This window comes from Ursus americanus, chromosome 6 (assembly GCF_024610735.1).
Source record: "Ursus americanus isolate L20-20 chromosome 6, mUrsAme1.1.p, whole genome shotgun sequence".
NCBI classification, from domain to species: Eukaryota; Metazoa; Chordata; class Mammalia; order Carnivora; family Ursidae; genus Ursus; species Ursus americanus.
Genome location: NC_142132.1, coordinates 62,323,719 through 62,467,897, shown reverse-complemented (window position 1 = coordinate 62,467,897; position 144,179 = coordinate 62,323,719). Strand labels below are relative to the sequence as shown.

General features: G+C 42.5%; 1 protein-coding gene across 18 annotated transcripts; it reads right to left on the bottom strand.

Annotated features, from left to right (window-relative positions):
* Positions 1 to 25,552: 25,552 nt before the first annotated feature.
* Positions 25,553 to 142,230, bottom strand: RHOBTB1 (Rho related BTB domain containing 1). Of its 18 annotated transcripts, XM_087863088.1 has the most exons (14): positions 141,701 to 141,883; positions 141,054 to 141,131; positions 130,958 to 140,690; positions 127,975 to 128,076; positions 86,009 to 86,059; positions 62,731 to 62,932; positions 62,268 to 62,371; positions 45,086 to 45,271; positions 41,293 to 42,272; positions 39,562 to 39,680; positions 33,890 to 34,040; positions 30,970 to 31,058; positions 28,297 to 28,402; positions 25,553 to 27,767 (listed from the first exon to the last, which is right to left on the bottom strand). In XM_087863088.1, the coding sequence occupies exons 6-14, from the start codon at positions 62,920 to 62,922 to the stop codon at positions 27,598 to 27,600; spliced, it is 2,097 nt and encodes a 698-aa protein (XP_087719214.1). In that variant the 5' UTR covers positions 62,923 to 62,932; positions 86,009 to 86,059; positions 127,975 to 128,076; positions 130,958 to 140,690; positions 141,054 to 141,131; positions 141,701 to 141,883; the 3' UTR covers positions 25,553 to 27,597. The 18 variants fall into 18 exon arrangements, with proteins under 18 accessions (XP_087719214.1, XP_045639372.1, XP_087719211.1 ...); XM_045783416.2 differs by lacking the exon at positions 141,054 to 141,131 and having other exon boundaries at positions 130,958 to 131,017; XM_087863085.1 differs by lacking the exon at positions 141,701 to 141,883 and having other exon boundaries at positions 141,054 to 141,621.
* Between the last annotated feature and the right edge of the window lie 1,949 nt (positions 142,231 to 144,179).

Below are 144,179 nucleotides of genomic sequence, written 5' to 3'. Positions count from 1 at the left end.
GGAGAAGCAGGCTCCCGGCGGGTCTGGATCCCAGGACGCTGGGATCATGACCTGAACCAAAGGTAGACGCCCAACCGACTGAGCCACCCAGGCGCCCCTTGTCTTCTTTTTCTTAAAAAGCTCCCCACGCCCCCCCACCTCCCAACTGAAATAGTGTTAGAACTCACACAACTTGACCTGCCTCTGAGAACAACCCTTCTTATCACACTCACTGCGTTACATTCAGGTGGAGCCCCTGCCATCCCAGACTCCAGGACAGGCTTTCCCAGGAGAGCCAAGGAGCACTGCCTGTAGCTGTTCTGAGAACGGCTCAAAGGTCAGGGTCATGTGACCCAATCAGAACCGGAGACTCCGTTCTGGGGCTCGTGTTGGGAAGTGGGTTGGTTGGGAAGCAGATCCTCCCGTAACGTGTGCAGGGCATGGAGGTTTCATACAACATGTCTAAAAATGATGAAGTCATGGAGATCTCATTTTTAGGTGGATTCCCCATACATAGGAAATTAAATTGGATTTTCTCCTGTTAAGAAATAAATAAAAATAAAAATGATGAAGTCATATATCAAGGTACCAAGTTGGTTATTAAGATATATTTTGTCCTTCCACTGAGATAGATGTGTCTTCATAATGACCAAATTAAAACATGTTTAAAGCTATAGTTTTTATATGATTGAAAATCGTCAAATATTCAAAGAAAATGAATTTAAAAATATTTTGAGCATGATTGGGCATTCTGTTAGTGGTCTGGTGATGGTTAGATGAGTAATAAAATAAACATACATATATATGCCATTAATTATTATGTATTTATTCCATACAGTTTATTTTTCTTTCATTATGTCAGCAAAAATCACTTGCAATTAAAGTTTTCATGTAACTTATGTTCTATTGTAGCAATGATCTAATGGATTAAAAAAATGAAATTTGAATATGTTTTCACCAAAAAATATAGAATTAAGATAATATGAATTTTAAGAAATTAGTATTTGTATATTTTCAAACAGTTATTTTGCTTTTAAGATTTTAAATATGATCTATAAAAAGAAAATTAAAAATGCATATAGTTAATTAATATAAAAATTATATCAAAGATACATAAATATCACTTAAATTTTAAATTAATTTTGGAATTTAATTAAATCTTATTAAATTTTAAAAAACCTATTCACAATCCTAGTGTCCAGCAGTCTAGCTGAGCTGTGTTAAATTAGGGTCCCATTTTGTGCATACAACCATCTAGACCCATGTGTAAAAACTTGAGTAATATGAATTGTTTAACATTGTAAAATGTTTTTCAGCTGCCATGTGCAAACATTGCAAATACCTCCCTAATTGTTGGCTTTCTCTGTAACTGTAACTTGGGATATGAAGAAATGCAAGAAAAAAGAATGCTGGACACGTCTGGGAATTAATACTTCATTTGCAAGATTTATTGTGTTCATACCAATTGAAAGAAAGGATTTGACAAATAAATTAACTTGTCTTTTCTCTCACCTAAACTCTTCCTCCTCTTCAGCCCTCCCCACACTCCCAAGCAGTGTCCCTCTCTGACATTGTCAGGACAACCCACAAAATTTTATGACATTCAGAAGCAGTTAATTTGAAGAAATAGAACAAGAGATGGGGAGATGTATTTCCCTGGGGCCTAAACGTTGTTATGCACGGAGAGGATACTTAGAATGTTCGTAACTGAATATAGATGTAGGTGTGCGTGCCCAGGACCTCCTGCCTCTGGGAGGAAAGATGGGGCTGGGTGACCGCCCTTGCACTGCCACCCAGAATTCCTGGGGCTGTGTCTCCTGGATTCACTTGTCCCCAGGGCCTTGAGGTGGAGATGGGGAGAGCTGTTTAGCTCAGAAGGTGATCTTCCCCTCACTCCCACTACTCTCAAACACTGTTTTTCCTATCTCTCTCAGGGACGATTTGTATCTCTAAACATTTCAGTATTTAGACAGACTTTGACTTCAGCTAGTTTTCTGTTTCTAGATGGGAGGTGAAGAGACAATCCCCGAGGAAGGGATGGTGAAGGGTGTGGCCACCTGCTTAAAATAGCAAGAGGGAAGGTTACAGAAAAAACAAACTAACGTCTCAGGAAGTTATCCTGGCTACTTGCTTGCCCTGTGATGGGAAGTTGAGTTTCAATGTAACCCTACAGCCTCTGAATGACAATGGGGGCCATTCTGGAAATCCTGTTTGAAAAGCAGAAACGCCTGCAGGTCCCACCACCTGAGAGCGAACAGCTGACGGGGCACCTCAGTACCCCCGCCCCCCCCCGGGGGGTGTCTCTCCCTGGAGCCCGGAGCCACACTCTGGCCCCAGGAACTCACTAGCCAGGTTGTGTGTTAGTAAACCCGATGTGAACAGAGGGGAGGTTTCGCATCAGACTGAGCAGGCGTAATTACAATATGGGTTAGAAGAGTGGTAAAAAAAAAAAAAAAAAAAATTAGGCCCAGAGGAAAAAATATCAAAAGTAAATTGTAATTTTATGTTGTGAGCTAATTGGAAGCTTTAAATGGCAATTGAAATTCTTTCTGGGCCTCGGGGAGATGAGGCGGGCTTCTTCAGGATGTTTGAACTTAATTACCAGGTGCAGCAAGAGCGGAATGGATTTTGTAAAATTACTTAAAATAATCATGTTGGGCACCAGAAAATGGTTATATTTATCTAAAGGCCTTAGCATACCTTTCAAGTTGAAAGATAATTTATATCTTTGGAAATTTAGTAGAATTTTAATGAGATTTCAGATGAGTGGGAGAATATTTGCAAAATGTGCTCTGTACCCTGTGAGAAATTCATTTGGGTTTAAAAATGGATATGGATACTTCTCTTGTGGTATATTAGTATACTGGCAGCAAACTGCTTTTATATTCTGAAAAATATTTTTAAAAGGTAAAAGCAATATAATAATATTACAAGTTTAAGAAAAACAAAAAAAATTTCATCCATAATCTTACCAAGAACTCATCTTTTTATAATCCTTTGTGGGCATATGGTTTTCATATTGTTATGCAATTTTTTATCATGCTCCTTTTTCCCTTATTATAAGTTTTTTCTTATGTTGCTACATATCCCACATTTTAATTTAAAATTTTAGTGGTTACATGGTATTCCTTCTAGGAGATGGGCCAAAATTTACTTAACTCTTGTCTGTAGGCTAAAACATTTAGATTTTCCCCAATATTTGCCATTAGAAATAAAAATGCAATAAACATATTCATGTGGAAATTGCCCCTCCTTCATCTCTTGTCCTGGTTCCAGACTTTGAATTACTTCTAAGAAGTGGGATTAATGGGTAAAAGGGTATAGGACATTTTCTTGGCTCTGAATATATATTGTTAAATTACTTCACAAAAGCATCCTTCCAATGAAATAAAATGCTACAATGGATCAGACCAGCACATCCATTGTACTCTGCAGCATTTTGTCTTTCTTTCTTTTCTCTCTCTAATTTAATAATAGCCATCTTTTAACTTATGTTTCTTTAATTGTGAGCAGAGCGAAATGTTTTTTCTTATGTTTGTTTTTTCTTCTCTTTTGTATTTAGAACTTAAAGATTAACCCATCTCATGTGAACTTAAATTCAACGGATGACAAATTCATTACAAGTTTTTGAAATTTGTTAGAAGAAAGTAATTATACTCCTAACAAGAGAAAAAAATATTTTAGTTATATTTGAATTTAAAATGGAATGTTTCTAATGTAGGTTATTTACTCCTTTTCTCTGGTTTTCTCTGGTAACTGTTTTCTCTGGTTACATCAATCTTAACCTAATTTCCTTCAAAATTTAATAAGAACTCGCTGAAAAGAGTTCCATGATCAAGTAAGTTGAGACCTAGCACTCAAAGAGGTCGTGGGTAAAAAGAAGATCCCTTCCTCTGATCAATGCCAAAGGAGTTTTGGAGAAATTGAATCGTATGATCCCATATTCCCAGTTTGTATGATTCCCAGTCTCTGTTCAAACGGAACCAGACTCCAGTCTCCTCTGGGGGCTCTACAAAGCATATTAGCGTATCAGCAGCTCTGTGAGGACCTCTGCTAAAGAAATCTGTTTACCAAACCACTTGATCATACTATTTACATTTTTCACGGGTATGATCGGGAGAGGTAACCCTTCGAAAAGAGGCACTTTTTTTTCTCTTTTGACTCTGGTTTCCTACCACAGCCAACTGAAGTAGCAAAGGGGGTGGGCGCCTGGGTGGCTCAGTCTGCCTTCGGCTCAGGTCATCATCCCAGGGTCCTGGGATCGAGCCCCTCGTCGGGGTCCTTGCTTGGCGGGGAGCCTGCTTCTCCTTCTCCTTCCTGCTCGTGCTCTCTCTCGCTATCTCTGTCTCTCTCTCGAATAAATAAATAAACAAAATCTTATTTAAAAAAAAAAAGGAAGTAGCAAAGGGGTTGTGGGAACAGGGATTGTTTATCTGGGTCTTGGAGAGAAAGCTTCTTTGCCTTGGGTTCACGTATCTTGCTCTTCTTGTCATTAAATGATCGACAGTGGTGGTAGTGGTTGAGAATGCTTGGGGGCGCATAAGAACATCCACAGGAGTTTTAGAAGAATGTACTAGAACCTCCAATTATGTTTATTTTTCATCTTATCTTTTGGATACTTCTAGTTCTACGGGTGTTTTATAGGTACAGTAGTGTATGTTTCCAGTAACTAAATGTGTATTAGGGGTACATGTTCAAGTTTGATCTAAAATAGCTAAGAATAGGTTGTGAGCTTTCAAGGAAATAAAGAGGATGTATATTCATTAAAACAAATACTTCTGGAGCAAATACCGAGTGTCAAACCTCTTTGGCTTTGAGGACATTACAATACACAAAGGTCCTTACCTTCGAAAGAGGACTCCAACTACCTTCATTTGACCTCAAACTTTCTAAGGAAGTTCTTCCTTCCAGCTTGTTTCTTAACTCAGGCAAAAGACCCTGCAGGCAAAGCATCCCCTGGTCGGACCCCTACCCCTTCAGGCAATAAGGACTGTCCCTTGCCAGCAACACCCCACCCATGACGGTGATCACCCGACCTTCACTGCCCACCCGCTTGTAGCCGCTGACCTTCGTCCCACATGTTCCTTATATAAACCCAGAAGTATTTTCAGTACTTTGGAGGCAGTCTTGAGACAATAGTCTTGCTGTCTTCCTGGTGGTGGCCTCAGTGAGATAAGTGCTTTCTTGTTTCAGCGCCGCTTGTCTCTCTACCTTTAAATTTTGTCAGTGGCAAGTGGCCAAACCCCATCTGTTTGGGACAGGACCCCCGGAGCCAGAGGCTCTTCCACCCCTGCGCCCCAGCTACACCTTCATAGAAAATTCAAGACTCAGATCAGAAAAAGAAATTCTGGTACCTCCCATGTAATGAATTTAGCTCATCAGTCAACAACTTTGGGATTTGGAGTGAAGGAGAGAAGAGTTTGCCATCCCCAAATATGCCTCTTTGATATAAGGGTTCTTTTAGGCTGATTATTTTTAAGAAATGGCAGACACAGGAGAAGCCCTGAAAACCAAATAAAAGTTAACCTTTTGCAAAAGACATTTCCATTTATAAGGGGAATCTCCATTTGTAAGGGTGTCTCCCTGCCTGTACCAGGAAGAGTGGATGACCAAAGTCTCAGAATTGGTGAATGGAGCAGGCAACTGACTTAAATTTGCATAAGAACCACACCCTAGGTTCCCTGCTTTTCCTGGTAACCTCCTATAAAGTTACCCCCTTCCAAACACCTTTCTTTTGCCTTTAGGTGGAGATGCTCTTTAAGGTGGTGGCTTGGGCCATTCTGGGGAGTCCCGCGGTTTTCCTGGGTACCTCTCATATCTACAGGAGGTGCACATGTTATGAAACTTGTTTGTTTTTCTTCTGTTAATCTTTCTTTTTATTACAGAAGGGGCTCATCCAAGACCCTAGAAGGGTAAAGGGAAAGTTATTTTTCCTCCCCTATGGTTGCATACTTTTACCTGCAGTTTTTCTCTCCGCTTACATTCATCTCCAAACTGCCGATAGCCAATGGCTCATGAAGAATTTGAGACTGCTATTTCCCATCCGTCTCTTTCTTCCTATGTCTTTTCTTATTGAGGCTATGATGATTCTAAAATCCGCTTTTCAAAGCTGGGTGTACTTTGGAATTAGTCTAGCTACGAGGTTCATCATATGAATTGTCCAGTTGGTTGGTATCAGCTTGGGGGCTCGTGACACTGTATGGAATTGCTAGGGCTGCTGTAGCGAAGTGTGACCGAGGGAGTCCCGTAGAGTGTCAGCGGGTCTGGTTTCCTTTTGAAGGCTCGGAGGGAGACTGCGTACCATCGCTCTTTCCAAGCCTCTCGCGGTTAGCTGACGATCTGTGGCATTCCTTGGCTTGGGGACGTGTCACCCTGATACTTGCCTTCGTGTTCACATGGAATTCTTTCTGTATGTGTCTATCACTGTGTCCAGATTCCCCCTTTTCATAAGGACATCAGTCATATTGGGCGAAGGCCCACTCTAATGACCTCACCTTAACTTGACCATCTGCGAAGACCTTCCTTCCGAATAAGATCACCTTCATAGGTATGGAGGGGTTAGGACGTCCACATCTTTTGGGAGGACATGATTCCACTGATGATAGATGGTTAGGATGTGCTGGAAGATGGAAGAATGGCTTGACAAATGCCACCATGAGATACAATGATTTTCAAAGACAGTATTTCATATGTTAGGTTTAATCAACCTATCTTCTTTTTCAGGGGCCATTTTTGTTAAATATGTAATTCCAGTCTACTTAGAAACTGGGTGTTGATGTGATTCCAATAAAGACTGGGCAAAACTTTGAAATTGTGTGTTTGGTGCCTGTAGCAAGACAGAGGGCTGAGCAGAGGCAGAGCTCCCTGCTCCCCGCAATCACAGTCATGCAGAACGGAGTCTGCCCGGCGCGTGGGGCCACAGCGCCCATGTGACCCTGTCAGTTCCAGCTCTGGCCTCTCTAGTTCCAGGCAACCCGGTGTGATAGCCTTAAATCTTAATCCTTGAATTTTATCTACCCTTGGAGGAATTCGTACTAATTGCTTCCTCTCTCCTGGCCTCTAAATCATCCCCCAGTTTTCTGAGACTTTCTGACACGTTTGAAAATGAAGAGAAACAGATACACAGAATAGCATGTCGTCTGCTACTCCGGTCCCTCAATGCTGCTGGATTGGGTGCAGCAGAACCGCTGGAGAGCGTGAAAGTTAGGCTGCCCAGGCCCGGCCGCTGCTTCCGCGTGCCTGGAGTCGGGCCTGGCAATGCGTGGGGCGGGAATTTAGGAGAAAGAGCTTGCTTACTTTCTGCTTCCTGCTTAGCTCCTCCTAGTGACAGAAGCCATCTGTCCCACTCCATCTGGAGGTCCTTTCATGCATGCTGGGGCTCCTAGAAGTTCAGATTCTAGACTCCAAGTGGTGGAAATAGCTGAGAACCCCCAGGCTGGCAGAGTGGTGTACTGGTTCAGAGCCCCAGGGATGGATTCTGCTGCTAGCTGGGTGACCTTGGGCTTACCTTCTCCAGTCTCAGTTTCTTCATCTCTGAAAGTCGTGAGTGCCATCTCACAAATTTGTGAGCTTTAAATGAGTGCGTGCAGGGTACCTAGGAGAGTGCTTGGTGCGTAGCAATGTCTCAGTTCTGCTCGTACTATCATGATGATTATTTTCCTTCCCATCGAATGTTCGATGTTTGACTTATTGTTTCCTGCCTGCGGAGCCCTACCTTTCTGGGAGTCTGACAACAGGAATGACTCACTTGAGCTCCAGTATAATGATGTCTCTACTCCCTATCCAGGAGTGCGTAGACTTAGCCCAGCGTAGCCACAAGGAAGCCGTGTCAAAGTGTATAAGGTCGTGTGTCTCCTAATCCACTTGGAGGTCTGGTTGCAGGGGCTGCCCCCTCACAGCTGCAGCGGTGGAGCCCTGATTTGGTGTGGAGACCCGGAGACCTACAGCACTGGAGTGAACCTTCCCCCCCTTACCTATACCCCATGCCACCCACCCTACTCCTCGTGGATCTTGCTCTCCAGGATGATGGATCTCATCCTTGTCATCCTGGCACCGGTCCTGAACCTATTGGAAATAATGTGTTTGAATAGGGAACTTGGGGAGTGATGGGAACGGCAGGGGATTGTTGGTAGCTTCTCAAGAGATTTGGGAAGCTACGTATTGTTATTGAAAATGTGATAGATATGGGAAATGCCACAAAAATACATTGCCACCATAAACACAGAGGTGGCGTAAGACAAGACATATATGTAAGCGACAACGATTTTTATCTTAGAGGGGATGTGTGACTCAGTACTTTCTGAAATTGTCACTACACTAAGGATTCTCTGGGGAATCCTTCCATTCATGACCGAGGATTCTTTTTCATACACTGTACGTCCCTTTGTTGCAGGCCTGACTTCACTGCGCATTTCTTTGCCTGTCTGTCCCTTTGCAAGACAGTGGGGCCCTCAATGATTCACTACTACATTCGTACCACCTGGTCCATTACCTGGTATTTAATTGGTGCTCAATAAGTGTTTGATAAGTAAATGAAAAGATTTAAGTAACTCTTTATTAAACCACATTATAAGGGTATCAAAAATTAAAAATGGCAGGGGGCGCCTGGCTGGTTCAGTCGGTAGAGCATGTGACTCTTGATCTTGGGGCCGTGAATTCAAGCCCCACATTGGGACTACTTTAAAAAAAAAATTAAAAATGACAAAAAGGGAAACAACCCCCTTACCCCTCCCCTCAAATAGTCAAAATCAGGGAGTGTATATATATATTAGATTTACAGGACTAAGACGGGAAGACACAGACCCCCATACGACCTGCGATACCTCTGTTTGGTGAACTAGTTTTTACCTGCTTTGATAAAAGTGTCTGTATTTATATTACAATGTCTGCATGTATTTTTATGTTCTCGGGGAAACTGATAAGACTGCATTAAAAACTAAAGTGCAAATGAAGAAATCCTGGTTAGGAGTTGTGAAGGCTGTTCTCGTGGGGAGTGAAAAGGGGGCAGGATCATTCAGACTCCAGGTGAAGTTAGAAATGTATCTTCAGGCCCTCGGGGCCTTAAAGGAACCCTCGGATGGCTCCTTCGTCAAATCCCGTCCTTGGAGTAAGCCCGCCTGCCCTGGGATGACCTGGGGCTGCAGGAGCAATCGCAGCCCCTGGCGATTTGGTTCTGTTCTCCCTGTGACAGTCGGAGCGTTGCAAGGACACGAGCTCCTCACAGAACTGTCCCCTAAGTGGCCTCCCTTCCTGTCCCACCGAGGCAGGCTCCTCCGGTGTCCGGGCCATCCCCGGGGGCAGGAGTAGAAAACCCAACACGGCCGTGTCTGCGCTGAGCAGCTGCCCTGCACACAACACAAACCTTCAGGCAAATGATTTCTTGTTGAGAAATAATAGAATTATTAGAAAGATTCCTGAATAAAGCCTATTGACATATTCTGGGCTAGCTTAATAAGGGGTGGGGCTGCAGAATTGGCCCTGATAGAGGAAGATGAGGAGTGGACTGGAAGCTTCTGAAAAGAGAGGTAACCAAGGAGAGCCAGAGCGGAGGCTAAATTTATACTCGTATCTAGGTCATGCTGACCCGCTTGGGAGAGGGAAGTTGAGATGGGGGCTGAGTGTGAACGGAGAGGCGAACACAGAAATAGAAGTGGCTTAGGCCAGCGCTTCTCGACCTCGAAGGGCTCGCAAATTGCCCGGGGCCTTGTTAAAAAGCAGCCTCTGATCCCATCGGTCTGGGTGGGGCCCAAGAGTCTGCATTTCTAACGGGCTCCCTGGTGATGCCAGTGCTGCGGGGCCACAGACCGCCCTGGGAGAAGCGAGGGCTTTGAACCTGGAAGGGAGGCATCCGGGGCTGAGTGGGCCCCAGAGGAGTGCGGTTGACCGCCTTGCTGGAGCACGAAAGGCCAGCAGGGACTTCCTGGTGATAGAAGGTGTCTGATGGAGTGGGAGGCCGCCTGTCTGAGCCATGGGCTGTGGTGGAAAGGAGATGAGGATTTTGAGTTGCGCTGACATGGACGTGAATCCCAAGGAGCTCGGTGTTTATTTTGTTAGGGGATGCGGAGGCTTTGAAAGGTTTAAGCTTCTACTGGTCAACTCCTTCCTTGGCCTCCTGGCTAAGTGCCTCTTTCGTGCTTGAGACATGGCCAGCCTTCCGTGGAAATGGCCCCTTGCCACCATTCTGGCCAGGCCGAGCTGTGCCTCCTGCCCAAAGCTGCTCGTCCAGAAAGGGAGAAGGGTTCGAGAATCCAGACGTCCAGCTGTGGTCAAGGTACACCCTGGGCCCTCGAGGCCCCTTTCTGTAGTGAGATCAGCGTTCTGCTCTGTGTAACCCGTGCCTTACACTCTTCCCTACTCAGTGTCTGGTCCACAGACCAGAAGAATCTGCATCCCCTTGTTAACAAGGCATAATCGCTGACTCCATCTCAGACCTTCTAAGTTAGAGGCTGCATTTTAACAGGATCCCCAGGTGATGTATGCGCGTATTAAAGTTTGAGAAGCACTGCTTTATATAACTCTTCCTCCAGCAGCCTTCTGCCCAGGGAAGGAAACTCAATAAATTAAACACATGCTTACACAGTCTCACTCTTGGCCAGGCAACATTCTGAGCACCTTTCAAATAGTAACTCTTCTAATAAGCCATCAGCCACATCCCTGCACTCCTCTGGCCTGATGTCGGGGCCACCCTGCCATGTCCAGGAGTGGGGCAGGTGCCCCGGTCTATGGAGCCCCCACAGCAGCCCAGGCCACCTGGAGAGGACTGGAGCCTCTTTCTGGGGCTCAGCAAAAAGCAAAGCCTGGTGTGGGAGGGGGGAGATTTGGATGCAAGGGAGCACTCTATCTCAAACAGTCCTTCCCGAGGATCTTGGAAAGCTTTCTGGACTCTGACAGCGATTGCATTTCAGAAATGGGGTTGGGAGGTTGGCTTCCACCCTCTTTCCAACGGCTCATCAACCTCCAGAAGGACAGAGAAATTTGCTGTTTTAAATTTCAAGTCATCCTATAGGCTGAGTCTCTGGAGGGGGTGCCCCTGAAAGGGCCTTTCCCGCAGCTCACTGTCAGGGTGTGGGACTCACCCCACGTAGAGCAGTGGTTTAAGGCTTAGACTGGAGAAGAAGTCTTCCTGGCTTGAAATCTGCATCCTGACACTTGCTAATGGTATGGACCTGGGTAAATTACTTACCATCTCTGTGCCTCAGTTTCCCATCTGTGAAAGGGGCATATGAAGTACCTACCTTATAGATACATGGCGAAGATTGAACGAATGAGTACATGTAATGTACTTAGGCACTCGATGTTACCTGTCGTGGTTCTGTCCCAAGTCAGACTCAACTTCCCCTCTCTATCCGGAAAGGGTTGGGTGGCTCTGCTGTTCAGTAGGGCCGGAACTAAGCTGGGCGATCCTGGGGATCCCCCAGAATTTGAGGAGGAGAATGGTGGGTCTTTTAGGGTGAAGAGGGATTAAGGGCTGTATTAGTTTCTTGTTCCTCCTGTAACAAATGTAGGGGTTTGAAACAACTAAAACAAATTTATTATGTTACAATTCTGGAGGTCAGAAATCTGAAATGGTTTTGCCAGACTAAAATCAAGGTGTCAGCGTGGCTGAGTTCCTTCTAGAGGCTCAAGGAAAGAATTCATTTCTGTGCCTTTTTCATTTTCTGGAGGGCTACCTGTATTTCTTGGTTCATGACGCCTTCCTCAAGCCTCAAAGCCGGCCGCCTGTCACCTGCCAGTCTGCCTTGCATGACTCTGGCCTCTGCTTCAGTCTTAGCCTCTCGTTTTCTGACTCTCAGCTCCCTGCTTTCACGTCTAAGGACCCTGGGGATTATTACAGGGGGCTCACCGGCTAATCTGGGATCGCCTCCTCCTGCTCACAGTCCTTCACTTCATCTCTTCTGCAACATCTCCTTTGCCACGTAAGTGCCCTGTACAGCTTCTGGGGAGCTGGACGTAGATATTTTTGCGAGAGGGGCCTCTTATTATTCTTCCTACAAGGGCCAGCAATTCAGCAGCAACTTACTTTGCTGAAACAATGGAGAAAGCCCTAGTTAATGCTCCGAAGAGGTTTGTAAGGCGTTCTTGGTAATCGAGGGCACTGCCGTTACCAGGGGCGTTCATACAGGCCAAGTCAGACTGCAGGTACTCCCGTGGTTTACCAATTAATTGGCACACTAGCCTGTTTTATAAATGAGGAAACAGAGGTTGAAAGGGTTGGTGTCGCTTCTGTCATGGCAGGGCTGGTGTTTGAACTCAAGGGTTCAGCTCTGGTTGCGAAGCCCATCTTCTACCCCCCACACTGTGCCTTTTATTCTGAGGAAGTTGAGCCCAGCGAGGCAGGCCTGTTCGAAGCCTTAACCTCCTCAATGGAATCCATTTACACAAATATTATTTGAATATTTCCACAGCTGAAAGCTGGCCAGAGTAGAATTTGGCAGTAGTCTTTGGAGTCTCATTACCCAGTGCAGGGAAGGGCATTAAGAACCCCTTGGGGAGGAAGCCTCCGTTTGCTATGCCCTCCGCGCCCCCGTCCCTGGCCTCATCTCAAAGCTCCATGGTTTTCATGACAATGTGGCCCAGAAACCCAATGCCCTGCACTGCCTAGCCCAGCCTGACACCCAGCCCAGGGTAGATCCTCTCAGATAAACAAATGAGTGTATCTTACAGCGTGCAAAGCATTCTGCAAAGGCAATTCTGCACCTCTGGCAGTTTTGGCATTAGGAATATTGGAAGAGTTCTGGAATAATGGAGATCACACTAAACGGCTGGGGAGAGAGCAACACGGTTTGGTGAAATGTGGTTTTGTCGTCAGAGCCTTTGGAAGTTGAATGTTCAAGAGCACAAGCAAACTTGGGTGAAGACCCACCCTGCTGGGATTATGGGTAAGCTCCCGGGAGAAGCCCCGGGGGGATTGTGATGAAGGTGGTCTCGTTCTGGTGGGGGCTGGTGCTCTCTCTGTAGGAACTGGGGAGCATCCCCAAGTGGCGCCCACTAGAAGCAGCCCTGGGAGATCCCAGTGAGCAAACAGGCTGGAAGGGGGAAATGATAGAGAAGCAACTTCTGCTTTAATGTGAGAAAGAGTTTCCAGCAACTGGAGCTGCCCAAGATTGGGATGGATCAACAGAGAGAGCAGTGAGCTCCCTGTCTCCAAGAGTATTTAAGGAGAGGTCACAGAATCTGTTAGGACGTATGGAGAAGGAATAGCTCCTGCAACCCTGACCTCTTTATGGGGTCATAGGAGGCCTCATTACCCTTGAACCTCACATTGGATTGGTTGACGTGTGGAAGTTTCCCAGGTTATTCCTGGGAGTCCCTATGTGTTTCCCATAGACTCACATCTGTCATCTTCAGTTCTTTTGAATCACCTTGCTTGTTGATGTCACCTGCCTACCAGTTGTTTGAGGACGGCACCTGATCCCCGTCACTGCTCCTGGTGTCCTCCATAATTATGCAGCTGATTGCCACACGGTCTATGTGCCGATTGTGCTCTATTCCCAAAGGATGGGAAGAAGGCAGCAGGGTGCGGGTAAATGTTTAATCACAGACTCTCTCTACACACACACACACACACACACACACACACACACACACACACACAGCTCTGATCTGTTTTCTAATTTCCGTGGTGTACATACCCCCATACTCATCACAAGCTACCAACTTGTCAGATGGCTTGTAAAATTCCTGAAAATGTAACAACCGAGTCTCCCCAGCTGGTTGTGGGTCAGCTCGGGCACCAGTGGCAGAAAGTTTCCATTTCTGTTTGTCATTCCAAGCCCCTGCTGCTCGTGACCAGAATGTACGCTGACAGCAGCCGCTTGGGTGCTGCTTGGAGCATTCTCGTCCGCGGGCCGCAGTTCTTAGGGCAGGCGAGGGGACTACGTGCTCTCCTGTCTACTTCCTCCCCGCCTGCACCTCCTGCGCCGGATGCCTGAGGAACCTTGCAAAAATCCCTCCTGGCTGTGATCTGTAGGCTCTGTCTGTGTTTCCACCTTGTGACCGCGAGAAACTTGACTGAAGGTCTGGAACCTCATCTTCGGTTTTAACTCATCTTCCAAAAATCGGGTTGTCAAACACCATATGCCAGATTCCCCAATATCACAGCACCTAAGGACGTGCTTGCCAGGACTAGGGTGATGGGGAGTCCCCAGCCATTCAGAGTCTTCACTCAAAGTGACAACGCAGACCACAGGGTCTGCTCTGAGCTGGGAGGGCTCGAGAAGCCAAGCTGTCCACTACTGTATACAGGAAGTACTGCATTTATTTATTTTTATTTTATTTTATTTTTTTTTTAAAGATTTTATTTATTTATTTATTCGACAGAGATAGAGACAGCCAGCGAGAGAAGGAACACAAGCAGGGGGAGTGGGAGAGGAAGAAGCAGGCTCCTAGCGGAGGAGCCCGATGTGGGGCTCGATCCCATAACGCCGGGATCACGCCCTGAGCTGAAGGCAGGCGCTTAACCGCTGTGCCACCCAGGCGCCCCAGGAAGTACTGCATTTAGAAGATGTGTTTGGGGAGGGGCTGGGGACCAGCTCTCGCCCTCTGCCTTGGCGATGTGGAGCCTGGGTCACTCTGCTTCGGGTCCTCCCCTCTCTGAGCTCCGGCATTGTCCTGGCCAGACCCACTGGCATCCATGACCTAGGATCTTCTACTGGGGTCGCACTGGCACCTCCTGAAAGACCAGTGGTGGGTTGACCACAAACGTGCCTTCCCCCCTTCCACCTTCCTAATTTTCCCATTTGCTGTGAAGACACTTGATGGCAGGGCACAGGTTTTCTGTGTCACTGTTCTCTCTCCCAACGAGGTGTTTTTTAAAACAGGGGGGCCCAGAGACATGCGGCCTCCAGCTTGTCTTCTAGAACAAAGACGCATTCCCAGTCTGCCAGACCTGGGGCCTGTCTGTTACCGTACCTGCAGATTGCAACACCGGTGACCTTTGGACGACTTCAGAATCCCATCCCAGGTTAAACTTTAGCCAACCGGTGAGGTAGAAATGAGATGCACATTTCATTCACAGGGCCCTGGAACCGAACCCCTGGCTCTGCCGACACCGTGATAAGACGGCTTTGCAGGTGTGAGAGACAGTCTGCAGATCCGAACTCGAGCAGCAGGAGGGTTCTCAGAAGCGCGGGAGATCACGCGGGGCAGCCTGGACGGATAGGTGCGGGAGGCCACACAAACTGGCCCGAGACTCCGTGGCTTAAGCCAACTCGATGTGGGCTGGGGCAGGTCACATCCTCCGACCCTCAGCCTCACGAATCCATTTCTCATTTGAAAATACTGAAACTCTCCTTTGTTTCATTTGTTTCCTGAAGATTGGAATCAGTCATAGATGTTGTCCTCGTCTCAAGAGCTTCCCCCCCAGTTTTGTATTATTTGTTTTGCTTTACGCTGAGATCTGTGAGGCTACGAACGATGTGGACATACAGATGCATTTTCTTTTCAAATGGCTGTCCATTGTCTCGACACTATATACTAAAAATGCCATCTCTTTCCCGCCCTTGTGAAGCACAGCTTTAATCACAGGGTAAACATACTCTGTGTGTTTATTTCTGTACTTTCTATTCTGGGCCCCTCTTCTGTCCGTTCTTGGGCTGGTATTAACCGCGTGAATTGTGAAGGCCCCTTGGATATTTTAATATCCAATAAGCCAATTCATCTGACATTTTTTTCTCCTGTTTTTAGAGCTCTTATGGTATTTTCGTCCGTTTGGGCTGCTATAACAAAAATACCACAGACAGGGTGGCTTATAAACAGAAATTCATTTCTCACGGTTGTGGAGGCTGGAAGTCTGAGATCAAGGTGCCAGCAGATTGTGTGTCTGGTGAGAACCCCTTCCCGGCTCGTACATGGCTGACTTTGCTCTGTATCCTCGCGCGGCGGTGGGGAGGGAAGGGAATGCTCTGGGGTCTTTTCTATCGGGGCACTGATCCCATTCACGGGGCTCCATCCTCATGACCTCATCGCCTCCCAAAGGCCTCACCTCCCAATGCCATCTCGTGGTGAGGGGTAGGTTTCAACTTATGAATTTTTTTTGGGGGGGGGACACAAGTATTCGGTCTGGAGCACGTGGCCATTGCTATCTATCTTTAAGAACTTTAGAATAAATTTGTCTAAATCCAATAAACAAACAAGCCAATGGAGGGCGCGCGTGGAATGAGTGAAGGAGAAGTGAAGTGAGGTAGTAGAGTCCGTGCTCTGTCAGCGAGTGTAGACACTCTCGAAACTTGGGAAGCTCTTCAGCCTCTCTGGTCTGCGTTCTCGTGTGTAAAACAGCGGGAAGCTGTATGGCGGAGCACTGCACAGTACATTTAGGAGCCAGACCGACTGGGGTCCTACTCCGCCAGCTACTTACTGACCCTGTGACCTCGGGTACGTGACGTCCACTCCCTGAGCCCCCCCTCCTCGCCTTGAAACAGGGTTAGCAGCTGCACCATGGGCCATGGTCTCACCCAGTGGAAAGAAGAGAAGGTGGTAGCTGTGTGCTTGGGGAGGTCATGGAGTCACCTCTCCCTGCAGCCGGGTTCGAACCAGCACAGAAAAGGTAGAAGCAGCCAAAAGGTGATCAAAGTTGCAACTCTATTAGCAGGGTCAGCTGCCCAATAATCCTGAATTTCAGGGTTTTCCGGGAAAGCAGGATTGGAGACCTTGTCTGAGGCCTTGGACCGAGTGAGGGCCTTCTGCTGCTCCTCAGATCCATGCCTTAGCCCCTGTCCGTGGGAGCCCGGGGTGGCACAGTGGGCTCGGGACCGGCTCACTTGTCCACTGCAGGCAGAGGAAGGAAGGCTCCTGAGAAAATGGTGGCCTACAGGCTGCCTCTCAAAGTCCTGACCCAGGGGTTGAGTAGGGAATATGAGAGTCCTGGCCCTTCCGGTACTTCCTCGAGGCAGGGATGTGCCAGCCTGAGCAACCCTGTCTGGTGAGTGTCACTCTCCCGCCAACCATGTGGTCACTGCTGTAGGGGAAGAGCCAAAAGGGGGTAGCGAGGAGCTCAGGAAGTGCTGCCCCAAGATGCCACCATCTTGGAGAGGGATGTGCAAAGGCTGTTCAAACATGGACAGGAGCTGAGGGTTTCCTTCTAAAATGGTTGTGCCTGTGGTGATGAAAATGACCATTAATCCATTGTGAAGAGCTTAGGCTCCGGGTGTTTGCAAGTCTGGCAATTGGAAGGTTCTAGGAAACATGTCAGATGAATAGCCTTTCCAGCCCCTGGCTCAGACACAGCCTGCCTTGCTTCCGTTCCGCTCGAAGGGTCGGAATATTAGTTCCTGTGGAAAGTTGTGAAGGCAAGTGCAGGATGCCTGGAACTTGATGGTGCTTGATGCCCAAGAATGCCTATGAGTTAGTGATTTTGATGAAAAGAAACGGGATGCCTATTTTCAGAAAGGTTACCCTTTGGAAGGGAGCCCTTTGTCCTCACTGGCACCCCCTTGTCCAGCTGCCATCGCTGCCCTGGGGCTCCTCACCGGGACCCCCGCGGCTGCTGCTTCCCACGGCACTCCTGACAGGCACACAGCCTCTCGAATCAGAGAGAAGCAATGGCCACACGCTCATTGGGGTTGCGCCAGGCCTGAGGGTTTGATCGAAGGTACAATCACGAGTTTACCTAGAAACCATCAAGGGGCTGTTTCCAGGGAAGGAGACCAGTAGGAGGCCAAGTCGCTGCTTCTTCGCTCTGAAGATAAAACAGACAAACGAGCAGCGGTGTGTAGCATGACAGAACGTCAAGGCTGACTTCCCCAAGTGTAAGCTGAGACGGCTGCTGCCAGAGCCTTGAAGACGGTTACACGCGTGGAGAGAAACTCAAAGAAGCCCATGTGGTAGGAGAGAGTGCTGCTTCTGGAAGCTGCAGCTCCTGGAATTGAGGGGTGCGTCGGGCAGGTCACTGGGGAAAGAACAGCTGATGGCGAAGGGAAAAGGGTGTGCAAAGACCAGAGCACAAGAACGCACTTGGCCTACCACAGGTGCATCAAGAAGACAAGTGGGGCTGGAGCGCAATAGGCAGGGGAGGAGTGGCAGAAGGGTCAGGAAGGGAGTTAGGACAGGGCACATTACAGTCACGCAGGCTGCTGTAAGCACGCAAGATCCCCTGGCACCACCCCGCTGGTACTTCATGCTGACTTTGAGGCGCTCTGGTTTCTCCACTGACAAGGAATATCAGTGGTGCTGCTGTTGCTGTTTGGGAAGAAAGAGCTGCTTTTTGAATCTGTACTGAACCAAAGGCCATGAGCTCAAGAAGTTCAGACCCTCTCTGGAGAGTGTGTGTGAGGAGAATGAGAGAGCATGCCTTTAAAGAGGTTGTTTCTTACGTGGGAGATCCTGCAGGAAAACAGCTAATCTCTAGACAGCCAAAGTCGCTAAAATACAGTGGCTCTTGGAGAGGTAGCCATCCTGATGAGCTTGGGCGAGGCAGAGAGAGTTCCTGTAGGTTCCACGAGCATGGTTCGTGTAGAAGTCAGGCAGGAAAGGTCCTAGAGCAGCCCTGGCCGTAGTTGTGTGTGTGAAAGATGTCCAATAATAAAGGAAGTGGTGGTAGAGTTTTTCCTCCTTGCTCTGAGCCCAGACCCTCCCTTTCCCCCTTTGGGGGTACACTGTGCTTCATCACCTCTCTGTCTCCTCTTTCTCCCTCCAGTCAGATGCCAGCTGTGGAAAACCATCCAGCTCTCACTCTCAGATATTGTGGCAGATGGAAGCGACAGGATCTCCCATTCCACATGTTGTCCCCCCATTGGGTCGTGGAGTGTGTGCTTTCTCCCCTGGGACTTCCATAGACTTTTTGACTGCCTCAAACCATAGAGGATAGTAGGAGAGGCACCACATAGCTCCCAAGGTTAAATTAAAAATATGCCCATGTACTTCTCCCTTCTTCTCTGGGGACACTCACTCTTGGAACCCAGCTGCCGTTCTATAAGGAAGCCCAAACAGGCCCAGGCACAGAGACGCCATGGAGAAACGTGTCCTAGTCAACAGCCCTGCTGAGGTCTTAGTGAAGTGCCAGCATTAACTGCAGACATGCAAACGTAGCTGCCTCCAGATGATTCCAGCTCTAGCCGTTTAGCTACCCCGGCTTCCAGATCGTACCTGATGCTCCAAACATTGGGAAGCCATGTCCTCTTCAAACTTCCGAGTCACTTAGTTCAAGTCTCCACTTAAATAATACCTCCTTGGAGAGCACTTCCCTGACCACCTTTGTCTAAAATGGCATTTCTAAAACATTGAGATATAATGGACACATTTTATTAGTTTTAGGTGTATAACATAATGATTCAATGTTTGTATGTATTGCTAAATGAATCTAGTTGACATCCATCACCAGGCATAGTTACAAAATATTGTTCTTGTGTTGAGAACTTTTAAGATCTACTATCTTAGCAACTTTAAAATATACAGTACAATATTATTATTTTTTCTACTTAAAATTTAACTTAAAAAATTCCAGTACAGCTAACCTACGGTATTATATGAGTTTCAGGTGTACAACATAGTGACTCAACACTTCCATACAACACCCAGTGCTCATCACAGCAACTGCGCTCCCTAATCCCCATCACCTATTTTACCCGTCCCCACCCCCCAGCTCCCCTCTGGCGACCATCAGTTTGTTCTTTATAGTTCAGAGTCTGTTCCTTGGTTTGTCTCTCTCTCTTTTTCCTTTTGCTTGTTTTCGTTTGTTTCTTAAATTCCACATATGGTATTTGTCTTTCTCCAACTGACTTATTTCGCTTCGCATGATACTCTCTAGCTCCTATCCACATCATTGCTCCCGGCAAGATTTCATTCTTTTTGATGGCTGAGTAATAGTCCATTGTGTACAATACAGTATTATTAACTCTAGTCACCACGCTCTACACAGCATCCCCGGGACTTAATTATTTTATAGCTGGAAGTTTGTATCTGTTGACCACCTTCACCCATTTTACCCTAAAATGTTATTATTGATTATTTTCTATCCTCTTCTTTTTTTTCCTTCATGGCACTTATCTGGTAAAAATACGTATTTATTGGTTTCCACTGCAGGCCTGCTACAGTGGAATGTAGGGACATTGGTACTTAGACAAGTGCCTGTACATATTAGATAGGTATCTGTGCAATAAATGTTTGTGGAATAAATAAAGCTTGACGATTACTATTAGTTCATCCTCCCAGAGTTATGTCAGACACTGTTAAGCAGAGCCCTAGCACTCTCTGCCCTGGAGCCTGGGTTGTGCCTCAGAATAAGTCACAACACAATCATTCATTACTGATCTGAATTAGCAGATGACATTAAGCCTGTTTTCTAGACCTGATCTCTAGCATTAATTTTGACATGTTCATTTATTATCTTATTGTTGTTATTTGGGTGTGTCCAACCAGACCCTAGATACTCTAGGGCCATAGACTGAGTCACATACTATTTTTAACATATAGAAATTCAAAAAGTCCTAGAGTAATTGAAATGCTTTGTAATAATCATCAGACCAACCCCTTGCCAAAGGTAGGAGGAGGACTTCCTCAGCACGTGATCGTGAGGCTTCCCAAGAGAAGAGGTGACTACTTTGCACAGCAGTGCAAGAGATTTTGAAGACTGAATGAAAGAAAGCTTCTTCCCCACGAGTACAGTAGATAAAAAAGTCAGTTCTGATGCCAGAGATTCGGGGTTACAAGCTTTTCAATACGAACCTCTGTAGGATTTGCAAAGTGGACCTTTTCATCTAATGCCCCACAAAGCAACCAAACCTCCATTTGTATCATCTGCTTGCTTTGGGTATGATGTGGGGCAAATGGAATTTCTATAGGGCCAGGCCTAGAAGCAGGGGTCAGACTTGGGGTGAGGGAGAAGGTGGAGTGGAAAAGTGACAGCTATAATGCATTCCTCCAGACTTGAGGGTCAAAGGGACCCTGTTGACAGATTTTGTTGGGAAAGGGTGATATCTTTAAGGAGAAATGAGATCTGGAATAATCCTCACCCTGGAAGGCCCTGACTTCCTGAGTGGATTTTGGGTCAAGACATTCTCAATAGAAGGATGTTTTCATGGCTGTCATCTGACGGCCTCACTCATGCCAAGTGTTTTTAAGACAGGAGAGATATGTCCTAATTGGTTATGAATGCAATCATTTTTGCCTCAGGACATGCATAATCAAGAAGAACGTCTTCATTGAAACTGAGGATGGACGCCATTTTTTGGAAAGAGCTAGTTTCCACAGAAATTCCCATCACACATGGAAACATCATCTACCCGTTACCAATACATCTGTCCATCAGAAACAACCCAAACTGTGAAAAGAAAACAAAAAAGTATGCCAATGGGATGAGCTCAGATATTTACCCCTCCCACACCCCCATCCGGGTAAGTTGCAATAAGATACATGGATCGATTAAACCATTTTCTTCCCCACAGAACTGTTGGAATAAAACCAGAACAATGATCCAGGGGGAGACACTGCCCAATGGCTGCAGCTGGAAGGGTTGCTTTGCACGTGGGCAGTGGGAGGAATGCTCTGTTAAACTTAGGAGTCAGGTCTAGATGCCAGTGCTTAGCCTGGAGGCAACAACTTTACCTCAGGTCCTATGGTAGGCTCAATAAAAATCAGGCAGTGAATGCCATGAAAATCAAGCAGTTCATATTGACATAAAAATTGTAAGTCTACCTTAAATCTCTAGTCTGTGATCTTCTCTCCTGGACTGATTCTGTATGTGTGTTGGGGGAGAGAAGATGGGGATATCGAGGAAGAATCAGAATTGCTATCCTGGGCCTTTTCCAGAAGTCTATAAAATTCCGTAATGGCAGAAATTTGTTTAGGTTCGAGTAAATAATTATTAAATATGTTTTGCACAATCTAGGGAAAATTCAATGATGTCCTTTCAAATAAGGTCTTGTGTACATTTTGGGGAGGATGATTATGTTTGAGATTCTCTAGTTTTGGCAAGTTAATCAAGATAAATTTATCTTGGTGGTCTTCAAAACGATTTCAGTAGTTTTTTGACAGAGAAGGAAGAGGATGCAAAGCTTTTCATCCATATTTACTCCCCAGCATATGAAACTTCCATCAATGTGCCCATCAAATTGTCCAGGTGGCTTTTCAGAATTTCAAAATAGAGGTTAGTAGGCAGATCAGTCTGTTCTCCTCCCTGATGCCCTTGGGTCCTTCTTACTTTTCCGAGTGTCCCTCCGTGACTTCTGTGTTCTTTTATTTACCTTTAACAGCCCATACCTGTGACTCTCAGGGGGGGACTTCCGGCATGGCTCTGGAGCCCCTTCCCTCAATTCTCCAGTGGCTGACTGCTTTAAATTACCAGGGGTTTACACTTATCCCCTGCCCCTTCCCTGCCCAGGGCACTTAGCCTTTGACCACCATTGCAGGAATAAGAAAGCCAACCCCGAGGTGTACTGTATACTCCAGGCATGCCTTGACATCAGGCTAAGGGTGGGACTTGCTGAAACTGTCCCTGCTTGGCTTTGTAGCTCCTTCCTTCCTCTCTCTTGTTGGTCTCACCTAAGGGCACTTCCTAAGTGAATCACTTGAATGTGAATCTTCATCTCAGGGTCTGCTTCTGGGGAACCCATTACCTTCTCCAAAACGTAATGTGAGAATTAAATGAGACAAACGTATGTAAAGCACTTATCGTAGAGCTTAGCCATAATATATACACAAAAATGTGATTTATTATTATTATGGTTCTCACAGCAGTTTTTTGGGCTCTGGTAGATTGGTGCCAAGGCTTGGAACATCAATTCAAGTGATGGCTTATGACGAAACACTTGAATAAGACTGAAAGAACGTGTGCAAGGTCATCTTAACATACCAAGGCCTCACCACCCAGGCTGTCTACACAAATGTGAGCAAAATGAGAGCAAGGGTAACTAGCAGTATGAAATCTGCTGGGGAGATAGTCCAAATTATTATTATCATTAAAGATCGGTAAGCCCATTTCTCTAAGGGTTGAAAATGTCAAATATTTGGCCATTAACTATGACTACTTATTTTTATTTATTTTTTTAAATTTTTTAAAAATATTTTATTTATTTAAGAGGGAGAGAGCACAAGCCAGGGGACAGAGGCAGAGGGAGAAGCAGGCTCCCCAGTGAGCAGGGAGCCAGACACGGGGCTCTATCCCAGGACCTGGGGTCATGACCGGAGCCCAAGGCAGACGCTTAACTGACTGAGCCACCCAGGCGCCCCATGACTGCTTATATTTAAGGAAATCTCTGCGATCCATAGAGTAAAAGGCTATCTGGGCAGTGGTGACGGTGAAGTCCCCGCGCCCCAGCGGGGGCAGGGCTGGGAGAGAGATCACAGTGGTCTGAACATGCTCTGTCTGATGAATTAGGGGGACTTGCTCTCGATTTACCACCCAGGGTGGGGAAACTAGCAAAGAGGGAAGTTTCACATTCAGGTTGATAGAGTCTAGAGAATTCAAGACTCAAAAGAATCTGAAAGTCTCCCAGACAGTTTGAACAATCTATCGGATTTGTTATAGCACGTTACTCTTTCTTTAGACTTTATGTGACATAAAACTAGAAGGCAACCTTTAGTGTGCACGCAAGCTCACTAGGGATTCTTTAAAGGCAGAACTTCGGGAATGTTGGTGTTCAAGGGGCTCTTGAGAAGCCATCTTGTCCCCTTGCCTTTCATGAGGGTCACGTGATACAAAATACCAGGGCCAGAGAGGACTGATGAACTCATCTCAGTATGCAACGACTTTCACCATCGGGAGAGCCTCTTCAAGCCCCTCAGGTGGCAGCGAGTGAAGCCCCATTTCTCTTCTGATGGGCCAGAGGACAGCCAGGCTCTGGGCTAGGTCAGGACCTTTCTGGTTTTTTGAGTCCCGAATTCTCTAGAATCTTATCAACGGAGTGCAGGGCAGGTTTTCATCACTCAGTCCGCTCACCAATGAGTTCCCGTACATGTCCGTCAGCTTAGAGGCTTTGATTCTGTCTACGTGGAGTGAGTCCTGGAATCTGTTTTTTTTAGATCTCGACCCCAGGGTGTGTGCAAGGAGGTTAGTTGGCAATTGCAGATCAAGTGAATGGATTATGTAACGACCACACGCCTGAAACAACGCTGTATATAAGGATAGCCACACACAGAAAGACATAGAGTGAACATGTTATGGGACTGGATTTTCTGGAAGAAGGAGGGCCTTGCAGGACTGAAACGGATAATGCTAAGTCCTCAGGGGCATTGAGGAGCCTGGTTAACTAGACTCTTTGCAGCCACAAATAAGAAAAAGGACTGGGAGGAAAGAAAAAGAAAGTGCTGCAAATGAATCAGAGGCGCAGCCAAGTTTGGCCTTGGGGTGCTCCCTTATTCCACAGAGACGGGGTGGTCCAGGGAGCGGGAAGCCTCTTGGAAAGTGCTACATCCTCCTCCGGGCTCCCACCACTGGCCTTTTCGTTCCAGCTTGTTTTTTTTTCTTCTTCTTTTACTTTCCCATTGCTCTTATTTTCTAATTTTTGTTTTGTTCTTATTTTCTAATTTTTAAATCACTGTCATGAAGGATTAAGCAGCAAGGTGGGCACTTGTTTTAAGAGGAGTGAGGAAAAGCCCAAATTGTCCCTGTAACACATGGTGTTGTCCTCTCTCGGATTTCGTGTCTCAGCAGTCACAGGTTCGTATACTGAGTGCTTACTCTATGCCAGGCGCTGTACCGACGGCTTTACTTAAATCGTCTCATTTAATCTGCACCAAATACTCAGCGCAAGCCATTCCCGTGTTTTAGGTGACCAAGGCTTAGAGAGGTTGTGTGTCTTTTCACACAAAAGTTAAGCTTAGCAGCCCCCTGGGTAAATACCCACTCTGACCGGAACTACCATGAATCATCAAATCAAAGGGATTTCTTTTTATTAGTTTGGGGGGGAATAAAAAAAGATGCCCAAACTTTGGTTGTGTCAACCTTAAAAAGAAAATAGCTAATGATTTTATTAGCAAAATCAGTTCCTTCAGGGATTAGCAGAGCAGTCAGTGCTCAGCACATGCAGGTTATGAGGAACCACAGGCAAGTCGGAAGAGAGAAAGGAGAGGTCGGCTTTTATTAGGTTTTAGGAGGACATGGAAGAGGGTTGTTTTGTTTATTAAAAGATTTATTTATTTGGGGGGAGAGAGAAAGAGAGCGCACACAAGTGGGAGGAGCAGAGGGAGATGGAGAGAGAATCTCAAGACTCCGCACGGAGCAGAGAGCCCAACTCAGGGCTCGATCTCAGACCTGAGCTGAAACCAAGAGTGGGACGCTTAACCCGCTGCGTCATGCAGGCGCCCCTGAAGAGTGTTGTTTCAAACAATAGTTCATTGGAGAAGAACAGGAGTTTAAGGTTGTGGTGGTTTCTCATTGGTTTTTTCCAATGCTCTACTCTGTCTAGTGACATAACTGTATTATCCAAGAGCAGAAAGCCAGATCCCTCATGTATATGGTGGCACTGGAAACTCTGCTGGCAGTACTGAAAACAGAGACGACAGTCATTGAAGCTGCCTTGTTATGGAAGCATACACAGCCCCTGGGACCCAGCACCTTGACTGTTCTGATAGTTGTCAGAAAAGGCTATTTAAGTCACACACATGATATTTTGGTAGTCCTTAAAAAAAAAAAAAGGAGGCATTTTATAGCTAAACAATTTTATTGGCTTTTTGTGAAATAAAAAACACGAAACAAACCACCATGATTAAAGGCCATAATCAGCATCAACCAAATGAACCAGCCACTTGGTTACAGTAGCTGATAACAAACACTAGTGGATATTATTGCTTATACCCCAGGTTCATTTATATGTCCATTATGTTTTGGCAAGATTACAATCACACGGGAACTTTGGTTGTATAAATTCAACTCTGACCACTCACTAAAAACTCAACTTCTACCATTTTATGATGGGATATATGTCAATTCTTCCTGAGTCTTGACATTTATCCTCTCATTCTGTCTCCTTTCTCCTTCTGCTAATGATTTACAATCCTATTGACCAAAACTTAAAGTAGATGCATTTACAACCATCCATTTCTACTCTACTGCCCTCTCCCTTGTCATGAGAGGGTGAGGCCTTTCTGGGCCTCTCCAAACTCTTGGATCTGGTGTGTACCCACTGCCAGTAATAAAGGTCCATCTATAATCTGGATACATTTTCAAATGCATATGGTTGTCAACATTGGGGTTTGGACTAAACTGTCTCCTTTCCAACTTTCGAAAGCTAGGAAAAAAAATCAACAGCCTTTAGCATCAGTAAATTGACCTCCCAACAAAATAAGCCCCCGCCCCCGCCCCCACCACGCCCCATCCCACGACAGGTATGGCGCTGTGGCCTTGAAATGCTCTGTATGAGTGCAGTAACATCTTAATGTACAGAGAAGCAAGGACTGACCGCCTCTCCAAAGCTCCCCTGCTCAATACTTTCTGTTTTAACACTGAAAATTCAGAACGACAAAGGGTCAGGACTAACTCACAATAGCACCATTTCCTAGACTCTTGGAATAAGACTCCAGTCTGCGTTGGAGAATGCAGGGACCCTAGACGACCCAGCCTCCAGCTTTGTGCCTTCACAGGCCCCGCTGACCTTCAGCAAGGGTGGGTGGTCTGCCTCAGCCTACTTCTACGGTGGCCTGATTTTTCCCTGGGAAGAGTTAAAAATGCGTGTCTTACAAAGTGAAGTTGGCTGCAGGTGAGAGACCTGAGGAAGCCTGTTTCCGTGGGTGAGATGTCACGAGCCTGCAGACAATGGGACAAAGGCTGGGGATCCCTTCCCTTGCCCATCTCAGTTCAAGTCTTTGAAGAATCTGCACACAGAAGCATGGCAAGATCCAGGGGCACGGAGAGACACAAACCTGCACACAGCCACCCAAACACCAACGCTCTTTACGGTAGCTCTTGTGTTCAGGTCCACCAGTGGGTTTGCCCTGGGTAATGCTGGGATTGAATAAGCCCTTCTAATGATTATAAAGATTATCCTTTTGAATCTGGACAGTTTAAACAACAGAAGACTTGGTATCACTATATTTTACATGGCACATATAACCATATAATCACTAGCATTTACACGGCAAATATTGTAAATACACATTCTTGGAGCTGACTCGGTAATTATACCAGTGTTATTTGGCAGAACAAAGATTAAACACTCTCTAACTTGCGCTTGGGGGAATTTCACTCCAGCCCTGTACTTCACAGCGAAAGCATAACCCTCTAATTATGCAATAATGCCTGGTGGTCATGTGGGCAAAGAGAATCACAGGGCGACTTCATGGTTAATTTGTGGCCTGTAAAATAAAGTAATACATAGTATTTTCGTTTCAACAAAATACAAGAGACCATATAAAAATATTTTCCAATTTGGACTTTGAAACATGAAAGCTGGATTTTTTTTTCTCCTTTGTATAAAAAGAAACGAAATAACGGACTAAAGTTTATTAAGCCTTCTAACAAAAAATATACATGTAAGTTTAAGGAATGCAGTGAGCATCAACTTCCCTTTTTGTCCAGGCTCATTGATGGGGCGCTTGTGCTTTGATCCCGACAAAGATGAATGCACAACGGAGGAGGAAGATCAGTGCCTGAAACCTGAACTACGACTTATCTCTAATAAGAAGACTAATTTTACAGTAGTGCTTTTAGAAGTGGTGTGTCAGATTACTGATTTTTGTCCCTCTCCCTCCTCAGGCGACTGCCGGAGACGAATTCCAGAAGCACCACTTTCGTCTCGAGTGATGTTTGTTTAGTGCAATATCTTCCTTCTCGCGTTCCCTTTTCACACGCTGGTAGTGGTCTTCCTCCTTCAGGTACCACACCGGGGGCCAGCGGTGCCGCTCGAAGTACTCCTGGTTGTCTGGGCAAGAGAGATGCAGGTGATGAGACCCGCTGTTCGTCGACGGCTTCTATGGTCTAGGTTCCGGGCCCCGAGCTTCTCATACATGCTCTCTTCTACAGCCTCCCGACAACCCGGAGCGTGGGGATGGGGGGCAGGACCACTGGCAGATGGGACACTCAGGTTTCGAGAGTTAGAATCACTTGCCTGAAGCAGCCGGGCCCGGAGAACCTGAACCCAGGGCCGCTTGGTTTCCCAGGGGAAGCCTGCTCGTCGGCTCGCCTCCCCAGACAAGGGTGAGCCCTCCAGCTCCGCGTGCTCTGCGGCAGGGAACCCCGGGTCCCGCTCCACGCGGATCCCCCAAGCACGAAGTTCTCCAAGAGAATTCCCACCCCACCGTTCCTTGTGTCACGTCGCGGGCGTGTGACCAACCGCCAGCCGATCACCAGGACTTCTCCCGGAGCTGCCCGCTGCCCGTACACCTGCTCAAGGGCACAGAGGGTCAGCCAGAGGCGATGAGAACCCGACCGATGGGAACCCGCCGTCTCACCTGCGGATTTCGATTTGATCTCCTTGCGGAACTTGGAACACACGCTGTTGTAGTTGGTGCAGATGTGATGCAAACACCAGGCGGCCAGCTGGTGGGCGTTGTGGAACTACAGGGAAGTGACCAAAAGGGGGTCAGACTCTACTTTCTAAAGTGGGGCCACAGGGAAATCGTCAGCCACCGTAGGGGTGACAGAGATAAAGGGTCCGCGTGACTGATTCGGGACACCTCTTGTTTTGACTACCGTGTTTTGACGTTGGCTGTGGTGCCGACGCCAGCCCAATATAGCGTTTGGCACACCCCTCCCTTACCCCTGTGACAGGTACACCAAAAATAATCACCGTTATCGGATCAGGGGCTGAAAGCACTCCTCGCCTCCCAGCCTCCCCCGCCACTGGCCCGCCAGTGATAAATGACTGTGGTTTCTGGAAGGTGCCAGCCGGCGGCAAAGCAGCGACATGGACTGTGGTTAAGGAAGCCTCAGCCACGGAGCACCCCGTGTCGCATGTCAGAGCTCGCCTTGCTGGGGCCAAAGATCTGAAAGAGGAGACCGAGGAATGTGTGGCTGTCCTGTACCTGTCCTTTGGTTACATAAGAAAAGCGGGCGGTGTGGGCGGGGTGGTAGGGACCCGACTCTCCACAACATCTCCCTTCTGAACAGATGCTCGGGGGGAGGGAGCAGCTGAGGGAGCTGTGACCAAAACAGACTTGGTGCTCAAAATGCCACAGTCACCTCCCCATTCCTCCCCAAATCTGGCAAGTCTCCCCCCACCCCACACTTTGTCGGTGTCCTCAGCTATCCATTCAGTTTGTAGGTCTTGAGGTTTCTTTGAGCAGGAGAAACCCTGAAACCTACAGGGTGCTTCCCTGGGGGCCCACATCTCTGCTGTGAACGAAGGCCCATTTCCTCAGGAAATCACTCAAGAAACTCTGAGAGTTGCAATCCCAACATTGTAGAGCATTTTTGCTGGTGCTTCCAACTTCTCTTGAGATCAGATTTCTTTCTGAAATTAAGAGTCGGGCGCCGGTGTCCTGGAGTTGGCTGGGACCTGCCCAAGAGTGTCAACGGTGCACATTTCTCCCCTACACCGAGGTCAGCAATTTCACGTTGTTAAAATTGGTCAGGCGGGGGTTTTTATACCACGGACATTGGAAAATGCAACAGATCGGGTGCCACCTGTCTGCACACGGCTCATTAAGTAAACCCCGCATGCCCCTAGGCGAGGGTCTCATGAATGAGCTACGGAATGGGAGGCTCCAGCCTAAACTCTTCCTGCCCAGGCTTGTCAGGGCAGGGACTGGAGCAGACACAACTAACTGCAAGTCATCACCTCAAGTAGACTACATGCAGTACTGGGTCGTTTCATTTTTCTCCAGGAGGAGAACTTACTGGAGAGCACAAGTCATGAACTGTGCCCTGGACCTGTTTCAAGAGACCTCAAATCCCAAGTGTGGACAACCCATTCTGATGGGGCCTTGCTGGTCCTACTGCCATAGATGTCTGCTCTGGGTTTTCACTGTAACCTCTGTTAGGCTCTTTTTCAAGTTGGAATCTAATAATATGGGCTTCTATTTCTCGCACTGTCTGTGATTGCCCGGAGGGCAGAGAATCTGCCATTCATATCCACGTGTCCTTTTGTCAAGGGCAGTGCCGGATGCGTGGGGAGAAAACCACAAATACTTGTTGTGTAAGTCCGAACGAGCAGGTGGCTGTCAAGTCCGATTCTGCCCTTCCCCCTTTTGAATCCGAACTATTCTTCTAGCCACAGGTGGAAAGGCAACTTGGCCTGCTACTTGCCTCCTTCCTCCCCCTGAAACCAGCTCCTCTCCCTTGCTTGAAAAAGATCCACTCAAATCACCTGACCTAAGGCTTCATAAACCACTGCCCTAACAGAGAGGGAACAAAGAAAAACGAACCCGATGGGCTGAAGAAAGGACTGAAGAATTTTTTCTTCACTCCTTCAGAGTGTAAGCTCACTGTCAGTAAGTCCATGCCAGGGACGAAGCATCCCGCGTATGCGAGAAGGTTCTACTCTTCACACTTTCTTGCACATTCTCTTCTGCCTGATTCTCAAAATAATCTGTAAGTTGATAGGATGTGAATTATCATCCCCGTTCCTTACAGATAAGGAAACTGAGGCAGAGTTTGGCTTCGTGCCTTGAGTAAGTTATTCGTCACAAAGCTGAAGCCGGACCTCGGGGCCTCTCTGGAAGAGTGCAAGTGTGTACGGGGATTATGGAATCATAATATTGATATTAACAAATACTGATTTTGGAAAACCCCAGGAGAGCTGCAGTGAGAGGTAGGGCATTACAGGGCTTTATGGAGTTCTAGAAACCGTCTGATCTTGGCCAATATGTGTCCAAGAATTCAAACAAGGAGGGACAGAACCTTTCCCTATCATGCCCCAAGTTGTTCTCCCACATGTGAAGCTGGTGCCTCGGGGGACAATGGGGCTGGCGTGGGGTAGGGTCCGTGTTGTTTTCTCAAACGAAGCCCAGCAGGGGGAATGGTGCATGAAACGTGAAACTCTCAGATCTTCTCAGTGTACACAGGGCCCTCTGTGACTCAGTGGTGACATCTTTATTTAGACAGATGCAACAGCGGAATGTTTTATCAGCATTAAATGAACTGGTTGAACACACTTACAAGGTGAAAGGCAAATTGTTACAAACCTGGGCCAATTCCAAATAGGAGAGCACTTCCCCGTCAATGCCCACGCCACTCATCGCGGCCTTGGTCAGCTCCTGGACGGCATACTGCTCTGGGGAAGAGAGAGAACGGGAGACGGTCGAACCATACCCTTGCAAGCCACACACCTCAGCTGCAGAGTCTGGTCTGGGACCACCTGAGAGGAGAGGAATACGGGACGCAGCTCTGGCAATCATGCGAACTGAACTCAGGGCCCACTGTGATGGGGGGCCTTTCAGCATGGGGAGTTCTGGTCTCGGGCCACTGCACCGACTTGGGGACACTTGTTCGTGCTTCTGAAATAGCTGGAGTCCTCCAGACCTTCATTGCCCAGTACGGTGACTACTGGCCACGTGAGCCGATTGAAACTTAAATTGGTATTATAGAAAATTAAACATTCACACCCTCAGCCACACTAGTCTGAATAGTGAAGTGCTCAACGCCACATGTGTATTGGGCAACACGGACACAGAACATTTCCATCATTGCAGAAAGTTCTATTGGATAGTGCTGCTCTACACAGTTCAGTGCCTTCCTAGAATCCTTGAGACTCTCTAGTATCTTCCTGCTTCACAGTTTCCCCACTCATATCACTCCAATTCTCCATAATCTCTGAGAGTGGAAGGACTGAGTAACGGGGATGAATCCATATGGGGAATTAAAAATGTGAATGCAGATGTCTTTCTCAACAGCTGCAGATGGGTGACATTCTGTTCAGCCCGTTAGATTCTAAAGACTGGGGGGGACCTTCAACTGGAAGTAACAAAAATCTAGCTGGGAGAGCCACTTCTGCCTGGGAGCTGTGCCCAAGGCTTCTAAGCTGAATTGAAATTGTGGTTCTGAGCCAGAGTGGGCCCTTGCCTCTGTTTGGGCCGTCCCCTGCCTCTGGGATGGACGCGTGTGGGTGCAGTCTAGGCCCACGCTCCTGGCTCCTTGAGGTCGAGGCACTCTCCTCACCTCTCACACGCATCTGTTCTAATCCAGGAAATTGTCCCAACCCTGCTTACCTTCTGTTTACACACTTGGTAGTCAACATGCCTCTACCTGGTCAGTACGATATCTAGATGGGAATGGTTTCTTTGGCACAACTTTCGTCAGATGGCTTGGAAAAGAACTATTTGGAACTACATTTTCCGCACAAGTCATCAGGCTTTTTGATTTTAGGTAACAGCAACATTTCTTGATACTCATTTAACACATTGGCTTGCAACGCATTTTTACCCCTGAAACTGATGTTTAAAAACGATGTTCTGAATGCTCCATACTTACCCAACATCACAAATGACTAAAGCGATCATCTCAGGCAGCTGTGTATTTAGTCCTAGCAGTGACAGTAGCATTGAATAACAAAAGGAAACAGGCAGAGAAGTCTGCAGTTCACACCAGAACCTCTCTCTGATTCAGTTCCTTTCGCGGAGAGGTCGGTCCCATGTTTTCATCACCATTGCTTCATATTTAAGCAAAAACGGCACTAGTTCAAGATTAATCACAAACCTCGTTCAACAGATTTGGTTCCAAATGGTTTTTGACCATTTAAAAATAAGAAATTCATCCTCAAAGGATAAATACTTATAAACACTGGATAGTCAAATGGTCAGAAGCTACACTTTTGAAAAAAGGAACTGCCCACCGTTGCCTCCTAGAGTTAACATTTGTAAGCAGGACACTCTTGTGGACCTGTGACTTCGGGGGTGTGGGTTAAAAACGGTTTTTAAAAAGTGAGCAGCAGTGCTTCAACGATCTCGTTTCTATCTTTCTATCCAGTGGGGGAAGAAGGAAGGTGTGGAGAGGACTTGGGTCTCCAGCTGGCCGAGTGTAGCAGCAACCTGGAGTCCAGAGAAGTGCATTTCTTTCTAAAGACACTGCCAGAAAGTCAAGTGCAGATATGACCAGTTGGTTTGTTCAAACATTCATTTTCATTCATTTCATGATTCAACACATATTTACTGGGAAGCTAATACGCTCAGGCGCTTTGCTGTGTGCTGGGGACACAAGCCGACGTACAGAACTGCCACAGTTTCTGCTTTTGCGGCTAACAGGAGTCAGCTGACATACTGACAAACGCCCTAAATGCTAATTGACCCGCCTGGTGAATGAAGGCGAAGGTGCACATTGAAGAAACAGGTATGTGAATAATACGTGTATCCTATTTAGACCTGCTTTAGCCTAACAACTGAACATGTCCAGAAATGATGCATAAGATTTTGGGAAGTGAAGCCAAGTCCCTCTTTCTTCTTTCTCCCAAAATGCTCTTGACAATGTCAGAACATTTTCTAAAATAGCTTTAAAAAAACCACTTACATAAGGCTTACTAGGTGCCAGACACTGTTCTGAGGACTTTATATATATCTTAACTCCTTAGTCTTTGTAACAACTCAGCGGGAGAATAAAATGATCCCATGCTGGAGAGAGAGCGAGCGGACACGGAGTGAAGCGTGAAGTCATCTAGCTAGTAAGCGGTGACGTCAGCGTCTGAACCCGAGCAGCCTGGCTCTGCAGCCTCTGTTTTTCCCCACTGCCTCCTCCCACTCTGTCTTAAAGACTGCGTCTGACACACGTCAGGGGAATCATATGGACACCATGGTTTTATTTCCAGTCCCACGGTTCACAGATGAGGCAGAGTGCACAGAGCCTGGGTCTCAAGGGCAGGGGTCACGCAACACTCATCTTGATAACGGCGTCCCCCCTACAGGGTTGACCACAAAGTAGGTGTTAAGAAATATTTGTGGAATTGAAGTGGGCTGTCTGATGCATCTGATCAATTTATATCACCCTGCACAAGACAGTCCTATACTGGGTGATACAAATTTAATTTTTATTCCCTGGAAACGATGTATTTGTTTAAATGTGATTTTGATAAATTTGACAGTCAGACCCTGCATGGCCCCGAGTCATCAGACTTACCTGCGAGTGCAACCAGGTGTGGCAGGCAAAATCTGTTTGCCAAGGCAATTAATTCCAGCGGGTCCAGGTCCAAGTTAGGTGACAACTGCTTGGTATAAAGGTAATCCAATACCGCTTGCATTGACATCTTGTTTATGTTCGGGAGATACACCTGAAACGTTATTTGAAAAGCTAAGTTCTGCTGAAGAAAGCAGTGGGTGCATTTCCAGGCTATACTGCTTATAAATATCCTATGGTACGATTTGATATTGGCAAGCCTGCGACACCTGCTTTGAGGCCACATGTAGAGTCATTCGCTATTTACTGCTTTAAACATAACAGTTTGATTTGTAGAGGACAAAGGAGTGGGGCTGCCTGACAAAGCCTGATTTGGAATTTTTAAATGGCTATTTGGACTTATAAATCAGACAAATGGGCTGTAAATGTATGATGACATTATGGGCTCTCCTCGCCAAGTACCTTCTAATACTCTATTGTGGGGGAAGAAATCTCCTAGCAACAGGACAGGTGTCGGGGGGAGCTGCAGACCACACTGTTGCTGACACACAATGGAGCCCCGCTCTCGAAGATGTCAAAACAGAGGATGAGCAAACACCCTAATTGCCACAGTGACTGGCTTGATTCCAACGTTCTATCAATATATGCAAACATAACATCCACACTTTGTTATTTTTCCTATGGTAATACCGCATGCATTCAAAATTCCTGGAACATTATCAGGTTATCAGGAGATTCAGAGAATCCAGAGAAATCCTTACCTGGGACATGTGGGCAAGAGTTGGCTGGGTCTGGTAAACTCTCCTTTGTAGGATTTACCTAAACGTGAGACGTCCTGAGCCCCTGAAGTTCTTGCCAGTACTGACACCTGCTAGAGTCTGCTAGAGAGCCAGGGCAGGGATCAGTGAGGACGTACACGGTGGAGCAGCCCAGACTCAAACTCACCCCACAAGACGGGCCCCGGTATAGTTTAGAACAGTCCACTGCCCCTGACTCCGGGGATGATGGTGGGGATACAAATTAAACTTAAAGGAAGGCCTCCTACACACGCGGTACTGTACTAAGCTTCCCACACACAGTATCTGATCTGATCCTTATATTCTCCCTAGGAGGAGAAAACTATCATTTTTGCCATTTTACAGGTAAGGAAATTGAGGTTCACAGAGGGTAAGCCCCCTATCCAAGGTCATGGAGCTAGTCAGTGCCTGGGATTTGAACCGAGGGAGTATAATTCTAAGGTCTATGCTCAGAACCGCTGTGCAGTACAAGAAACCCTTCGTGGCAAGGAAGCAAAGGTCTAGATCACAGTACAATAACTATCACACTAACAGTTCTTAAGAATTAGATTTCTAAGTTCAAAAGGATGAACAGTATTAACTGCCTTTTTCTGGTACTTAATAAACCTCTATACACCATATAAAGATACATGATTATATCTCTATTACACATGGTTACATCTAAATGATATACCTAATCTTTCTCTTTACGCATATATTCCCTCCCCTGTCTACATGGGGCTCATGGCCAGTGTGTTCCGGTGTCATGGCTCCAGAATCATTTAAGCTATAGCAACCTATATCATCGTCTTGCACAGCCACTGGCCACCACAGAGGGAACATCCTGCCAGAGAGCGTTCTCTCAATGTATCAAAGTGAAGGCCCCCCCCAAACTTTCCTAGAAATAGTAAGAAAACTACACACCTACCCCCTTTCGGACACAGTTTATGAAAACAATTATGATCTGGTAAATAAGCTGCATGGGTTGTTACCGTCAAGGATTTGACAAGTGTCATCATTGCAAGTTTCTAGCACAGCCTTGACAATAGATACAACTTGGCAGGAAGAAACTGTTACTGATGTCATTTTTAAAATAAAGAAGCCATTGTATTGTAATTGATTGCTGTTCCAGTGAATCTAACATCGGTTATACTTGCCTATATGCTTCCGTACATATATGTTGACACAAACATGCATTTATCTTATACAGATCAGGTCCGGATTAGCACAGTTTTCTAGATAATTGAAGTTGTGAAACTTTAAAATTTGGACCATTTTGATAGTGAAACTATATACATTTTACCAAGTCCTAAGTGCTATAAAGTATTAGTGATCATAAATATAAAAAGTCCCAGAGCTTTCGGTGAACACCTGCTCTCAGCTATGGGGATGTCTGCTGTTTTGGAAAATAATGGCTTGGACGACAAGGCAAGAGGCTGGTGCAGGCCCAGGAGTTTGTCACTAAAATAAGTGTGACCTCCAGCAAATCATGCACCCTCTCTCATCCTCAGTATCCTCATCTGTTATATGGGGGGAATTTGGAAGAGGTGATAACCTACAGCTTTTTCTTCTTCACTGAGACTCTGGATTTTGAAGGTATTTGGGTTACCTTAGCATTTTTTAGTAAGAGTGTGTTCTAAGTCATGACCAAATGAACATCCGAAGCGAAAGAAATTATTTTTGGCAGCAGGAGAAGACAGATTCCTGTAAGCAGCCCTGCCCCAATACTTCCAATGTCTTCAGCGTGTTCTGACATTTGTAATCATCCATGACCTGCTCTTTCCTTCTTGCATAACACGATGCTAACAGTTTTTTGAAGCGATGACTTTGTTGGGCAAATAATGCTCGGGACCCTTGGAGCGAATGAGAATAAACTAAAAACACGTTCAGAGACTGCACCTTTTTTTCTCTCATTTTTTTTTAAAAAGACTGTTTCTGTGATTTTAATGTTTATGTATAACAATGGAGACCTCATTTCACAAAGCTACATAAGAGATGGAATTAAGAATTTTGCATCCTACCTGCTGGATGTACCTTAAAAAAAAAAGTCAGCAAAGAGAATGTAATGCTATCCTAAACAACGTCCCATATTCCAGTTTCGTTGGTTTAAAATTTTAATTGTGAAGATCAGCTCAGACTATTAGGCTTATAATTAGAGACGGTCTCATAGAGAATGAGAAAGTATTCCAGATCCAGAGCATTGCTAACTACAAGCCAGGCATGCATTTTTAATGAACCACTTGCTGAGTACCTCTGGGGAGAGAATTATGCTTACTGCTACATTAAAAGTAATGAGAAAAATATAAGTAAAATACAATGTCTTCTTAAATACTAAGTGACAAAAAATGTTAAAGTAACATCAATGTATATTTTATTCCTTTCTGGATATGCATGAGGATTCTAGTAATGCAAAAAAAAAAAAAAAAAGACTGAATTTTGAGGGGGAAGTCTGATTTTCACAGGGCAATAAAGAGTTAACGGGTGCCCTAGAAAAGGACAGATCCCAAGGGCCAATACAAGTCCATACCAGTCATGGAATATTTACTGAGAGTTTAACTGATGTTCCTCCCTCCCCACGATCCCTCTAACCAACTTCACTAGTTTAGGAAGGGATCCGGGGGCTTTTTAACTTAGGGCTTTCAGGGGACAAAGATTTCTAATCCCTCATGGAAAGAATTGAACAAGAATCCTCCAGGACAATGGTCACCGCTATTTCTTGAGCTTTCGTATGTTCCAAGCACCAAATTCTACGTTTACACATATATTCTCCTGACTTATCTGCCCTCTGAAGACAGTTCTCTTGTTATCCCCCATTTTACAGGTTTGGAGAGGGTCGTCACTTGCTCAAGGTCAAGCTGAGACTAGAGTTCATAACGACACAACCATGATAGTCTACAGGGGAAATCAAGGGAAGGGGCAGGCAGGGGCACACGGGTCAACAGCTCATGGCATTCTCCAGACACTGGTTAAAGGATTTTGGCACAGACCTTTGGTTGCTTGGGTCCATGGTCTCTGTCTTCTAAGTTGGGTAGAACCTATCCATACCTATTAGCCTCAGCTACGGCGCTCACGACCTAGTCGTTCTAGGAGGTCGTGCTAGATGGGTGGCCCTCCAGGAGAGGCTGTTCACCATATACGTGTGCATTCACAGTCACTGCCAAGTTTTTATTTTGGTCACCTCTCCTGCACATTTTAATCTGGAGACGATTACAGTCCATTCTGGGAAGGGATAAAGAGGATTAGTATTTGCGAGGTCAGCTCTGACAGTGTCCCTTTGTGCCTGGGTTCCTGACCCCGATCAACTTCGCTGGGTTCATAGCAGGTGCTCGGCCGCACCATCAGCACACATTGCAGTGAGCTGGGGAAATTAGGGAAGCAAGCCTCCCGGCCCTTTATCTCTGGAGATGACTGAAGTGGGTGAAATGTCATTTGGATGAAGTTTTGTTAATCAGTGCCTTCCCCAGATTTTCTTGCAAGTAAGAGTGAAAGAATATTAACCGTGTCAACATCACAATAAGACTAATAGCAGCTACATTTACTTAATGCTCCTGGGGTGATTTGTAAGGACTGACATTTGCCCCTCACTACCGCACTGTGGGGTAACATCATGCTTTCCAGATAGGGAGACCGGAGCTCAGAAAGGTGGTCGCTGCCCATGGCCACACAGCTTCTAAATGGAGGAGCTGGAATTGCGGCAGTCTCCGGGACATGGCTCTGAGACGCCTTTGATGGCATGGGAAAGACTTCGTTAAGGTACAGCTGGGGACGTCCTGATTCAGAAAGGCTGGTAGAATCCAAGTGAGGTCAGCAGAATAATTCTAATATTTTTTCCCCACACAGCAGACAGCTTTTTGCTGGGGGCTGGTGTAGGAGCAGCTGCAGTTTGTTCTGGAAGCAGGAGGTAGCCTAGTGACCTCCTCTGCCCCAGCCATCCCTGGCTTGTGATTCTGCTTCCCTGCTCGGGGATGCAAATTCGGGCTCCTGGGTCACGATGGGAGTACTCAGATTTCTGGTGTGAGTGCCCCTTTCGAAAAGTTAGCTATTGTTTTCTTTATTTCTTTTAAAAGTGTGGAGAGATGCTGAGATATGCAAAACAAGCCTCTTAGGACAATAAACTTGATGGGGTGTCCCCGTGTTTTTTAAAAAAAGATGGTTAAAAAATACTTGCAAAACTCAACAAAAATGCTTGCTCTTCTAGACTAAAGTTAGAAGTGCTGGAGTGGAATTTTTCTTTCTTTTCCAACTCAGTTTGTAAAAAGATGAACACGTAGGGTCTTCAAGACACTGCTTGCTCTGCCCTAAGAACAGCCTTCTTCTGGAGATAGGGCCAGCATGTGAGAAGTGCCTCAGTGGCTTCGCTAGACCTAAGGGAGGCGTGTGCACAGGCGCGACCATTTGCTCCATTACTGTTTCCTTCCAGTTAACAAACCCTTGGAGGAGGCAAGTTGGGGCCGTTGCTAAGGAGTGTTGCAGCTCAAAGAGGCCATCCAGGGTGTCCCTCGTGGGGCAGATGAGGAGACTGAGGCCCAACGCGGCCCTTCTTAAGGCCCACCGTCTGGTCAGGGGCTCAGTGGAGCCCAGGATGTGGGTGACTGAGGAAGTTTTTCACAGCCTTGAACTTCTGGAAGACAGACTCTGCCCCTACTGTATGTCACTTTGACGGTATCTTGCTTGGGGACATTTATTAAAAGGTGGAGCTGATTGTGTTTTACGAATGAAAGCAGTGGGCAACAGACAACAGCTCCTCCTAACTGCAAAATTAAGAAGAGGGTGACCTGGCGCTCAAACATTGCCTAAGGAACTGGTTCAGGGAAGCAGTTAAAGAACTGAAGGCAGCTGCTTAATCAAACACACGCACATTCCTAACGATACCACTTGGGCTTTTCAGAAGGCACATACCTCACTGTTGGCACTTTCCACAAACGAGCCCCCGAACATGGCGGCCATCCACCTGCAGCTACAGATCAGCAACGGTTTGTGGGCACTGATGGCTCCATCATCCAACCTAAATGTCACATCTGCCCAGGGATTGAGGAAACATAGCCGTGAGCCAGCTTTGCTGGGAGTTCTGCCCATATTCATCAACCTACATCTCATACTCTCTCTTCCGTAGCTTTCCTTAGTGATTTTGTATCAACCTCCACCTTTGGAACACGCAATTCCTTCTACGTCACCCTGAGGATTAACGGTAAACATTTAAAATTACACATAAGCTCACAACACAAATTCTCTGAACCATACAGTAACCTAAAGGAGAGGAATATTTTTCCCCCTTACTATGAAAAATTTCAAAATAATAGAACAGTGGAAGAAACAGTATATTGTTAACTCTCTACTGTGTTTGTTTTGGCTGTATGTGTGTGTGTGTGTGTGTGTACATAGTATGTCCGTATATGTATATATACACGTACATGTGGATATGTGTATATATATTTGTGTAGACTTTTTTAACAGATACAATGACATTTCGAACTACTTTATCAAGAGTTTTCTAAAAATAAGAACATTCTTCTAGATAATCGTTATCATGCCTAAGAAAATTAGCAATGATTCCCTAATTTCATCCATTATCTAGTTCATATTCAAAATTTTCCAATTATCTCTAAATTGTATTTGTAGTGGTTTTTTTGTTTTTTTGTTTTTTTTAGACAATCCACTTGAAGCTCCACATTGTATTTGGTCACTATGCCTTTGCATTAAGGGGAGAGCGATTTTATTCATTTCACTGAAGGTCCATTGTTTAATTTACTGCAGGTTGGTAACATTGCTTTTCATGAACTTTCAAGATGGCTTCTATTTCATGATGGTCAATGTTTCAGGTAAATATTATTTATAAGCTTGAAAATTAATGAATAGACTCAGTAGTCAATGACTAAAGGTATAGTACTAAATGTGTATCATCATGACGGGCATTTTGAATGATAAAGACAAAACAGAAGTGTCTGCCTAAGTAAAAGTCAGAAAGTCACATTTTTACAATGAAATACACACATACACAGCAATTTCAGAATTTAGTATAAGTCTGTGCAAGCAATTATTGAGGATGTTCTGGGCAGCAGATGGCATGGTTATCAAGGACAAAGAAGAGGCGAGGAAAATATAGAAGAGCAGGGAAAGGAGTGTGAGAAAGACAAGGAAAGGAGGTAGGCAGATGAAGCACCCCAGATGGGAACGCAGACGGCTGCCAGTATCACCTCGAGGATTTCAGGGCCAAAGGGTCAGTGGAGAGTAGACTTGGTCAGGGAAAGGAAGCCAAAGGGGAATCGTGAGCATCAGGCTGACTGGCTCTTGCTCAGGCTCAGGGGTAATGTGACCCACCTTCGAGAAGCACTGTGATAGCACGGTGCTTTAGAGGGGAGCTTGCGTGCAAATCTTGCTCGACTATTTACTACGTGTATAACCTGGGGCAAGTTACCTACCCTCTTTGTCCGTCTGCAGAACAGAATAACCTCTAGCCCTTAAGTCTGATGAGAATGAAATAGAAGGATACATGCAAGCTAGAAGGGTACATGAAAAAAATAAGCATTTATACACGTTAGTGATGGTTATTCTCTCCCTTACTCGTGTATAGCTAATGTTTAATAAAACACAACCGAAGGGATCGATGACTTTACCATTGGACCCACTCACCCGAGAATGTCCCCTTGCTGAGACACTCTTTTATCCGATTGGCCTTCCTGACGTGAAACGCTTTCGTAATCTCCTGGTTCATGAAGGCTTCCTTGTTCATGATGTTTTCCACCATCATCCTCAAGTCAAACATCTCCAGAACCTCTGCAATCTGAGCCAGGCCCACCAGGTCCTTTTCCTTCTCATCCAGTTGTCCCGTGTACAGAAACTGGAGCAGGGTCCGGAAAGGGCCTGGCTGGACGGAGGAGTCCATCCTGACCACGGTGATGGGGCCCACCCGCTTGGAAACGGGATTGACTTGCATCTCCTTGTGCATGCCGACGAACCCCTTGCTCCAGCCTGACAAACTCTGCGTCTCCGGAATCGAGCTCTCGGCTTCCAGCCCCTGACCCTCCTGCTGGGACAGGTTCTGGCTCGAGGACTTCCACTGATTGCTCTGAGGGGTCCTGGGGGGGCCTTCCTCCCGCTCCTCGTCTGGGTCAAGGCTCCATGCCCACCCCTGGAAATCCCTGCTCTGCTTCTCTTTCTCACCAGCTCCTTCACTCCCATTTGGGGTTTCTTCACATTCCATTAAAAAAAGATCATAAAATTTGGAAGAGGAGGTAGCGAGGTAAATTCGATGTGCAAAGATGTGCTCCTGGTCCTGAAGGATGAACAGGACGTCGGCACACAGAGGATTGTCCAGTAAACAGGCAGCTTCGCTTGTCCCTGTGGAGGGACATTCTGGAACTTTGATGACCGGTGGAGGGGCTTTTGGAGGTAGGAATGGTGCCTGAAGTAAAGGTTTCTGAACTTTCTTTAGGTGGGATTTCCAGAACTGCAGGTGTCTTCGAGAAATCAGCGCGGCTCGGATTGCATTGTCGAACACGTCCTTGATGCCGAACTGGTCAAAGACGCTTGTCTCATAGTACGGTATGCCGAGTTCCTTCGCAACCTCTCGGCCTTTCTCTGGAGGCAGAATATCCCCTCTCTTTATGGGCCTGGAATGGAAGATGTAAAAAGTTATCATCAGCCTCATTTTAGGAAAAAAATGGTAACAAGTGCCTATCAAAGCACCTAATAGAACTGCACCTTGAAAGTCCTATGTAGGCTTTTTTTTTTTTTAAGATTTTATTTATTTATTTGAGAGAGAGTGCGCGAGAGAGAGCATGAGCAGGGCGAGGCAGAGGGAGAAGCAGACTCCCCACTGAGCAGGGAGCCAGATGTGGGGCTCCATCCCAGGACCCCGAGATCATGACCCAAGCCGAAGGCAGACGTGTAACCAACTGAGCCACCGAGGCGCCCTCCTATGCGGGCTTTTAATAAGGCTCTTGAAAAATCTATCAACCTCAAGTCTTCCAAATCTAAAGGACTTAAGCCTGCAGGGGAAAAAAATGCTTCCAGTAGTAACTATGTTAACTGAAGTATCAGCCATTTACTAGCGATATGATCCTGGACAGGTTACTTAAACTCTCTAAGCCTCAGTTTCCCCATCCGTAAAACAGGAATAATAATAATAATAATAATAATAATAATAATAAATACCTACATTTTTAAGGACTCCTGAGAAGCTGAAATAAGAAAATATGCTTAGTATGGCACCTAGCCCACAGTAAGCATCTGACAAATATCAGCCGTTACCACGATCCCCACCATCCCCACTATCATCTTCGTCACTGGCACCTTAGCTTACATTCTGCTTTATAACCTTACAATGAATCCATATACTTCTTCTCATTTGAGCATCACAAAAACCCTACAGGTGTGATTTTCATCCACCTTCTGAAGAAACCGAGGCAGGGAGTTTAAAGGGTTTGCCTCAGGTCACATTCGCAAGTTGCCCAGAGATCTCTGCCAAGCAATTAGAGTCTAGAACCCCGTAGTTCCAGACTGGTTAAGTGGTCCACATCCAATAGCCCATTAAGTCCCTTCCATCACGTCTGTCTAACAGCTTCTCTTCTCTTCCACGTCTGCAGTCACACCCTCATCCTCTTTTGCTCGGACTAGTGCATTAGCCTCTTGCCTGTCTGTCTTCAGACTCTCCACGTTTTAGCCCACAGTGCTCACTGCTGCAGGAAAAATCCTTACATAACACAAGCATGACTTGCAGCTGTAATTCTTTTTCAAGATTTCCCCTGGTTCCACAAAGCCCATGGAACAAAGGCTATGCTCTTTAGGCTGGCACACAAGGCCCGTTACAATGTAATCAAACCCAGGGAGGCCAAACGTTTGGAAGTGGTATAAGCATTATAGTGCCATGACTATGGCATAACACGGTAAAAGACAGATTCTGGAATACAGGCGAGATGTCATTTGTTGTTCTACTCTTCACAAACACACTCTTGATTCTGAGATATTATGTTAGGAATGGATCTTCCTAAATAAATATTTGGCTTTCAAAACCAAAGGTAAGTTGTGTGACAGGTGCTGGTCTTAGGAGAAATACAAGACTGGTTAGAAATTGGATATGAAGATCTGGATGGAATGCAAAGAAAATGGCAGGGTGTTGCAAAGGTGGAAGCGGGGGTGCAGGAAGAAGGCTTAACTTCAAGGTTGGCTCCTCTGGGCAGTTTGTGCTCCTGGTTCCTGGGACTGACTTGAAAATCACTAACTGGTGACACTCTTCAAGACTTAGCTCAGATACCACCTCCTTCCTGAAATCTCAGAGCTGCTCTACAGAAAGGATTGTCCCCTCTGCGTCCTCTAGCACCCGTAACACTCTTCCAGTCCTCCACATGTCTGTGGTTAGGAGGCCTCATTATCTTAGCCTATTCTTTCCCACAGAAAGTTCTGGATGCCAGGGGCAGTCTCACCGTGAGTTCCCTTCCCCCATGTGGCTTCTAATATGCAATGCCTAGTCCACGCATTTAATAGAAGGACTGTGAACACTCAACATGAAACGTTTTCAGAAAATTTCCCCGAAATGCACCAAGACCATCAGAAACGGTCTAAAGAAAGCACCATTTGCTTTTGCTGTGAGAGTATAAAAAGCTGTCTATACAAAATTTTTGTAATTAGCCTATTAGGCAAACACCAAAGGAAGGTATCAATATCAACATTTTTGGGAAACTTATGCTCTTCAGCAAAAAATGTCATAAAACATAAAATATATGCAAAATTATTTTTTATGAAGGGATTATGGAGGAGGCACTGGTTTTTAAAAACTCTTCTTTCCCTCTAAAACTGGTATTCCACATTTTGTACAGAGTCAAACAAATCCTTCTTCAGGTTTTTTAAACTTGTGACACTTTAAAAACATAACTACTAGAGACATTTAAAAAAACAGTGTTGCTGTTTCGCAACTATAGGTCCATATGATTTTTAAAAACTAGACACTGCTGTTTTGGGAATGAAATATTCTCAGAGGTTGGACTGAGGAAAATGAGAAGACTAAAAACACTCGGATGTGTGTATTTGTATGAACCCTATATTCCTGGGGCTAGGAACTGTGACTATCACTCTGAAGGTCCATAACTTTATTATAATAGTCATAATTTCATGAATGACATTATCATGAGTAGCCAATATTTTGTTTAACGTTTTACAAATTTCAAGGCACTTTTATTCACACCATGTCCCAGGTGGAGGATTCACTTCCAGCACTGGCCAAAACCACTGTACAAAAATGGGTTCCTTACTTACAAAGGGAGGGTGCGCCTGAGAAGGGTCAGGATTAACAAGCTAACTTAAAGTACGTGGCTGATTGATGGGGTCCCAGAACCACTGAGGAGCGCAACCCTAGGCTACAGGGACATCTGTTACCTCTAAATTTTAATTTAGCCAGCATCGCAGAATACCAAGTCCCTTGGCTTACCTCGCTAAAGGGCGTCTGGCTCGATTAACAGCTTCAAGATCAGCATAGCGGAGATCCAGCTGGCAGCCAACGAGAACAACAGGTGTGCGAGGGCAAAAGTGCTTGATTTCTTGATACCACATGGTTTTCACATGATTTAGGGAATTGGGGTTAGCGATCGAAAAACAGAGGACCACGACGTCCGACCTAAAAGGAAATCACAGAAGAAACTGCATTGCCTTATCACTTGTTTTCTTTTATCATTAGGGTTTCACCCCCTCCTCCCTCCCCCACCCATCTAAGGCCAAATCATGTCACAATAAACAAAACAAAACAAAACAAAACCACAGATATTAAAATACATCTCGGAGTCATGCAAACAGCCTGAGAAGCCCCCACATTCCAGTACCAACACAGCCTGAGTTTACTTTCATATCGCACGGCGGAACGCCTATGTGTCAAAGTTTCTGATGATGTTACTTTACAATACAGATGACTGTCCAAACTCGACTCAGTCCTCGAGCCACAACATGCGGAACTATTTCTGTTCATCACAAGAAATAGTTTCAAGATAAAATAAAACAACGAAAACTACCTTTTACCAGTTTAAACGTAAAGGCGATGATGACTCAACCCAATGAGATAAAGCAAACAGTTTAAACATGACTGAAAACGTAACAGGTATTTGCTGTCCACGGTCAGCAAATACACAAGGATTTCTGCCCTTCTTCCCACTTCAGCACACATGTAGAGAGCACAACCACTTATTTGTTTCTGAAAAGAAAATGTCCCGAATTTGCAGGGATTTTGACTCTTTACTAGGTCTATGGCAAGAAGGTCGTATTTAACAGAAAGCCAGCAAGAGTTAGGTTGATGACTAATAAGAGAATGTCGGAAGCGGATTTCTCAAAGGTTATATATGACACACAGCAGGTAAGTGGGGAAAGAAAAAAAGTACTTTATAGTCAATTTTGACACAAGGATCTTCTATTTTTATATAATAACTTACCATTCTAGAAGCCAAAGAACCGTTTTTACAAAACAGTTGTTCAATTATGGTGTTTGACAGCTGCTAAAAGGTATCTTTAATAAGAATTATAAACCAATCATTCTAGGTTAAAATATGCTGAATGGTGACTTTGAAAACAGGGAGGCAGAAGAATATAAAGAATAGGAAAAATTATGCCCAAGGATTCAAGACTATCTTGCAGCTAAATTCAGAAATAAACTCTTACAATTTTATTAGATGTTAATTTATTGCCTTTATTGTTTATGTAATGAGAAGAATCAAGACGATGGATCAAAACACCTTCTTTTTAAATCATTAATGAGCTTTCCCCCCTACATATCAATGAAGACAAACAAATATATCCAGGCAACCATAAAATTTCTAAAAATAATCATTTGCAATGCAGAAAACTGCAGGGTGCTTACATTAAATGTAATTCACAAGTTGAATCTTTAAATTTATATCCCAGAAAAACTGCAGCAGACCAGAGCAAATAGAGGGGAAAATCCTGAGATTAAAATATTTACAAATTATAAAGGAGGACCTAGGACTCAAAGTAGATGAATGTATTAATCTGCATGGTTAGGATGTCCTTGAAATAGATATTATCAGAGATTCGTAGACACTGGAAAATATATTATGTGTAAAAATATGCATAAATATATAAATGAAAGGGAAGCGTGTCTTGTCTTCGGGATTCTGATTTAGTTAGTGGAATATTCTGTGCACAGCCTAGTTCTAATCAGCATAAATAACCGTATCCAGGAAAGCCAAGAACGCTTTGAATTTTACATTTTTTAGGAGCTGAGTTTTCTATTATTCATAATCCTATTTATATAGGATATCTGATGCAGCTCCGCTCTAAGCTTCATCCCGATCATAAAACAAAGCCACCATGCATTTTGGCACAGTGAGACTAACATGGCAATCTGTGAGGTTCAATATTAGAGAGAAAGAATTGAGGAAATGTATCCAGCACCTAAATGTGGAATAGTATGTATATGCATAAAATTGTTCTAATTGGTGCCCATTTCCATATTGAAGCACATGGCTATAAAGGAAATATTCTCAGAGCTTAATTTATATGACAGACATGTAGCTAAATGTCAATTCTGTTATCTAATTTTATGATACAACATGTGAGGTTTTGAAATCAGAGCTGGCTCGGTTGCCAAGGTTACCGTGATAACACTCAAGCCACTGAACACATACTAGTTACTATTCAGTTGACCTGTAAACAAGTACAGACAGGACCTTGGGGGTTGGAAAAAATGGAATCTCTTGATGATAGTAGCATAATGCCATCACACAATACAGGTCCGGAGGGCCCAACCTCTAATTGTGTCGCATCAATATCTCAATGCCGGAAATGCTGTTGGAAACCTAGAAAAATAATTCAATGTTCTGTAGATATTTTGCCTCAAAAGGATGACAGTTAAAGAGAAGAGGTTGTATTGTGAGCAATGCTACCTCTGAAGCTAGCATAACTTATTGAATCAAAATTCTATTGTGTCCTTGGAATCAAGTTATTCTTTTTTCCTTTTAGTAATGCACATTTAGGGGCTTTGAGACTGCATCTCCATTGTTTTACACTGAAAACAGTTAAAAAATAAGATCTTATTGTACCTACCAACTTGCTTCAGTGTCTTTGGTTTAACCCTTGTGGATCTAAATACAAATGCGAGTGAAGGAAACATTATATACAAATTATGGAGAATCCCATCCTTCAGGCCTGCACTAATAATGTAGTACCCCAACCCTGATTTTAACCAAAAGGCTGGGAATCAGTGGACGTGGTGATGGATGGAGCTACAGAAAGATGCGGTTTTGACACATTCCTCCTCAGCCCAATATTCTTTTCTAACCCCTAACTCTTCACACAGCAGGATCCCCTGCGATCTAAACACCTATACAATCAAGTAGCTATTTTGAGAATGCCATGTATTCCCTCTAGATGGTGAGCCGCTTTTCTATCTAGTCGAGGAAGGCACGAGACCTGCCTCCAAGAATATCTCCCACTTTAGGCAGAATTCCAAGGAACTAGAGATATTAAATAACTTTTAATCAAAACATTCATTCCTGTGTGGAGACTGTTCAGTGTGACACAAGCTCGTGTTTAAAAATGCCAGGCCTATGAGAGAGAAAAAGAAAAAGGCAGGTTTTCTAGCATTTTCCACTTATGTGGCTCTGTTACATTTTTTTACTTGGAAGGGTTGAGCTTAAAAATAATTGGGAGGGGGAGGTGTGATGAGGACATTCTCACATACTATGTAGCAGGGTTAGCCTAGAAACGACCTCAGGGTTCCTATTTCAGCTGTAAAAAGAATCTGATAGGGTTTAAATGGCGTCCAACAGCTATTTGGAGTAGAAAGCACAAGAATTTGAGAATGCAGACGCAAAAGCACAGAGTAGACAAAACTCTAAACTCCAGAACCTGAATATTGAGAAGGGGTAGGAAAAGGTTTAGATTTTTTTTTTGATCCAGCTAAGTGGCTTCTTTAAAGAAAGCCAGGATTACAAAGGATTTAAGAGTGCAGGGTCTCAGTGGCTTACCTATGGAATGTTTATTTTGGGGAGAAAAATGTAATTTCTTTTCCCTAAGGGGAAGATATTAATGTAAGAGTTTCGCTAGGGGACTAACACATCAAATAATGCCCATGGAGTAATGTTTTGATTAGTTAAGTAAAAAAGAATCCAAAGTAAGTCTGTGTGTTGAAACAATTGCGAAGCCCACTTCACAGAAGGCTGGGGTCGTGGGGATCAGAGAGAGCCCAACTCATCCAAAACTGCTTGAGCTGATAAAGCCAACCTCAGCTGTATCGGTTTTTCTTCAGATATTAAACAAACAAGACAGCATGTTTTTTCAGTTATCTTTCAAGGAGCCACGGGCCAAAGATAGCATGTAAAAAATTGGCAAAGGTATTTGGGTAACATAAGGAGTGTGTGCAAAGTTGGGATCAATCCTTGTTGATGGATGAAAGAAAAAAAATCTGAAAACAGTGCATCTTACCCACGTATCTCGGCTCAAGCTAGACTTGAAACAGCAAAGGCCATACAAGTTCCCCAGGCCTGTCTTTATAATGTCTACCGTGAAATTATAGCAAACGTGGCCGCAAAAGTTCAGAGAAGCAACCAGAAGGTAAATTGCTTTTCCAATGAGAAATACCAAATTCATTCTCTGAAGAAGTGGTTGAAAAATGGTAGACAATCACTACTACACTGTGTTTTTAAGAATGGATTTCCCAAGTTCCTTCCTATCACAGAAGTCCTCTTACCTTCTTGGTTTATTTTGCCTCTCTTATCCCATCCACCCGGCCACTGCTGTCCCGCTAAGCAGCTGCTGGGGGCCTTGCGTTTTCTTATCTGCTTAAGTGAAGAAAAAATAACTAAATGATCCTTTATCTAAGAGCCTAACTTTAGGCAAATCTGATGGGCCATTGTGCAGGCTCGTGGGTTCCAGCTGGTCCTCGAGATAGCTGTGAGCTGTGGCCCTTCACCCACGGGCCAATTCTGGTCTTGTTTCTTGCTGCTGCACACTTGGTGACAAACAGTAAACCAACAGTTCTATTTACCTGAGTTTCACTTGGAAGTATCTCCTTGTGAACATACCCTTGAAAGCCTTCTGTTCTATGGTAGGACCCTACCTCTTTACACGTCAGTACTGCCTACCATTTCCTTTTTTAGTAGAGACTCCTATATCCTTCATCTTGGTAGAGATCATGATTACATTTTAATGGGCTTCTTTCCTTTGTCAGTGTACTCAGGTCCCCTTCTGGCCAAGATTCAAGTAGGAATCCCTGACCTCCCTCTTTGGGACTTCAAGTTTCTTTCTCCCCCTATAACCTAAGCAGGTTCTTTACAGAAACATTTTCGAAACCATTCATGTCAACAACACACCTTTCATGCATATAGTCTGACAGCGCTATGCAAACAGATCAAAACAGCACGAAACAGCTGGGAGCATGGCAGAGAACGGGAACGTGTCACACGTGGCTTTGGGAAGTTTTAGTAGGGAAGCAGCCCGGTGTGTATGAGATGCAGAGGAGTTGTCAGTGATCGGTGAACATAACCATCGGGAGATGAATGGCTCTGTAAGCTCATACTCATGGAAGATGGAGAGGTGTGTAGGGGAGCGCCTGGCGGGGGATCTGGGGAGAGCAGGGCAGTACCATGCAGTGCCCCGGCTGTGAGCAGAGAAATCAAGTCAATACTTTACCAAGAGCAGTGAGGCTTCTTAAGTACAGATGTTATGTGGGGAAAATTGTCAAAACACCCTGCAATATATTCAGATTTGGGAGTGATTAGCATGCGTGACTATTTCTTCCAAGCCCATAACTGCATGTTTAGTAGGAAGCAACATTTTAAATCAGTCTTCCCCCACCCTCCAAAACTGAGGCCAAAGCAATGCACGCTGTTAAGTGCAGGAAAGCCATATCAACATCCCACCAACGGCACCAAGCCCTGAGACAGATAAAACTTGAGTCTTAATAATAGCTGGTTCTTTGATCATGATACAAATATCAGGGGGGACACTGGTCCTGCCATAGAAGGTTCTGGGTTATCATCCAATAGAAACTGGCTGTTTTTCATTCAACATCCCATTTTCTCTACTTGGCAATCTATGCTTCCTGTAGTATATTCTTTTTTTTTTTTTTTAATATTTTATTTATTTATTTGACAGATAGAGACAGCCAGCGAGAGAGGGAACACAAGCAGGGGGAGTGGGAGAGGAAGACGCAGGCTCATAGCGGAAGAGCCTGATGTGGGGCTCGATCCCATAAGGCTGGGATCACGCCCTGAGCTGAACGCAGACGCTTAACCGCTGTGCCACCCAGGCGCCCCTCCTGTAGTATATTCTTACATCACATACAATCATCAGAGAAAGTTGAATGCATGTGAAATTAGGTGAAGCACAAGTAATCTATTAGAAGAAACAGTTTAAGCAATCTTATTTAACTCCTGGTCAACGAAATCAGGAAGCATTGACATAAAGAAGGCTTGCTTAATAGGAGGAGGTAAAATAGTGGTAATAAATTCCCTCCCAATACCACCTCTCATTGTCATTCCTCTTTGGCTTTCCCTGAAGCTAAATGACCAAGGAACTTCCTTCCTGTACTGTTCACTTTTTCTCCTGAAAGCAAGACTAGCTGTGGCTAGAAGCAAGCTTCTGTGTCAGCCTGAATGCCAGATGGGAGGTCTCTGGGATTAACCTCCCTGACTCTTTTGAAACAAATGTAATTAGCGAGATCATTCCATCACAATAGGAAAGGGAGTTTACCCAGACCTCACAGCAATCCTCCTTGAATCAATAAAGGTACAAGGACTTGTCAAGTCACTTACGCAGTAGCAATAAGCAATCATTCAATCATTTCTTCCAGCAATATTAACTGATAACATACTATGTATAAGGTACTCTCCTAGACATTGAGGTTACAGCAATTAGTTAAAGACACAAATCACCGTCCTTGTGCTTATCTTCATGCTCATATCCTAGTGGAGAACAGAGACAATAAGCAAGAAGAATATGTAAACTATGTGGTGTGTTAGGTAGTGACAAGTGCCAAATAGGAAATATAGCAGGGAAGGGGGGCAGAAATATTAGGGAGCAGAAGATGCTTTTGGAATGAGGTGACCAGGGAGGGCCTCACTGAGCAGATGACATTTCAGTCAAGACCTGAGGGAAGTAAGGGAGCTAACATGCTGCTATGTAGGGGGAGAACACTGGAAAAGGAAACAGCTAGTGCAAAGGCCCTGAGGCAGGATGTTTCCCTTAGGGAGTGGGGGGAAAAAAAGTAGGAGCTGAACTCAGGGAGGCAATGCTTGGACTGAGGTAGGGAGGGCTCTTACTTTGAACGAACTGGTGACCATTAGGGGTTTCTGAGCAGAATGACACGATATAATTTATGTTTCAACAGAATTGCCCCATTGCTATAATGAGAACTGACTAAATGGTGGTGGAGGTGGGGAGGGGATGTCAGGGTTGTTAAAGGCAGAAGGATGGGACTAGTGAAAAGGTAACAATCCCGAGAGATGATATGACTTTGGCCTGGGAGCAGTGTAGGTGGTGAGAAGTGGCAGCATTCCATATATATGAGGGGTGGGGTGGGGAGAGGTGTCAGCAGGGTTTGCTCATGGACCAAGTGTGGGATCTGACCAAGAGGAATCAAGAATGATGCCAGAGTACTTGCCTTGAGAAATTCTGTCTTCCCTCTTCCTGGTATTGACATCTGTAGTTCAGCATTTCTAACACTGAATCGTAACTACTTACATCGCGTTCTTCCCCGCTGTACCCAAAGTTTCATCTTCAGGGGGTTTATCCCATTCCTATTAGTTCCACACAATTGTTTGTGACATTCCATGTTTAGAAACAAGACCCCGGTGACTGTTTATCTTATAATAAAAAGGCCTTATAGATACCGAAGGATAAAAGACATAGGTGCAAATGTGTCTACAGTCCTAAAGTCTAAAAGAAATGAGTTTAGGCCTAAAATAAGTCAGTTAAGGAATACACTAGGGTTTTGATGAAGAGTGAAAGCAGTCTGTGAGCTATTATATTTCTTCAGACAATTACTGCTGAAAGACAGCCATACACTATCTCTGGTATACAGCAGAGATTAACCAGTTAATATATATATTTTAATTATTGGAATTTATCTAAAAACCCATTTACTACATCTAATAGGATACTTTCATAACACCAAGATAATAATGGATTAATGATCTCTTCATGGAATTGGATTATCTCCAGAAGCAAAGGAAGTGTAAAGAAATAGGCAGGTTACTTTCCGTAAGTAACACAGAATTAAGGCTGAAGGGAGCACCCTCCATTTCACAGACCATCTTGTTTTTTATATTTTAAAGATTTTATTTAGTCATTTGAGAGAGAGAGAGAGAGCAAGCAAGCACAAGCAGGGGGAGGGGCAAAGGGAGAAGCAGACTCCCCGCTGAGCTGGGAGCCCGACATGGGGCTCAATCACAGGACTCCAGGATCATGACCTGAGCCAAAGGCAGACGCTTAACCGACTGAGCCACCCAGGTGCCCTGAGCATCTGTTTTTTAAAAAACATAGCAAAAACTTAAAAAAAAAAAAAATCAAATCAGTAAAATAGATAGCCAAGGTGATAAGTTGAAAAGACAATTTGCTAATTTGCTTTATCTTTCTGTAATTCAGCACTTTGTCCTTCTGACTATATTCTCTAGGCTGGGGGCACAGGAGTTCCAGGGAGAGAAAAAAGTGGTGGAATGATTTTGGACACCTAATGAATGGCCCACATTAAAAGTTACTGATAGGATTGTTGATAAGATGCGCTAAGAAAATTATCTGTGAAAATGTCCTGTGAACTTTACAGTACCAATTATTGTCAGACAAACATGATTATGGGTTCCAAAGTAACCAAGGATATACCTCGTATGTTACAGCTAGTAAGAATGGCAGAACATTCTCATCAAGAGAGGTTTTCTTTTTGGCTTCCCAGCCCGCGTCCCTTATTGAAACGTTACTGCTGAAAGCTAGTGATAGAATTATCCCCTGAAGACACTGCAGAATTACTCAACAGTCTCTTTCTTCTTACCACTTAATTTAAAAGGGAAAACTGTATGGGCTGAAGTATATTTCTTTATCAGAATGTTCCAGTATAGAAACACCACAAACTGATAAAAAGTCGACACACTTAGCTATTATTTGACCCAACTTGTCAAGCTTACAGTTACTAAGTAGTAATGGAAAAAAGGTAAAAAGAAGACAGAATGCAAGACATTAATCTACTGAACAATGCATATGTCCCTTACTCTCTTTGCCCAGCTTGGTGGCCTCATCTGTCATGTTTCTGTGGCACTTGTGGGGCCATCAATGCTTTTCTGGGCTGGACCAATAAGGACCGTCTTTCCTAGCCACGTGAGCAGTGTTTGGGCCGCAGCCAGCATCCTTCCAGGTTCTGGAACATGAGTGACCCCAGCCATCAATCAAGCCCTGTTGCTCTCTCATTTGGCACTGCTGTTTCCCAAGGACAAATTCATCCTGGGGACAGGGCTTGGTTGGACAAAGAAATCCCAGCTTTCTGATGTTCTGCCTTCTGGTCACCATACAAGATGCACCAGTGCAGAGCAGAAAGGACAGTGTGGGACAGCAGAAAGGACAGTGTGGTACAGAGCACGCACGGCACATTTTCTGTGTGCCAGATGATGGCATTACTAGGCTTGAGTGTTCTGGTGCAGAATCTATACATTTCCACCACATTTAAGTGTTTGAATCATTTGTATTCATTTAGTCTAATGCATTTTTGTTTGTTTTGGATAAGCACGAAGCAGTAATAATCCACCTTCAATTTTTCTACTAAATGCCCTCATCTTTGGACAAATGGATTTAAAGTAAGTAAATAAATATATGTATTGAAAAAATGATTCTTACAAGGATCTTGGAAATGACACTCAGAAAGGAAACAACCTACAATTGGAAAATTGTTAGTATTAATACAAGTAATTTTCTGTTTAATAATACTCATTCAGGGGCACCTGGGTGGCTCAGTGGGTTGAGCACCTGCCTTCGACTCAGGTCATGATCCCAGAGTCCTGGGATCGAGCCCCACGTTGGCCCCCTGCTCAGCAGGGAGTCTGCTTCTCTGGCTCCCTCCCCACCTCGTTCGTGCTAGCTCTCTCTCTTGTGCTCTCTCAGATGAATAAGTAAAATATTTTTAAAAGAAGAATATTCATACAAATAAGGCTTTATGAAAAGAATTTATAAATCTAAAAATTTGGGAGGGAAAGGTGGTTTTGGGGATGTGGCGCAGTGTCCCTCCCTCCTTTTTCTCCTGGCCGCAAAGCCCATCTTTTCATTTGCTAATTGATTAAGGAGAGGTTAGGCACCAGAGTTTTCCATCCCTATCACCCTCACCTTGGTACATGATTTGTGATTCTTACTATAAAAAAGTGCAAATATAAAATTCAGCCTAGTGAAACAGTTTGGAGTTTGTTACAGTGATGTTTCCTTGTAAATGCCTTAGAAGATCCTGCCATGTATAAGATTGATTGACAGATTCATGCACTCATTCAACTAACATTTATTAAGCTCCTCCTATATGCCAGACCCCTGGCATTGGAGACATAGAGTAAACAGACAAAATTTCTGTCCTAGATACTAGAAATAATAGCATAAAGGCACAGAAGAAGATGATGAAGGAGCCAATTTTCAAACAGTGTCATCGTGGTTATGATAAGAGATTTGCCACGGTGTCCTGTGGAACGTAAAGGAGAGACATTTCACCTGGATTCTAAAGGTGACAGGGAGGGGGAGAGAGTATGGAGGGGACTTGTGGGAGTTTGTGACCCTAGTCCTAAATTCTTAGAATAGTTGCGGTAATTAACTAGGTAAAGAATAGGTGGGCTGGGGTGTAATTTCTAGGTGGATGTAATGTACGTTTGTGGGCCTACCAGCTACAGAGAACACAGGACTGCAAATATTGTTCTGTCTGGAGCAAGAGAGGAGGCTGGACAGGCAGGCTGGGACTCAGTCCAGAGAAACAAAGCGGGGTGGAGTTCACACCCGACGGGCAGCGACCTAACCCTGAGGAAGGACACTCCTCGCCCACCTCTGCACTCAATCCTCAGCAGGGTGACTGAGTACGGAAAGGACGAGGTCATTTGTGTACTCCCACAGGTTATCACTGCACTCCGCAGTTCCAGAAGGAACCAACTACAAAAGCCCACATTGTTACTATTTGAGGGAGAAACAGAGAAACAGGAAACTTTCAGGGAACATGGAGTCCTCTGTTCAGCTATCAGAGGGTACCTGGTTCAGTGTATCTTCTTAGAAAAAGATACAAACACAACCACAGCCGAAGACACAGGCCCCTTAGTCAGACTGATCCACACAGCTGAGGGCTTATCTCTGGGAAAAGGGAGTCAGCATGATTTGGGGAAAATTTGATAGTGTTCCATCACTGAACTTTGGGATTCTAGAACCATCCCATTACTCACAGTCATCTATTCAGGATCTGGTCCCATTTCCCCCCCTAAGTTCACACAAATGACTTGTATTTTCAATGTGAATTAACTTTAAGTTCTAGAAATAATTAAAACATATATTGTCTATCCTACACATTTCCTCACATTTCATAGATTACTTTGACTATCCATAAAGATATTTTTATTTAAAAAATTATTCGAGGGGCGCCTGGGTGGCACAGCGGTTAAGTGTCTGCCTTAGGCTCCGGGAGTGATCCCAGCGTTCTGGGATCCAGCCCCTCATCAGGCTCCTCCACTATGAGCCTGCTTCTTCCTCTCCCATTCCCCCTGCTTGTGTTCCGTCTCTTGCTGGCTGTCTCTATCTCTGTCAAATAAATAAATAAAATCTTTAAAAAAAAATTATTCGAGATGCAATTTAAATACAATAAACTTTGCAGTCTTAAAGGATTCAGTCTGATTAGTTATGACATTCATATGCACCCAATACTATCATCCCAGTCAATTAACAAACATGTCCATCACCTCCAAAGTTTCCCTGTGTCGCTTTGTAATCCATCCCTCCCCCTCCCTCTTCTTTCCCAGGCAACCAGTGATCTACTTCCTGTCACCGTGGATTGCATTTTCCAGAATGTTACAGAAATGGAATCACACAGTATGTGCTCCTCTCCCTGGTTTCCTTCACTCTGTCTCTAATGTTTAAGAGATTCCTCCCCTTTGGCTGAAGTTCAGTAAAGAGCATGATAATCACGATGATTCCACTGCAGTGTGCAACAAAGCATGGCTTGAGGACCACCTGCTTTATAATCATCCAGGGACCAGCTAAAATTTGCTGATTTACCTCTCCCTAGAACTCTGACATCGGAACAACCAGCACCGGCGGACTTACTCAAACTTACAGTTTAGTCCAACCTCTTGCGGAACAACTATGCTTGTTCCTTGGTCCAGCTAGCTATTCTTGCAAGTCTACTTGTTTCTTTTTTCTTTTCAATTTTTTTTTTTTTTTTTACAGTAGTGGGTGTGGAGCCCAACATAGGGCTTGAACTCACTACCCCAAGATCAAGACCTGAGCTGAGATCAATAGTCAGATGCTTTTCCGACTGAGACACCCAGGCACCCCCTTTCTCCTATTTTCTATAACCTGGGCAAATCTTAGTTCTTTAGGCCACAGCAGTACACAGGAGTAAATATTTTTAGGACAGAGATTGTGATAATTTTCCTAGATCCTTTTGTGCTTACATTCAGAAGTGTGGTTTAGGTTACTTTTCCATATAGTATGCACATGGTGAACCTTCCTCCTCTTGCTGCTTTGCCAGAGCTGCTCAGATGCCAAATGCAATGAGGTGCCAAAAAACCCTGTAATCCAGATGCCTACTTTATTAAAAAAAAAAAAAATCAATAAGAAAAAAAAAAGAAATCCATTGTGGACAAAGTATCAGAATTTTAAATAAAGTCAGGACCAGTAATAGCGCCATGCTGAGCCCTACCAAGCTTGAATGAAAAAAATCAGTGACCCTATCTTTTAAAGTTATTACTATTTACATTTCATGACCAAGGTGATTGCCTTACTGCCTCAGCCTCATTTTGGCCCAGGCTCACCTCCACTTGATAGATTTCACAGTCCAACAGGCTTTTTGCTGTCCTGAAATCGTCATTGGAATGTTTCTTCTGGCCCAGCGTTTATAACCTGCCACGGACAAGATGAGCTAATTCAAAGCACTCTTCCCAGACACATTAGCCGCTTCCTACTTTTCCCCTTGCCGTTAACCACAAGTACAGCCAATCCCAGACAAAGACATAAACACTGGTCACCCATAGTCCTGAATTTTTAAAAGAGCCTCAACCGAGCATTCAAAATGGGATGTGTTCATGGTGTATCTGATTACTTGTGCCTTCACCGTGAAACCAGACCTATCTTACCTAAATAGACACACAGAAACCACGGCCCTGATTAATGTTGTCATTTAAAACATGTACCGTACCTCTCATAGGAGCTGACAACATTTGAGAAAAATCAGTATTATATTATAACAATCTGTATTAATAAATGAGTTCCAACTGAACAGAAAATATGCCCAGAAACTGTGGAGAGTAAGGGCAAGGTTCTGGATATGTTCGTTAAATTTTTAGGGGAAAGCACGCCATATAAAGTACCCAAGGCTCTTATTCCCTTTCAAAAAGCTCACTTGGATGTATCATTTTTACTGAAAGTGAAAGCACTCATGTTCAGCTATTTAAAGAAAGAAGCTGTTCGTTACGTATTGAAGAACTTGAGAGGCACACGGCATATGAGAACATGGAGAAGGCTGGCCTTCACTGTCCATAGAGAACAGCATACACATCAGACTGGACTAGGTCATTTCCAGGCACAGCGTGGTGGAGAGGGAAGATACGGGCTCTGGAGTCGGACAGAACGAACAGGAAAAGCTCAGGTCTGCTCTTTCCTCGCTGACCGACCTTGGCCCCAGTCTGTGTCTGTTTGCTCAACTGTGAAATGAGCCTACTTTGCAGGGTCACCGCAAGAATGACGTGGTAGGGCGTCAGGCACAGGCCTGGCTCACAGGAAGCCTTGAGTCCATTGTAGCTGCAGTTATCCCCACCTCCGGCACCATAGGTTTCATGACATGTTGGAAGGTTATCTGAACCTGAGACAGACCAATGGTGAGGTTTTCAAGGAAAGGAAACAATAACATTGGTCATTATTTACGTGCGGTGCGACTATAGGAGGGGGCAGGGGGCCCAGATGTCCTGTGGAAAGGCAGAGCCCATCCTCCCCGTCTGTGTTTTCCATGCCAGCTAGCTCACTGTGAACATTTAATTCTTAGAATGGTTCTGGGGAGAAAATCTGGAGCGATAGCCCTTTAAAAAGAGGCTGTCTTCTTGCCAAAAAAGGGCAGTTAATCACAGTCCTGGTTACTAGGTACAGTTTTGTTCTTGATATTTTAAAAGACCCAGCAAAGAGCTTCAAAGGTTCATCCAAAGTGGCTAGAAAGTAGGTGGTGGGAAGAAAGGCTACAAGAGAATTGGAGTCATTCACTCCAGACAAGAGATGGTTTGACAGATGCCAGATGTGTTACGGGCTAGGATGCCGAGGCTGCTCTGCCATCTTTCCTCTCCATCGAACAGTAGAAGGACTCCTTCCTATATTCAATATTTTCCTTGGGTGGATGATTTCCCTTCCTGAAGCAGAGGGGTCAACCAGGTGACCTTGTGAGATCCCTTCTAGTTCTAAGCCTTTGCACAAATACGGAAGAGCACAGAGACAGCCAGCTCTTCAGTGTGGGGGTGGGTTCCAGCTGCACCTACTTACAGTGAGGTCGACATAGCTTGGCACAGAAGGAGGAGTGGGAGCCAGGAGTTAGGCAGAGGTGGGTTTGACTCTGCCTCTGAAACTCACTCTTGGGCAAGTTACGGTAGTAAAAGAACTCAACTCTGTCCTCAGCTGTAGCATGGAGATAATCTCTGCCTTCTAGGGTTCCTGAAAGGATTAACTGAAATAATGTTGGCAAAGCACCTAATATCTTGACTGGCACATGTAAGCCTTTGATAAATTGGAGCTATTATTCTGGTTGGTTAAAAAATGGGTTGAAAATTTAATGCCCTTCTGCTTATAGTTCTATCATGCTAGGAAAATTATAAATTCAAGTATGCAGACCGACAGCACCCTGGCCCACAGGGTCCACGCAGTAAGTAGAGGCCATCCCGTGCCAGAGAATGTTTGAGGGGACACCTTATCAGCTACCCTGGTGCGAGGAAGCAGAGGACGCTGAAGACAAGGTCTAAGTCACTTTCCTAGGACTCTGATTTTGCTCACTGTAACCGCAAGAATCAAATGAGGGATTTTAAAGAGGTTCCAAATACATGTCCAGGTATTAGGAATATATCACATCCCACTGATTTGTCATTCACACGAAGTGCAGTGAAAAACATCCATCAAAGAGCAGGTGTGCAAACCAAACTGATTGTCAAAAATTATAATTAGGATTTTTTTTCCCCTTCTCAAATGATCCAAAGCTAAAAATGGAAGTCACAAAGAAATTAACCAGCTCTTGCCAAGCAATGAAATACAGTGGCCGAAACCCTATACCAAGTAAAAGGAACTCCAATTGCTACCAGACTCTTCCACAAAATGTAATCTTTCGGTGCCACATCAATGTGGGATCACATATTTAGTGTTACAGAAAGATGCGGGAGGCTGAGACAGAACAGCTCTGGGTTTTGTTCTTTCCCCGTGGTGGGGTCTGTGGCAGGACGCCTGCAGGCTGCGGAGAATCGGAGAAGACAGAGGTACAAACAAGCACATAAACTGAGGCCCACGGAGACCTGGGCCAGAAACGTGGGAGTGTTTCCTGAAGCCCCTCTGTATTGCTCGGAGAATCAAACTTGGCTTGAAGAACACATCCTGTTTCCATCAAAGGGGGAGCAGGTTAGAGCAGAAAGAACCAAACGCTACAGACAAGGAAGCAGAACAATGCAGTTGGAACTGATGGGAGTCACAGGAAAGAGCAGCTTGTTTTTGTTGGGAGGGAACAAACAGAGGCGTGACCCATTGTCAGATGACTCCAGATACATCAGGGGGCTGGACAAGACCCCGTGGGGGTACCATTAAGTCAGTCCTAAGCAGGAATCGCACAACAGAGGAGCAGCCCTTCTATTACTAAAAGATAAGAGTTACCCTGCGGGGCCAAGTTAAAACTGGTTTTTCAACCGCATAGAATTCAAGTGGCAACAAGCCCCCAAGCTAGTGAGACAGTTAAACCCAAACACCTTAGTAAGCTCCGCTCGAGGGCCATCACTTTCAGACAGCTTTTTAGAAGCGAAGGTACAAAATGTCCACAGAAATCTATCGCATCCATACTTTGCTTAAAAGTCATAGTTTGATCATGCGGGCTTACAGCCATAGAGATTACAAATCGACCGCCTAGTACTTACGTGGTACTTTATCGTCACTTTTCATATGTGTGGAAAAATTGGATAAAAGAAAAAAAAAAAAACCCAAATGGCAACGAATATAAGAATCAAAAACCCACGGAAAGAAAATAAATTATGAAACAGGAAATTCAAGGAAAAGAAAAGTATCTACAACACTGGATACTAACCTCAAAAGTCCTCATTACCTAGGGGACAGTAAAATCCATGTTTTATTTCCCATATGCCTCTCTCTTGAGTCCCCACGAACAAACTGGTCTAAATGGCAGATTCTTTCAGTGTGTGAACAACTTCTCAGGAATGGGACAAACCCTTTCAGCAGCTTTATTCAGTATTTCAGACCATGTGGATAAATGCCAGTAAAAGTCTGTTCGAGCCTTCAGAGAGCTGCTGGCTTGAAGGAAGAGAGGTACTTTTAGAAATGCCTAGCTCATTACTCAGGAGGAACTCATGGCCTTGGAGTATCTAATCCAATCCTGAGAGGTCACATGACATTTGATGTCCACAAAGGACAACGGATCCATGACACCTAAATTCTAACCTTAAGATCAAAAGTGTTAATTTACAATTAAGGGGTAAGAAAATCTCCTCCTTATCTGGATTTTGATAGCTTATAACACATTCACTGAGACACCTTAAGTTATGGTGACAAGAAGTTGCTAAATACTTCCAGGCACTTGGACCATGTTATCATATCCGTCTCCTAGACTTACGATAGGGATTGCACTGGATTTTTCCTTGATTTTTAATGTAAAATAGACATTAGTGCTTCAGTTCATTTTGGAAATATGCCTTGTGAAGGATTTCAGAGGTATTTTTCTTTCTTTTTAAAAACGACCTTCAAATAAAAACAATAGACTTTTCAGATAACAAAGCCCGAAGCAAATAACATCAGACTCTGCTAATATGGTCATGAAAAGACCAAAGAGAACTTCTGAAGTGGGGTGGCCAAGTGCTAAAATAACTTAAAACATTCTGGCAAAAGGTAAATAAAGTACCATTCAGGAAAACGGCAATCAAAGCTGCCCAGGGCCAGAGCACACCAGAATCCTCTAGCAATCGTCCCAGTTTAAGGAGCACTGGTTGTTTTAGACGAGGGACTTCCTGGGAGGGACCTAGTGTCAAGGCAGACTACTTTTCTTGACATCAGAAAACAACACCATTTTTTTTTCTTTTTTCTTAAACAGTGCAGAACCCAACACATTTCAAGGCCATATGTTGTGGCTTTTGTTGATTTATAAAGCAGCTGCAGGTTTTGGAAAGGAAATTGTAGGCAAGCTCAACCACACGGCCCTGGTCTTGGTTTACCTGCCATACGCAAAACGCCTGTCTTTGTGATGATCGCCAAAAGTATCCCAAAGCCTGAGAGAAACGCTCACTTCATCCACAACATCCCGGGAACGCTCCAGGACCTGCAGGAGAGAGAGCGCATTCCCTCTCAGTGTCATTCCAAGGCTCCTCAGGAGAAGGATGCCCAGGTCAGCACCCTCAAGGCCCCCTTGTCCCACCTGCGTTTAGTTTTCTCGTTGCATCTAACAGGACTTGAGCTAAGTCCTAATTCCCTTCCTGGAATCACGTGACTCAACCCTCCTCATTCAGGATACGGAAGCCATACTCCCAAGGGCGGATCTTGCTTTTGTTTTCTCTTGTGGCACTAAGAACATTAGCTTGATTTTTGCATGCACAAATGACCCCTATGCCCCTTTTAAAATCAGACTGGCAATAGCTAGGCTGTGCCCTGAGGAGTCGACCGAAACTCCAGACACCTTACCTCCTGGCACACGCGGTACTGGTCAATCGCCCACACGGTAGGCACATGGGTGGCCAGCAGCTGATACTGTGTTAGCGTCGTGTTACACGCTCTGGCACAGATCAAGCGCGTCTTCCCCACGGCGTTGTCTCCCACGACCACACACTTGATGGTTTCAACGTTGGGTCTTTCGTAGTCCATGTCAGTGTCCATTTATAAAACTCTGTAAGAAGACAGTGACGGAGCAATGAAAGACGAGAAGGGTCCAGGCACTTCTCCGGAGGTCCCCAAGCATAAGCAAGAAGTTTGGAAGTTCATACGAAGCCTAACTCACACTCAAGTCTTCTATTTATGTCTCACACGAGTACAAAAACATCACCGGATTGTTATTTTGACCCCAAACGGTTTATTCCCGTTAACATGTTATTTTCTCCTTGGTTTTCTCTAAACACAACCTGCCTACTGAAAATCCACCCAGACTGCTGGCACACATTTATAGCTCACTGGCTACTCATGTGGACCCACGAAAGAGACCAGTCACCTGCAGGTTTAACCTTAGACATCGGGGCGTGAGCTGCCTCGGCCTATTAGCTTCCACACCGTCACAAGCTTCCACCAGCCCCAAGTCTCCCATTGACAGGCAGTTTACTGTCGGTTCTACTCTATCATGGTGACTTAGAGGGGGATCCAAAGTGCGAGCAGAAAGGATTCCTCAGCTTTAAAGAAGGGTGAACTGTAAAACTGAATTTTGATACATCCATAAAATTAATTTATATTTATTCATCTATTTTTATTAATCAAATTCATAAAAATGTATTCTCAAGAGGGGCACCATAAAGCAATATATTTTTAAATTCTTTCTCTTTGTTTTCATCAAGAAATCTGGAGCCTATGGTAAACAATGCTTTTACCAGGATGAGGAGCTACTTTGGAATCTTCCTGAAACCATCAAAAGGGTTTAAGAGGGTTGCTGAGTGAGGGGTCAAAAGGAAGAGAGAAAGCTGCTGCCAGGTCCCCCCCCCACCCGGGGGCAGGAACCTCCATAAAATATAGAGCAGGCTGCTTCCTGGGCAGCTGAGCGGGTGACCAACCATGCAAGATTTTAAGATTTTAATGAATGAAAATCGCCCTTTCGAGGAAGTCTATTGTTAAATGAAGAAAATTGGTTAGATGGTTACTTTAAAAAAAAAGATTTATTATTTTAGAGTGAGAGAGACAGTGCATGCAAGCAGGAGAGGGGCAGGGGGAGAGAGACAGAAACAGGCTTCCTGCCGAGGGTGGAACCTGATGTGGGGCTCGATCCAGGACCCTGAGATCATGACCTGAGATGAAAGCAAGAGTCGGATGCTTGACTGACTGAGCCGCCCAGGTGCCCCTAGATGGTCACTTTTCAACAAGGTGATAGATAGTGGTTTTAATGGTCATAATGGACAAGAAACTGTTCAGAGGAGGGCTTAATACATACCTGGGCCTCCATAAGTATTTAAATCACCTGATTTGAGAAAACGGATAATCTGGATAATATGAGATTACAAGTATAGAGGGAGAGGCAGAAAGAAGGTTATTAAATAGAATGAATACTTTTTCCAGTTAGGACCATCTGAACACGAGACTGTCTCCTGTAACACCATCACAGGACGTGTTAAACCTGAGGCTAGAGACTATTTGGCGAGAACTGAGTGGAGTGATTCACAGATGTGTGGTGAGGTTAGGATCTGGTCTGTGGTTCAAACGCCACAGAGAGGCTTAATATAGACAGATACCTGCTCCCCACATGCAAATGCAGATTCTGAAGGTCTTGGGTGGAGAAAGAGGCTTAAGGAAAACTCCAATTCAATTCAGATGGATCATCCACGTGGGGGGACTCCTTAAATTGATCTCTTCAAAATCTAGCCTATGGTTTTATTAGTTCCCGATTGCACAGTATAACGTGGCACAAGCCTGATGTTGGGATTAGACCAGCGGTCCTTAAATATCTGCTGGAGAGCATTCAACAAAGTCTGGAGATATTTTTGGTTGTCACAGTGCAGGGGGGAGTGCTACTTGCTTCTAGTGGGTAGAGGCCAGAGATTCTTTGAAGCACACAACAATACAAGAGGACAGCCTCCATGACAAAGAATAATCTGGCCCCAAATGTCAGAGTGCTGAAGTTGAGAAATCCCTGCCTTTGAGGGGATGTGAATTTCAATCCTAGTCTCCCCATTTTCCAGCCATTCGCCACTGGGCAAGATATTTGTGCTTTTAGCCTCAGCTTTCTCATCTGTTAAATGGGAATTCTAGTACTAGTCTCCTCAGGGAGCGAGGGTTAGGTGAATAGATGGAGCTGACACACTGACGCCCCCAAAGATCATAATCATGATGATGAGGATGAACACCTTGAATTGAGTCAGGTGGAAGACCGGAATTAGACGCAAAATCAGAAACCTAATAACCACAAAGATCTATAAAAAGGATACATTTTAGTAGAGTAATTAGGGAGTAATTCATTGAGAAACAAAGACCATAAGTACAAGATGGGGCACATCTGATGTTCTACAAAGAAGGCAGAAAAAGTGCCGGGTGGGAGTTGGACATAATTAGCTACACACTGGGGTATTTCTCAATTCTAGAATAAACATGATAACAGTTATTACTGATACAAAACTTGGTATGTTTCTGGTGCTACTACGAAGGGGCGCCCTGTGTCAGAAAAACAGGATCCGTTTAGAGCCCCACAACTGGAACCTGAGGTATAGTATTTTGATTGTCCTAAGTGGTGGAAGACCTTTCTCTATTGAAAGCGATTTTTTTTTAAGGTAGATAAAAGTCATAGAGAGCCAATCCTTAAAATTTGGGGGTATGTTTGGATTTAGCGAAAACTGAAATAGACACAAAGATTACATGGTTGGTTTTCTTGTTGGCTTGCAAACCAGCTTTGAGAGCAGACCCCAAAAAGAAATCCCCCAAATAATCTGAATCATGACAGCGTTGGTGGAATGGCCGTGTAGCTTTCACAGAAGACTACTTTGAACGGGATGAAAGCTCTCCTGGTTTTATATTAAGGCTATGATTACAAAAATATCATTACTTATTTATAGACACATCTCATGCACAGTTCTAAAAAAGAATTTCTGTGTCAAAGGTGAGAATAACATCCGTGGGTCCTCTAATCTCTGGCAATCTGCTCAAAACCGAAGTGACTGCCAAAGGTGCTGGGCCTCGTACAAAGGGGACAAGTAAGGGAAATAAAAGGCAGAGCAGAATTCAACACTCACAGCCCAGATCACTCAATTGAGACATGGAATTTCCAGGAAGGGTTTTCTGGATTTCCAAATGCTGAAAATCTTTTCTTTCGGGTAGAAATTTTATTTTGTGGTAATCTGAAAATACATCTACACGTGTATTGTAAACCGATTGTTTATCTGTTACACATAAACAAACATGAAATTACGATAATTATAAAAATAAGCAATTTTATCCTTCTTTACTTGTTATGGGCTCTAATTTATTCCTATCTAGCACTCTTATGGTTGAATGAGCTCTTAGGACCATCTGGTTAATGACTATCTGGTTTCTGATTTTTATTTACCTAGAATGAGAGCAATAAATATTATTCATTTAACACTGTTAATAAATTTCACCACCATGAATCCTGCTGATCAGTGCAGACACCCTTTTGCCTTTACATCCATATCTGAGGAGACAAAGAAAGTATAATAAAAGAAAAAGAAAAGCTGGGAAGGACCAACACTGATAGCTTGTTACTATGGCAGCTTTGTAATCTTACTCAAAACTGACTTGAACTTCGTTCATACTTTCACTGAATCCTCAGGATGTGGACGCTGACCATGAAGTGCTGAAGAATGTATCTGCACATTCTGGACGTCAGAGCGGGACGTTTATTTAAGACTGGCAAGTGAACAAGACGGTGTGGGGGCTGGGGAGTGAGGCCTTGGTGAGGGGGCGTAGGGTGGCTGCCCCCCGGCTGCTGGTGCCCACCATCTCAGGCTGCTTAGAGACTGTGGTCATGGCCTCCTGGCTGTCAGTCGCCCCAGGTGCCCACGCCATGATTACTGTCATCTTGTGCACGTCACGTCCCTTCTCCACGTTCACCACCAACTCAGCCTTCTCGCTGTGTTCACAGGGTGATGCATCCCACACTTTAGCACCAGAGTCCCTCCACCTCTTCGCCACCAGTGCCCTTCCCCACACTCTAGTTGAGCCCTTCACGCTTTTGGTCATGTGCTGGATACTGTCAGCCAGAAACATTTTGCCCCTGAAATCTCGAGTTTCAAAATCCTACTCTTAAAGTAAAAACTCCTCCCTTGACAGCCTGGGCTACGGGAAATGTGGTCACGACAGCAGCTCTCCTCAGGAGATGGAATCCTTCTCCCTCCGTCTTCAATTCGAGCTAGCCTTGTGACCGTGTGGCCCAATCCAAAAGAATGTGGTGGTGATGCCGTGTGGGTTCCAGAGTCAGCACCTTCAGAAGCCCGGCGGCTCCACCCTCTCTCGCTGCTGGAATGCTGTCCTGAGGCTGTCATGTCAGGAAGCCGGCCAGGCCTCGCAGAGGAATGGAATTCACAGCGAGGAGAACGAGGTCGCCCTGCCTATGGCTTCACCACATGCCACAGAGTGTGCTACTTGCATCCTCCCCCCTGGCCAACTCCCCAGCTGAAGGAAGCTTTATGAGCGAGCCCCGCTAAGGAATCATCTAGCCAACCTACAGATTCATGAGAAAGTACGAATTATTGTTTTAAACCACCAAGTGTTGGGGTGATTTGTTATGTATCAGTAATTAACTGAAACACACCCATTATACCTTAGGAAAATCACCAGGACCTTGACGCCGTCTCCTATTTGTTAAAAAAAATATCAGATTATAGGTCCCTTTTGGGTGGATGATCTTTCCTACCTAGGGCTGATGCATCAGGCCAACTTTCTCTTCACCATCACCCTCCACATCTTTATTGCATGTGCAGTAGGCAGAATAATGTCCGTCAAAGATGTTGCTGTCCAATCTCTGGGATCTGTGAATGTGTTCTGTTACATGGCAGTTAGGGTAGCAGATGGAATTAAGTTACCACTCAGCTGACTTTAGCATAAGGAGGTCATTCTGGATTGTCTGGGTAGGTCCAGAGCAATCCCTCAGGTTCCTTCATGTGGAAGAAGGAGGTGGAAGATCAGAGTGAGAGAGAAAGATGAAGATGCTATACTGCTGGCTTTGAAGATGGAGGCAAGGGCCGTAAACCAAGGAATGCAAGTAGCCTCTAGAAGCTGGAAAAGGAAAGGAGACATATTTTCTCCTAGAGCTTCCAGAAGGAACACAGCCTACCAACATCTTAATTTTAGCCCAATGAAACCCATTTCAGGCGTTTAACCTCCAGAACTATAAGATAATCAGTTTGTTTTGTTTTAAGCCACTAAGTTTTTGGTAATTTTTAAAAAAGATATTTATTTATTTATTTATTTATTTATTTATTTATTTATTTATTTATTTAAACAGAGAGAGCATGGGCGTGCAGCAGAGGGGGAGGGAGAGGAAGAGGGGAAGAATCCCAAGCAGACTCCATGCTGAGTGTGGGGCTCCATCTCATGACCCTGAGATCATGACCTGAGCCAAAACCAAGAGACGGAGCCTCCCAGGTGCCCCAAATTTTCAGTAATTTTTTAAGAAAGTGACAGCATGCTTCTGCCACACAAAATGGCCTCCTAAATTCTAAATGTTTGCTACCTCAATGCCTTTACACATACTATTTCCCAGCCAACCCTCTACCATTGCACGTCTGCCTGGCAAATTCTGTTCATTCCTTAAAACCTTATTCAAATATGACCTCCTCTAAAAAGTTTTCCTAATTGCCCTGTCTCCACACAGACTGATTTGCTTCCTCTTTTGTATCATAAATGGTTCTAGAAGAATCAATCATAAATACACATACACACGCAGTTTTTCCTGTATTAGCAAACCATAGAACGGTTGTTTGTGAACTTTGTACTTTTCCTGTGGCTACACCTTCAAAGTGCCCATCTCATGCCCTTAATGAACCATCACATGTTTCTGGGGTACTACCATGTGCCAAAGTGCTCAGGACATAAGTGTATACTATAACCTGCTTCTGTAACGCTTTCTTTTACTACTCATTCGGGTCCACTGGTCCCCCAATTTATTTGTAACTCTCTTCTATGGACAACCATAAGCCAGAGTGACATAGCCAAATGTGAGCTTAGCTGCCCTGGTCTCCTTTTCAAATCATTTCTCTTCCCAGGGTAGTACTCTGTTCCCACCTTGAGGCTTGAGATGATGGTCTTTCTGATGTCCTGTTCCTCTTTGAAGACGCAGGTTCTTAGGAAGTGTCAGGCACATTCACTATGGCTCAATCACACTATGGCTAGATGACCATCACAGTCACTTCTCCATAATTCAGTAATTCCAAGGCACTGTGGCTGACGAAGTGCAAGATACTCTTGTTTCCCCTGGATCGGTGCACTTTAGTACAGAGCCACTCTTTGAGTCTAGCTCAGTGTGTGAGTCTCTCCTACTATGAGAAGTTCAGATATTAGGGAGGGTGGGCAGGGAAGGCTTATCATTCGTCTAAGACATCTTCCTAGGCATCTTTTAATTGCTCCAGATCTCCCCACCAATGGAATACCCCATCTCTTACCATCCCTTGTGTTGTGTTTCTTGTTAACGTTTGCTATTTGAATCAAAGCATGGTGAGCAGTCCGCTTAAAGACAAAACTCTAAAGCCCATACAGGGGCCTCTGTAGTTTCAGTTCATTCAGTTGCTCATAGATGGTTTGAACTATGTGTCACACAGCCACTAAATTTCCTTGTCCTTCAGAAAAGCATGTAATCTGAACTTTAAGAAATAATTTAACTTGGTCATTAAAAAATACTGGTGGAACACATTTTAGTGTATTTGAAGAGTGAGCTCAGAAAGAAAAACTGGGAATTTTATATTATCGACAGAAACAAAAGAGAAATGTTAAGAGTTGCATAATAACCATAGCCAACAGCCAAGTTTCGACTGTGCAGATTTCATTATCCTGAGCTCTTAATCACCAGTCCTAGGCAGGCGGGAGCTGCTCTGTGCATAATATAAACATCTCAGCTGGAATGGAGAGTGGGTCCAGATCTGGGAAAGAGACAGTCAGGGTTGGGCTGTGCTTCCCTAAATCAAAAGTTTACAGAAATATATCTCCGGGATAAAATTGCCTTTCATCATTCAAATCAACAATATTTTTTTTCAACTGAAAGTTTTGATTAAAACGGAAAAAAAAAAAAGAATTTAAGTAACAGAAAGAACAGTGCATATAAGTCCAGGATTACAGATAATACAGAGGTACTTTTTTAAACATCCACTCGTTATCCTCACCAGAGCCCTGTGATAATGGAGACCTACACAAGATCACACTCTCCATTTTTTTTTTTTTTTTTTAAAACTCAGTGTCAGTGGGGGAGGTGAGCCAGGATTAGAAATAAACTTGCTATCTATCCACTGCCCTCAATAAATGCTGTCCCAGTCAAAAAATAAAGAACAGATAAAAAACTCAGTTTAAAAGATGCATAAAAAATTCAGGAGAGGTTTCAAAACCACCATTAGTAAACTGTGTGCTATGTTCTAGATATCCTGGTTGACTTTTGTTTACAAATATGCCAGGTAACCTCTCCTTCCGTGACTCTGCTCTTGCCATTCTGCTTAGATGTCCTTTCTCATGCCCCTGGATCCACCACTGAAATTGTTCTGCACCTTTAGGACTCAGTCTTAATTAATTAGTTCAAGAAAGTATAGGCCGAGCACTTAGTGAGTGCCAGGCCTATAGCACAGGTATACAGTGGTAAGCAAGCTGGGTGTGGTTCTTGCTCTCATGGACCTCGAAGTAAGGTGGGGGGTGTGGGAGACAGGTAGATGTAATCATAAACTTGATTTAAGTTCCCTGAAGAAAAATGAAAGGGTGTTATGAGGGAAAATAATGGGTGGGAGGCCTGCAGGAAAGACAAGGGAGGCCTCTTTGAGGAGGCCCCACCTTCTTGCTACCTGAAGAATGAGCAAGGCCCAGTCACGAGATGGCAAAGAAGCAGGCCTGCAAGAGCTGGGGCCAGGGGAACTGGAGGGGGAAGGCTGGAAAGGAGGCAGGGGCCACAGTAGGGAACTTGGGTTTTATTCTAAAGGCAATGAGAAGCCACTGGAACGCTGCAGGCCGAGGAGCCACGGTTTCTGATTTGCATTTGAGGAGTATCACTAATACCACCGAGACCGCTGTGTGGGGAGCAGACTGTGGGGTACGGCGGCAGAAGGACCAGTCAGGATGTTCCCTGGTCCTCCGGGAAGAACGTTTGCACCAGGAATCCGCAGAGAAGAAGCAAAGTAGACAGACACGAGTTACGTTCTGGAAGATGCACTTAAAACATTCTTCCTTTATACTATCTCCTAGGGACTTACCCAATTTTGATTTGTAATATTGACAATTACGCTGACATGCATGTACTTGCTGCCACTTCACTAAGATTGTACATTTTTGACAATAGAGACTGTTATTCTTCTTTAAATCCTCAAGACTTTTCAATACCTTGGCCATACATGGCTTTCAATTACTATTTGTTCAATAGGATATAAAAGTACAGCCATTCCACCTTCCTCAGGACACCTTCCACCTGGATCTGGCAGGAACTTGCACTCGGCTATCTCTGGTGACTGATCACCAAGCCTATGGCCTCGAGAGCAGCAGCATGTGGCTAAGCCCACAGTCAGCGGGAGGAACACCTTGAGGGACATCTGTGTGGCCCATCATGAGAGCGGTATTTGACAGATGGCATCACACCAGCCGTGGCTCCCTATCAGGAAGAGCATCAGTAACCATGGGAACACCAGGGACCAAGGACCAAGGCCCTCCACCAAATGATAAGGCAGGGGGCAGAAGGGAGCCCCAACAGAGGCAGGCAGGAGCGTAGGGCTGAAATTGGTTTAGGAAAAAAAAAAAGTGATCATTTATTGCGTTCTAGTGCCTAGAGCCAATTTATGGATCTTAATACTATTTACATGTAAGGGTTTCGTTAAATCCCTAACAACTTTTGGACTTTCACATCCTCATTCAAGGGATTTCTAACTCTCTGGGTGAGGTCAGTAATTGGCTGGGAAAGAAGGGGAGAATGGAGGCACATGTACCCACTCCCTCTGGAGAAGGATGTATCATTGACATGAAAGTGAATCTTGAATGAGGAAATTCAATCTCTGCTAAAAGACGTCACAAGAAGCAATTAGCTGGACTTGAAGGCAAGACAGCTTTGGAAGAATACATGCCTTGGACCCCCCGTTACATGGTCTCACTGAAATTAACCTTATTCTCCACAGATAGCGGACTCCACGACAGTACCAGACTAAGGATAAGGAGTAACCATATACCAGAAATTGGAAGGATTTCTGTCACAGTCACTGTCATGGAGCCACGTCACAGCAGACGAGTGCACTGCCCAGTTCCACAGGGAAAAGAACTGGGCTGGGCGGTAAGCAGGACGCTCTTCGCCACAGATGCCCATGGTCTGGAGTAATGACAGCTGGCTTGACTCGGGACCGAGGTGGAAGAGCAGGTTGTGGGGCCACTGGAAAGCCACGAGGAACCCTGCACGCTGTCCTGGGAAAGGAGCAGTCCCAGCGATTGCCCCTTGCTGAGGACGAGCCAGGTAGACAGCACTGAGCATGGAAAAGACTCATTTTATTTTGTTTTTCTTTCCCCAGCCTGCTTACCCAGACAGGTTTCAATTTCGACCTCGCAGCAGAAGTGATGGATCTTGTTAAGGGGGGAGGGATGGGGGCAGGGGTACCACCTCTAAGACTGACCACGGGTCTATCTTCAGCGATGACATCCCTCACTACTCTTCTTATGTCACCCTCCACAGTTCCCTCAACCTGTACAATACTGAATCGCTTGGCCTGTCCACTCTGGAACTGGGTGGGTTCACCACAGAGCCCTACCTTGGTCTCCAACAGAGCCCTGGTTATCCAAGCACTGAATATACTTCAATCCTTGGCCACTGGGAATCTTTTTCTATATGGATGAAGTGAATAGAGACCATTCAACATATGGTCTATTAAAGACCCTGACATGCAGAAAAGGACAAGCAAAAAGTTAGCTAAAGACATAAAGGAAAGGTCTTCTACTGAAGTAGACGTGCTATAAGGAACAGCAGAAGAAAAAAGTTTTTGAAACATATCTGAACCATGTAGTTGATCATGTAAAAGGAGATCATGCAAGTGTGTAAACTAACAGCACAGGAGGCCATATGGAGGCGAGAAGACACGTAAAGGCCATGGATAAATGACATACAAGACAGCCAACTTAAAAACCGTCCTGGCCACAGTAAATAGCCTTGAAGATGCCACAGAATGGATTTAGTGAATGACAGGCAAAACACGAGAAGCTGTACGTACAGGAGGAAGGCCATCTGAAAACGATGTTACGGAAGACGACAAAGAGGTTGACAGTTGATAAGCAATCCCCTGGATACCATGTGGCTTCTGGAGGAACTCAAGGAGTAAAGTGTGATTTAATAAGAACAAAATTTTCCCCATACAAAAAGGAGGATAGGGCGGGGAGCAGAAGGAGAAAAAGAAAAGAAGGCTCTATAGCTATACATTTTTCAGTAAAACATTTAAATATCGATGCCAGGAAAATTGTATAATAATCCTACAAATACCTTAGCAAAACAGCTTCTAAAACTAATGGCCAAAGACATTTCTTTCTATAAAGAAACAATAATTTGGATGGTCACACACTTCACCAATACACTATTTTAAGGAAATAGAAAAACACAAAGAGTGCCTTCACAGAAAAAGGACATAATCACAAGTTTCTGAATCTGGTCAAATTGTTATTTATGTAAAGGGAACATAAAGCTATTTTTAGATGTCAAAGACTCAAGGAGCAAAAACTCAGATTTCTTTAAGGAATTAAAAAGCTCAAAGATACCTGACAAAACACCCAGAGATAATTCAAAATTAAAGACTAAAAAAAAAAAAAAAAAAAGAGGGCATTCCAATTTAAAAGGACTATGGAAACCAAAGCCAACTGAAAATATAAAACTAGGCTTCATTGTTATTTTGATTTTGGTTTCAAAGCGGTAAAGAAAAATTATCTGTAAAAGATAATTTAGACAGTAAAAAAAAAGGGCAATTCATAGTGAAAGCATAATAGTAATAATGAACCTTCACAAACCAAAAGGCATACAATAAAAAATAAAGAAAAACTCTAGAAGGAGAAATTGATGAAAATAACTGACATGTGTGAGATAAAGAATCAGAATTAACATCAGATTAAGAAAGCAAAAATGAAAAACAACACATGGAGGGCTTGAACAGCATAAAAAGTAGCGATAAATGAACAGATATCCCACATTAAAAAGAAAACTATGATAAGAGAGTGTACTTTCTTATTAAATGTTCTTGGCACATTTACAAAAGTTGACTAACCCACCATAAGGACAAAAATGCCCCAAAGCATAGGTTGTATCAACCAAACTCCCTAACAACAAAAAATAAATGAAAAAGTTAAAAGGAAAGGTTTTATTGACAGCAACAACAAAAAAGCCCCGAACCACTAGCAATTTAAAAAATACTTCCTGATATAGCCATCTAAAGAAATGACTTCATAAACAGAAAATGTCTTTTAAAAGCAAATATATTAGGGGCACCTGGGTGGCTCAGTCGGTTAAGTGTCTGGCTTCGGCTCAGGTCATGATCCAGAGTTCCACCTGCTCAGGGAGGTGTCTGCTCCTCCCTCTGCCCCCCCAGCTCATTTTTTTTTTCTCTCTCTCTGATAAATAAAATCTTTAAAAAAAAAAAGCAAATATATTTATCACATCTTCATTACGAACAAGAAAAAAATGAAACCACCCAAATCTATGACAAGTGAGGAAATAATTAAGGTCTTGTTATCTGATCTTGGGCCAATTACTTAATCTCTCTAAACTTCTATTTCCTTATCTGTAAACTGGGGATAACTGCCTCCCTGGATGGGTTGTTGTAAAGATTAAATTAGATAATGCTTGTAAAATATTTTAATCACTATGCCTGCCATCAAGAGAACACCCAACAAGTCTTATCTATTAAGACTGTCATTATTTAAAATCATGTTTACGTTGAGTTTGCAATCATATGGAGAACTGCTGATGTTACACCATCAGGGGGCAAGTGCAGGACAGCAATCTAAAAAAATCAGTCAACGAAAACTAGATAAAATAAGCAAATATGTGTAACTCAAAGCAGAATTTGGCCTCCTCGCTCTCTCACTCTAGGTATCACCTTAGCACAGTGACACAGCTAAAAGAAACACAAATGTGACTTTTAGGAAGCCGGGAAACAACATGGGTATTTAAGAATAGAGGGGTGTGGTTAACACGAGCTATCAAGCATCTTTCAGCAAAACACCTAGTTAAGTTTCTTTGGGATGTGTCCCTGAGGAGTCCCACCTCTCCTGGCAACTGGTCAGGTCTGTCTTTCTGCCTCGGCTGGCCCCTGCTCTCTGTTTCTCTCATGTGCATCTCCATCATTATTCCCCTCCACCGTCAAAATGGATCTTCCTTGTACCCACCCTTTTTTCTTTTCAGGGGGAGGGGCGGAATGGGTGGGTATTAATAATGTGAATACTTAACATTTAATAATTGTGTCTTCATCATGGAAAGGGAAGCTGCTCTTCCAGCAACAGCAACATATGGAAGAGAAACTGGAAGGAAGTACACTCAACAGATAACAGTGACAGTTGTTGGGTAATGGGGCTATAACTTGTCATTTTCTACTTTCCTTTAGTTTCCAAATTTTCTATGATGAAAATATATTATCTTCTTTTAAAAAATGGAGATAAAAGTCACCTGTCATAAAATTCACCCTTTTAAAATATACAATTCCAGGGCTTTTGTTATGCTCACAAAGCTATACAACCATGTCCACTATCTAATCCTAGAACATTCTCATCATCCCAGAAAGAAACATTGGGCCCATCAGCAGCCATTCTGTTCTCCTCTCCCCCTCTGGAACCATTAATTCGCTTCCCGTCTCTATGAATTTGCCTCTTCCGGACATTTTTTGTAAATGAAATCGTACAATATGCAGCTTTTCGTGTCTACTTTCTTCTATTGAGCACAATGCTTTCAAGTTCATCCGTGTTGCAGCATGTCTTCGTGCTTCATTACTTTTTATGGATGAGTAATATCCTCTTAAGTGTATTCTATAATGGGAGAGATATTTTGGGTTTTTAAAAAACTAATGAGTACAGAAGTATAACCCTTGATTGTTAATTCTACTAAGAGTACAGATACAAGCCAATACTAATAAGTGATTTTTGATGATGTATAAATTGTGCTTCAGAATCGTATATTTATAAAACTTTGTGAGGCTGCTAAACTTGTTTTTGTCTGACCCAGGCTCTCAACTGAAGAAAACCCCACAGGAGTCTAAATGATAATCGAGGTGAATATCAGACAAAGAAATGGAACCCTATAGAGAGACAGCTGTGGATACCCGGGACACATACATATTTCAAACAGATGAAAAATTCTTGGCTTTTAAATTTTGAGTGTTCAGAGGGAATACTTACAGTAACTGTAATGAGCAATTTTAAGAAATTGGAAGCATATCGTATGAAACATTCTGTGACAATCAATTGTAGTTAAGATATTTTAAGCTTGGATCAATATAGTATAATTCAGCTTTACATTCATTAAAAGAAGAAAGAAGTTCCCAATTTGCTTGTATGAATGCGGTGCATGTATTTGTGTACCTGCAAATCACAAACATATAAATATTGATGCATATTCAGTGCACGAATTGAGTGTTACAATCTTTACTTGGAAAGGCAGATTCTACATATTTTTAGTTACAAGGGAGATAGCGTGATCAAAACTCACTGCAGCTAGCTCTTCTAAAGTTAAGGATTCAGTGAAAAATCAAATTCTGTAAATGAATGACTTACCCAGGACATAAAATTTGGAGCATTTCAAACACACAGAGGGTGCAGTGGGGTGGTGACCAGAAGGGGGGTGCTGGTGATACCAATTTCTTGATCTAGGTGCTGGTTACATAGGTATGTTCAGTTTTCACAAATTCTTCAAACTGTATACTTGTGAGCTGTATACATTTCTCTATGTACGTTATACTTAAATATGTATTTTTAAAGTTAAAAAAAATTGAAACAACAGAAGACACCATGCATTGATTTTGGAGGGACTGTGTGTGAACCTCAGCTAAGGGCTGGGTCAGGAAGCTTTGTCAAGAATTAATAATTAGAATACTGGTTAAGTCTTCAGAGAGATGTCAAAGTTCTAAGCGCTCATTTGAGAAAGCTAATATCAAGTCTGTAGACTAGATATGCTTAAAAATCCATCCTAATGAAGAAAAGTCTCTGTAGTGCTCCATAGTAACTTGTTCATTGAAAGCATTCTCTGAAGATGTCACTGGGTCAGCTTCTGGAACACCAGAGAGACCACTTGCTGTGAAGCTTTCACATATGATGACAATGAAGCAATTGCATTTAATCATTTAGGGGACTATAATATGCCAGTTAGGATTAGGTTATGCTCTGTTTCAGACAAATGAAGAAAACTGTCTCTCCCCCCACCCCCAGGATTTCTTAGTAAAATTAGATCATAAACACCAAAGTGTTGCTGGACAAAAACCAGACTCTTTAAAATCTCGTATTTTATTAGACGTTTTGGGCTGACATCAATGCATAGATTCCAGCTAATAATTTCAGGACATGTTCCTATACCCTCTAATTCTAGGTAGGAGTTATTACATGAAAGATTGTACATTTTTAAAAAGTAGAATGAGGCACTGTTTGTGGAAAATAATACCATTATTCTGGAGTGCACCTGGCACTCAAAAGACTTTAAAATGTCCATAACTTCCATCCAATTATAAGACTTTATTCCTAGATAAATAATTAGGGTAGACAAAAAGATTCCATGAAAGGAATGTTATCACACCACTATTTGTGGAAACAAAATATTGGAAACAATTTTAGAAATCCAGCCATGTGGGGGTGGAGGGGGATTGGCTAAAAATCTCACAAAAATAAATGTCCACATAATAGAGAGTATATAGCCAACAAAAATGTGTTATAGGAGTACACTTTTTGTCATATATATTCATATAAACATTTGAATGAAAAAAGATGATGAAAGAATTCAGAGAATAACACCATTCCTTAAAAATTATGTACCTAACTACACACAATAACATCTGGGATAGAGAAATATTCAAATATTAATGCCAACTGGCGTTACAAATGGATTTTTTCTTTATCTATATATTCCATCTCTTCCTTAATAACAAAGGGAAATTTCATAACAAAAACATTTACAGAAAAGTGAGGACGGGGAGGTAGGACAACCAGGCACTAGAATATTTATGTGTGTGAGAATACATTCTTCCTTCATTATATAGAATTCACGTGTACTCTTTACCTCCTCTCTGCATACCTCGAGAGCTTTATATGAAGTGCCTTTCAGTGCCCTGCTCCAGGAACCTTTCTTTTAATACTGAGCAGCCATCCCACTCATCAGCAATTATCATCTGGTCATTCAGCTCCCTTGACTTAAATCAAAGAAACTAACATCTCAATAGACCCCCCCCACACACAACTACATAGGCACTCAACCTAGAACAATGTAGCAAGAATACACCTGCCGAATACCAGGTACAGGAAGAAGCCAAAGGGAAAACCTCTGTCTCTAATCTTTACAGATCGAGTCATCAGACTTTGAGAGATTTCAGTTCTCTTTCAGGCAAGGGTTGCTGGTCTACTTCAAATAAATGGATTTTTAAAAATATTAGAATCGGAAATATTCTCAGGGTTCACTGTTGATTTTTGTTTGATATACACAAAGGGAAACAATTCCCCTTCTTTGAAGCCTCTTTCCAGGAGCCTTAATGATCAGTGGCCAAATTTAGCCTTGGCTGCATCTCCACTGTATCTATTATTCCTGCATGCTATTGATGCGAGGCCAAACCTCATCCCTATTTAGAGTCCATAAGAGCCGGTGTCTTGATGAAAGGGGGAGTTGGTGAACGTAAATTGAAAAGAGCCCGGAGAACATACTGTAATGAATGGAAACACACAGATTCGTGGCTTATGGTACTAAAATTACATTCACACAAAAGAATCAATCGCCTTGGTCATATTATATGAGAAATAAGAGAGGAGGGGGAGTTGTAGAGAAGGCAGTCAAGAGATCAGCCGCTTTTTAGAATCACTGGGGGAATCTGTTTAGTTTTACTTTAAATACTGCTGCCTGTATAAGAATATTCTTTTTTTCTAAGGTTTATTTATTTTATTTTAGTAATCTCTATACCCAACATGGGGCTCAAACCCATGACCTCAAGATCAAGAGTCTCACGCTCTTCCGACTGAGCCAGCCAGGCACCTCAAGAATATTCTTGACAGCACTATTCATAATAGCGAACAGCTGGAAACAACCCACCAGTAGTACAATGGATAAATAAATAATAAATTGCGTTCCAGTCATAATGGGATACTCCATGGCACTATAGTGAAATGGATGAATCCTGCTACATACATTATGAATAAGCCTCCCAAACATAATATTGAGGGGAAGAAGGCAGACACTGAAGAGATTTTGTTTGCATAAACGTTCAAAAGCAGGCACAATGAGTGCACGGTCTTAGAAGCCCAGGTAGTGGTTACCTTGGTTGGGAAGTGACAGGACGGGGATTTAAAAAGAGCTTCCGGGTGCTTGTGATTTTCTGTTTCTGTGTGTCAGTACTGGTTTTGTGGGTATGTTCAGTTTGTGAAAATTCTTTTAAGTTATATACTTCTGATTTTTGTATTTTTCTTTTAATAAGATACGTGTCAACAAAAATGTTTTAAATTCAGATTCCTAGGCCCTAACAAAAATCTGCTGACTGTAGGTTGCGGTTTTCCTGGGGTATTCCAACGCAAAGCAAAGGCTGAGAATCACTCAACAGGATGATTTACACCCAGGGGTGTGCTGGAGCCAGCCCCCACCAGCCCATGAGAACTAGTTGTGAAATTTTCAGGATTTCTCCAAATCTGTTAAAGCATAATGTACAGAGTTGTCAAGTCGCTATGTTGTACACCTCAAATTAATGTAACACTGGGTTACACTGTACTTCAATAAACAAATAAATAAAATAGGGTCAGTATTAAAAATTAAATTATATAAAGTTTTGCTTAAGGAAATTATACTAAAAACAAAGGTATGAAATGCTCAAAACTCATCATTTTCTAATCATTTTATTCCATTTTACTGTTACCTACATTTTGAGGTTACTTATGCCAATTTTATCTGTATGGTGGAAACACTACACAGCAGTGGGCTACTGGGCCATCTTTCCCCAACTCCACACTCAGTCACAAGGGTAGCTTGAAATTGGCCGTGATAGGAGTCTTTACACCACAGAAACTGGCAACCACTACAATTCAGGGCTTGCTTTGTTGTTCTGTTGCTTGTTTTAACTTAAGGTTAGAAAATGCTAAGAACACAGATTAAACTTATAAGTGTGTTACACGTGGAGCTGTGACATTGTGAATAGTACATTTAAGGAAATATCTTGACACTATTTAAAAGCTATTATCCGGTTCGGCAGAGAAGTTATTCGTATCTTTGATAAATGAGTACGGTTCTGACATATCTTTTATCTTGCTCATTAACATAATGGAAAATATCAGCAAGTATTTATATGGGAATTACACCCCTTCATCAAGTGTACCACAGGTAGGTTACGGATAAAAGGGTTCAGCAAAAACCAACCAGCATTCCGTAAAACCCAACTGGCTTTATGGTATTGTCTATTTTTTTTTTTATTTGCAAAGTGTATGCTACATACATTCTTTATGTCAGTAAAATTTATAATCGACTTATGTATGCACATAAATGCATTCTTTTTTTCCCAGAGAGCTGTTTGATTGACTAGCACACGGCTGTGTACGTACAGCCCTTCCATGTGTAAGATTCCACGACTGTCTATTATGATTTAAGAAACAAGCAAACAAAATAAGGTGGGAGTCTTACAGCCTGGAAGGCGTGAGTTTCAGCATAAGCTACAGTAACACCTAGACTTTAGACTTTCACTACTCAAAACGTGATCCTTAGACCAGCCGTTTTGGCATTGACGGGGAGCTTGGGAGAAAGGCAGCGTCTCAGGTCCCACCCCAGAACTCCTGAATCAGAATCTGCACTGTATCAAGACGCCCAGGTGATCTGTATGCACATTCCAGTCTGAGAAGCCCTGCTTTACAAATAAACTCCTCGGTATGAACTGAAATTTATATAACCAATATGAGACTAGTCCTCAGGTTAGGGGCAATCTAGCAGGTGGTAATCTTGATGCAGCTAGCCCCGGTCCAGCCACTTAGCACAGGGGACAATGTGTAACTGCCAGCCCTAAACCCGAAGAAAAGGACATACATTCTGCAATTTACCTTTGTCAAACACTGAAAGGGAGACTGTGCCACTAGGAAAATAAAGGCGATCCTGGGCCCCTCAGAGAAAGTACAATAAGAGAAAAAAAACACCACAGCGGCTTTCCTCTGTGTATGTGACGCACAGGACATGCTGCCAAAGACTTGGTTCCAAAAATCCGAAGCAGGGCAGTGAGTGCCACATGACACAGTGTGGCAGCTGGGGAGAGGAGTGTGATGAAACACTTCCCAGAGATGTAATTTAGGCCAGGGTAGTTATCAAGCGCTGAGGGGGAAAGGGGAAATTGTAGTGCTTATGTTTTTCCTATCGATAGATTAGTCAGCAACACAGGACGGAAAGAAAAGACAGGGCCAGAGCAGACGGCACCTCATGCTCGAGTTAACTGAAATGATAGTAGGCAAGACTCACCTATTTTGAAATTGAAAGCCAGAATGTTCTACCGGCAATAATACTCCCTGGAAGTATTTCTTAGTTACTTGGCTCAAAATAGAGTAGCTGCTCTGGGATGCAAGGGTCTATGTGGAAAACATGTTCGAAGCTTCCACCAGTGTCTGCAAGGAAACCAGAGCCACAAATCTCCAAGAGGAGCTTGGTGTTACTTTGCAGGAGACACTGAAGCAATAAAATAATTCCGGAACGCCGTGGCAACCCTAGAGTGCCAAGGAAACCAATGTAATTGTGACTGGGCCACTGGGACCCCAGGAGACCACTAGACACGTTTTTACCCAAGAAAAAACGTTACTATAACAACCCCTTGCAGTGTCAGAATTCAAACAACTCTAGTTCGTTTAGGGGAAAAATGATAACATTTCCCCTTGAAATACTCTAGGAAGGTGAAGAAGAGAACGACCCCTATACTGAGCACCAACTATGTGCTTTATGTGTGTGATTTCATAACATCTACGTAAGAGACCTGATACTGTCCACTTTATAGACAAGAAAAATGAGGCTAAGAAGTACTTCTCTGTCGCATAGTTAGTAAAAAGCCAGAGGTCCATAGACAAAATTGGAAAGCTCCACACTGATTAAAACAGATGGGTCCACAAACACAAGGTGGAAGAGATGGGAGTGGGTTGGCTATGCTTTGAGTGAGCGGGAAGACAGCTCTGCATTGGCATCAATGCAGAGAAGTGAGGTTTCTTTTGGTGCCCACTGTATCTTTACACTGCAGGAGTCCTCTTATCACCCATTTCTGGATGTACCTTAGGTTTCCGATGGATTTCATACTTGATGGTTGTAATTTTGGCTACATGGGAGGGTTTGGAAGACTTGGCACTTTTCAGGCAGTATTATGTACTAGAATCGAGTCTTGGGCTAGGACTTCGAACCAGGGTTCACTTTCAGCTGCATCCATTACTAACCACGAGAGTGGGTAAGCTAGATGCCTTCTCTGGGGGGCAGGTTTTTCACTTACATGAGGTTGTCTTAAGTATCTCTGAGGACCTTTCTGGATGCATAATTCCACCCTTCATGACTCAACTGTGTAAGATTTGACTTCAGTCAAAATATATTAGAAATGACCTGGAGAGTTAAAAAATTTGTCCAGACAAGCCTGCTATGTGGCTCAAGTTAGATCAAAAACAAAACAAACAAAACAAAAAACCCCATAAGAATAATTATTTAACTCCTGTGTCTACCATCCGCAAAAATAACCTGGAATGAAATGGTTTAAAGTGTTTCTCCCCCCTGCCCTCCAGGAGTTGATTTAAAGCAAACATGTGTTCAAGTTCTTAGGCAGACCTGGGTACAAATCTAAGCTCTACCTTCTGTTAGCTCTTTGAACTTAACATATCTGAGTTCCATTTTTTTTGCTTCCGCAAAACTAGAATTGATAGTTTTAGTTGAAAAGCAGTAAAATGTCTGGCATCTAGTAGGAGCATAATAATTGCTGGTTATTGTTATTCCAGTGCTCATTAGGGGTTTGGACTATGGTTGAGTAACAATTCAAAGGAACTTACTTCACAGAGGTTTGGAGCCTGAGATGGTAGCCTCGTTAGCATGGGGAACGTGGCATTAACCTGGGTCTATGCAATAAATACACAGGTGCAGAGTGGAGAAATGTAATTGCTTTTTCTGTATCTACTGGGATCTCTTTCTTTCTTTGTAAAAATTCCAAATTCACTCCTTTGTGGACAGAGCCTTATCAGAGACACGCTAATGTACTTGATGGGACAGCTGAGGGGAATATTTGGAGACAGAAGTGTCTTGGGACATGTGGAAAGACTGGCTGTCATACCCACAGTTCATGTCAGTTTCTTTATTTGCCTATTTCCCAATTTCTGCTCTATGTGCACAAACACAGGATTTCAGGAAGAGGAGGCGGTGACTTTGTTTATAAATGAAAAAAAATAATTCAGAGGTTGACATATAACTAACCAGTCCATACACATCCCATCCATTTGAGTGACTGCCTCTTGGCCTTCCCGGCAAAGCTTCCCTACCCTCCACCTCCCACCTCCTCCTACCCTTTTCTACAACATAAGCCACTTTTTGTGACTTAAGTTTCCTTCCTTCTCCAAGTTTTGTTTTGGTGTTGTGAGGTTGGTGGGAAGCCTGAGTGCAGAAAAGAAGATGAACACAAAAATCAAATTCAGATCACCTGTACTCTTTGAACCGTATTACATGAAGCCAGAGTGAGGCCTTCAAACAATGTGACTGAACTGCCTGTTTTCTAAAAGAAGACCAAAAGAAAAGATTTTTAAAAATTCCTCTATTTTCTACAGGCAAACTTCCTGAGTGAAGAACAATATAATTTCAAGTGTTTCCACCCATGTTTCAAGATAGGTCAAGCATATGAACCAAAGCCTTCTGAAATCCAATAAAGCAAACGAACGATTGCTATTTAAATTATTATTAGGGATAACATGCTAATTATAAGGTCTTGCTAACATATGACTCAGAATGTAATCTTACTTTTTATTTATTTATTTTTAGATTTTCTAAAGTAAATTCTGTGCCCAACATGGGGCTTGAACTCAGGCGCCCGAGGTCAAGAGTCACATGCTCTACTGACTGGGCCAGCCAAGTGCCCCTAATTTTACTTTTTAAATAACTACAGGTTTATAGTTGCTATACTGATATTTTTATGACATAGCACTGTCACAGCTAACTAAGTATCAGTCGATGGTGAGGTCTTAACCGGCAATGGGATCCTTTCCGTGTTCTTGTGATCCACTCTGTAATGATACACCGTAGAACAACTTGTACAGGACAAAGCTGTTATAGGACAGCTTATAAAAATCCCTTAAATGCTTAAAAGTATCTCTTAGCTAATTAAGCTTTTAGGGCTATTAGCTTGAGTTGGGGATATCAGTACATTTTTAAAAAGATGATGTATTAAGGTTTTCTTTACTAATTTGTTCCCCATTTCATATTTTTATTACTCCTTTATATAATACTCCCAAAGACGGATTGACAACTGCTAGAAATTATTCTACAAAAAGTAGGCAAGATGGGAAGAGAAGGCTGTCAATCCTGGTAAAAACTGAAAATGTCCTGCTTAATCTTTACTGGTCATTTTCAGGACTTTGGTTGGGATTTATCTATTATGCATCCAAATTTATCTACGTGGCACATTTTAGACAAATTAAGGTTCTAAAAGTAATTGAGTAAAGCATCATGCTAAATAGTAATGCTTTCTCAAAGACGCTGTGCAAATTCAAACAGCTCACAATTTTGTTACAATGGTTTTGAAGCAATAACACCTTTGAGTTTGAGATACTGTAATTTAGCAGTTCTAGATGACTGCATAATCTCTCCCTGTTGGGTTGAAATTCTACCTTCTGTCTTTTCCTAAACTCTCACTCATTTATCATCTATTCAGACAAAATATGTGCTTGAAATTTTTTCCACGCATACATGGAATTGCAAAGTAATCCCACAGAGTGGAAAATGCTGAACTTCTTGTAAATGTACCACTGACCTCCCAATTCAGCCTTTTGGCATCTATGATCTGATTTATCCTCTAAGTTTTCATACATGAATGTTTAATATCTTGCTTTTAAATCTGTTTGCAAGATCCTTAAGACCAGAGATCTCCTGATAAAAACTTTCTTAAATCTTAGTGCTATGCCAGAAAGTACACATGAATACTTACTATTACACCATTTTATTTAAGAGAAGGGTATTTATTCTTTTGCAACAGTTGGGTCATTTCATGTTATTATATGAGCTGTAATTACCAAGTTATCTTAGGCAACTCACTCAACCTTTCTTGGCTCCAATTTCCCTACTAGAGAAAAATTTTTCAACTAGAAAGTCTAGGTTTTAGTGTGAGACAGATTAAAAAAAAAAATCCTGTTTCTTCCATTTCCTAGAAGTAGGAATTGAATATATTATCTAACCTCTCTGAACTTCCAGTTCTTTACCTGTCTTTTGGGGATCAAGAGAGTAGTTTCACCTCACAGGTTTTTTTTTTTTTTTTTTTTTTTATGCAGAATGAGAACATAAATGTAAAGAATGCAACACATTGGTTCATGCTAAAAAAAATATGAGCTATTATTACAACAAGTTTCTTTCAGCTCTAGAATGCTAAGATTAGGATAGAAGGAAAACCTTAATTATCAAGCACCCAGATCCCCAGCACCCTCAGTGAGTCTGGCAACCCTTTGATCCCCACCCCTCCAAAACAGTCCTCAAGTACAAACCGATTCAAGGTCCATTTTAGTACCATTTTACTTACAGAGTAAAGAGAATAATTTTATTAATTACTGAACTTGCGATGTTCATAACTGAGTCCATGAAAAAATGGTAAAGAAATTGTTTTAAGACAAATGACTGAGAAACCTGTTCTGAAATCCATGCTCAGAATTAGACACAAAATGTCATCAATCTACAGTCATGGGTTTGCCCCGAGACACTGACCTGGCTTTCTGGAAGCGAAGAATAGAACACCCTGCTCACAGCTGGACTTACCTACATAAAAGAGAGAAACACTTGTAAGTCCTACTGCTGGCCGGGAGCACATGAGAAGCCACTACAATTTTCAACACACAATTTTCTCCCCTCCACCCCCTAAGGGCAGAATCTGCTTTACTTTTGCTAAATGCCAGTGTTCAAGTGGCATTTCTTTGGGTCAAATATATCCTGAAATAGCTAGGTTAACATTTTGTAGCATTTGTGAAAATATATTTCTGAACATTTGGGGATGACACAAAAAAAGCACTTCGCCTAAACCCATGGATGGGAACAAGGAGAACCTTCCAGGCATTTTACCATACAGAACTCATACAAGTTGACACACTACTCCTCCAAAATAACATTTTGGGGCAATACCATAGGAAAAAGATGAAACAATTCTACATTTTCCTATTAAATTATATTTTTGTAGTTACAAGTTGTGCTATTGAGACAATGGCATCAAATTACCTGTGTTTCCATATTCACCTCTGCGATCACACACAGCCCTATGTACTTAAATTTACACTACTTTCAAAATTTGGGAAAATAACAACCAATGGGCAAGTTTAGGAGAATGCTGACCATGATTTTATTGCTTCCCAATGATTTTTCAAAGTCTTCCACACTGGGCGGAACTGGTTAAACCCCTTTCCCACCAGTATGTCTAAATATGATCCAGGAACCTCAGAGTCAACCCAATACAATAATTTACTGCCTACCCCACCTGCAGAGCAGCGGTCAGACATTCTTTATACTGAAGAGAACTTGTGTTTATTTTCTAGCAACCAGTGACTCTTAGGCATCTACAAAGTTATTGGAAAGGAAATGTAATTCCAAATTTCTAAACAGTGTTTGTAAACAAACTTATCAATGTATGTTTAGAAAAGCCTAGAGCTTGCCGGAGGTCACACAAACACAGCCTATTGGCTATTTATATCTGCTGATAGTGAGAGGACTTTATACAAACATGAAAACTACTGATAACATTATTGTCTTCAGTTTAGAGATGATACACAGTACAGCGTAGAATACACAGCACAACCCTGGTTGAGGAGGGGGGGAGCCCCAAACTAGAGAAACCTCAAGTTCAGCCTCTGGCTGGGGTCCAACAGAACTGCCTGAACAGCCCAGGTGGGGGGGGGGGGGGGGAGTTCAAAGTCAAGGCAACTCTTCAGGTCTTAACTTCCTACAGTTTCCTAGGTCTGGGTGCCTTTGTATATATATCAACCTTCATGCATTTTTCCCCCCAGCAAATGTGTACAGTCAGCTCGAAAGGCACAGCTTGTGTGCTGACGTGCAAAGCCAAGTCAAAACCCTGCGCTTGGCGCTCCCTTCTAACTTTCTGGCTTGTCCAAGTCTAAATATTGACATTGCTCCGCAGTTGAGATGTTTGATACTGTTGAGGATAGAAAAGGCGCAGCTAAAAGTAGGATCTAATGATATATTTTTGCATAGTTGTGCCTTCCTTCCCCTTCCACTTCCTTTTTTTTTTTTTTTTTTGAGAGGGGGTTGGATTCCCTTGTCTGCAACATCTCCCTTCTCCACCCTCACCCCATTGTTCTCCCCAAAAGCTGAGCACACAGAGACAAGGTAAGGTGTTTTGCAAGCCCCTCATGGCCGCTCCTACTGTTGTCACAGCAACTCACAACAGACTCCATAGACACGGGGTTGGGGGTGGGGAGCGCCAAACTGTGGGCTGACCAGTCAACTCTCAAGGGGCTGCAAGCGCTTAAGGGACGAGCGATCCACCTTTTCGGGTCCTCCGGCTTCCCACCACTGTTCTTCGAAGGAAAAGAGCCCTCTTGCCGACGCGGCACCACCCCCTCCCTGGCGCAGCCAGCCCGCTAAGGGTGCCTGTTGTACATTTTCTCAGCTCCAAGAAGGGGTGCGGCTGTGCGGGCGCTCCTAGAAATCTCTTCTGCTTGCCTCTGATGCGAGGGTTCCCGGCCTCGCCGAGAGGCGAGGGCGGCTCCCCCAGCAGCTCGGTCCCACAACTCTCTGTCGGGACGCTGCTGGCCGCGTGGCGCGGCTCGGGGCCCCCACACGCCACCCGCTGGGGGCCCGGGCGGTGGGGGCTCCGCGGCTGCTCGAAGAATAAGTTTCATACCATAGCGCATTCACGACACAAAACCTACCCTGAAGCCGAGCGAGACGCGAGCTCTCTCCGCCTTTAAGGGTTGGGGGGAGCGGGGGGGTCCCCGCCACTCAGCAGCAGCCACGACTGCGCGCGGTCGCGGGTGTGCGGGACCCCTGCGCGCCGCGTGCCGCCCGCCGCCCAACTTTGCACAAAGGCAGCATGGCACTGCCTCGCCTTTCGGGCTCGCCCAGCGCCGCGGCCGCTCTTCCCGTCCGGGGGAGAGGGGCTCGCCCTTTCCCACCCCGGCCCTCCCCTTCTTCTCTTGCCCCCACCCCGCTCCCAGGCGGGCCAGCCGGGCGGAACCGAGCGCCCGGCCCCGAGCTCCGCCGCCGTGGCGGCCGCCGCTCGCACTGTGACGTTAGCAGCCTTCGCGGCTATTTATATCCACACGATTGGATTTCATTCATGAAACCGGGGCCTGGTGTGTCTGTGCGCTGGGGCGCCGGTGGCAAAGGTGCCTCAGCTTTACGCAGACCCGGGGGGCCTGGCGCTGGGAGGCGGACTGCCCGGGAAGAACATGCGCGGAGCGCGGGAGACCCCGACCCTTCTCTCAGGCGGCCGGGAGGGTCGGGTCAGGGCGATCTGGGCCCCCGTCCCTATCCCCGGCGTCCCACCCACACCCGTACAACTGCTGGCCCTTTGTCCCAGGCTCTGGAAAAGTAAGTTGGGCCACTAACCGGCTGGGCAGCATGGCTTTCTTCCCCCTAGGAGCTGACCGGCCGCGGACTCCGAGGGAGGACATTGGCTTTTGTTTCAAAAGCGAGCCCAGCTGCTGACTAAGTACTGCGTTAGCCCAGCCTCCTCCTCTCCTGGGAGGCTGCACGTGCAGGCGGGCTCCCCCCTCTGGGTTACCTTCTTCTGTGACTTGGGGTCCCCGCAGGGGGCGTAAGCACGACCTGGCTGTCCCCCCACCCGAGGAAGGAGGGGATTTACAACCTCCTGCAAATGGCTGAGAGAGGAAGTGAAATTGGCTTTGGGTGCTCGTGGGTTGTCAGAATTCTTGAAAGCCCAGGGCAGTCCATCCCTCCTGGTGAACTTTTCTTGCTCTTCTAGGCTGACTATGACCTCTGAGGATAGGACCAGAGGTAGTTTGTATGCATTCACAGAACAAATACTTATTGTGTGCCCACAGTATGTTAGGTATCCTGTCAAGCTTCAAGAAAGTGACAATGCGCAAAGCCAGCCTTGTCCCGGCCCTCAAGCAGCTTTCAGTCAGCCTGCTGAAATTAGTGTGCATTCAACTCCCTTAAACTGCCCTCACCCCCAGCCTATAAAAAGAGGGGACTGGGGGATAAAGGTATCTATGTGTTCAGCTACCTTAAGGAATTCATTCATTTAATAAATCTGTGTGGAGGCGGCTGCGTACCAAGGGGATACAAAGAGGGCAAAAATGTGTCCTTAGTCCCCAAGAAGTTCTCAGGTACTATGTTTCTGAGATGCTGAAGGGCTGGGAGAAACGGAGCCTTTTAAGGGCATCCTGTTTTGTTTAAGCCATCCCCATTGAACTGTCTTTGGAAATGGAGTTACTGGTTCATAATCTTTGATGCCCAGAAGAGAGGGTAGTGAAAAGTCAAGTATGGGGGTCTACTCTAAGAACTTCAAGACAGAGACATGAGGGGGCGATAATTTACTTGGCACAAAACAAACTTCCTTAGTCTATTTAAAAGTGACCCCTTCTTGAAAGGTTTAATCAATACAGATTCTTTTCAGGAACACATTTCTTGGGAAAAGTTAATTAACCCTGTTCATTCCTAGCAATCAGCCCTTTTTATTGCAAGCTATTTCTCTTCAAACTGCCCTGGGGTCTAAGAGATAGGGTAGAAACTCAAAAGAAACAGAATGAACGTGTATTGTGGAGCTCATATACGGTAGGCAATGGTCTAGGAGGTTTAAAATAATTTTCTCAATTAATACGACAACTGATGAGGTAGATGGTATTATCATCATAACAATTTTATATATGAGAAACTGAGGCATGCAGAAGTAAATTTTGTTTTTGAGATTTTGACAGCTGCATTTGCACCTGTGTTAGCTTGTGCCAAAGCCTTCTTTTATCACTAACCTGTTTTTTGACATCCTGCCTTTCTTCACTTTCATTTCCTCAGTTATAAATTAAAAGAGTTAAGCGTCATTCTTAAGCAGCAGGCAGTTGCTAGGGCCAGAAAGACACCTATACAAATACCAAGTTGGCAGGCTACCATTTGCCATCCATCCCCAGGAGGCACCGAGGCTCAGGTCCTTCAGAAGATGCTTCTTCTATAGGGCCCAAAGAACAAACAGTCATCATAGAACTACCCAGTCTGATGCCTCGATCTGAGGGAAACTGATAGGAAGAACTTTCAGGAAAATAAACTGGTGTAAATGGTAATTCAGATAAGGCAGAGGAAAAGTCACTGTTCTAGAAAGTCCTTCCAAACAGGAATAGTGATCTGAGGAAGAGATTGCCTTAATGGTGCTTTGTAGCCCCCAAATTTTACACATAAAACCCCTGATTCTGGAAAAGTGGGAGAAAATGAGCAAAAGGTATAGACTATATTATGCCAGTAGGAAAGGAGAGAAAAGGAACAATACAAAGAATCCTGAGTCACTGCCATGAATGTATTCCTGTTCTTGTTATTGCCATAAAAGAATCCACATTCGTATACTAAAATTGTTGCATACTAATACAATCAATGCTATTAGCTTTTAATAAATATTCAAAATTGGTACTTAAGCTGAATTAAACCAACAGTGTGTATTTAAACACTTTTGGGATTGTATTGCACAAAAGCAGTGTAGAAACTTATGACCGGCTTTTATGGTAAATATTTACAAAGTCATAGGATTAAAAAAAATTCCCACAGTTGAGACACAGAACTGTTCCATTATCACAAATGAACTTCCACATGCTATCCTCTTTGTATTTGCCTCCCCCAACATTAATCTGTTCTCCATCTCCAGAGTTTTGCCATTTTGAAACTGTTATATTAGTAGGGAGCATACAGTTGTTGTTGTTGTTTTAACTAAGCATAATGCCCTTGAAGTTTATCCAGGGAGTTGCTTGTTATCACTAGCTCGATCCTTTTTATTACTGAGTAAATTTCTATTACATGGATGTACCAGAGTTTGTTCATCCATTTGCCTATTGAAGGATGTTTGTTTCCAGTATTTTGCTATTACCAATAACTCTTCCTGTACATAGATATTTGTATTAACACAAGTCTTTATTTCTTTGGGATGAATGCCAAAGAATACAATTATTGGGTCATATACTAAGATACTGTCAAGCTATGTTCCAGAGTACCATAAACATTCCCACTACTAATGTACGAGAGGTCTAGTTTCTGCACATTCTCACCATTTGGTGTTATCACTATTTTTTTTAAATTCACTTGTTGAGTAATTTTGTAGGGAAAACTCATTGTTTTAATTTTCATTTCCCTAATGGCCAATGATTTTGAACATCTTTTCGTGTTCATTGTTGCTATCCATATCTCTTTGCTGAAATATCTGTTCATGTCTTTGGCCTATTTTCTGATTGGATTATTACTTTTTTTTTTTGTACTATTGAGTTTTTAGAGTTTTTTCAAAAATGTATTCTAGGATCATAGAATTTTAAAATTGCAAATTAAAGACGACCGCAAGATAATTCTATTTTCAATTCAATCATTTGTTCAACATTTCTGTTGCCATGAGTTTTATAGAGAATATTCTCAGATACATAAAGCATCCTCAAGTACTTACATGAAACTCCTATAGAGAGAGCCTTTTCAGGATTATTTTATAAACCCGCATCTCAGCCGTGGGTAACAGATGCCCACAGAACGGCCAGCACGTGGCTGCAGCCCAAGGGGCCAAGGCCCCGCCTCCGCGCAGGCGCAGACGCTCCTCTGCGCCTCCGGGCACCTAGGCCTGGAGAGGCAGCTGCGTGAGGCCAGAGGCACCAGAGAGAAGGACCGCGTTGCGGGGGCGGTCTCTTCCTCCGTGGATGTAAAATTTGGTGTTGTTGTTGGCTGTTTAGGGGAGAGTTTCCTGGGTGGCGAGTTCCAGGTATTACTGAGAATTTTCACGGCCAGGTACTACCAAGGCTTGAGCACGTGGGAGAGAATCAGCCCATCCATGTGCCTGGTTTCAACTACAGATGATGCGTTTGGTAGAAAGATGTTAAAAAATAGCTGTTGGAGCAGATTCCTGGCGTTACCATGCGGCTTTCGTAACAGCCAACAACTGTGGCACCGTAAAGATGCAGTGGCTGGTGGTATAAGTCGATCTGCTGGTCATCAGTTTTGGGGTTTTCTGGCTTTTAAAGAAACGCTTCTGGACTCCAGAGCACAAAAAGGGCTCTGGGCCCTGGACTCAAGCAGTGGTTTAGCGGTGACTTGCTTGGACGTATCGTCTTGCGTGCCAGCCCTAGAACTGCGGCTCTGACACCCACCGCCAGGCAGCTGGGTCGCCGGAAAGGCTGGGGACAGGCAGGTAAGACTGACTCTGTTCTGTCGCTCTTCATTCATGCTAAGCGTTGAAGGCCCCAAAAGGAAATGATCTGACCCTCCTGGGACCTCTGTGTCTCCTGAGACCTTTCCTTGTATTCAGGAATTCTGGTGCTTCTGCCAGAGTAGCGGCTTCTCCAAGATGTCCGACTGCTCTGGGGCCAGATGTTGTCCAGCATTCCATATGGAGGGGAGGGGCGCTTCCCCAGCTTCCCCAGCTTCCACAACATGGAAGCACCTGCCATCAAGATCGCTTTCTGTCCCAAATACTACAGGCAGGCTTTGCGTTAATCTGTGTGTTCATAGCTTTTTCATCTGGGTAAGATACTGAAAACCCTTAAGCCCAAGTGGCTAAGCTGTGTGGTTTTTGACTGCTTGGGAATTGATCTTGGGTGTTACCAAACTCTGGAGATCTCTGAAGCTTCTATTTTCTGTTCACCGTTTTGGGGAAATCTGAGCCAATCTTGGCTATGGAAATCAACTGGAAGAGATGTTCTTTACCTGAAAACTACAAGTGGAAATGAACTCCTAGCCTTGAGTTTGTAGTCCAGTTACCACTGTCAGTCCTGATTTAGTTTTTATGACAAACTTTTCTAAAGCACCATTAAAGGATAGATAGATCTAGAAAGTATAGAGAGATGGACAGATGAATAGATGAATACTCAACATAATCTAGTGGATCTAATCTTGGAATTTTTGTGATTACCCTTTTAAAGGTAGAAGCATTAAATACTGTTGTTCTGTGATGGCAAAAAGGTTTTTCTTATTGGAGTTACTATTTTACCAGGCACTGATAGATATAGACTCTGTGCTGGGCATCTACACAAAGGTATTCTTTTCTTGTAGTATGTTAAATGTATTTGTGCCGGTTTGCATAAAAATCTGTGTGGGGGCGCCTGGGTGGCTCAGTGGGTTAAGCATCGAGCTCTTGATTTTGGCTCAGGTCATGATCTCAGGGTCCTGAGATTGAGCCCCGAGTAGGACTCCATGCTCAGCAGAGAGTCCACTTCTCTCCTTCTGCCTCTTCTTCTGCCCCTCCACCTGCTCATACATGCTCTACCTAAAATAAATTAATAAATCTTTAAAAAAAGATCCTTTCTGTATAGATCCATTCATTAGGTTTTCTGTTGGGTTGGGGTGAGTTTGGTAAAAATGTGATTTTGCAAGCTCCACAAATCTAACTACCTTCTTCTTCCTGTCAAAATTTCTCTTACCAAGATGGTGTTCTACTGGTCTAGCTCAGCATGTGTATGAGGAGGTAGTAAACAGCTTTTATGGTTATCTACATGTCTTTGTTTAGTATGGTGTTACTAACTGGAAAACATGTCATACTTTTAGAAAGAAGAAAAACACAACAAACTAACGCACAATGTTTATCTTTGATTTTTTAAAGTAAAATATTATTTTTAAAGTAAAAGTATGATTCTTTCATAAAAATATGAAAACATATATATCATACCTCTAGAAAGAAGAAAAACACAACAGTCTAATGCACAATGTGTATCTTTGATTTTTTTAAAAGTAGAACTATGATAAAAAATCTGCATGTGAAAGGGACATTTGTTTCAGGAATAAGCTGTATTCCTGATATTAAAAAGGTGTTAATGCTAGACTTCAACTTTACTTAATTAAAAATAAATGACAAGATTTATGTATCATAGCATATTTAAGGCTATCTTGCCTGACCAACGGTTTCATACAAAAAATACCAAACTGTGTTTCTTTTCATGAAACAAGTGAAAAAAAAAAAAAAACCCCAAAACCTTAAAACCAAAAAAATTCCAAACACACATTCAAGGTAGTGGAAACAGTAGGAAAATAGAATTGTATTTTGGCTCTCCCACTAACAAGCCACATAATTCTGTGCTAGTCCTTTAATCCATTGCACCTCAAAGTTCCTTATATAAAATGAGGCTAAGAATCATAACTTTCTACAAAGTTGTTAAGAGGACTAAGTGAAAAAATGTTTGTGGAAAATGTAAAGTATGAAGCTCTACACAAACGAGTAAATGTGAAAATGGACTCATTAGGAGACTGTTTAAAAATACTGTACCCCACGGTGTATCCCTTGATTTGTGAGTACCAAAGATCAATCATAGAGGAACTATATCATTCCTGCAACTCATTTCCCAAGTGCTGACTGTCAGTATTATACATAATAGCCTCCGCCAAATTCTCTCTATAAGGTAGAAAGTGTAATATTTGAGACTTGACGTTTTTGCTCTGCCAGTGACTTGCAATTGCTGCATTTTCTCCCACTGTAGAAGTGAGCTAAACTACATGCAGAAACGAGAAAAATAAACGGGCTACACACACACACACACACACACACACACACACACACACACACACACAGAGACCATTTCAGAAGAATAATTCCACCTATATGCATATCACATTTTCCTGCTTACCCAGCATCTCTAATATACATGTCACTTAATCTTCATGACAAGCTTGAGAATTATTATCTCAAGTATGGGAGACGGGGAAATGAAGTTTCCTAGAGGGTGACTTGCTCTGTGAGTAGAGGGGGGACCAGAATTCTTTCTAACCCAGAATGCTAACCCTGATCGTCAGACCATGTGAAAGTAACTATTCTGAGGTAATTCAGTGCACAGTAGACTAACATATGTATAGATACCACTTTAAAAGGAATACTTTTTTTTTTTTTTTGAGAAACACCAGTAACCTGGAGGGCGACGCACCAGTCAGCCCCTAGAAAAAAGCTGAATCATAGAGGCTTCCTTAGTTAGCGTTAGTCGCCTTTTCATAATGGTTCCTTATCTGAAAGCACCAAGGAGCTGACTCCTTTCCCTGGAGATGAGAACATCTGTCTTCGTGCACACAACCAAGTCTCTCCTGAGTTCTGTAAATATTTATGTTTACCGTCATATTTCACATGACCTCTAATTTACCACTTGGTAAACTCCCCTTTATGGACAAGTAGTTAACTGTATCACATGTGAGTGATATAAGCAGTTAAACAGGTTAAGATCAATATTGATGGAGCCCAGTTCCTTAGCTTGTAAACATAAGCCGAGGACTCCTGGGGTCAGGCACAAAATCTCACTTCCCATCCTTGTGTCCATCCTAGAAAAAAACTGAGGTGGTGATGATGGGCATGACAGGGTCATCATGTTTCCATCCCCACAGAGCTTGAACAGCAGTGTGGGCAAGAAAGCCCACAGTGAATGATTTTTAATAATGGTGAATGATAAAGTTGTACAAGACACGTTATTAGTTCTAACTTCCAACTGCTCACATATACAGGCATCTATGTTACTTATGAAAAAGCTTCAATTTTGAGGGAAAACTGCCCTTCATGGTTTCATTTGTTCCACTGTCATCACTGCCAATATTACATTGAAAAGGCACTTTGAGATCATGAAAACGGTTTGCAAAGATTAAAGTGTAATAAACAGGGAAGGTACTAGTGTGCACAAATACTAGTAATAAACTCCAAGATCGCCACCAGACATTTTAATCCATAATTATATTAGTCAGTATTGAGTAAGAACCCACTATGTGTGGGTGGGAAATGCTTTCACACTCACATTAACACCTTACAATGACTTTATGAAGGAGGTACCACTGCCCTCCCCATTTTATAGAAGAGGAAACTGAGGACCATAAAGATCAGGTCACTCGCCAGAGGTCAAACCCCTATTTAAGTATTATTCATTTTATTTTATTTATTTATTTTTAAAGATTTTATTTATTTATTTGACAGAGATAGAGACAGCCAGCGAGAGAGGGAACACAAGCAGGGGGAGTGGGAGAGGAAGAAGCAGGCTCATAGCAGAGGAGCCTGATGTGGGGCTCGATCCCATAACGCCGGGATCACGCCCTGAGCCGAAGGCAGACGCTCAACCGCTGTGCCACCCAGGTGCCCCAGTATTATTCATTTTAAAAGAGGAACTCTTGGGGTGCCTGGGTAGCACAGTCCTTAAGGGTCTGCCTTCGGCTCAGGGCGTGGTCCCGGAGTTCTGGGATCGAGTCCCACATCGGGCTCCTCCGCTGGGAGACTGCTTCTTCCTCTCCCACTCCCCTGCTGTGTTCCCTCTCTCGCTGGCTGTCTCTCTGTCACATAAATAAATAAAATCTTAAAAAAAAATAAAATAGGAACTCCTGATAGAGAAGGATTCTACTTTCATATAATTAGCACTTCACACTTAGGATTCCTTATTCATCCAAAGTAATGCTGATTACAACGTAGGACATTGCATTGTGTGATTGGAACACTGATGGGCTACAGCTTCTCTTAAACTCTGACATCAAACTCAGGGACACTACCTCAACCCTTTGTATTTGAGACACCCCTGGTAGGCTAAAGGTTGAGGAGAGTTGAAAAGAGCTCATCTTTATGAGATGACAACTTCAGGATTCATGGGGTCCTTGACAAGACAGCCAACACCTGGGGGTCAGTTGTCTGTGAGAGATATGTTCTCACTACTACCATGGCATAGAAAGCACATAATTTATGGAAAAATATACAATGGAATCTCTAGCTCATTTCTTGATATTTCTTGAAATTAAATTATTGCTCTACTTCCTAATGGAACAAGTGTGTGCTATAATGGTTTCACCTTGCGCCAGCAATGTCAGGTTGATGAGATAAGAGGGGAAGGTTATGCAGAAAAAACCCCAGCCCATTTTAACAGATGATTTGATTATGAAGTCTGATTTAAATATATGGGTAATACAGATAAGGCAGGGACTAGGCTCCTAGTGAGCATATCATTCTCAATTGCCAAGTGAAGAGTATTCCTTGATGTTTAAATATCCACATCTATCTAGTGGGGGAATAAGCTCTATACATAACAATTCATTAGTTTGAAAGCAATGCTTCTTCCTAATTTTTGGCCAATCTGGAATCCCTGTTGAAGACCCTGTGTCCCTCACTCCTTTCTCTAAGTTACATGGCACCTAAAGGGACATTGGTATTTGTGTGGGGTCCAATCCAAACAACACCTCTTTTAATTTTTTTTGTTTTTGTTTTTTAATTTTATTTATTTATTTGAGAGAGAGAGAGAGAGCACACAAGCAGGGGTAGGGTCAGAGGGAGAAGCAGACTCCCTGCTGAGCAAGGAGCCCGACATGGGGCTCCATTCCAGGACCCTAGGATCATGACCTGAGCCAAAGGTAGATGCTTAACCAACTGAGCCACCCAGGCACCCCCAATACCTCTTTTTAAAAAGGTGATATATCATCTACTGTGAATATAGGTAGTTCTACTTTCTATAAAACAAAAACTCCTGCTCTTATAAGCAGTACTGTTTGTACTGTGAGATTATTGCTGGACTTGATGTTTTTTCTCAATAACACATTTGAGGTGGCTAATGGATGAAACAGGCATATGTATCCTGCACAATAGTTTATAAATAGAAACATGAGGCACACAAAAGACACTCTGGTAGTCTTCGTAAATTTGCACTCTTGCATACTATACGATAATGAGGGACTGAGGCACTGGGAGATATTGAAGTGTCTTCTTTTTTTTTTTTTTAAAGATTTTATTTATTTATTCGACAGGATAGAGACAGCCAGCGAGAGAGGGAACACAAGCAGGGGAAGTGGGAGAGGAAGAAGCAGGCTCATAGCAGAGGAGCCTGATGTGGGGCTCGATCCCATAACGCCGGGATCACGCCCTGAGCCGAAGGCAGACGCCTAACCGCTGTGCCACCCAGGCGCCCCTGAAGGGTCTTCTGAATGATAAAGGAAACACTTCTATCCACTATAATTGAGGCTTTAAATTTATTTTAATGTATTCCATTATATTATGATTTTATTAAGCTTCATTACTAAAATGTAGCTAACTTAATTAGGTAAACTTAGCTAACTATAATTTAGAACACTTGATTAACCAGTTCATCAACTTTTTTTAGCACTACCAAATATAGTGAATAACAGTTAAGATGGCCTTGTTGTGAGTCCAGTCCATTGGCTTGCGAGTTAGGTAATGAGAACACCAGACTACAGTTAATCTACTCCTTGTGGGAGAATTTCCTTGGGCAAGTCAAGTCACTCCTGTCAGGGCTCAGTTTCCTCATCTATATAAAATCAAAGAGCTCACACTGGAGTGAAAGAATTTATTTCAGTCTTAGTTCCAGAGTGATTCCACTATTCATGTTGAAATTATTATGAAAAGACCAAAGATATAGTTGTCTCAAAAATTGCCTCACACTTTTGTTATTATGAAAGATTCAAGAAACATATTCAGCAAGCATCGAATGACTGCTTTGCATGTACTTATTAGTAAATTAAACTGAATTTCTTTAATTACTGATAGCCCTCATTTGGCTTGGAGTTAGGGTTGCAAGATAAAATATAGGACACCCAGTTACATTCCAGTGTCCTAGGCAATATTTGGGACAAACTTATATTAAAAAATTATTCATTGTCTGAAATTCAAATGTAACTGGGTATCCTGTTTTTATTTTATTTTAATTGATTAATTAATTTGCTAAATCTGGCAATGTAATGGGTTGGAAAGGATGAGGAACAGGGAGAAAAATTAGATGGAAAGAAAGTAGACAAAAGCATTTTTGGAATTACTGAATATTGAATTTAATAGTAAACAGGAGATAAATTAATCAAGTAGCATTTCTCAAAGTATATCCTGTTGGACGGGCCCTGAAGGAAACTCTGTTAATAAAGGGGAATAGTCCTTTATTTATTTATAAATGGTCAAGTTTGGGAAATACCTTGTATTTTATCCTCTTCTTAGTTATAATTCTTATTGCAAGACTTCTCAGGATGTTTATATGTGACAGTAAATTATGCATTGATAGGAGGGAAGAAGTCTGTGTTGAGCTATCCATACTTATTTGATGAGGGAACCCTTCTTTTGATATTAGAATACCTATCAACAATCCACAGTATTCCACTGAATACACTTTGTGAGCATCAGGGTAAATAATAGAAAACAGTGGGTAGGGTCATTCATTCCAAAGAACTTAACATGGAGGCTTCCTTCTGATTAGGCAGACATGTGGGTCACTGTGGTCAATTATTCAAGGAGTAGCTATCCTGGGTTACCCCAAACCACAGATAATTGCCAGCTACCATTACATAGCACATTACATACCACATTACATAGCATAAATACATTCATTTAAATAGCCAGTCCAGTGTATGTCAGCTGTGCTGATTATAAAGTACTAATTATTTCGGGGAGCCTAGAAGCAATGACCCAGTATTAGAAAGCGTTCTCTTAGTCTGAATTTGTGGTCTATAACTTGTGGTCAGTGGTAGATACTCAGAAGGGCCCAGTTTTTGATTGCAATGGAGATAGGAACCCATATGTGCTCCAAGTTTGTTTGTTGTTTGCAAAGAATGGTGTTATTTTAAACATGAAGTGCGTGCTCTCAGGGTTGATGAGGTAGTTTAAATTTAAACAGATTTTTAAATTCATAACAATTTTTAGCCATTCATTTTCTCAGTGGACACACTGAACTACTCTCCTGTGGGATCCCCAAATGTTCTAGAGTTGGGACTCATTTATGTATAGGCTGGCAGTTCTCTTCTGAGTGACTGCAGCTGTTCCCAAACAATTTGGTGCTGTGGTGTAACCACCACTAAGTCTTAGGAGTCAACTCAAATTCTCTTCCTCTCATGTTCAAAGCCAACCGGAATCAAATGCTAATTGATACTGAGAATGCTAAAATGCAGGTCCAAGTGAGTGAGTAAGTAAGTAGAAGGGGGGGGGAATGCCAAGAAGTTTTTGGATAATCACAGATTTTGTAATCCAGTTCTGAGAAACTGAAAGAGTATTTTTAATAATTTGTGCAGTGGTAATAACACAGCAGTATTTATTGAATGCTTACTCCATGGCTCCGCACTGTTCAGTGCTTTACATGCTTTGTCTCATGCAATCCTCAGGGCAACCCTGCGAGGTACTATTATCCTCTTGTACAGGTGGGAAAGCTGAGGTTGAGAGAAGTTCAGCCACTTGTGCAAGATCACATCCCTAGGAAGAGGAGTTCAAGGATTAGCACTCTTAAGTCTAAATTCAATCCGAAATTCGTTTAACTGTGGTCCAGTACTGCTGCAAAGTGGAAGGACTCACTGTGAGCAGACACCACTTGTGAGTGTATTTTCTGTGCTTTGCCAGACCAGACACAGATTTCACTATTAATCGGATTAAAAAGTCAGTAATTGGATGCTCAGAACATGTGGTTTAAAGACTCAGTACAGGGAACAAAAAGGCTAATGCCAAATTAAAGGAGGTGGAAAAGTCAAGCACCTCTGAGGAAGAAATCACAGGGAAATTGACTGGATTTCATTTTTATATGCATAAAGTTGAAGCCTGAAAACATTTAGTTTTAAGCACAGCATATTATAAAGAATGCTAATGCAATCCTAAGTTTTCTGAAAAATGCTAAACTCTCTTTTAAAACCCAAAATTTCTGAGCTGGCCCTCTTGCAAAAGAAACTCAACAGGTTTTAGTTTTAACAGAGTTTGGGACTTTGATATTACACAGGTCAGAGGAGAGCTTTATTATTTTTATTTGATGAGTAAGCGTAACTGGATCTTTAAGGCAAAACTTGGAAACAAAATACTGTCTAGATATAAATTTCTAAAATATTTTTATTTCAGAAAAATCTCACAAAATATCAACATCAACCATACCTTCAACAGAGAGAATAGAGTAGGAGTGCCTACTGCAATGGCAGCATAGAGAAGGGACCAACTCCTTCTACCTGTGGGTGGGGAAGGCATCAGAATCTTCCAAGAAGGGACACCTGGGTGGCTGAGTTGGTTAAGCATCTGTCTTCAGCTCAGGTCATGATCCCGGGGTCCTGGGACCGAGTCCTGCATTGGGCTCCTTGCTTAGTGGGGAGTCTGCTTCTCCCTCTGCCTGCTGCTCCCCCCACTTGTGCTCTCTCTCTCTCTGACAATAAATAAAATCTTAAAAAAAAACCCTAATGATAAAAAAAAAAAAAGAGTCTTCCAAGAAATGGCCTAGAAGGAACATCATTTATGTTAAGCCTTGAAAGATGAAAAGAATCATCACAGGGGGAGAAAGAGGTACACAGGAGAGTCATTCTGTGTGGAAGGAAGAGCATTAGCAAATGAAAGAATATGATAGTTTAAAGTAACTAAAAGGAGTCTGTGTGGCCAGGGTGCAAGGTGAAGAAACAAAAGATTACCCAGCTATCCAAGCAAACAAAAGCCTGGATATCACTCTAATGAATTTTGCTTAAGGACACAGTGAAGCTGTATGAATGATTTTTTTTTTTTTAAAGATTTTATTTATTTATGTGACAGGGACAGCCAGCAGAGAGGGAACACAAGCAGGGGGAGTGGGAGACGAAGAAGCAGGCTCCTAGCGGAGGAGCCTGATGTGGGACTCGATCCCATAACGCCAGGATCACGCCCTGAACTGAAGGCAGACGCTTAACGACTGCGCCACCCAGGCGCCCCTGTATGAATGATTTTTAAAATTGTACTTAAATGAGATGTAATTCATGTACAGTAGAATGTCTACAACTTATGCTCAATTACTTTTATTTATTTATTTATTATGATATGTTAGTCACCATACAGTACATCATTAGTTTTTGATGTAGTGTTCTATGATTCATTGTTTGCATATAACACCTAGGGCTCCATGCAATACGTGCCCTCCTTAATACCCATCACTGGGTTAAGCCATCCCACACCCCCTCCACTCGGAAACCCTCAGTTTGTTTCCCGGAGTCCATAGTCTCTCATGGTTCGTCTCCCCCTCTGATTTCCCCCTCTTCATTTTACTTTTTTAAAAAGATTAATTTATTTGAGAGAGAGTGTGTGGGGGGAGGGGCAGATGGAGAGGGAGAGAGAAAGAATCTCAAGTGGACTCAGGCCCCAATGCAGGGCTTGATCTCATAACCCTGAGATTATGACCTGAGCCAAAATCAATCAAAAGTTGGCTGCTTAGTCGACTGAGCCACCCAGGTGCCCCTACTTTTATTATATGGAAATACCCAAGTGACCACCACCTGGATCAAGATGAAGACAGCATTAATACTCATGACAAAACCTGACCAGGACATTATGAGCACAGACCCACAAATACTGAACAAAATATTAACAAATCTAGCAACTTAACAAAGGACAATACATCAAGACCAAGTGGACAGGAATGCAAGGTTGGTTTAACATTCAAAACCCAATAAAGTAAATCACCATATTAGTAGAATAGAAAATGATATGATCATCTCAATAGATATAAATAAAGTAATTGATAAAATTCAACACCCATTCATGATAAAACCTTTTATCTGAGTATTTAAAGCAAGGGAAAGGCATGGCCATATCAGCGTTGTTTGGAGTAGAAGACTTCTTATGAAGCAGTCATAGTGCTTGGCCTTGGAATGGGGAGCTACAGGATGACATTCTCTAAGAGAAGTTTCCAGAGATACAGGAGAAAGCAAAATCCACAGACATCCAACTTTACCATTTGAGGAACTGTGCCAAATGCTGACTGCCAAGTGAGCAATAGATTTACTCCAGACCTCTTTAAGAGCTATGCAGACAAGCATAGGACTCAGACAGAGTCCATTAAAAATGTGATTGCTCCACACATCACAGGCAGCAGTGCTAATGGATATTGTTTACATGTCTCTGAGCTTGGCTGCTGTATACCGTAACAGAAATAAGAGAATAAAAAGCTGAATAGCTCAGGCCGATAGTGATGGCTGATGGCAATAAAGATGGCGGGGCAAACCCGAGTCCTAGTTTTGCCTGCCACTATCCAGCTATGTGCCCTGTAGAAAGACAGGTTCCTGCTCTGGGTTTATTTCTGTACCTGTGAAATACATGGATTAATCTAGGTGGGCCACAGAATAAGTCAGATCTAGGTTTCAGTCCTGGTTCTAGCCTTTACTGCCTGTGTGACCTGTGCCTCAGTTTCTACATCTGTATAATGAAAGGAAACCTCCAAGTGTTTCTCTGCAGATTAAATACGCTCGTGTAAATGGAGCTCTTAACACATTCACTGAACATCGTGAGCTCTCAATAAAAGATGTTATTAATGTTTTTAAGAATTAGCTATTAGCCTTTGAAATGCCATAATGATAAACAGTAGACTGGAAATACTAATTTGTTCTGACATGGAGATTGGTAGGTGTTGCGGAAAGCTTTGAAATTCTGCGTAGCCTGCCTGTCATCACAGGTGGTATGGTAAGAAGCTTGATAATTTTAGCAGGAAGGAAAACAGAAGGGTAGATATTCTTCCATGATTTAATCTTGGTAATGTACCAATGATTTCATTACCATGTGCAAAAAACTATGATGGCATTTCTTATACTATGATAAGTACTAAGTGAAAAATCTAATTAAATGATGCATCCATAGCATTTCCATAGAAAGTAATTAATGTGACAACCAGAACCCCCTATTGATTATGGTGGTGAATTTAATCAAATAGTATGTTTATCTAAGTAATCCAACAGAGTTTGACGTCCATAGACAGACATGTGGTTTTGCCAGCTGTAAGTAAGCTGCTCACAGGAACAGAGTACCCCCTTAGAGAACTAGAAATTTAATAGCTGCATTTGCAGCTTCACAAATTGTATCAAATAAATGACTGCTTTTCCTGAAAGTCATTTTCATAGCATCCATCTGAGAGTTTGAATGACTTGTTTGGACCATACATTCAAACTGTAAATATTCACAAGAGAGATTTAAATGATATTACCTTTGGATCATGGCCCTATCATACACTGGATTCTTTCTTATTTATGGGCAATCATAGCCCAAGTCATGAAGAACTGGTGATGACTACAGCTGGATGGCATTTTCTGGGATCTTCTGGGCAGTACTGGTGGCTTGGCAACTTCCACGGGCCTGTCCTCTGGGTGCCACTGGCTTTTACGGTATTGCCTATCACTTCCAATAACCGTGGACCTGCCATTTCGGGAAGGCACCCTGTCACCATTGTGTCCACATGGCTGACAGCAGGACTGTGGAGTCTTTTTCAAATTTCTTTCTGTAGCCCTTCCTCATTTTTTTATTGACTTGGGGTTGGGTTTGTGGGTAGGGGAGTCCTAAGTCTGTCCTTTTCTCAGACAGTCAAGTGCTTTGCTCAGGCCCTCTTTTTCTCAGAACCTCTCAGTCAGGCAAAGAACAGGGAGGGGCAGCTGCCATTCTTAAAGGGCCCTGGGCTTTCTGGATTATTTTGGTTGTCTTCCGTTGATGCTCAAGGGGCACTGGGCCATGCCAATTTGGGGCATGTAGGAAGCCTTGTATTCAGTGAAAATATGCAGTAGTGAGGCAAAAGTCAGCATGGAGCTGCCTGACAGAGTTTTAAAGTAGAACAATTAGGGGAGTGAAAAGCCCTGATTAGAACAGTGGTGCTGGAGAGAACAGTGCTTTTCTGGCAGCAGTGTGGCTGTGGAGCTGGACACACCTGCATCAGAACTTTGACTCCTCCGCTCACTAGCTGTATGATTCTGGATGCATCGGTGGGGCTCTGCCTCCTCCTCCCTAAAAAGGAGAACCGTGCATTGCTTGCACATAGTAACAGCACCTCTGTGTGTATGTTACATCAACCTATCAGTAGGCTGCTAGTAAGAAAACGAACGCAACCATGTGGTATAAACACAGCCTCATTGGAATTTTCGTAGATCTAGATGCAGAGTGAGGAGACCTCGCCTGAGAAAGGGCTCAGCTGTTTTCTAGCTATGCGATCTTGGGAAACTCCCCCAAGCTCCTAATTCTTAGAAATGTCTCGAATGGACTTAACTATCCCCAGTTCAAATGCACTGCTCTATGTGCAAGTGCTTTTACAAGCTGTAAATTCTAAGCAAGCTAGGTTATTCTAGGAATATGTTATTGCAGTGCCATTCAATGTAGTGATCATTTATTCTTTTCAAAAGGAATTGGCCATTTTTCTGCACCCGAGATCCATTGGTAGGACCACTGTGAATGGAAACTTTCAAAATGAGCCACATGGTAGAAAGTGTCTGCTGATTATATGCAGTTAGTGGTCTAATTCTTATTGGAACCAACATGAAAATCACCTGGTTATCTCTGGCATCCAATGTAACTCTTCCCAAAAGAAAAAAGAGACACTTTCCTATAACAGATAATATATCAAAATATACACAATGGTTGTATGTTCCTTTTAAACATAAGCACACAGAGCAGAGGAGAGAGGAATGATTACTGTTTACCAGAAGCCATTTTATAGACTCCTCTCAAACTGCAAATGCAAAATAAAGTTAGGAGTCTAAATTGGCTCTTACACCTACTCTTTCGACAAACAAAAAATTTTTTTTTCCTTTTAGGGGAAATTTCCACACCCTTGGGAAGAAGCAAATTATATAGTGCTTTTTCTCCTCCTCATAAAATGTCTAGTGTAAATGTCTAGATCCTTTTCAAACAGTTATAATTTTCTGTTTTCTTCTAAAGAAGTTTTCTACGTGACAAGTATTTAGAAACTTATCTGTCCTTTGATAAGGTCTTGAGATGATACACAGTAGCTCTGGAAACAACAGTTGGCTTCGTTAGTTCTGGGCAAATGGAAATAGTTTTAAATATGCTATGGTTTCTGGTCCAGTTGTAACAATTGTATTCCCTTCCTGGGCTGGTCCTGGCTTCATCAACCTCACTGACACAGTGCTCTGATCCTGCTACTTTACCTCTTCAATGTCCCTTAAATTATCCACCAGTTCCAAAGTACTTTAAACAAATATGTCCTTCCTAATCTAGAGTTAGAACATCATAAATGATTATCAGACACATTGTCAGGACTCAAAGTCCATATTCTAACATCTTGGTTGTAATGCAGACCACAGGGACAGATATGATGGCAGAATTCTCCCAGAAAATATCACAAATATGTATAATTTCCAGCCAGAGTGATCTGCATAAACAAGCAATCCCATAAACAGACCACACCTTTGGTGTGACTGAAAGTTATGGCAGGAATGTTCTCAGAGCCACTCACTGCTGTATAGGTAGACCATTTTCATTACCTTCTGCTTTATAAAGAAAACCCAAATGGCTCAGCAAATATTGACTGAATTATAATTCTGACATCATTAATCTTTCTCTTCACATACTTGAGGTGCATATTGCTCCCAATTTCACAAGATGAAAGTGAATAAAGAAGTTTAATCAGCAAAGAATCCAAATACAGTAAAAGAGATCCCAGAAGATAAATTCACAGGTATTATAAGAGGCTTTTAGGGCAATATTGCAAAGTCTCTTTTGAAATTTGCACCCTTTGCATAAAAATGTCTCTGAGCAGAATAAAATATTTAAACAGCAACATTAACTAAAAAAGAAAACCTCAGCATCAGAAAAGTGCCCACTCAGGCTCTCCCTCCCTATTTGGGAAGCTTCCTGTGGTTCGTCATCACCTTTTAAATATAAAGTTATGTGTTCTGTTGGAATAGGACAAGGGTTTCTTCAGACCTGTGGGCCTCCAAAAGAAATCCAGAACATGCGCAAAAGGAGCAAAGATTTTTACATTACACTGCTACTACAGTTCATAGCTAGTTGGGTACATTCCTGTCATCCTTCCCTGTATCATGTAATTTAGTATCTCTTTCTTAATTACAAGTTCCCTGCAGTAGTTTCTCTGTTCCACAATTACTAAATGCAGCATCTGATACATGGTTCTTACACATTAGGTAACTCCTGGGTGAATAAATGAGTAGGCATTCAGTAATACTATGGTTTGTTTCAAACCAACTAAAGGAAAAAAACTTTGATTTCTTTGCTTTGACACATCTTACAGTTTCCCCCCCAACTGTCTCAAGCCTTTGCCTACTCTAAAACGCATGAAAGATACACGAAAGGACCAGTTAGGATGTGTACGTGTATTAAGGGATATATACACTTTCTTTTCTTTCTAAAAATATACTTCATGCAATGTTCTTTTCTAATACGGAATGATTTTGCTAGTTAGGTACTCAGAAATCAACACTCAAATACCACTGCCAACTTGCTTGCAGAAGACAGTTCTGTGAGGAACGGTAAAGAGACTGGAGGAAAGGCTGGCGCCAGAGGAGATACAAGCCTGAGTGAGGTCCCTTCCTGTTTGGGCCACCGCTGCCCTCTAGGGGACACATGGAAAATAAGCAAAGTCTCTTCAGCTGCCAGAAATTTGAGAAGACCTTGGAAAATCATCTCATCCACCCATTTTTTTTTTTATTAAGGAAGACATAATTAAAAACTAATTAAAATAACTTTAAGGATAGCTGTCTAATCCCAAAAAGATTTTCATGTTGCCTGTTTTTCTAGGATCACCTGAGTTAGAGTTGCTTTCAGCAGATAAGAAATTCTTTCTTTTGTCTCTCCTAATTTTCCTGCAGCAATTTAAACATGTTATTTCTTGTCCTGTTAAGAAACAGCTGCTTACTGTGACTAACACGTTAGTCACTGTTTATACGTGCAGCTTTTAGGTCTCAATGCCGCAGAAACCAGAAACCCCAGCCCCTTCAGACCTTCCTTATAAAGTTAGTTTGTACTGAGGAAAATGTGTAAACATTTCCAAAGTTGTGAAATTGTTACTTATTTCTGGACAAAGAAGCTTCACTAATTCGAAGTGAAGAGCAAAGATCAACTTGCGATTTTTACACGGCAGGTCCAATTTAAAATGCCCTCAGGTCATTCAAACTTCTTTATATAAAACTTGAAAAACTGTGGATAATGTCTATTATAATCCTACTTTATAGGCAGAAATTAATCTGCTCTTTCATTTCTAAAATCTTAAAGGAGAATTGATATGATTAATACTAAAATGAAATTTCTAGAAGTAAGTGTTCTGCTTTAAGAGAGAATTTCATCGTTTTAGGGCAGTATGGTGGAAAAATTACTTATAAAACATCTCTTTGTCACGTATTTGACATTTGTTGAGTACTCCGATCCTCATAACATTCGGGATTCTAGGTGTACAAAGATAGTGTACCACACTGTCACGTTTTGCCCTGTATTTAATTGTATTCAACAAGTATTGAAATGCTCAGTTTTTATGTATATTATGTACTAGACTTCAGGTATCTTGAGAATAGGGAATTTTGCTCATCTTTGGATTATAATACTGTGGATGATTTAATTTCTCGAGTCTAATAGTAGTCCTTTAAGTCTGTGTTATTATTCTCAGTTTATAGATGAAGTAAATTATTTGGCAATTTCTAACCTAGCATGTAATAGAGATTTAAACCCAAGTGTGTCTGTGTCCTTGACATTAGGATCCTTTCTGTTTATGTGCCTAGCATAGCACCTGGCACCTAGTAGGTGTTCAGTAATTATTTGTAAAATAATTAATTGGTGTGCTTTACCTCAGTAGTGTGCAATGGACAGCACAAGTTTGAACTCTGTGGGTCTACTTAAACATGGATTTTTTTTTTTTGGCAAATACAGTACAGTAAATGTTATTTTCTCTTCCAATATATTTTCTTAATAACCTTCCTTCTCCCTAGCTCACTTTATTGTAAGAATACAGTATATGATGACTATAACATACAAAATATGTGTTACTTGACCATGTTATTGGTAAGGCTTCCAGTCAGCAGTAGGCTATACGTAGTTACATTTGTGGGGAGTCAGAAGTTACACGTGGATTTTTGACTGTGTGGGGTGTTGGTGCTCCTAACTCCTGTGCTGTTTGAGGGTCAACTGTATTCTTTGCCTTCACTTTGGTATTTCAAGTGCTTCAAACAGAGTTTGGCACATAGTGGGTCTTCAATAAGTAATCGTTGAATGGATGTATGAATGAAGATTTTTTGGGAAGTCTTTTTTGCGTATTTGCCCACTACCTTAATTCTTATGGTATATCCATAATGGTAGAATAGTCTTAAGACCGAATGAGCAAGTGTTTTGTGAGATGCCATGGTGATGGTAGTCTCTAACCAGCTATCCTGGAAATGCAATTTCAGTTAAACTCAGGATATTTGATAGGTTATTGACCTGCCTTGTTGGCAATTTTATTGTGTAAAACTTTGAGAAGACGAATGAGGGAAGTGATATTTCAAAAAAATCAAATTCTAACTTATAAGGGGAAACTGGCTGGCCATGTGGAAGTAACAGGAATTTTATAGAACAATAAAAATATAGTTTTAAAAACTGATGGGGATAGAAAGTTCTGAAAAATATCAGACAAATATGGCAAATTTATGAGAACAGATTTTTAAAAGTTCAGGGAACAGATTAGAAGAATTCTACAGCATAAGAATTTGAAAGGGAAAATGCCTTGAAAAGATTGAGGAGTTTGCAGAAATTCTAAACATACCCCCAAACTCTTAAGACCAGTTTTCTCTAGTATTAGGCTTATGAGTAATTTCTTTTAAATTTTACCTCTCTGTATTTTTAACTTGGCTGTAGAGTGATTTTTCAGATGATCCCAAAGCAATTCTGATTATATTATAATGTACAAAATAAGGTTTACTTTAAAATAAGCCATTTCTACCCTATAGAAATTAGTTGCACATAATCCTGAAGTGAAAGAAAGTTGGAGAATGTAAAGAAGAAACCCCTCTGGTGGTTCTTAATATGACCTTTTTTTCCAGTTTTCATGTATTTCTGTCACTTCATTCATTGGGCATATGTTTACTGGGAAACTTCGGTGTAGCAGCACCGTTCTAGGCACTGGGAACACTGACGTGAACGAGGCCAAGTCCTTGTTCGTAGAGGGCTTATATTCTAATGTTCTAGTGGGGGAGAAGGACAAATAAACAAAGTGCATCTTTAATTCCAGGCAGCAGTGGTTTTTTTTTTTTTTAAAGATTTTTTATTTATTTGACAGAGAGAGAGACAGCCAGCAAGAGAGGGAACACAAGCAGGGGGAGTGGGAGAGGAAGAAGCAGGTTCTCAGCAGATGAGCCTGATGTGGGGCTCTATCCCAGAATGCCGGGATCACGCCCTGAGCCGAAGGCAGCACTTAATGACTGCGCCACCCAGGCGCCCCAGCAGTGGTGCTTTTAAGAAGAATCAGGCTGAGTAGGGGAGAAGGAGCAACACAGTGTGGTTGCTTCAGACACGGTGATCAAGAAGCTCTCTTTGAGAAATGGGCCGGTCTTGATCAGAGGCTCGAATGCTAAGAACTGGCCTTGGGAAAAGGCAGGTGAAGAAAAATCTGTCCAGAGGAGGATAGCAAATATAAAGGGAAACCTGCAGATGACCTGAGACCTATTGAAAAGAATGTCAGGATACATATGGTTTCTGTTTGTTCACTTTGTTGTTGTTGTTGTTGTTGGTGGTGGTGGTGGTGGTTTGCTTTTTAAGCTCAGGGAGCACACTGTTCCAATAAAAGATGGACGTGCAGCTTAGAGATGATGTAAACACTGATGGATCAGAAAGAGAACAGAATCCTAAGACTTCTATTTCCTTTGTGTGTGTCAAGGAGACACTGGAAATGATAGACTGCTGTTGCCGAGGGGGAAGAGAGGATGAGTCGAGAGAGGGTAAGAGGTTGCCGACATTCTAGATGTCTTCGAGGATTCTCAGTGCTGGCAGCTGTGTTCCTGCACATCACTCTTTTTCAGTCCCTTAGAAGTGACCTTGGGGCAAAGAGACAGTGTTGGTGTTTCTAGAATTCTTTCGAGTAATCTCAATTAATTACCAGGATTTTATTGAAATGTGAGATTTGGTTATTATCACCTACTTAATAAGCTTGTTCCACCTGAAATTCTCCTTTCCTTCTGGCTTAAATTTCCTTAAGGAGTCTGATAAAAGGAGAGGTGCAGGTTTATTGTGCTAGTGGAGGAGGGGCCAGGTCCTAAGAGAATTTGGCCCTGGAGGAGAAACAGAGAGCAGAACAGAAAAAGGGAGCAGTGCTAGGGGAACAGAGGGATGAGGCCTCAAGGGACTGACTTGGAAACATAACTCCCTTCTTCAAAGCCCTGCTTTACCTTCCTCTTACATTCTTTAATGTCTCCACCCTTTCCCCTCTCCCCACCCCCAAATAATTCAAATATGGCTTCCTCTGGGCCTCAGCAGGAAATACTAGTGCCTGAAAGTCTCCAAGTGAAATCCAAATCGTCTTTCTGGAAACCTGGGAAATGTCATTTACTGCCACAGGAAGAAAATCCGGAAGGGTGTTCAGCAAGTGTGGCATGTGATCAGTTGTCAGAGTGTTCTTGGTTCAATTCAAAATTCTAAAGTAATGTATAAATGAATATAATCTTTAGACATATGTGATTCCTATTTCAGAGTTTTATTTTTTCCTCTTTTTAAAAAGATTTTATTTATTTATTTGAGATACATAGAGAAAGAGAGAAAATGGGGAGGGGGAGGAGCAGAGGGAGAGGGACAAGCAGACTCCACGTTGAGTGTGGAGCCTGATGCGGGGCTTGATCTCATGATGCTGAGATCATGACCTGAGCCAAAATCAAGAGTTGGATGCCTAACTGACTGAGCTACCAGGCGCACCCCTATTTCAGAGTTTTAAAAGATGAATATAACCACCAAAATACCAAGTTTTGAGTGTTTTGATTCTTGAAAATAGTAGGATGACTCTTACGTTCTAGACACTGTGCTGGGTTCTAGGGACAACGAATAAGCCGAGCTCCCTATAGCAAATGAAACCAGCAAAACCACTGCTGACCATTTTGAGGGACTGTAGAAAACAGAAGTGGAGGTTGGCAAACTGGCAGAAGTAGAGGATTGGCAAATGTGGATCTGATTTCTAAAAGGGGGAGGAGGCAGTTTCTTAAAACTTATCAGTGAGCCTCAAATCACTGTGCTGAGGCTCACAGCTGGATTTCAGATGATTCACCACGGAACAGAAACAAGATCAAGTAGATAACGAACTCCATTTCCTTCTCTGAAAGGGCTAATGGACGAACCGATGAGGGTAACTAGTGTAACTGGATTTCTGCAAGATATCTGCTGAGGCATTGCAGAGCATCCATGTGGCCAAGGAGAAGACATACGAGCCAGAAATCCAGCGTGCTGGCAATTTATTGAATAGCCACACCTAGAGGATAGAAATGAATGGTCAATGGCTGTCTGGAAGGACATTTCTGATGGTGATGTCTCAGTCCTGTTATTGCCAACATTTAAAAAGATCAGGTATTAAAAATCATAGAGAACATGGAAGTCAGATTTACTGATGACACCAGTGAGGATTTTACATAGTGAACAAGTGAGATGATACAAGTAGAATACATTCTCCATTCCAAATGAAAAAAGAAATCAAAGTTGGTGGGATGGAACAAATTTGGTGAGGTAACATTAATGGTAATAAATGTCAAGTCAACTATGATGGTCCAAAGCAAAGCGACAAAAACCCAAGTACACAGGTAGAGGATGGGGTGCATGTGACTTAGCTCTGACACCTGAGAAGCACTTAGGAATTTCAAGTATCAGTCTGATATAGTTGGCACAAAAGCAAATTCAGTATTAACAGTAAGCCACTGCTTGGAATAAGGCTATTGCTAATTGTATTTTATCCTGTGCAAGTCAGATCATACTCTGAATTTGAAAAATGTTAAAAAATCAGACATGTTCAGAGGAAAGTGACTAGGGCATTTAGGAAGGATACCAGAGAGAACGAGGAAGTGTTGGAAAGGAGCTTCTTAGGGTATCAAAGAGGACGTAAACATTTCAATAATCCCAAAGGTTACATCTAGGGCCAATAAGGGGGATTTACAGGGAGCCACAGTATAGTAAATGTAAGGGCTTTCCATCAACTAGGGCAGTGTGAAGTTGGGAGGCCAAGAGTTTCATTCCTATCATTAGTGGTGTTTCAACATCACTTCTGTCATCAGAAGAGTTGTAGGGTCATCATTTATTACCTTTAAGGTTCCTCTCAACCTGGAGCTGCTTGCTAGCCATGTATTGTACAATGACATTGACTTAGCTTTTTCGGTGACTTTCAGGTTGAGCTTTTAGAAGTTGGGGAAGTGGAGCAATTGAGACCATATAATCCTTTCCTCTATCCCAAGTGAAAGCCCCAGGGACTATAGGACTTCAGACATTTTTAACAATCTAATTCTGATGTCAGTGAGGAAAGAATTGGAAAACTAGGGCAACTGCTTGTTTGATACACACAAGGCCAACTGGATAAAACCATCACCTGGAAACTGCATTTCCAGTGTGGTCTCCAGTGGTATCTGGCAGAGGGCTCATTCAGTGCTATGAATGAAGCTTGCTGTCTGTCATTTAGCAGAATGTCATGGTCATCTGCAATTGTTTGCCTGTAATAGTCAATATCAACCCTTCTCTCACTGCTATAATAAAGAAAACATACAGGTTGTGGTTGTTGGCCATTCTATTCCAATTACGCACATTGCATAAAGAATGCTTCCCCGGGTTTGAATACAGTGGGGCTTAGGTGATGTGAGTGGTAGTCACAGCTTATATTTGGAACAACTGAATGCTACCCTCTTTAGGTATATAGACCCACCACTTTACCCATGAGACATGTATTTATTCAAGAGACAAGGAATATGATGATGATAATATATAGCTCTTCCTTTTTAGTACCTTATGTCAAATATTTGCTGATCATTACAACTCAGGTCCATGTTGAATATTAATTCTGTATTTCTTGGTTCTTGGTAATTGTATAAAGTTCAGTGCTGCCCATTTACTGGAGGAACTACTACATTTTTGATAAAAATAGTTCACTATGAAACTTCAGACTCATTTTTGAGTCTGGTATACTCCTTTTGGCACTTACAGTACACACAATAGAAAAACTACCAAACAACACAAGAGTTAAATATTTTCGAACAATACTAAGCTCACAAAAGAGCTTACGTAGCATTTTTTCTGCTTGCTTTACATTTATATTTGTGTCACAATACAAATAGGGCTTTTACAGTCCAAGATTAATGCTATGGTTTTCTGTGTTCATTCTATATCATCCAAACTGCAGTTGGACCAAACAACAACAAAAAATACTCAACTGAGTGCTGAACAACTCATTGTGAAAATATTCATGGTTGCTCCAAGTCAATATCAGAAAAAATGTCCCAGAATATATGCATAACTCACCATTTTTATTTTGGTAAAACTTCAGGGAACTGTTGTGATGATTTATTATAAATAATCTATGGACAGCTCTGCCAGAGATTAGCTCCGGGCAGCTGGTTTCTATGGAACGCTCTTATCATCATCATCATTAGTAGTGATAGTGTAATTAATAATATTAGCACCTGAATCTAGAGTCAAGGAGATCATCGTTTGATATGTGAGAGGGCTGTTTTTCACTTTATATCTAAAGTTTTCCACTGGTTCAAAAACTGTTGATTAAAAAGTAATGCAAACTAATAACCTAATTGCTGTGCCTCCAAGTTTCATCATTGGCTCAGCGCACATAACCAGTAGTGGGGGATTAAATGGCAGGCTCAAGGTCTGTTTAATCTAACTATTGCTAATCTTTACTAAACAGCCTTGTCAGATGTAATTTGCTCTATGGCAGTCCCGCTCAGAAAGCAGCCTCGTTTGGAAGTAAAATGTCTACTGGTGTTAACACAGGTCTCCTTTTTAAATAGAAACAATTGTGGTACAGAAAGCAAGAATGATTTTAGGTTTAAGAAAGTAGAGTTCATGAATCCTTGAACCACATCTATAGGAGTAAATGTTTCTAATGCAGAGCAATAAAGGCAAAAGTCAAGAAATAAATTGCATATCGTTATATAATATGTCTGCTAATTTTTCTTTTATGATTTTCTTTGGATTTAATGATTCAGTATAGGCTGCCTTGAATATAAATGTAAGCAATTGTTAAGAAAATTACTTCCAAGAAAACAAGGAGAATCTTTCCTCTATTAAAAGGTTTTCATCTGTTAAACACTCTCATATCTTGGGGCAGATTAGATTTTAGTGTTTAGAGAAAATGAGATGCTGGAAGCTAAGATTATCACAAAATCACAGGGCTGGGGATCATCAAGAGGTGGTTTAGTTCATCTTCCTGTCTCCATTCAGAATAGCATCCAAGAGAGAAAACTGATCATCCTTTTTTTGAAAATTTTCAGCATAAACTGCATTCGAGCCTTGTCTGATATAGCCCTCTTTTGTTTGCCCTTTGTTTTTAGTAAGTACTTCGTTTCTGAAAGAAATTTGAAAAAACTATTTAGGGGGTTGTATCATAGAAACATCGAAATAGTGAGGAGGGCAACACCCTTTGGGTTTTATACTCAAAAGAAACAACCCTGACGTCTGCAAACACGGGAAAACACGTAAAGAAAGGAGGCCTGGGAGAACGGGAGAGAATATGGATTCAAACGAAGCATGAAAGGGATGAAAAACCCAGAGTAAGGAGAATGACTTAGTACTACCTGACTTGCAGAGGAGAGGGTCTGGGCCATTTTGGGGGGGACTCTACTTAGATATCAGGAAGAACTTATTCAAATCGAGGAGGTACGCAAAACACTGCAGTGAGTTCCTGTTTGTGTTACACAGTGTCCATCTTCCTGGATGGTCTTTTCTTAAAGAAAGGTTTTAATGTTGGAACTAGTTTAGGCAAAATCGTTTCCTGGGAAATGGAAGGATGGCCTCATTAAATGAAATCAAACTGACCTAATAAATACCATTTGATAACTATGATTGTTTAAAATGAAAACATGATCTCCAGAATTTTCTGTCCATCTTCATAACAGGAGATATCATATTCCCTATTTTTTAAAAGATTTTATTTGTTTATTTGAGATAGAGTGAGAAAGAGAGAGAGCGCGCACGAGTTGGGGGGAGCAGAGGGAGAGGGAGAAGCAGGCTCCCTGCTGAGCAGGGCGACTGACCTGGGACTCTGTCCCAGGACCCTGGGATCATGACTTGAGCCAAAGACAGACATTTAACTGACTGAGCCACCCAGGCACCCCAAGAAATGTTAATACTCCTAATATCTGACATGCACGGTCAAAATCCAAAATATTTCATCTGTGTATCACTAAGTTCATAATTAGTTAGGAGTGCCGTCACCTCTGTCCCTACCAGTTCCAATTAAATGGGTTTAAGATCTTTTTTCAGATTAGTTTTAGGTAAATACTATAAATGTATACTTGGAAACAATTAAACCTGTATTTCAATTAACAAAATGTAATAATGGGAACTGGGCACATAACTGTGTTGTCAGACCAAATAAAGAGATATGAATAGACAATGAAAGACAGCTATGAAACTGCTTGGTAAACGAATGGACATTTTTCTTTGCTTTCCAGATCCCTGGTAGGGAGTATACAATGAATTTTTAAGTTTACTATGAACAAATGTCTTTGTGCTGCATTATTTTAAAAACCTGACTCCAAAATTTATATACAGCTTAATTACCAGACAAGGTTTTTGCACATGTCTATGAAGATAAATGTGCCAGTTACAGAACTTCTTGGGTGTGAGATTTGGGTTTAGACTTGTTCAGAGGAAATAGCCAATAGGACCAGTGTTTATTCTCTAGCAGCCAGGGGACATTTATCTGCTTCTCCTAGTTAGGGCCTGTGTTGCTATTAGTGGATTCTAAGTAAAGACAGAAGTTTAGTTGAAGGGGCATTTGTCAGACCTGAGTTTTATCTCTGGCTGGGTAAACCTGCCTAATTAATACACTCTGAGGACAGTGTGTAAGCTTCGCATTAGTTCCCTTTCCTGTGGGGTGGGGAAGGCATTGTGATAGCATGTATGGGAGTGGCTATATTTTAAAAGCAAACATGGATAAGACATGACTCTCTTTAGTCTCATGTTCCAGAAATGGAGCTTTTCTACTTCTGTTGGCTGAGAGTTTTATGATTTTGAAATGATGTCATTGACAATATTTACATTAATTAAAAAGCTTCTTTATAGCAAAATTCCAATATATTAACTTACAATAAGAAATATATCCAATAAGCTAATGAGTTATATTGACCAATTGCTGTATTTTCTCCCTGTAGGTTTAGATATATAGATATAAGTACCTGGGAAGAAGAATTCCAATCAGTGAACTGATTACCAAGTGAATCTGGGTTCATAACCTGGAAGGTGTAAATGGCTGATGTTTCAAAGCCATGACAACCTAATGGATTTTTCTCTCTTCAGGGATAAATTTGCTGCATGGTCTAGAGATCCGTGATCTTGGGCCAGGATCTTCTTACCCCATTAGGGCTGGAAAGGCACCTCCCGTATTTGCACCTTTGAATTTGCTTTTTCTGTACCAACTTCTGATGGACAAGAATGCTTACTTGCAAGAGTTTTTACTTGTAAGAGTTTTTAAGTTAAGTATAGACTAAAAGCTGAAATTTTAAGCTGAAATACTTTTTATTAGCTTGCATGGAAATGCTAGGTAATAATTGTGTGAATGCTGTGTTGATTTTATCTGGAAGCAAGATTGAGTTTCAGCAACTTGTCCATATATGCAGTTCTGGAAAATCATGATACTTGGTGAAAAGTTCTCTCTTTAAAAAAGAATAAGTGCTTTTACTTAGCATAAACATTGTTTTTCAGTTTTTCCATATAAGAATCCCTCCTTGAAACTCTTCTTTTTGGCAAAAGCTAACAGAATTATATAAAAAGATGACAATCGATGAAAACAGAAACACCATAATAATGGATTCTGGGACTACAAGACTGAGAACTGGGAATCAAGCCCAGTTCAACATTTACAATAATGGGCTGCTCACTTGTATTTCATGTTCTGTGAGGGGTGGTGGAAAACGAGGGGGTGTGAGGGAGTCTTATCTGGTCTTCTGCCCATTTAGTTCATTGTTGCATCAGAAAGTGATATAAATTCACAGTTCTCCTGTAAGGCTACGTGAGGACACCGAGTTCTCAGGGAAAAGGATATAACCAATTTAGAAGCTGCAATACGGGTCAAATAAATGTAAATTGGAATAATAAATGCCATTGGAAAAGTCTCAGACTGGGAAAAGCCTTGGGGTGTTAAATATTGGAACTGTGGCATGTAAGAAGAGCTATAATAGCATTTCATTTGGCTATTTTATTAGTTGGAAGGATTTTTAAAAAGATGAAATTTCTATACTTCATACATTTAACTTATATTCGAGTATTTGGAATGTTTCTTTTGATCACACATTTTTTTTTCTATTTTTATAACAGAGAAGATGGCTAAAATCTCCTTATATATGTATGTGTGTGTGTGTGTGTATATATATGTGTATATATGTATATAGACATATATATGAATAAGTTTTCATTATATGAAAATAATCCACTGTACTCATTTAAGGGCCAAGTGCATCTAACTCTGAGTTAGAAAGCAGCACATTGGAGTGTGCATTCCTTTTTTAACTGGTCTCTAAGTAGGAAGCCTGAGGACAGTATTTCAATGATATTCCTCTGTACTAATGCTCCTTGCTTTTATTTATTTATTTTTATTTTATTATTTATTTTAAAAAAATTTTATCCATTTATTTGAGAGAGAGAGAGAGAGAGAGAGAGAGGGACAGCATGAGCAGGGGTGGGGGTGGGGGGGTGGAGAGGCAGAGGGAGGAGACAACAGACTCCCCTCTGAGCAGGAAGCTCCCACACACCTGATCCCAGGACCACGGATCATGACCTGAGCCAAAGGCAGACGCTTAATTGACTGAGCCACCCAGGTGCCCCAATGCTCCTTGTTTTAAAAAATTTATTTTTAAAACGTCTGTGCCCTGATAAGTAGGCACTGTTCAATAGGCCCCATAGCAAATCACACAAATGAAAAAATATTACTTCATAATATATTATCTTACTGGTAGATCTGATGTGATGGAGTTTGTATTTCAATATGTACCAAATTTTTAATAATAAAAATATTTTCACAAAATGGGTATCACTTCCTGGATCTTTAAGTACATTTTAATTTTGAAAGAGACAATTTCTGGATTCTGAAAGCATTTAAGTACCCAACATACACAATGTGTTTTAAATCATCTGCCTTTGACAGCTAACATGCCAATATTTAGACTTTATCAGAAACTTTTGCATGTGAAATTAGGGCTGGAATCTTTGCCATGAATTTAAAAAATTCTTAGCTTTATTGGCTAAGTTTAAGAGTCTTGAGATCAATAAACAAGGGAAAATTACATGTTATAAATTACTATGAAAAGAAAGTATATTTCTAATTAATTAAAAAATTTGACTTATGAATGAATGAACTTTCTGGTGCTTTGTCCTCTACAGGATTAAAGTATGAAATGGTATTAGAGGGGTAGTACTGAGTTGGTGCTTTGGGAGTGTTTTGAGAACCTTGGACTTCCATCTCACAACCACTGAGAAGTGCTGACAACTCAGGAGAGTGCAATTCGGAGAGATAATGCAAATGATAGAGTTGTAGGGATGGCATCCTTTTTATTAAACCTTAACCTATCAGTCCTGTGTGGTCATACTTCTTCATACTAGCAGCCACAACAACCATCTCAGTGATGCAAAAGCTGATGAAGAGAATGAAAGGAATGAATGAAGGCCCCCCACTGCAGGCTGTTCCACGGGCAGATGTCAATGATTGGATTTGTTTAGTCTTCCCCTTGTGCCAAATGTAATTATAAACCTTTTGGTTCTTTCTTTTATGGTTAAGATTTTAAGCTCTGAAAATCTCAACATGTCTTTTCCATGTCACTGGACACGTGCCACGTGGTTATTTTATAGAAGGGCCGTTGCTTACCCACATCGATGAGAGCAGGGAGCAAGGAGGCTGGTTGATTTAAATACCCTAACTGAGAATTTACTGTGGATTTAAAATCTCTGACTTAATGTTGCATTAACTACTGGTGGCTGCTTTACTGCCTTTAAAACATGCATATATAATTGGATACTGTAATGCTTTGCGGGTAAAATAAATACCAACTCACACTAAAATAAATACTCTGCATGATGAAGTTCATGCAGGCATAAATTAATCATTTACCAGTTAACCAACATGCACAGGAAAGAAATAGATCACTTATTAAAGGTTGCCTCATCTATAAAATGGGAAAAATAAAATGCTGATACATTTTACAGTGGTGCTGTGAAGGGAAATATATAAAATTATTGCTAAGCAGTTTATAAACCATAAAATGCAGTATGAACATTAAATTAATAATATTTGTACTAATTCAAATTCAACACCCTCTGCATTAAATATATCTTTTTGCCTATTGAAGCATACACAAAATCAAGCTGAGGCTCTTTATTTAATTTTTAATGTGTCTTTAGAGTTCTGCAAAGCATTGCAGAAGTTATGGGTTATGTTAAAAACTTTTTGGTGGCTTGGTGCCACCATTTCTAAGATAAAGTTCTTGGCCATTCACATCCCTGATCCCATTTTTAAAGTCCTCTTCCAAATAGCTTTATGTCTTTCACTTGCAAGGATATAGTAGTTATGAAGGGAACATAAGCTTGAATTTTTTAATCAGGCGGAAGTTGTTAACATGTGCTGTGCTTTGGTTTATTCTAAATTACAGGTTGAAATAGGGAAGTGTTGTCAGACTGGGTGCAGGGTGGGAGCATTGGGTCTCTGCAGACTGCATAACTGCAGGGTAATCCCGTGCTGGGACAGCAGCGTGGCCCGAAGCAGCAGGGTCCCGAGGCCATCTCGCTGCTCAAAATGTTACAGGCTTTAGAGATAAATCAAGCTGCTGTTTCTCAGCTCAAGTCCAGAAATACCATTCAGGGACACGAGGGAGAACTAAGCAACACAGCACATAGTTCCTTTCTTCTTCTTCTGCATTTTTTAAAGGAGTCTTATTGTTTAGAAGACCAGCTTGTACAAAACCTGTAATCTACTCAGCACATTTTTAACACTGTCAATATCCCTTTGACTCTCAATGATAAAACACATCACATGTTTCTTCATTCACTTCCTTTTATAGGGGCTGTTAATATAGAAATACCTCCTCATCTTCCACTATGAAATGATAAATGGCTGACTGGAGATGTCTGAAATATTGTCCAATCTCCCCAATGTATCATGTGTCACCAGCAATAATAAACAGTGACTAATCTTTGGTCATGAACGGTATTTATGGCTTTCTTGTCATCAGGAAGTACATATTTTCTTGAATCATGTTTAAGGATCTAATATTTATGCTAGGAACATGTGTGCTAAGAAAAGTATACCTGAGTCCAAAGAAAAATAATTCTCCATATTTTCTTTCATTTAGCTATTTTCAGAAAGCTTAGCATTTCTATCTGTATCTCTCTCCCATCCCCCGCCCCTTTATTTTGGATCAGGATTTACCCAGAAGAATTCTGATCAGGAACCTAGTTTATATCCCAGTCAGTTCACCATTTTGGTGATAATAGTCTTCTCATCTAATAGGAAAGGAATATGGCTAAAAAGCAAACTTATCCCACTTAAAGCTTATCAGTGATCAAAAGGAAACACAGTAAAAGTGTTCCTTCCATTTCCAAAATCCAATTGGGGGTTGGGGGATCAAAGTTTTCCTAAAGTAGCTATAGTGGCAGAACAGCAGAAGATAAAGGCTATTAACAGACGGTGAATTAAGGCTTTGAGGGAAATGCAGTAAGATCAATAAGTGTGTAATTCTACTTCAGTTCTGTTTAATTAATACATATCGAGTTTCTGCCAGATACCAGGCACCGGAGTAGGTGCTTGGGATATACCAGTCAAAACTCACAAAAATTGCTGCCCTCATGAAACTTACATTCTAGTGGAGGGAGACAGAAAATAAATAAATTAGTAAATTATAGAAACTATTAGAAGGTGACAAGTATTATGGAGAAGAATAAATCAGGGAAGGAATAGTTAAGTGTGGGAAGGGGATGCATTTTTAGAAGGGTGGTCAGTGAAAGTCTTATTGAGAAGTTGACATTTGAGCAAAGACTTGAAGAAAAGCAAATCATGTGGATTCCTGAAGACTGTCTCAGACAGGAAGTAGCAAGTGCAAAGGCCCTGAGGCAGGGACATGTCTGGTGTATTGGCAGAACTGTAAGGAAACCAGAGTGACTGGAGTGGAGTGAATGTGGGAGTCGGGGCAGGAGATGGTGGTCATGGTGGGCTAAAGCATATATGGCCTTGAGGACCATTGTTAGTCTCTAGCTTCTAATCAGATTGAAATGGATGTACTGGAGAGTTTTGAGTCAAGGAACAAAATGATTTGACTCTTACTTTATTGAAAATAGACTGTAGGACACAAGGGTGAAAGCAAGGAGATCAATTAATTAAAATGAACAGTTCACCTCTCCTCTCTGCATACATTTAATGGATATGAGCCAGAAATTAATGAGAGACAAAAGTTTACAATTATAGGCAAACATACTGAAGTTGTAACTACACAAAGCTAAAACTGGTTGAAAGAGAGAATTCAATAAAGCAATCATTTTCATTTCTACAACACCAGTTGGTGAGTTTGAAAACATTTTAAATTAAGGTCATGAGCAACTAATGATAAAAAATAACCATTAGGGTTTGGGAAATTCAAATATCTATTGCTAATTAATAGATAAAAAAATCTCCCTCCTTAGCATGGTCTGAATTGTGGAATTAAGCAGGTGTGGATTATGACATTGAGATGGTCTCCTCACATGCCTTTCAGTCCCTTGCTTCTCAGGAGTTGGAAGTAAGGGAACCTTGAGTTAAGAAGAAAGCAAACCACCAAGAAAATGAAGGGAACCATAGTGTGGATTATGCATAAATGTTTTTACTTCCAAATTTAAAACATTTGAATGATGGGAAGATAAAGAGAGTTGGGTTTTCTCCAGGGAACAAAGAAAAGAGAAAAATAAAAATACTAATAAAAGGTGAATTTAGCCTTATAGTCAACTTTCCTGGCAGTCAGAATTATTAGGTTATGAAACAGAGCTCTCCCCATCTCTCCTGGGCCAGTTAGGCTTAGAACAAATTGAACCTAAAAAAGTGTCAAAATTCACAGTAGGAGCGCCCACTCAGAGTTCCATTTCTCTCTCTGAAGTAGGTTACTACATTCACCTAGGGAAATTTCTGTTGAATTATAATTAGGTGGCTAATTAAAAAGTGGATTATCAACTATATTAAAATATGCCAGAAAGATGTGCACATCATTCATTCTTTAATTTAGGAAGTCCACTTTTTCCTTGAAAAAAAATTCTCACTGAGAAACTCCAGGTATAATATGTATCTTTTCTTTTTTTCTTCTTAAATCACTGTTACTGAAGTAAGTCTCAGATTTTTGTTCATTGAGATAATGGATGTATTTTGAGCTTCCTCTGTTAATAAAAAGTACCTACACATAGTTACCATTCTTACAATGAGAACCAACAGCTATGATAAGAACCCCAAGGCAATGCAAGGTCTCCAGAAAAAGCAAGAAGTACCATTTATTCACTCCTAACATATGTCAAATGCTGTATCGTTAATTCTCTCAACAACCCAATGACATAACTTTCTGCCTATTAGACAGATGAGGAAACTGAGCTCAGAGAAGGCAATTTATTCAAGGTCACACAGCTTGGAGGTTATAAAGCTGAAATTCAAACTCAGGTCTGTTTGACTTGAAAGTCTTGCATTAAGCCAGAGTTTTCCCTCTGAACTGTTTTAACACGAAGCTAAGACCATTTCGTCGCATTTGATTTATTTTGAAATGGATAATATTTGTGTATGATATAGTTGAGATCTTATATTAACAAGAAGACCATATTTCCTAGCCCTTTGTCCAGGCATGAGTTTATTTTGTAAAGTCAGAGATCACTAGGAGACTCCTGAACCATTCTAACAGCAGGAGTTAAAAAGTAATAGTCCCCCGGGTACTGTAGGTTACTTTTTATTTGTCTCTTCCTAATTTTTTTCTAATTTCTAAGAAGGTGCAAATTAAATGATAGCCCACGAACTTTGGTACAGTCCTGCCCATGCGTTTGGTAGACCAGTCAAGTATTAAGTGGGTCAGTCCATTCCCGAAGGCCCCTAACAATTGAGCAGTCCAGCTGGATGACCTAGCAGATAGGCATGCCCGACTCCATTTGCGGCGGGCTGACGGAATCGCTCATAGGACTCGGTCCTGATACCATGAGGGTGATTCGGAGTTCTTGTCCAACAAATAATGACAACAATAACAATGTAATTCTACAAATATTTTCTGATGGCCTCCTGTGTATCAGACATTATGCTTTCACAGACATGATGTCACTGTACTCCCGGGTTTCTCAGTCTTGGTACTATTGACCTTTTGGACCAGAGGACTTTTTGTTATGGGGGGGGGCATCCTGTGCATCTTGAAGAGCAGCATCCCTGGCTTCGACCCCCAGACACCCGTGTCACGCCCACTGCCTCCAGGTGTGACAGCCAAAACTATCTCCAGACATTACTTAATGTCTCCTGGTGGGAAAAAAAAAAATCACCCCAGTTGCCATGAACCTCTGTTTCACCTCCTCAACACCTCCAGCAGGCTGGTACTGCTAGACTAGTAATATTGGTGAGGAAACCGCGGTTCTACGAGTTTCAAGTAAAACGCCTCAGGTCTCACTGGTAGGAAATGACAGAGCTAGAACGCACAGAGACTGCCTGCCTCTTTTGAAGGCTGTTCGGTGTGGCTGGAACCCACAAGTCATGATGTGCCCTCTCCCACCCTCCTCACTTCTAGATCTCATCATGGGGGTGCAGCCCCAGGAAGGAGGAAGGCGTGCACATGACATAGTACGCGGAACTTTTATTGTACCATGGCCTTTTATTTGGCAGATTAATTCCATCTTAATTGGAATTCTGGAAACTAATGAAAAAAAATTGCAAGTGTTAGATGGTCTGTTTTCAGGGTTTTTGAATCTGTCTGATTTAATTCTAACCAATTAGCATGCTATTATGGAGGAGTATTATGTTGAGAATCAATATTACACTAAACACTAATATTTTATTCAGTATTAAAAATTTATACAAGTGGTAATACAAGTGCTTTATTCTTACTTTGTCTAAATGAGAAGAAATGCTTCCTTAGGGCGATTCCAGTTACCAAGAAAATGTTATCTTCTTAGGATACTATTGGCATTACACTTTACATAGATCATTGCTTCAATGAATTAATAAGATTTAATTGAATGAAATGTGTTTATTATAAAGTGTAAGAGTTTTTCAGTGTATCAAAAATGTTTTCCGTTTTCTACTTATATCTCCTGTTAAGAGGTCAACAAAAGTACATTACTGTCCAATATTGCCAAAAAGGTCAAAATAACTCATACTCATCCTGGCTTCAGGATATCCTTCCTGTTTCTCTCCCTCCTTTGCTTCCTCTTCTTTTTTCTTCATTTGGATACTCTATCCTTTTTTGATTCAGATATAATCTTAGGCTGGAATTGGAACTTGAATGCACCCAGACTCTGCATTCTGTATCTTTTTTGCACAGAGAAACTACTAAGCCTAGATAAACTGTAAACTAGATAAACGTCTAATGACCACCTAGATATAGTTCAGTTGTGTGTGATTTCAAACTGGATTTCAAGTCAGCTCTCCAGACTGTGCCCCCGGGTGCCTTTCCCAGCGTCTGGCTTTGCCACATGCTTTGGTTTTAGACCTGGGCCCACTGTGTGGATCCCGTGGCTCTTTCTGACCTCTCTTCTGTCTACTTCTTCTACTCTCCTAAATTTGGTAGCTTTTTCAAACTTCCAAGCCAGGAAGTACTTTATGGACTTTAATTCCCAACTTCTCAAATATTTGAAAACTATGAGAAAATGATACTTTTAAAAATATCCCTAACTTGGTGAATTGTCATACTCTGTTCTTCAGTATTAGATTTAGGAAAGTTTTGCTTCATGTTTTAGTGATCTCCCAACTGGGTTGGCAAGATCAATCAGTTAATATGCACATACCTTGAAAAAGCTACTCTTTGGGAAAAGGTTGCTTGTAATTCTAAAGGCATATTAGAAGTTAAAACCTGCCATGCAAAATCAAAGTAAAAAAAAATCGTTGAATAAATTAAGCTAACCGAAAAATTAGAAATTGGAAGTATGTTCAGCATAGTAATCACCATTACAAATAGGAAAATTTAAACTAAAAAAATAACATTTAATGGGTTGACTTTTCTAAAATATTGATTGGATTTCATTAATAAGCACTTTATGCATATGGCTATTCTGAAAGTTCCTTTAAAAATGAAAGACTAATGCCTTAATGAGAGGTATTATTACATGAACATACTTGAATCTGGCTTATGAAAAATAGGGCTTGAGAATTTAAAATGTGTGCATAAAATGCAAATGGATTTAATTAACTGAAAACCCATAAGACAGAACTTCTTCAAATAAGCAATTACTTTGGGGACTAATAGAGTAAATAGGATCCTGATTCATTAGCACAAATATCCATATGAGAGAAGGATCAGCAAATTTTATTCTTTAAGTTATTTATGCACACATGGTAATATCTCATTAATTTACGGCTTCAATAAATTTAAAATCTTTTGATATTTTTTTCATGAGCTGGGCTGACGTTTACCTTTGCTTTGCAAACACTTTATTTATAGGTAGATAATATATGGTGTTTTAAACATTTATTTTCAATCTTGCATATACTTTGTAGACACAGAATAAACTATTTTCAGTGAACCTCAGGCACTTTACAAGCTCCTACATACATCCAATCTATATGCTAATAACAAAATGTTCATATGATTTATTATTACAGGTTTCCTTAAGGATTTCTACTTTGTAATGTTTTGTTGGAGTTACTATATGTAGTTTAAAGAATAAAGGCCACATTTATTTGAAAGTTATCTTTAATTCAGCCTGCCCACAAATTCAGAGATGCCCACCTTCCTAATTTGTCAGAATAAATGAAATGCATTAATGAATATTCACAGCTATACATACAGAATTTTTCTTTTAAACATGCATTAGAACATATAAAGAAAAGTAATGTACAATGAAGGTTAAAAATAACAAATGATTTTGTGGGTGGACAAAGGAGTGAACTGTCTCAAATCATTTTAAGTCCTGCAGGCACAATATCCTGGTGAAAGAACTTAATGATGTTGCCCTTTCTTTAAGGGCTGATTTTGCTCACGTGGGGTGACTCAGTTCTAGTCACTTGCAAAGTGAGATGTTTTTCCAGTTAAAGACAGTCAGTGCCCAGGCCAAAAGGGGTGGATACTCCAAACGAGGGCTTCTGGAATGAAGAGAAATGCCACTGCCCATCAATCTGGCATTTCTAAATCTTCCTTTTATGTGGCCATGACTTTTCAGAGTCCACATGTCAATTTGCACCAAAGAATTAAAAGCGTGTATAAAGTGGGTAGAAGAGTTATGTTACTTTAATTATCAAAACTCATATGTAGTTCAAAATGACTCCAGTTCTAAGCCAGATAAAACATATTAAATTAGAATTTATAAAAACCACAATTGCACTAAAAATGGAATGTTCTCCTTTTTAATGAAATATTCTGAAGACAGATCTGGATATTATTCATAAATCATGCTACCTTCACACCAGAAGCATTTCCATTTCTTTTGTAAAAATCGTAAGGAAATTAGGAGAAGGGGAAAGGCAAACCCGTTACCCAAATTAGTGGTTACTTACCATATGAAGGGGAAGAACAAGCTTCAATTCCATTTTCGTGACTTAATCAAGAATACTTGATGAGAGAGGCCTCTTTCATGTGCTTCTTGAATGTTATAAAATCTGGGGAGGAGATAGAAGCATGGACTGTTTCATTGTCAAGAGGAAAACTGCTTAAAACAATACTAGTTGATGATTATACAGTAGACCCCTGAGCAACGCAGGGGTGAGGGATGCTGACTCCATATGGTCAGAAATCTGCATATAACTTTTGACTCTCCCAAAACGTGACTACTAATAGTCTCCTGTTGCCTGGAAGCCTCACTGATAGCATAAGCAGTTTATTAACACATATTTTGTATGTTCCATGCATTATACACTGTATTTGTACAACTAAGTAAGCTAGAGAAAATGTTATTAAGAGAATCATAATGAAGAGAAAATACATTTATAGTACTCTACTGTATTTATCAAAAAAATCTGCTTCTAAGTGGACTCCTGCATTTCAAACCCACGTTGTTCAAAGATCACCTTTATAAGTGAAACAAATCACAGCTTGAGTCCTCATCCTTGAAATCCACATGTTTTTTTCTTGGCTTCCTTGAAATCTCACTTCCAATTTTGCAGGAAACTCCTTTCAATTTTCCTCTTCTGGCTCTTCTCCTTTCCTTAATGTGGGCCTTCGTCAAGGGTCTCCACTTGGCAGCAATTTCACTCACACCCATGTCTTAAATTAATACCTTTTTCTCATGCTTTCTGGGCTGGATCTTCATCCCTATCATCTCCTGAATTTGCTTTTCTTTCCGTACCTAAAATCAATGGGATTGCCACTCTCCCTGGCTTGAACATGTGATGTCCTCTTCATTCTCCCCCATCACTGCACCTCCCAAACCCACACATCTAACTGATTATAATGACTTCATGCACAAGAAGCTCAACTTCCCTTGACATGTCCAAGGCCATCATCATGGCAGAAACTCACTGCCGTCCACCATCTCCCATCCAGACAGTGGCCTTCCTATCTCATGTACTCCCTGCTTCCAGTCCCCATCAGTTCCTAGCTCTCCTAATGATCCCAGTTTCCTTCCTAAACCTCATGCTTCCCCACTTGCTTGAAAACTTCGGACACTTCCAGTCAGTGTAAGATCAAGTCCAGGCACTCCTCAGCAGAGCTTCCCAAGATCCCAGATCAGTGCACTTACTACTTTCCACGTAACCATACCAAACCCTTTCTCTTCACTCTTCCTCTCCTCCAAAAAATGATTTGCCTCTGTGATTTGGCTGACTAGCTTTCTGCTGTCTGAAATGCTCATTTTTTAACACCCATTATTTAACACCCAAATATTACCTCTTTCAGGGATCTTCCTGAATTCTTGTGTAAGAATTTAGTGTACCTTTCTCTACAAACCCAGGGATCCTTAACTGCAACCTTACCACAAAAATCCCATTTATAGTACTCTGACTATATGCTCTTAACACAGCAGTGCCAAAAGCCCTCACAAAGCTTATAGTCTAGCTAGGGAAACCCTGATTTATTCACATTTCTAACTTCCATGGGGTAATATTCATATTTCATTACGTGGGTGTTCTATAAATTATAGATTAGATGATTTTGAAACATCAAATAGCACTATGAGAGGCTCTTGAACATAGGGTTCAGAACACCATTCTAGAAAATATTTTCTGAATAACTGACAATAGCAAGACTGTCCAAATTTGGGACACTTAAAGGAATGGAAGGAGAGAGGATTAGGAAAAAAATACAGATGGACATGTTATTTTTCTCTTTTTTATTTTAACACAAATTTGTTTAATCATTTTATAAAGATCAAGTAAGGTTTATATCTCAGGGAAGATGTTGCATTTGTTTCAGTGAATCAGGTCACAAAACATGTAGTCACTGTGCATTTGAGATTAATACATGAAATGTATCTCATGGCAGATCTCCCATTAGGGCTGGAAAATATCTTCCTGGTACCTGTCTTAGTGCCTGGCCCATAGAAGATATTTTAATATTTGTTGACTGAATAAGCACTTGCTCATCCAGTTACCTCTGTCCAGCTGCCCTCCAATCTCGTTTCCCTTTTATAGCCAAACTACTGCAAATAATTACCAGTAGTCATCTTTCTTTTCTTATCTCCCATTGGCAGCTCACACCTCTGCAGTCTGACCTTTGTCTCATCACAGTGCTCCCTGGCTGAGGTATTAACCCCCCCCCCCCCCCCCCCCCCGGCCCGGCCCCCGCATGCGCAGATGGTTGTGGTGTAGCCAGCGCTGGGAGGGAAGTTGAGGCTGCAGCTCACCTCAGAGAGGTTGCTGAGAACGTGCTGTGTGATGTGTCAGCCCACAGCATACTTCTTCTAAACAGGGATGCCAGCACGTGGGTGAGGCGAATCAATACTGCTTCATGAACATTTGGTTTATTTACCCTGGGCGCACACGCACCGCTGGGTGGAGGAGGAGGCAGTGCTGTCTGTGCTCATAAAATTCCTTGCTGTCAGGTTCACGTTCTCTCTCCCGTTCAGACCCCAGGACCTCAGATTCTTCTGTGCTCAAATTCCACCCCAGTGCCACTCTGTCGTGGTCACCAACATGTCAGAATGGCTTTCTTCTCTATCATGCTAGCTCCCTAGCTATGTCGTTAGGAGAGATGTAAAATATGAAATGTGAAATATTCTCCAACAGGCATGACTGCAAATAGACTCAGTTAGAACTCTATTTCCCATACATATCCCTTAGAGATTTCTCTCTAATTCAAAACAATTCTCTCCTGATCGGTGCTCTCCACTCTTGCTACATAAAATAAACAGTTCTCAATCTTTCACATTTAAGCCAACTGACCACTCCCACCCTCCTGAAATGAAATCCTCGCTTCATTGCTCCCTTGCCCCCCATGATCCAGCAATTGCCTGTTTCACTACTCCTTTCATCCTTCACAGGCTCATCCTTCACTACTTGGCTGTTATGGATTTGAATTCCTTAAGACTTTGGTTCCACCACTCACTTTATAATCTTCCTGTAGGCAGTCATATCCATCTATGGATCATATTCGTCAGAGCCAGAACTGTGGATTAAAGATGAGTCACAAGTTTACATGCAAACCCTAGAGCTTTCTGACAAGCTCCACACCCATAATCCAATGTCTTTTGCTCCATCCTGTAATGTTTCCTACAGAACTCAAACTCTGCATGTCCAACTGAGGTTAGTATCTGTCTTTGCAAACCTGCTCCTTCCCCAGTGTTCCTTTACACTTCCACATGGGCGCCCCATCAATATTGCAGAAGACGGCCTGTCTGTTTACCGCTCCATGTCTCTTGAATCCAGTCACTTTTTGGAAATCACCACCACCTCATCCTTCCTCCCCTAGGCCACGCTACCAGTAACTGTACTGAAAATGTTCAACTGGTCTGCATGACTTTCTCCCCTTGGCAACCCACACTCTGTGTGTAGCTGGGAATATTTTTTTGAAATACCAAATTGATGATGTAACTAATTAAAATCCCCCCCCACCCTTCTCATTGGTTCTAGGATGAAGACATATTTTTTGCTATGGCTAAAAAGCCTTCATGGTGATGGCCCCTGATCACATCTCCAGACCCATGCTGTTCACCCCTGTTCTGTGTACTCCAGCCACCTGACCTTCCTTCAGGCTCTCACATTGCTTCCGCTCTCTTCTTGCCGCACATCACAGCTTTCCACACCTTCCACAGCATGCCTTCTGCCTCTACTCCTTGTCTAGTTGACTCCTCTCTGTCATTTAGAGCTCACTTTCCAGAACCTTGTGTCTCTTCTCTGTGTCATATTTACAACAGTTTCAGTTTCATACCGATTTGTGTCATTCTTTTACTGTCTATCTTCCCCACCAGCCGGCCTGTAGGCCGAATGAGAGCAGGGGATACCTGAAGCCGTTCATTGTATCCTAACGGTGTCTGGCACTTAGTGGGTACTTGGTAAAGTTGACTTTATTGAACACATGTATAAAATGAGCATGAAAATAAACACATATAAATTCAGTGTGAAAAATGTACCCATTGCGTAGCATTTGAAAATTCTAAAGATAAGCACAACATTGAGATCGGTAACAAGAGCACTGGGAACTTTTGGAGGATTTAAGAAATTAAAGTAGGAGGGCTTCTTTTCTCACACAGATTGAGTAGTGGGTTGATGGGAGTGATGGGGATTTTTTTTTTAAAGATTTTATTTATTTGACGCAGACAGAGAGTGTGCACGCACAAGCAGGGGGAGTGGGAGAGGGAGAAGAAGACTCCCCACTGAGCAAGGAGCCTGATGCCAGGACTCGATCCCAGGACCCTGAGATCATGACCTGAGCCGAAGGCAGATGCTTAACTGACTGAGCCACCCAGGACCCCCAGTGATGGGGATTTTTTTAATGAAAAATTCCACCTGGACTGAAGCAACTGGCTTAAGAATATAAGAAATATGCTAAGGTATGAAAATAGTGCTTTCCAACCTTATTCTTGCCATTTTTGCCCCTACATATATTGAACAAGAGCCACTGTAAGGAGAGGAAGAGATTGAGACCAGGGACATGCTGGGGAGGCAAAGGAGAGAAGAGGTTTCAAAAATGTTTTAGTCTCTGGATTGTGGGTATTCTGCTGGGTATGCCTTTTTATATCCTTGCTTCTAAAATCCATGTCATTACATGCAATATAATTGTCTCTGCTTCCATATGGTGACAAAATTCTAGCAACTATATCAGGATCTCAATAAATAGGCAAAACGAAAATGTTGCATAAGTTGTTTTCCCTCAGTTACTTTGCAAATAGAACCCCCCCAATAATAAAACACAAATTTTGTAAATTAGAATAGTATCAGTTATGAATGCCATTTTGCAATTATGAGAGTAAAAACATTCCACATTGAAATAAGAAATGCCATCTGATTTCGATTTAACTCAAAGGGGGAAAAACACATTCCATTTAAGAATGACAAATAAAGCTGTCAATGTGATCCATTTATAGCCCCTCTGAGAATGCCACAAATCCACATAATGTTCCGAGAAGCTAGTTATTGTATTTGCTTTCTCAAAGAGAGAAGGCGTAGAAGTTCCTGTGACAGACTGTTATCCAAGGAAACTAAAGTTAGGGGGAATAACTTACATTAGTCAACATCCTAACCTTGCCTTCAAGGAAAGAACGAGAGCTTCAGGCATCTTATTTAAATAATGTGCGGCAGTGGAAAGGGTGGACTGCTGCAGGGACTGATGGGGTGTAAGACAATGGAGAAAGCCCTCTGTTTTCCTTGTCTGTCCCTCACCTCTCCTCTGAGCTCTACAAGGGTCTCACTGACCTCATGAAGCCTCTTCCTGCATGGAAAGCCATGACATCTTCATTGTAAACCTCCAAAGTGCCAGTTATTTTTGAACATTTATTATGGGTCATTTCAGGTTCAGGTACAAGGACACTTGCCACAAATAAACATTGGAAATATAATCTCCATTCTTTATTAAGATACTGAAACTTACTTCTTTTAAGAAGCAGTTTGCTATTAAATACATATCCATGCATTAATATATAAGTATATATAAAACATGACCTTCTGCAGGACATAACTGATTATATTTTTCCCCTTCGCATTGGCTGCTAAAAAACTGAGAACAAAATTTGTTACTATCTTCTAGCCAGAGTGTTGAATTTCATGGCATAAATTTTGAGTATGAATCTCTCTCCTGGCCCCATCTTATTTTCTCAGCCTTATTTTTTTCCTTTGACTCATTTTTTTCTTACCTATTTGAAATATATTTTATATTGCTGTACAGTATGTATTTTTATTAGCCTTTCTCTATAAGCCTTAAATCCTTTCCAGAGTATAAATAAAACATTCAGCATTTATAGATGCCTTTTTTTTTTCCTTTGGAGGGTTGCAGAATTTTCCCAAGGCAACATATAATTTATTACTATAGATGCATGAATATTAACACATTGGTATTCATAGTAATTAAATATTTTGTGATATTTAGTTTAATATTTCAGTTAGATTTTTCTTAATCTAGAAACTGGGATTTAGAACTGGGATTCCTAGCCTGAGGTGGACTCAAATTATATGCAAAATTTTGAGCATGTAAAATTTTATTAATGAGGTGTTTCATGATTTTAGTCCGATTCTGAAAGGTGATTTTGACCCAAAAGATAAAAAAACAAAAGGTTACTGCTTTGCAGTGGAATAATCACAGAAGACCAGACCTTGGTCTTCTGACACTCTACTAATTGACAGGCTATTTATTGACTACGCACTAAGTGCCTGGCACTGTAATAGATACTCAGTAGCTATTAGAGCAGTAAACAGCAATAAATGTGTAGGCTTGACCTCTGACCTCAGGGTGCTTCTAGTCCAGTGGGGTAAGGGTAGATAATAAAAAAACGAACATAAAACAAACAAGCAGTATCTGAGGGGAGACTATTTGAGATGGACCAACTAATGCGAAGAAGGGAGATGTTATAATCCATAGCTCTTCTAGGAAATATGAATGGTAGATCTCCAGATTCACGTTCAGTACTTCAGTCTAGAAATATCAAACTAATGCTCTAATGCATGAAAGTCAGAAGTCTTCCCCTTGTTTTCATTTTTTTTAAAAGTTAGATTTCCTAATGTGAGGAAAACGTATCTTCAGAAAAAGAATGTGATATAACTTATTATACTTTAACTTCATTCAGTAAGTGTTTGAGTCTCCCATCTTTAAGGCACTGTGGGAGATGCCCTCAAGGTGCTCAGCACAGACCAAATAAAATATAACTGCCATACACGTAGCTATAATGTACCGTAAACCAATCCCTTATTGTTCCGTACCATAGGTTTACGAGCCAAGTAAATTCTAGGGCCCAGACGCTTTAATATACAGTTTGAAACCCAAAGCTCTTTAGAAAGGCACCAATCACCCTGTAAAGGTTGAAGATGGATGAGCTGGAGAAAGCGACACATCATGAAAACTGGGATTAAACATTCTTTGAAATAAGAGTACTGTACTCTGTGGTTTGGAAAATGCTCTAAATAGCCCTGGCTGTGTAAATCAATAAATTAAGATGTGACTAAAGATCCTAAATATCTCCCACATTATTAGATGTTTTCCTGGATTAAATTCTTTATGCATATGTGAAAGAAATAACATACCGATAGATGAAGATGACATGAGGTCACAGAATTCTATGGGGCACTTACTGGGTACTGGAAACCACGTGAGAGCTCTGTGCTCATGCCCTGGGAGGGAAGGGCTGTTGTTCGTTCTGTTTTGCAGAGAGGGAGAAACTGAGGTTTGGAGAAGCAAAGTGATTTGCCTGGTCACAAAGCTAGTCACAGGAGAAGGCTGGGGTTGGAACCTAAACGGTCGGGCTCCAGAGCCCTGATGATCCCATTTCCTGCGTTATCAGTCAGGTGGTTGCTTGAATTCTCTCTGATAAACTGATCTGCTTTGCGGTTTAAATGGCTTTGGGGAGAACTTTCTTCCTCTTCTTCTTTTTTTTTTTAAAGATTTATTTATTTATTTATTTATTTATTTATTTATTTATTTATTTATTTATTTGACAGAGATAGAGACAGCCAGCGAGAGAGGGAACACAAGCAGGGGGAGTGGGAGAGGAAGAAGCAGGCTCATAGTGGAGGAGCCTGATGTGGGGCTCGATGCCGTAACGCCGGGATCACGCCCTGAGCGAAGGCAGACACTTAAGGACTGCGCCACCCAGGCGTCCCTGGGGAGCAACTCTCTGAATGATTAGTCTGAGCTTATCGTGTGCAAATTAATTTAAATATTAGCCAAAGCGGAACAGTTAAGATGGCAAATCTGCTATGAAGAGTAACGCATGCAATTAAAGTTTCCTTGACTTTGGATCGGAGTATATGATTTAGATTGTCCATAATATTCCCTCTCCTAGGAAAGATAATGAAGAGTTGAATGTTTTCATCTTAAGATCCTCAATTAAAAGTACTAACATTATTTTACTAACTTGTTTCTGCACTTACTGTTTTTTGATAATGAAATTTTAACTTAGAAAAGGTAGATTTTAAAGCTTTATCTAAATCCAGATCAAACAATCATTTTTCTCTCCTTTTTTTTTTTTACTCCCCCAAACCGTTCTTACAGGCTGCTGAGCCACCGATCCCCCTGGAATGCCAAGGGCAGTAGTAGCAGTGGTAGTATATCCAGCACTAGGTGCCACTGATTGAATATTTATGCCGTATCACCCACTGTGCCAAGCACTTCATTTTATCCTCACAACAGCCCTGTTAGTAGCTCCTATTATTATTCCCAATTCCCATTTTAGGAGATTGGGGCCCACAGAAATTGCACACACACCAAAGGCTTCCCAGCTTAATGGAGGAGTTTACACCAGGCCTATTGACCCTAGAGCCCAGGCTGCCTACAATATCACTCTGACATCTCCCTTTGTCTGATCATCTTCTCCTCCCTAACCGATACATCACTAAGGATGAACTGTTTCCCAATATAGGCAGTCTAAAAACCCTTTAGAATTTAAGGCTGTCCACAATCTGGACTTTCTAAAAACCAGTCCCAACTAATTTCTCAATATTCCTTACTAAATATCCCCAAAGCCTAAGGGAACCTGCCTTCTGTCAAAGCTTTAAGAAGTCTCCTAAACCCACAATCCAGCTAAATTCTCCTGCGCTTAAAGGCCTGGGTGGCTTAGTCAGTTAAGTGTCTGCCTTCAGCTCAGGTCATGATCCTGTGGTCCTGGGATAGAGTCCCACATTGGGCTCCTTGCTCAGCGGAGAGTCTGCTGCTCGTCCTGCTTGTACTCTCTCTCCGTCAAGTTAACAAATAAATAAAATCTAAAAAAAAAAAAAAAAAAAAAAAAAGCCACGTTCACATTCCACTTATCCAAGCTACCTTCTAGACTCACCAGCCCAGAGGAAGTAGTTTGAAGAGCTGGCCTCTACTGTCTACATTGCAGATGATCCTGATGTCCCCAAGAGCTTTGGTAGCCTGGGATCCATGGAATACTATGAGAGTTCTGTTGGAAAGTGCTGTTGGGCATTTTTCTCAGGAGCATGTTCAGAGCTTTTACCAGTTTCTCAAAGCTTAACAACCACTCAACATTACTGTCTCCCCTCCCCACCACCAAGTTCTGGAAACTAATGGCATTAAATGCTAATGTTCACTGAGCAAGGTTGCCAGATTTAGCAAATAAAAATATTATATGGGACATGCCTATACTGAAACATGATTTGTTGTGTATTTGAAATTCAAATTTAACTGGGCATCGTGTACTTGATCTGCAACCCTTTCCTTGAAACTTTTGTGGATATTAATCTTATCTCTCTACTATACTGAATGTAATCGTCTGGAGGGCAAGGGGCTTCATTATTGCTCCACAGAATTTAACACTTAACTTTTATTGCTAATTACTGATTTACTTTTGTGGTCCAACAGAAACATTCTGGAACATTCTTGATTTGGGGCCGATATCAAACCCAGTAGCTGTATCATGATTATATACATATGGCATATGGCTTTTCCTACAAGAAAACAAATTCCCATCATACTAGTATGCTATTTGCTAGCTTCAAACACATCAGACTTTTCCCCAATTATCTTTGTTTTTAAAAAAAATCCACTTACAAGGAACCTGGGAAAATTCAAAACATACTAAAATTATTATTGGATCTCAAAGTGAGGTCTTCAGACTATTTGATCGGGAAAATCACGAAAGGTGTTAAAAACGCAGTTGTCTGGGTCCAATCTCAGAGCTATTAATTCAGAAATGTGCAGAAAGGCTCTAAGCAATCTGAGTTTTTAAAAGCCTTCCAGATGATTTTTATGCCCTCTAAAGTTTAAGGACTGCTTTTTTATGGGATGTAATACTCTAGCAAGGATTGCTCTTTAAGTTAGAGAAGAAAAGTTATTTTAGTCCTTAAAAACAAGCCATCATCATTTGGAGTTCAAAATATCAATCATCTTTTAAACGTATCTTGAATCTATCATGCTAGTGGTAAATGCTCAGCCCTGTAGATTTGCCATTTGGAGCTCCCCAGTGTTTAAACAGAACTGGTAAACTAATGATAGGTATTAAAAGGCTGCCTGATGGATCATTAAAATAGTAAATGAGTCACTGAAATTTAAACAGGCCATACAAAATTTAAAAAATAAGATGATCTGAAGTAGAGTGTTCTGCTGTGTACTAATGCTGCTATCCAGGATTGGTCTGGGAAACCGAAGGCTCTTTGGAATTTCTGGGGAAAAAAAAGTGTCATTGCCTCACGCTCCCTACCCCTGTTGACTGGGTGGTCCCTGGGATTTTTGACTCCTTGGTGAGATTTGTGCTAGTGTGGAGGTCAGGACGCATGGGTTCTATATGTGCTATGTGTCCTCATCCATAAAACAATGGTTTAGACCAGTAGTTGGTCTCCAGTGTGCCTTCTGAACCCAAGTTCCTATTATCATTCTGAGGTTCAGTTTTTTTCTTTGTAAAATATGGGGTTTGGACCATATGCAGTGTGTCTATTTGTCCAGGGTGCCCCAGGGTTGTCGTGCCGTCTCCAGTACTATTCTTGGATCCCCATTCATAACTCAGGCTCGCTGTAACAGTGTAAGATCAAGGGTGCTTCATTCGGGTTTTCCCAGGGATGGGACAATATATTGGCCCTTAGCACATGCCCTTTGTAGGAGATAATTATTCATTATATAATTATCATCATATAATGAATAATTATTCAACACACATGTATTGATCACAGCTATATGTTGTGTGTCACTGTGCCAGACCCTGGGAATACAATAATGGAAAAAGGTCAGGCAGAAAGAGTTCTGGCCTCATGTGGCTTACAGTCTGATGGGGGGAATGATGGAGAAGATAAGAACAACAGCCACATATAAACTGATGTGTAAATAAAATAAGTGCAGTTTGTAATCAGTGTTTTAAAGGGACCATGGAGCTTGAGATAGAAAATAATAGAAGACTGTTTGGGAAGAGCCTCTTGGAGGGGGCGATATTTACTTGGACCCGCAAGAAGAAAAAAGATAGACCGGGGAGGGGATTGGAGGAAAGGCCAGGGCAGGGAAGAAGATATTCTGGAATCCCGTGGGAGGAGCAGTTTATGTGCTTTGCATCCAAATGTCCCTTCCACCTCTGAGAGAGAATTTAATCCAAAACTAGGGAAAGGAAATCAGAGGCCCCGAGGGTTTAAGGGACTTATCTGAGGTCAAATGGCCAGTTAGTCAATGGGAGAATTCTTCCACGCCTCAGTCCAGAACGTGAGCCCTTCTGAGGGATCAGGATCACAATGCAGCAGGAAGCACCACAATGCTTTGGTTCAAATCCTAGCTCTTTGACTCATCAATTGCTCGTCCTTGGGCACCAGAGCTTCTTTGAGACTCAGTTTTCTTTTGTGTGCAACACAGATGACATTGACTGCACATCAGATTGTTACAGGGATTGAATGAGACAATGTGGCTCAGTGCCTGGTATATCACAGGCTTGGTGCTTGATAAATACAGACTCCTTTGATTTTTCACCGAGTGCTCTTTCACCCATACCAAACTGTTGGAAAATAAGTAGGGCAGAGGTTAAGTTATTTGGATAAAGGAAGAGCGCTAGAAGAGGGGAGGTTCCGGAATGCCAGGCTGGGGCCCATTCAGCAGCTACCCATCTGAGGGCTGAGTGGAGGAAATGAGGAGGGACCACTGAAGGTGGGAAGATGTCAGGAAAAACATCCCCAACTTCGTGGTTCTGCTCACAGCTTACTCTGCTAGTGGGGAATCTACAGTTGTCTTCATAAAACAGAAAAGACCATCCCTAGGATTATTTATACTACAATTAGCATGAAGAAACAGGTTTTACTCTAGGAGACCAGTAAGCAGAAAAATGATATGCTTTATTATTAAATACACATAAAGAGAAAAGTGTGATGTTAACATGTCACTCAATCCACTGGGAACAAATTAATTTAATTATCTGCAGGATATTAAAATGATTGCTGGTATTAAGGATACTTAAAAACCAAGCCCATGATATTGGAAGAATGAATAATTTATCTAAGTAACTATGAAGATTTTCTTGTGAACAAAACCACAGATTGAACTAAAGCCTTAAAATACTGAGAGGCATATTTCATGGATTAAAGCGGACAGCTAGCTCTAAGGCCATCCCACAAAACCTGTTTGCTCTCCCCTTAGATGTACCCAAAACGTGAGGGAATATTTATGGTTCAAGCACATTTGAAACAGGGCTGAATATTTCTTAGTTTCAGAAGTTCACTGGGTCCCTTTTCCCCCAGCCATAAGGTAAGTGCCATTCCATATATAACTTTTTGAAATGCTGCTTACTTTATGATTCTCTGCCGATGGTGCCTTATGGGAGAAATTTTATTTCGAAGTTTCATAGGATGTGAATTGAACTCATTATTTTACTCCAAACTCATTGTTTAATTGACAGGAAACATGCATTCTAAATCATCTTGTATGCATGGCAGAAGCAGCTACATAAATTTAACAATGGGTGGATTATTACTATTTTGCATATTTATGGAATTTTATATTCAGGAAGCATTTTACAAATCTTTTATTAGTTAATCCTTTCACTTACGAGTGAGTCTGACAGGTGGTAAACAATGCTTTGGGTTTTAAATTGCCAATATGTGAAAACTTTAAAAGGGGGAAAAATCTGCATTCCTCCTTGCTCCCAAACTTGCCAAGAGCACATTTTTTGATAGTTTTTTCCTCTCACCAGAGACCAAGGGTAGAGGCCTGCAAGCAGTTTGGTGCCCACCTGAAACACAAAGAGAAGGGAGCATACTGGGCTCCGTCCCAGGTCAGGTGGCCAACATCAGGGGAAACCTCACAAGACACCAAGGTGATATTGACAGCATTCCCAATAAAGACGCATCCCAGTAACAGAGCACATAAAAAGACACATTAGGAAGCAATATTTCTAAAACTATGCAGTAAACTTGGTTGTCAGTTCTAATGATGCCGTACTTACTGGACTCACTCTCTAATGATATCACCAGTTCTCTTCAAATGAATGCATGCATGTATATTAAAGAAGTAAAACCTACTCAAACTAAGAGTTTGTATTTTCTTTTTTCAAAAAGTCACAAATGGAAAACACGAAGCAACTTTGAACACTCACTTCAAACTTTTTAGGATCCTCCAATGTGCCCCTCCTCCAGATACGAGAAGGTGTTGGAGAGCAGAGCAAAGAAAGCCTCTGTGGATTAAAATCGCATTGTTGACCCGAACCTTTTACAGCCTAGGGCTTCCAGAGCTACCAAACCAAGAAAAATCAATCACGCATCACCTGAGGGCTGGACGCGAGGAGCCGCAGATGCTGCACCTACTTTCTGAAGACTTCAGCGTGGACACGTCCTGCCCAGATTCTAATCTCTTCTGAGTGACAGGGTCTCTATCCCTCTAATCCCTCAGGCCTCCGCCTCCTCCTGCGTAGTGTGTGCGTGTGCGTGTGTGTTGTGTGTGTGTGTGGGAGGCCAGTTGGGTTGGAGGGTGCAGAAAACACCCAAAGTATCTTGGAAGCTAGCACCCTCTGGGGCCCCGTACTTTCTCAGTGCAGCTAGACAGCTGTCAGGAGGTCAGCGTAAGGTAACCAGGTCACCCCCCTTTCAGGGGTGCAAAGGGATGCTCCAAGCCCTCGCGGCCCCCGAGCGTGCAGATACCGCGAGAGCGCGCACGGAGAGACCCTCTGAGTAACACCCCCCACCCGGGCGCGTTCCCCATTCCTCCAGACGCGGCCCCGCCCCGCCCCGCCCGCGCCGACTCTACCTGCAGACGCTGGAGGCGCGGCGGCGGCTACGGCTGGCGGTCCGGCCGTGGGCCCTGCGGACGCTCGGGCTTTCTAAGCAGCCCGACCCCACCCTCTCCCACCTCGGGCGCCCCCCGCCCGCCAGCAACCGCCCCGCTGGGCCACCTCGCCGCGGCCGGCCGCCGCCTTTCTGCGGGGCGGGGGCTGCGGGGCCTTCCCCGCCCTCGAGGCCTGCTCCGAGACCTTCGGGCGGGGCCCTGGGCCGCCCCCGCCCCCCCTGCCCCCCCCCCCCGGAGCTGGCACTCCGCGGAGCCGGCTCCACCCCCCACCCTCGGCGTCCCCGAGCCCTGGTCAGCCCAAGTGCCTGTGACCCCGCCCTTGTCTGCGCAGGGCCGGAGGTACTGCGCCCCAGTGTCGGCGTCCCCACGACCCACCTCTGGGATTCCCGTTGGGGTGCCAGGAGGGGGGCGACTCCTTCTACCAATGGAGGCCAAGTCTGGGGAAAGTTTCTGGCGGAGTCAAGGGTCAGTCTTTTCTTGTAGGGACGTTCTCTAGCCAAGAGATAGAAACCCAAGCGATTTTATCTGCGGTTTCTGCTGACATCACAAACCACACATCACTCGGTGTCGTGTTGGGTAGTTTACACAAAGACTCCGTATCATTACTGCAGCCGGCTGCACGTTCGCCCTTCAGAACCTCAGCCGAGTGACATTTCAGTGGAAGGGTTAAAGGAACTTAATTTTTTAAATAAAAAGTGGATGCTGGAAACCAATACATTACATGCTAGCTCTGTCCCAAGCTCCAAGCATGGTCAGGTCTGAATAACTCAGACCTTTCAGTGACCAGGATTACATAGGCTGGTCGCTACCTTGCACTTCCAAATCTCCAGAACTTTCCCTCTCTTTAGTCGTCTTTTTTATTTCCCTGGCTATATGGAGGAGGGGTGAAAATGAAATGCAACAAAAACAATTCGAAGAGCTTTTAACGGTTGGTATAAAAGTTTATGGGAGAGACAGTCTGCAATCATTGAAAATAAGATTCGAAAATTATCTGTAGATCTCACTCATCAGTTTTACCATTTTGCTTGAGTTTGAATTGTGGAAGGCTAGTGGTATCTTATTTTTAGCAGAAATAATACTTTTTTAAGAATTATTAAGCAGATTAAATGTATAATATGGTTATGATGTCGGATCAGGGTAAAACTCCCTTTACAGAAAAATGTGTTCACCAGCTGATAGGAGACACAACATCTTTTTGGTGAGATAAAATTGGTTTTGTCTTAGAAGTTAAATGATAGAGAAAGGTAAGGTAGAAAACAGAATCTCTCTAGTCCTACCTGCCATCTAATGAGTATAGTGCCTTTTTAGCTTCCCTCTTTCTTCTAATTGCTCCTAATAAGTTGTAACTTAAAGATTGCTCAAAGCTTTGATATTCATTCATTCTTTACAGTATTTAATGAGGGCTCAAAAACTGCCTGGCATTGAGCTTGGTGCAGATGATATAAAGATGAACTAGACAGATACAAGTCCTATCTTCTAGTAGCTCACATTCTATGGGAGGAGAGACAGCCACTAGACAGGCAGGTGCAAACATAATTGCACCTGTGAAAAGTATGTGGAAGTATGGAGTGCTAGGAGAGGACACCCTCCAAGTGGTCTGACTTTTAGATTCCTATTTTGTTTTGAATGCTAGAGTTATTTCAGTGCTGCAAAGTTTTGTTTTTTGTTTTGTTTTGTTTTGCTATCCTTTTTTTCGTGTCACATATTCAGTCCATCAGGAAACCCTGATTAGCTACAACTTTAAAACGTTTTCCAACTCTAACCCTAACTACCACTCTCCCAAAGCAGCATTGCCTAATTGGTTTTCTGAAAAAGGCTCTGTTCTTGTCTTCCTGCTCTCAATCTTGCCCCTATGGTCTATTATCCATGGAGAATTTAAGGTGACCCTTTAAAATGGTATGTGTTAGCTCATGCCAATCCTCTGCTCAAAAACCACCCAACGGCTTCCCATCACTTTTTTTTTTTTTTTAAGAATTTATTTATTTGAGAGAGAGAGAGTGCACGCAAGCATGTGTGAGCCTGGGGTGGGGCCGAGAAAGAGGGAAAAGCAGACTTCCCGCTGAGCAGGGAGCCTGATGGATTGATGAATGTGGGACTCCATCCCAGGACCCTGGGATCATGACCTGAGCTGAAGGCAGATGCTAAACCGACTGAGCCACCCAGGCGCCCCCTTCCCATCACTCTCAGTCACTTCCCATTGTGACGGTACAAACTTGACCTTAGCCATCAAGGCCTTAAATGCCACCCACCTCTCTTTACCTCCATCTCCAACACTGTCCCCTGCCCAACCCGGCCACCCTCTCTGGCCTTTCTGCTCTTCTCTCATCCCTCAGGCACCTGCCTCTTGGACTTTTTGAGCCTGAACTCTTCTTCTAAATATTTAGAGGTTTGCTCCTCAGTAACAGATATTTGCTCCCTCGTCCTTGTATCAGAGAGGTAA

Excerpts from the sequence above, each read along its gene's own strand:
- RHOBTB1 (XM_045783414.2), bottom strand. The coding sequence starts at position 62,922 with ATGGACACTGACATGGACTACGAAAGACCCAACGTTGAAACCATCAAG. Across the intron at positions 31,059-33,889 it reads ACACCTGGTTGCACTCGCAG|AGCAGTATGCCGTCCAGGAG; the intron begins GTAAGTCTGATG and ends TCTCTTCCCCAG. Across the intron at positions 27,768-28,296 it reads GATCAAATCGAAATCCGCAG|ACAACCAGGAGTACTTCGAG; the intron begins GTGAGACGGCGG and ends TCTCTTGCCCAG.